This window comes from Besnoitia besnoiti, chromosome VIII (genome assembly GCF_002563875.1).
Source record: "Besnoitia besnoiti strain Bb-Ger1 chromosome VIII, whole genome shotgun sequence".
Lineage (NCBI taxonomy): Eukaryota > Apicomplexa > Conoidasida > Eucoccidiorida > Sarcocystidae > Besnoitia > Besnoitia besnoiti.
In genome coordinates, this window is record NC_042363.1 from 367837 (window position 1) to 503169 (window position 135333).

General features: G+C 56.6%; 23 protein-coding genes and 5 non-coding genes across 28 annotated transcripts; 7 read left to right on the forward strand and 21 right to left on the reverse strand.

Moving 5' to 3' along the window:
• Nucleotides 1-3508: 3508 nt before the first annotated feature.
• BESB_081860 (ion channel protein) lies at nt 3509-17842 on the forward strand (the record flags this gene model as incomplete). The annotated part of the gene is made up of 20 exons (XM_029366536.1): nt 3509-3756; nt 4242-4453; nt 4696-4859; nt 5491-5758; nt 6250-6474; nt 6834-6987; nt 7255-7324; nt 7777-7961; nt 8499-8671; nt 9018-9253; nt 9697-11272; nt 11763-12844; nt 13141-13542; nt 13790-13945; nt 14383-14480; nt 15020-15164; nt 15347-16287; nt 16749-16944; nt 17260-17378; nt 17671-17842. 20 exons carry the CDS (start codon nt 3509-3511, stop codon nt 17840-17842), a joined length of 6822 nt encoding a protein of 2273 aa, XP_029216996.1.
• A 6212-nt stretch (nt 17843-24054) lies between these two features.
• On the reverse strand, nt 24055-41740 carry BESB_081870 (ABC transporter transmembrane region domain-containing protein; the record flags this gene model as incomplete). The annotated part of the gene is made up of 33 exons (XM_029366537.1): nt 24055-24188; nt 24345-24508; nt 24876-25012; nt 25570-25669; nt 25986-26164; nt 26425-26520; nt 27018-27134; nt 27457-27581; nt 27904-27982; nt 28557-28765; nt 29066-29176; nt 29842-29943; nt 30431-30611; nt 31018-31102; nt 31706-31871; nt 32038-32251; nt 32664-32831; nt 33142-33216; nt 33564-33755; nt 34136-34217; nt 34630-34708; nt 35404-35542; nt 35788-35865; nt 36345-36493; nt 36849-36947; nt 37454-37618; nt 38041-38191; nt 38529-38630; nt 38854-38961; nt 39381-39473; nt 40118-40190; nt 40803-40849; nt 41330-41740. 33 exons carry the CDS (start codon nt 41738-41740, stop codon nt 24055-24057), a joined length of 4410 nt encoding a protein of 1469 aa, XP_029216997.1.
• BESB_085850 lies at nt 28270-28342 on the reverse strand. Its single transcript has one exon. It is a non-coding gene; the product is annotated as a tRNA-Lys (tRNA).
• Nucleotides 41741-46568: 4828 nt separating the features above from the next.
• Nucleotides 46569-46641, reverse strand: BESB_085840. Its single transcript has one exon. It is a non-coding gene; the product is annotated as a tRNA-Lys (tRNA).
• Nucleotides 46642-47500: 859 nt separating this feature from the next.
• Nucleotides 47501-47573, reverse strand: BESB_085830. Its single transcript has one exon. It is a non-coding gene; the product is annotated as a tRNA-Lys (tRNA).
• A 679-nt stretch (nt 47574-48252) lies between these two features.
• BESB_085820 lies at nt 48253-48325 on the reverse strand. The gene has a single exon. It is a non-coding gene; the product is annotated as a tRNA-Lys (tRNA).
• A 343-nt stretch (nt 48326-48668) lies between these two features.
• Nucleotides 48669-48741, reverse strand: BESB_085810. The gene has a single exon. It is a non-coding gene; the product is annotated as a tRNA-Lys (tRNA).
• Nucleotides 48742-50695: 1954 nt separating this feature from the next.
• Nucleotides 50696-61434, forward strand: BESB_081880 (uncharacterized protein; the record flags this gene model as incomplete). The annotated part of the gene is made up of 18 exons (XM_029366538.1): nt 50696-51765; nt 52192-52449; nt 52787-53165; nt 53870-54196; nt 54412-54500; nt 54877-54928; nt 55240-55530; nt 56676-56810; nt 57074-57154; nt 57508-57541; nt 57794-57903; nt 58352-58432; nt 58745-58837; nt 59169-59222; nt 59500-59616; nt 60271-60333; nt 60814-60882; nt 61213-61434. The coding sequence occupies 18 exons, from the start codon at nt 50696-50698 to the stop codon at nt 61432-61434; spliced, it is 3525 nt and encodes a 1174-aa protein (XP_029216998.1).
• A 1195-nt stretch (nt 61435-62629) lies between these two features.
• On the reverse strand, nt 62630-65617 carry BESB_081890 (uncharacterized protein; the record flags this gene model as incomplete). Its single annotated transcript, XM_029366539.1, has 4 exons — nt 62630-62971; nt 63600-63714; nt 63995-64054; nt 64428-65617. The coding sequence occupies 4 exons, from the start codon at nt 65615-65617 to the stop codon at nt 62630-62632; spliced, it is 1707 nt and encodes a 568-aa protein (XP_029216999.1).
• A 2495-nt stretch (nt 65618-68112) lies between these two features.
• BESB_081900 (carrier superfamily protein) lies at nt 68113-70932 on the forward strand (the record flags this gene model as incomplete). The annotated part of the gene is made up of 2 exons (XM_029366540.1): nt 68113-68944; nt 69362-70932. The coding sequence occupies 2 exons, from the start codon at nt 68113-68115 to the stop codon at nt 70930-70932; spliced, it is 2403 nt and encodes an 800-aa protein (XP_029217000.1).
• Nucleotides 70933-73689: 2757 nt separating this feature from the next.
• BESB_081910 (uncharacterized protein) lies at nt 73690-74616 on the forward strand (the record flags this gene model as incomplete). The annotated part of the gene is made up of 2 exons (XM_029366541.1): nt 73690-73754; nt 74286-74616. The coding sequence occupies 2 exons, from the start codon at nt 73690-73692 to the stop codon at nt 74614-74616; spliced, it is 396 nt and encodes a 131-aa protein (XP_029217001.1).
• Nucleotides 74617-76014: 1398 nt separating this feature from the next.
• Nucleotides 76015-77424, reverse strand: BESB_081920 (uncharacterized protein; the record flags this gene model as incomplete). The annotated part of the gene is made up of 1 exon (XM_029366542.1): nt 76015-77424. The coding sequence occupies one exon, from the start codon at nt 77422-77424 to the stop codon at nt 76015-76017; it is 1410 nt and encodes a 469-aa protein (XP_029217002.1).
• A 1105-nt stretch (nt 77425-78529) lies between these two features.
• Nucleotides 78530-79897, reverse strand: BESB_081930 (uncharacterized protein; the record flags this gene model as incomplete). Its single annotated transcript, XM_029366543.1, has 1 exon — nt 78530-79897. One exon carries the CDS (start codon nt 79895-79897, stop codon nt 78530-78532), a length of 1368 nt encoding a protein of 455 aa, XP_029217003.1.
• A 1454-nt stretch (nt 79898-81351) lies between these two features.
• BESB_081940 (uncharacterized protein) lies at nt 81352-82799 on the reverse strand (the record flags this gene model as incomplete). Its single annotated transcript, XM_029366544.1, has 2 exons — nt 81352-81613; nt 82033-82799. The coding sequence occupies 2 exons, from the start codon at nt 82797-82799 to the stop codon at nt 81352-81354; spliced, it is 1029 nt and encodes a 342-aa protein (XP_029217004.1).
• A 1789-nt stretch (nt 82800-84588) lies between these two features.
• Nucleotides 84589-85821, reverse strand: BESB_081950 (SAG-related sequence SRS23; the record flags this gene model as incomplete). The annotated part of the gene is made up of 1 exon (XM_029366545.1): nt 84589-85821. One exon carries the CDS (start codon nt 85819-85821, stop codon nt 84589-84591), a length of 1233 nt encoding a protein of 410 aa, XP_029217005.1.
• A 1618-nt stretch (nt 85822-87439) lies between these two features.
• On the reverse strand, nt 87440-88822 carry BESB_081960 (uncharacterized protein; the record flags this gene model as incomplete). The annotated part of the gene is made up of 1 exon (XM_029366546.1): nt 87440-88822. One exon carries the CDS (start codon nt 88820-88822, stop codon nt 87440-87442), a length of 1383 nt encoding a protein of 460 aa, XP_029217006.1.
• A 2056-nt stretch (nt 88823-90878) lies between these two features.
• On the reverse strand, nt 90879-92453 carry BESB_081970 (uncharacterized protein; the record flags this gene model as incomplete). Its single annotated transcript, XM_029366547.1, has 1 exon — nt 90879-92453. The coding sequence occupies one exon, from the start codon at nt 92451-92453 to the stop codon at nt 90879-90881; it is 1575 nt and encodes a 524-aa protein (XP_029217007.1).
• Nucleotides 92454-94342: 1889 nt separating this feature from the next.
• On the reverse strand, nt 94343-96173 carry BESB_081980 (uncharacterized protein; the record flags this gene model as incomplete). Its single annotated transcript, XM_029366548.1, has 2 exons — nt 94343-95788; nt 96153-96173. 2 exons carry the CDS (start codon nt 96171-96173, stop codon nt 94343-94345), a joined length of 1467 nt encoding a protein of 488 aa, XP_029217008.1.
• A 1602-nt stretch (nt 96174-97775) lies between these two features.
• Nucleotides 97776-99263, reverse strand: BESB_081990 (uncharacterized protein; the record flags this gene model as incomplete). The annotated part of the gene is made up of 1 exon (XM_029366549.1): nt 97776-99263. The coding sequence occupies one exon, from the start codon at nt 99261-99263 to the stop codon at nt 97776-97778; it is 1488 nt and encodes a 495-aa protein (XP_029217009.1).
• Nucleotides 99264-101263: 2000 nt separating this feature from the next.
• BESB_082000 (uncharacterized protein) lies at nt 101264-102814 on the reverse strand (the record flags this gene model as incomplete). Its single annotated transcript, XM_029366550.1, has 1 exon — nt 101264-102814. The coding sequence occupies one exon, from the start codon at nt 102812-102814 to the stop codon at nt 101264-101266; it is 1551 nt and encodes a 516-aa protein (XP_029217010.1).
• A 1668-nt stretch (nt 102815-104482) lies between these two features.
• Nucleotides 104483-105946, reverse strand: BESB_082010 (uncharacterized protein; the record flags this gene model as incomplete). Its single annotated transcript, XM_029366551.1, has 1 exon — nt 104483-105946. The coding sequence occupies one exon, from the start codon at nt 105944-105946 to the stop codon at nt 104483-104485; it is 1464 nt and encodes a 487-aa protein (XP_029217011.1).
• A 1851-nt stretch (nt 105947-107797) lies between these two features.
• Nucleotides 107798-109318, reverse strand: BESB_082020 (uncharacterized protein; the record flags this gene model as incomplete). Its single annotated transcript, XM_029366552.1, has 1 exon — nt 107798-109318. The coding sequence occupies one exon, from the start codon at nt 109316-109318 to the stop codon at nt 107798-107800; it is 1521 nt and encodes a 506-aa protein (XP_029217012.1).
• Nucleotides 109319-110652: 1334 nt separating this feature from the next.
• BESB_082030 (uncharacterized protein) lies at nt 110653-112065 on the reverse strand (the record flags this gene model as incomplete). The annotated part of the gene is made up of 1 exon (XM_029366553.1): nt 110653-112065. One exon carries the CDS (start codon nt 112063-112065, stop codon nt 110653-110655), a length of 1413 nt encoding a protein of 470 aa, XP_029217013.1.
• A 1871-nt stretch (nt 112066-113936) lies between these two features.
• BESB_082040 (uncharacterized protein) lies at nt 113937-115346 on the reverse strand (the record flags this gene model as incomplete). The annotated part of the gene is made up of 1 exon (XM_029366554.1): nt 113937-115346. The coding sequence occupies one exon, from the start codon at nt 115344-115346 to the stop codon at nt 113937-113939; it is 1410 nt and encodes a 469-aa protein (XP_029217014.1).
• Nucleotides 115347-116851: 1505 nt separating this feature from the next.
• Nucleotides 116852-118252, reverse strand: BESB_082050 (uncharacterized protein; the record flags this gene model as incomplete). The annotated part of the gene is made up of 1 exon (XM_029366555.1): nt 116852-118252. One exon carries the CDS (start codon nt 118250-118252, stop codon nt 116852-116854), a length of 1401 nt encoding a protein of 466 aa, XP_029217015.1.
• Nucleotides 118253-125577: 7325 nt separating this feature from the next.
• BESB_082060 (ribosomal protein RPS7) lies at nt 125578-126815 on the forward strand (the record flags this gene model as incomplete). Its single annotated transcript, XM_029366556.1, has 3 exons — nt 125578-125670; nt 125896-126230; nt 126653-126815. The coding sequence occupies 3 exons, from the start codon at nt 125578-125580 to the stop codon at nt 126813-126815; spliced, it is 591 nt and encodes a 196-aa protein (XP_029217016.1).
• A 2392-nt stretch (nt 126816-129207) lies between these two features.
• Nucleotides 129208-131196, forward strand: BESB_082070 (leucine rich repeat-containing protein; the record flags this gene model as incomplete). The annotated part of the gene is made up of 5 exons (XM_029366557.1): nt 129208-129373; nt 129689-129795; nt 129963-130075; nt 130538-130701; nt 131102-131196. 5 exons carry the CDS (start codon nt 129208-129210, stop codon nt 131194-131196), a joined length of 645 nt encoding a protein of 214 aa, XP_029217017.1.
• A 336-nt stretch (nt 131197-131532) lies between these two features.
• BESB_082080 (uncharacterized protein) lies at nt 131533-135040 on the forward strand (the record flags this gene model as incomplete). Its single annotated transcript, XM_029366558.1, has 7 exons — nt 131533-131592; nt 131986-132046; nt 132739-132808; nt 133135-133199; nt 133658-133710; nt 133989-134088; nt 134619-135040. The coding sequence occupies 7 exons, from the start codon at nt 131533-131535 to the stop codon at nt 135038-135040; spliced, it is 831 nt and encodes a 276-aa protein (XP_029217018.1).
• Between the last annotated feature and the right edge of the window lie 293 nt (nt 135041-135333).

The following is a 135333-nucleotide window of genomic DNA, read 5'->3' on the forward strand; positions in this document are numbered from 1 at the left end:
TTCAGGTCACGACCGCTGCCAGCGTCTGTCGGCATCCGCTAACGCGTGGGAGTCCGACGTGCGAGGCGTACGATCGCTGTTTTAGCGGCGAGAGCGCAGTCAGGAACGACAGTTTCGGCGACTCGGGAGACCTGCTGTCTGGCAGCGGCAACATGGGCGTGAACAGACCCCGGAACCGCTGGCAAGAGCAACTCGCAGCGCAAATGCTGATGTAGTCGGCAGTGCGCTGGAATCGAATGTTGCACGTGTGAGCTGCTTGCGGGCGGCGAGTGTGAGGTGGAGTTCTCAATTCACGGTCATCCCATACGCGCCACAGGCGGCAGAGTCGCCAGCTGGCGCCCACGAGGGATTGAATAAGTAGGCTTGGAACCTCTAAGCGGTTTCAAAGTTCGTCGCCTAGGTAGCCCCGTATTGGCGGTCTGGGCATGCGCAGAGCCTAATTGCACAGGTTTCCGCCAGCGATGTATCAGCGACTTCATCGCACACACGTTTCCCGCGGAGTAGCCAAGAATTCGCTTTGCCCATCAACAATCCGTGTCTAGGGGAGAGCTAACCCTTCGGGATGACGGGCGCGTAGCACTGAGACTAGACCAGACAGGGCTGTTCACGCTGGACTCCCGCATCTGTGCTGCGCGTCTGGAAGTTCAGAGCTTTCGCCTGGATTCGACAAGCTCCAGCCACTCCCCTCCGGGCAGAAGCTTTTCTACTATCTGATTGAACAGCGGGAGGAAGGCGCGCGCTACGCGGGGACGTCTCCTCCATCGAATGCAGCCAGCAGTCACACTCCGTCCCCCGTCCCCAGCCCCGCAAGCCTTGCCTCCGGTGAAGTTCCCTAGGCCTCGCGGCGCGTAACTGCAATTGCGGCGCGGCGGCTGTACCGTTGCAGACAGCCTAGCCAAGCAGAACTGAATTTATGAAGAGCTGCTCCTCAAGTGGGGCTGAACTGAGGTGGTCGGTGTTTTTTTTTTTTTGCCTCGCGTCAAAAATCAGCCCCTCGCTGGTCCCGCGGTCTCCGCTGCGCTGACCTGTGCGCCACATGCTCGTCTGAGGAAAATCCACTCGAGCTGTCACGCGGTCGCGGAGTTCGAGACTCTGACCTGCTGCCAGAAAGCAAGCCCTAAGACGGCAGCTTCTGCTAAACAATGCCTAAAGGAACAAAGCCGGACACTGTGGATCATCTCTTCGAAAAGCAAAGCACTCTGCATCTGCTTTGGGATCGCGAGGCCAGCGCGAGCCTGCGCGGGAGTGTCTTCGCGCTTGCCGGTCGACCAGAGTGCTGGAAGGAGATTCTTCCGTCTGTAAAGTTCGACGCTCCAGTGTTTGGCTGTCTTGTTGAGTGTAGATCTTCAGTGGCTGCTGCGCAACGTCAGATTTTGTCATTGTCTTCCTCGACGCTGTTGGGCCTTGTCGTCTACGCAAACCTCCGTTGCAGCGCAAGCTCGACTCTCACATCGTGCCGCTTCGTTTTTCCCGCATGCTTGAAGATCACACCACCGTACCGCTTCGCTGGTTAGACAATCGGAGCGTATTTGAAGCCTAGCGGCGCCAAGACAGCTTTTTCTTTTGAGACGGAAGCGTCTGACGCCGTCCTGTCTGCAGCTCCGCAAGGCGGGCGTCGACGGGTTCCTCGTGTGTGCTCGCGCTAGAGGGACTTTTCACCCGTCTAGAAGAACTCCAGCCACAGCTCGTGTTATTTGCTTTGTCGGTTTCACGGTCTATGTTTGGCGGGAGCTGCTCACCGCGGAGGCGGAAACGCAACACCTTCGAATCTGAGTCTGCCGGCAGAGACACAACGCCCGCGGCTTGGACTGACCCTCCGTGCCTGCGGACCTGCCTCTCTTTCCCTCCGGTGACTTTGTGTGATTTTAGAGTCCGTTCAGGGTCCTAATCTTCTGCGCGTTCGTGCTGGGCCTCTGAATTTCTGCGACTTCCTTGCCGCAGAAAAAGCCGACTGCGCGCCCAGGCGCCAAGCCGAGAGCTCCGAGGTTTCTTTCTAGGACCTCCTCGGAGACCATGCTTTGAACTCGCAGGCCGAACTTTCTCCCCAGCGTCCAGAGCCAACGCGAAGAGAGCTGAAACGAAGCGCAGTCTCCTGGCTTCCAGCTCAGCTGAAACGTCCCGTGACACGACAGCGGCCTCGACACGTGTTAGCGCTGCTTCGTCCCAGCCCCCTCTTTCCGCCGCCGCCCGCCGCCGCCCTCCCCCTCGACCTCTTGCAGGCGCCAGCCTCCTACCGCAGCCGCGCCTGTGTCGGTTTCTTGGGCTTTTTCACCTTCGCGCAGGTCAATGGGCGCAGCTCTCGCGCCGTAGTCGTCTCGAGAGTCTCACCTCGGGTTTGCACTAAAACCTAAACCCATCGACCCCCGCGGGCGGGCGCGTGCGTCGTCTTTATTCAACCTTTCGTCATTCCTTTAAACTAGTCGGCGTACACGCAGCTTTCAGCCAGTGGCCCGTTGAGTGTCGCCGCAAGACAGCAGAATGAATCACTAGGCGGGATGCTCATGCGCGCGTAGAGGGAGGAGCAGGCGGGAGGAGCGACGGAAGCGCCGGGATGGCGCATCTGTCTCATCTCCTGAGGCAGCAGCAGCCGCCTGGCTCTTCTGCCTTTACAAAGGGGTGCGTTTCCCCCTTCCTGTCTTGTTCTTGGTCTCTTCACACTCGCTCGCTTCTGCGGTCTCTGGTTTTTAGTCCGTCCTCGCTCCCGCGTGGCTCGGGGCTCTCTCTGAGCGCGCCCGCCGCGGTCTGGGGAAGCAGGGTGCGGCTGCGTTCCTCGCACGCCCCTCGCTCCTTCTCAGGGCTCCGCCGGCCGTCGCCGCAGTCCGTTTTCGTTTGGCGTTCCTGAGAAAACGCCCATTCCTTGTCGGGGGTTCATGCGTCTTCGGCGTTGCAGCGTCCTTCGGTCGCTCTTGTCTGTTCCTCGCTCTCGCCGGGGCCCGCGGCTCGTCCTCGGCTCTCAGCTGCAAACGCCTGGAGGACGGAGAGCTCCTCAAGTAGACGGGAGGCGAGAGACTGCGGGCCGTCAAACAGTTCGATGCATACTTCGAAGTCGTCGCCTCTCGAGCGATCTAGCCTCGCAGTTCCACGCGTGTAGTTCCACTGGAGAGCCGTTGAAAGGCCGTCTGTGCGCTCTCTCCGCTCGGCGTATATACTCTTCTGAAGTCACCGCGCCGTTACAGCCGTGTGCGTGTGCATATTCGCCGCATCGTCTTGAGCTCCCGCGCGATCTCCTTCATCCGTTCCCTCCCGTCGTCGTTTTTCCTCACCTCTGCGCAGGGCACGCCTTGCGTTCTCACGCGGCAGAGTCGAGCAATTTCTCTGCGCGGCCTGGTTGCCTCCCCTCCCCTGGCGCTGTTGGCCTCTCTGCTGTCTTTCTTTCCGTCGTTATTTGCGCGTGTTCCTCGCTCGGTCTTTCCATAGGTCCTGTTTTGGTCCGACTCGTTTCGTGGATTTGCGGTTCAGTCAGGGGGTGTGAGCGTCCGTTCGGTCAATTTGTCGTGCGTGTGGCACAATGGCGCTGCAAGTGGAGACTTCTTACCTGCTGTGGCGGCAGCTGATTCGCATGTCGCTGGATCTCGCGGTGGTCGCAGTCTTCACCGTCTGCATGGTATACATTGCGTTCTTCGAAAACACTTGGTCGACGGTGTCTATGCGCTTCGTGCCCTCCGTCCTGGGCTGGGTCGTTTTCTTCTCCTCGCTCTTCGTCTTCGAGCCCATCTACGAGCTCTATGTCGGCATCACCGCCGGCCAGTGGCCCTCGTAAGTTCAGCCGCTCACAGGAGCTGCTCTCCGCTCGCAGAGAATCTTCTTGTCGACTTTTCCCCGCTGGACGAGAGAGGCACGCAGCGTGCTTCGCGCCCAGTTCCCAGACACCAGCCGCCGAACCGCTCGGGGGCGGGCCGCCCTTGGCTGCGGCGTGCGTGTCTAGAAAGCCGCATCCGCGTCTGCTGCATCCAGCAGACTCTGCAACCGCACAGACGCATCTCGTTTTCACGCAGATGCGCCGTTGGGGGCCTGACCAACTTCCCCAAGTATCTCGCGCGCTGGAAAACCTATCTATTTATATGTGTATTTGTAACTCCAGTATACCTGTAGTCTATTTACTGCAGCTGTTGCTAGGGCGTAATGTGCCGATGTCCTCGCATTTCGGCGGGAGCCGGACTGCGCTCGTCTGCACTTTTTCCGTCGTCATTCCAAATAGATTGAGCTTGCCGAGTCTTCGGATGCGTTTTTCATCTGTGCAGCTGGGCGACGCGGCGGGTGATAGGTCCTGGAGGTCAGGGCGAGCTGCAGCTGGAGGACACGGACGAACTGCGCGCGAGACAAGATGGCGGCGCAGAGACGGAGGACGAGAAACTCAGCGAGAAGAGGAAAAGCAAACTCCTGCGCTTCAACCGCCTCGCGACGGACTTCAAGATGCGGCGGAGACTCAAATTTGGCCAGGGCTTTGTCCGAGGTGAGCGCCGAAGCCTCACATACTCGCGTCCCCTACCACCAAACCTTATCGACGTCCATGCTTCTCAGCGCCTTTCCGTGCATATGCATGCACGTGTGTGCGTGTATGATGTTGGCTGGCGCGGAGACAGCGTGCTGTCCCGGGCTCCCCGTTCTGTGCATCTCTCCGCGGGTTTCCGGGTAGCCTTTTCCAGGCATTTTTCGTGCTCGAAATGCCGGTTTTCCGCTCTTTCGCATGTTCAGCTTCTCTCGTGCGCCTGGTCTACTGGCATCATCTGCTGCGACACAACGTCCACCGCCTCTGCAGCAGGCCGTCGTTCGCACTCGCGACCGTCGTCTGGAACTTCGCTTGGTCGGTCTCCTGGTGCGCCACGCTCTACCGGTGGCGGCGAGAGACCTTTGACGAGGTAGGCAAGCGCAGAGCTTGTCTTTCGGGACCCCCTGCATGGCGCAGCTCCTGTGCACGCCACGCTGGTCATCGCGCCGGCGCGCCTACACGAAGCGGCGCTTTACTCTGCGCCTCGCTCGCGTCTTTGCAAGAAACGTCGAGAGGGCGGGGTCACAGAGCGCTTCGCGGGGGCGAGTGAGACCGAGCAGCACTCGCTTTTGGCGCGGACGCGCTTGAGTTTCTGTCACGCGGCCGCTTGAGAGTCTGTTGCGCGGCCGCAGATGCTGTTTCAGAGGCAGTAGACGCCTCCCTCGCAAACTCGCGATGTGCGAGTTCTCTCTTGTTTGACGGACAAGGTCCTCGATCAAAGGGCGACAGTCGCTTCTCCAGGACTGGTGGCGCCGATAACCGTAAACTCTAGACTTAACGCGTCGCCGCTGCGCACGGCTCGATCCCGAACGCAGAGTTTAGCCTACATTTGTTGGCTTTTTCCTGTTTGCTCGGATGACTCTTGTGTCTTTCGAATCCGCGCAAATGGCGGCGCGCGGTAGCTAGGGTGGATGCTTTTCGAGGCAGTCGTTGGCGGGTGTGACGGGCGTGACTTGCATCTCTCGTGCCGTGCGGGTGCGTGCGCGTTTTTCGATTTTCAGCCTTGGAACTTCCATCTGATCATGACGTCGGAGTACGCGATGCAGGAGTTTTTTCTCTCGGCTGCGACGCTCGAGTTTCTGATGACGTTTCTGCAGCAGACCGAGGTGCTGCCGATGCTTCTCTGGCCTTCGTTCTGGGTGGAAATGGTCACGCTGCCGCCGCTCAACGTCTTGTTCTACATCTGCTTTGACCCGTTTTTTCACATGCGCCGTACTGCGGCGGAGCTTCTGCTTCTCACAGGCTGTCTGCGCTGGATCAAAACTTTCTGTAAGATGCGGCTCGCGTGCAACAGGACGGCGGCTGGCGGATCGACAGATGTGCCTCGCGGAACGCGGTTTCGTCTCTTTATCTACGAGCTACCAGACGTGCTTCTCAAGGCGTGAAGCAACTGACCCGCGCCAAGCCCCCAATAGTAGCCCCAGTAGCCAGATATCGCCTCGTTTCTATGCAAGCATCGCTCGCCCAAACTTGTTCATCTGCAGTGGTCGATGGCGATCGACTCTGTCTCGTCGGGCGCATTTGCACGCGTGCCACTGCCTGCCTATCTGTATCTATCTATATACATGTAATATGTATGCATGGGCGCAGCAGCCTGGTGTTTCAGATGACGCAGCGGCCGGCTTTTCGTTTGACTGAGTCCTGGCACTAGCACACCTCCGCAGGAGGGAACCGGGAGCGACCCTGTTTCGTAACCGGTGGATGCTGGTCGGAGGTTTTGGGGGTTAGCGCTCGAGCCTGCTTTCGCTTTTTTTCTGCAGTCATGACCCGCTTCATCAGCACGAGTGTGGTTTGGGGCAACGCGACCAAGGGTCACGTCGTGCAGCTGGTGCTGGGCATTATTTTCCTGCTCACCTCCTTCGCGTCGGCAATGTTCACCTCGGATGGGATCAACCCCGACAACATCGGAGACACCGAGCGCGAGCTGTACACCCTGCGCGAGCTGTTCAACTTCTGGTACTTTGGCGTCGTCACGATGTCCACTGGTGAGGCATCTGGACCCGAAGGAGGGATCCCCCGCGCTCTGGCTGCGCCGAGTTGGCAACCGATCTAACGCAGCCGCGCGTGCGCACGTGCATGGGCGTCGTCAGCACATGGCCTTCTGTGGCTGGGCGGCCGCACCGTCGCCCTTTCTCGCGTCGCGCGTCAATGTAGCTGCGGGACGGCCTCATCTAGACCGCTTTTAGGACAGACGGGTCGCGCGTTTTGCTCTCCTTGCTCTTTGGAGGGCTCAAGCTGGCTTTTCACGCTCGTTGAGTTAGTCTGCGCGTGTACGAGGCCCGCGGCCGCTCTCAGCGCCGGTCGTTCTGTCTCTGTGTCCTCCCTCTGCATTTCCGCGCTGCAGTTGGCTATGGAGACATCTCGCCGCGCACGATTTGGGGCCAGTGTTTTTGTATCGCCTTCATCGTCACGTCCCTCATTTGGGTGCCGAGCGAGTTCGGCCGACTCATCGAGTCGTTCACTTCGCAGCGAAAAGTGTGGGGTCGCCTGCCGTTGAGGTAAGGACAAGGCCGTCGCCCCTGTCGCAAGTTCCAGGCGCCTCACGTGACTCCGTTCGCGAGCCTCACCGCGGCAGTTATCGAACTTTGCCAAGTACTGAATGTGCGCCAACACATCCGCGAGCCGTCTCCGGGACGCGACAGACACCCTGCGAGGCCCGCATGACATTCTCTTGGAGCTCTAGGTGGGTGTTCTCTGCGTGCCGCTGTCGAGTTTCAATGCGCCGCCGCAGCGGTTTGTGTCACACATCCGTTGTTTTCATGCAGAATCGACCACACTTCGTTCGTGCTTCTCCTCGGTGACGTCGAGCCTGCGCAGCTCTCCGCCTTCTTGCAGGTCAGTCGCCTGTGATAGCTCTCCTCTCTTGTGTCGAAGTCTCGAGGCCTTCGTCTCTGTGCGCGCAAACCAGGAGGGTGCCGAAGCGGGCTCGCGCGGCCTGAGAACGCCGCACACATCCCCGCGGCAGAGGCAGCTTGCCCCCCGTGAGGTGCGAGAACAGAGTTCAACGTTGCGGCCGCGGCACCGCCTCGCTCCTTTGACTTTCTCGAAGTCAACGCGTGCTCGTGTGTGGGTGTGTGTGGCTGCCTGATTCCTTACCCGCCGCCTGCTCTGTGCGTCGCTGCTATGCGGCCTTTGCTTGGTCTCCTGTGCTCCTTTCGGCGAAGGCATGCGTCCACCGATCATCTACCAACCTATCTCGGTGTCTAAGCGCGTCACTCGCTTCGTTGCGGTCTGTGGCTCGCATCCGAAGTGCACTTTTCCGCACCTGGACTCTCGAATGCGCTCAGGAGGTCCGCCTGCGGCGAGCGATGCCCCCGAAGATCGTCGTCCTGAGTCTGCGGCAGTTCGAGGACTACCGCAACCAAATGGAGGAGGCGCAGAGCGGCCAGCTCCGCCTGTGTCTCGTCACCGGCGAGGCAGGCATCGGTGGAGACCCTGCAGACCTGCTCATGGTGCAGCCTCACCATTCCGAGTGAGTGTTTGCGGAACTTGAAGGGGACGAGTCATCCGAAGAGGCGGCTGTCCTGATTTCGAGAAGGGGGGAACGGACGGGAGTGTGTGCTCGAACTTAAACTGCTTTTCAGCGCCTTCTGGACGGCGCATGCCGTCTGACGGGGTCGCTGCGAGGGCGTGCGCGTGAGCTGCGACTTCCCGTCGGTTGGCATCCACGACGCCTGCAGCCCGAGGCGCGAGGTGCTGCCCCCCACTCTTTGGCAAGCAGGAGGGGTTCTGAGTTTAACAGCGTAGCCGGAAATTCTTTACCAGCGTCTGAAGAAGAGTAATATATGCATAGGTTTGCTTTCATGTAAACCGGCATGCTTCTGCAAGCAATAGGATCCGCCTTTATGCGAGCTGTAGCGGGGGAGCAGACGTTCTGCACCAGCGAACTTGACAATTCTTGCTAAGGTGCTGAGTCACCTGTTCGAGGCCATGCCAGTTTCTGCGGTGCCCTTCATTTGAGACGCGTCGCTACTTCTGTGCGTTTTGCGTTCTGCCGACTCAATCGCAGGGGAGTTTTCCTGCTGTCGTCGCCCTCCGCGCTGACCGCGTACTACGACCGCCAGACTCTGACGCGCCTCCTCAGTCTCCTCCGGCTGAAAGTCGATCCCCAACACGTCAGCGTGCAGCTGTGCACCGACGTGTGCGCCAACATCATCGGGTCGATGGGGTGCCTGAACTACTGTAAGTCAAATCCACAGGCCAGCGCTTCAAGTCGATTTGCCGGGTCTACCTTGAAGAGAGGGGCGAGCGAGGCCCCTGCGGTGTGCAGGTGGCGGCGCTTCGCCGCCTGGTGACAGCCTGCAGTCAGCCCCCAGCGTTTGAGGTTTAGAAGACGTCAAATGCTCACAGGCAGCTCGAACTGCGTGTGTGTGGTCAGTGTCGAGCAGCAGAAGAGGTGTCTCACAGGATCCTCTCGTCGTTTCTGTTTTCGTAAGAGTGCTACAAGCCAGGCGCGCGACACGCCAGCGAGCACAAAGATGTTGAACTGTTTCGCACGTGCTGGCTGCGCCCTGTGTGAATGTGCCAGCGATTTTGAGCGACCTTAAGATGGGGTTGATTGCAAAGTCGATCTGCGGGCACTCTGGCATCATTCCGCTGATCTGCAACCTCTCTGGAAGCGCGTACCCCGACGTCCCAATCGGCGAGCTCACGAAGCAGTTCGGCAAGGAAACCATCCCGTACCTCTCCGAATATGTGCGCGGGGCGCTCCACTCCTTGTATGCGTTCCGCGTCCCCGCGTGCATGGTTGGTCTCCCCTTCGAGGTACGGGCAGCCGAAGCCAGCCGTCGCGCACGGCAGCCCAACCCCTCTCAGCGACCGCGTCTTCCGCGCGGGGGCGGGGGAGGGAGGCGGGGAGGCGGGGAGGGGCGAGCGGGGCTCTCGGAGCCTCTCCACTCGACTCGGTGTGAGGCAGCGTCTCGAAGCTTTGCGTAGTCTCACAGAACACACGCGAGTCTCAGAGGAGGCCTGCGCCGGCGGAGGAGCAAGGCAGGGGTTCGCGAAGGGCATTTTGGGCGTGGCGCAGCGCCCCTTGGCGAGGGCGGTCTGGCGGGAAGACGGCCATGCAGCCGTCGACCTGCGTAGTCTAGAGGGGCAAAAGCCTCTACCGACCGGGGCGCTCGCTGCCGCTCACTTCGGCATTCTTCCGAGCACGCCCCGGCGTGAACGCGCGTCTGGCGCGGCTGTCGTCCCGTGTGTGTGCACAGGAGGTTTGTCTGGGGTTGTACTACTGCGCGAACATCATCTGCGTGGGAATCCAGCGCGATTCTTCGGACCTGGCGCCGCCCATTGAAGAGACGCCGTGCGTCTGCAGCGGACCAACGTGCTTCTCCTCGCTGCGTCCACTCTGCAAGAAGATGAGCCCGTGCGCCGCGAGACGCCGCCGCGCCGCGGGAAACGCGTCGCCTCATTCGTCCTGCTGTCGCTCGCGCTCGGACGCCACGGTCTCCGTCCGTCTGCCGCCGTCCGCCATCATCAACGGCAGCGCCCCGGAGACCGTCTGCGGCGACGGGCGCCCCGAGGAAGACCCCGCGGGGCCCAACGCAGGCCGGACTTCGCTCCACGTCGGCTTCTCGCCCTCGTTCACCTGGCGCGCGGAGCGCCTCTCCGCGTCGCCAGTCGAGCTCCGCCGCCGCGGCAGCGAGGCGAGCGGGTCGGCACCAGTCAGCTCGACGGACGCGCCCGGGGACGCGTCGAGCTCCGCGGCCGCGGCGGCGGAGGAGACTCGCCACAGGCCGCCGTCGCTCTGGCGACGCGTGACGCACCGCGATGCCCCTTTCGGCAGCGGGAGGTGGGCGCCGACGCGAACGATTCGGGGCTCGAGAGTCGGGGGGGCCTCCGCGGCCTCGTTTGGCGCTCCGAGCCGGGACGAACTCCACGACAAGCAGCGCAGCGCGGACTACGGGCCCTCGTACTCGCGCATCCAGTCGCCGCTATCCTCCCAGGAGATCGCTTTCTGGGTGAACCCTGCGGGCAAGAACTACCGCCTGCACTCTGGGGACAAGTGCGTGATCATCGCGCCATCCGTGGGTGCCGCCGAGTTCCTGGCGTCCGCCACGGTGGTGCCCTGGTCTCAAGTTCTCTCCTCGCCGCTCGGGAGGTTCGTGGACCTTATTGCGACGCAGCCCGCGCGCGCCGCGGTGCAGGCCGCGGGACAGGCCGTGGCCTTCGCAGCGGACGCGAAGGAAGTGGTGAACGTCGCCATCACTGCCACGAAAGACGTCGTTGGAACCGTCGCCAAAGTCGGCTCCGACGAGAAGGGTTCCTCGGCGTCGGGATTCTTCACAGGCGACGAGCTCGCTGTGAAGCACGAAGGGACTCTCAAGACAAATGCCTCCGGTCGGCCGGCGAAGGCGCGCAAAAACCGGAGACCAGGCAACTCCAGCGCCGAGCAACAGAGCCCCGTGTACGGCCTCACACGGCCCGACCCCAAAAGCACCCGCAGCCCCGGCGGGCCCTTGGAGACAGGAGGCGCGACAGCGGTCGGCGACAAGCCTCAGAGATCCAGCTCACGACGGCTCGGGCCGCGGACCTCGGGTCTGGTGCAGGAGTCGCAGCCGCTTGGAGGCCTCCAGCGGATCTCGTCGATCCCAGAAACGGACGAGCGACGCCGCACACTGAGCGGCAGGGAAATGCGGACTCACGCTGCCACAGAGAGCATCGACATGGCTCAGAGAGGCCTCGCAGAGGAGCGCGCGCGGCGCGATCACGACTGGGACGCTGGCACAGGCTCGGGTGGCGGAGCCTCGAGGCCCAGTAGAGATCGGGTGCAGTCGAATAAGGGTAAGACGCAGTGAGGGAAAGGCGGAGAGAAGAGGCGAGTGGGGGAGAGAAAGCCACGAGGTCGAGCGCACAGAAGCAAAGTCTCCCGCGTAAAATGCAAAGTGAAGCGGATACCGAGCCCCGCAACATCCAAGCAGTGCGTGTGCACAAATGTGTGAATGGAACCACGCGTGGGCGGGATTGCCAGCGAAGGCAGGAACGAGCCAGGAACACGGCGGGTGCTGTCAGCCGAGTGTTTACGATCGCAGCAGAGCCTCTTGGAATTTATGCGGAGGAAGTCAACATATACTTTTCGTTCTGTTTCGTTCTGTACCGCAGATAGCAGGTGCGATCCCGCTTGCTTGTGCATTCTTTCCTCCGGTGGAGTTCGTCTCTTCGACTCGGCAGACCCGGAAGCTCGTACGCCGTGGTGATGGGTTGTGTTTTGCTGCCTGGTTGTATTAATGGGCTTTTTTTCTCAATGCTGTAATTGTATTTCCTTGTTTCATAGGTCCGAAGCAGTTTTCTGAATCTGCGCGGCCGTCGATGGCTCCTGCTGCTTTTCCCAGCGAAGCCGCGCCGGCGGCACCCGGGCTCGGTGACGCCCGTTCTTCTCGGGCTTCGTCGCGTGAACGTTCAACCGAGGAGCGTATCTCTCTTCCGTCTCCTGGCGGTGATGTGCGTTACGCTGCCGGTCCGTCGCCTGGTTCTCCCGCGTCGGCGTCCTTGCGCGCCGTGGATGGTGACTCGGGCTCGTCGCGCGCGCCGGATTCACCCCAGAGCGCGCCCGCGATGCGGAGCTGCTTGCGTCGCCCGCAGGCGCCTCCCGCTCAAGAGACCTGCGCGCCGCCAGCCGGCAGCGTCAACACTCTGTCGCTCGCGGAAATTCCGTGCTCGCCCTCCTGCTCGTCTGAATCTTCGAGTCGTCGTGCGTCCCTCGGAGTATCGTCGACCGCCTCTCAAGAGGATGGATCTGCGAGGGCTGCGAGACGCGGAGCCTCCGTTCAGCCGGCCTCGTCCCTCGCCCAGGCAGGGCCTTGCCCCCTGAGAGACCGCAGCGCAAGCGCAGGCCCGCCTGGGCCGCCCTTCCTCGCTCCGCCGGCGGACGAGGAGACGCGACGGACTCACGGGGTTGCGCCTCACTCCGGCTCCGCCGGCGCGGGTTCGCAGGGGCAGTCGCCCTTCCAGCTGTCTCCTCTGAACCAGCCTGCGAAAGGCGACTCCGAGCCCGTCAAGATGTCTCCGCCCGGGAGCGAACAGAGACACCCCTGCCGAGTGGCGGCGCTTGACTTGCAGTCGATCGGCACGGTCTGGGCGCAGGCGCAGGCCGGGGACAACTACGCGGAGGCGACGCTGCGCGCCGTCAAGGCGTTCCTCGCCGAGCGCGAGCGCGAGAAGGACGGGCTGCAACACTGGCAGAGCTGGGCGAGCATTCCCGCGGCCATCCCCACTCCGCTCCCGCTCAGGGAGGGGCGCACGGCGGAGGGCAACGTCTCAGCCGCCGCGGGCGCCTCGGCTGTCTTCAGGAAGCTCTTCACGACTAGCGTGGCGGGTCACGAGTACCATAAGGTTCCCAGCTGGAACGACGAGCTTGTAAGTGTCCTGATGCCGGAAGCGGAGAGCAACTGGCTTCCCAGCCGCCGTCCCGTCACGCGCCCGCCAGCACCTTCTGTTGCCCCTCTGGGCCCTCTGGGCCCGCCCACCAATATATGTATTCGTTGCGTGCCTGCATACATGCAAATATCCACGTGTACACAAGTGTGTGGGTAGCCTCTTTGTACGCGGGGGAGGGACGCGGCCACCAGTGTTCGTATTTCGGCTGCGACGTAGGGTTTAGGGTTTCGAGGGGTTGAGCGGATCCGTCCCTTTTTTTGGCGTTGACGCTTCAGGATGAAGAGGCCGTCATTCCGGTCGTTCACGTGGGCGACGAGGCGGACTTCGACAGCGACGCGCACTCGCTGGACCTGCAGTCCACAGGGCCGGCGCAGGTGGCTGAGGAGGCGATCCCTCAGGCGCCGGCGCACGCGGAGCTCGAGTCCGCGAGGCCGAGCGAACGCGTCGATGCCGGCGCGAGCGCCAGGGCGCTTGACGACGGCAAGTTGGGCAGGGGGGAGTCTGCAGGCGAGGCTCTGCCTCATCTGAGCGACCGCGGAGACCTCCCAGGGGCGCACGACGAGCGCGACGGCCACGAACCCCCGCCCGTCGGGCCTGCGTTGGGTGACGCCGATGAGCCGTCGTCCGACGAGTCTGACATGCTCGCCGCCGAGCCGCGCGTCGCACTCTCTCACGATGTGAGCCAAGACGAAAGAGGGCGCCGGCGTAAAGACAGCCGACCACCTGCCTGGGTGCGGCGTGAGCTCAGACACACGGGAGGGCTGTGAACAGAGTCAGAAGGCGTTCCGCTAAGCCTGTGGCGTCGGCCTTTCGCGTGGTGCACCCTTGCTCGATGAGGGAGGCTCTTGGTCGGGCGGCACACGCGCGGTGCCTCGCCCTGAAGGACGTCTGGCGAGTTTTTTTTTGCCCTGTCGCGATGCTCAGGTCTTTGCCACAAGCTACCTCGAGGCCCGTCGCCTGGTTTTCGCCGTGCGAGATAACCCCCTCATTTTGATCTGCGGCTGGCCAAAGTACCTAGGGCGTCTGTTGATGAAGATTGAAGCGATTGGCGGATGGAATGTTATCATCCTGACTGCCGAGGTAATGCCAATCCACCGGAGGCGAATGCCTCCTCTCTGAGTCCAGAACCGTCTTCGCGGCTCTTTCTTCAGCTTCCAGCGCCCCGGGTGCTCCCGGATGTTTTCGTCTCGATCCTGCTGTCTCCGGTGCTCTCGACCGTGTATTTTTCGTCGTTTTTTTCTTCCATCCTCCACCGTTCTCGCGCTCTTCTCACGTGCCTTCCTTTCCCTTTTGGTGTCGCTGTGTGCGGCTCTCCTTTCCCGTTGGCTGTGAGCGTCGTGTCTCCCTTCTCGTTGTACGGAGCGCTTCTCATTGCGAGCTTGCGCAGAAATGTAGAGCGACTCAGGCTCTGTTGTCGTGCGTCAAATAAACAGGAAGTCGCCTTCTACGTGGACCTCTTTATTCCCTTTTTGAAACACACTGCTAGACCCCCTCGCTTGTCTGTGCTGCGCTTGCAGGCTCCGCCGCCGTGGGCGGATCTGCGCTACGTCCTTCCTTTCCGAAGGTTCACGGCGATCATTCGCGCTCGGCCTCTCTCCGAAGTCAACCTCGTCAGGTAAAGCTCTTCGACGCAGGGGTGTCTCCGTGTTCGCCTGTCAGCCTTCGCAGGCGTAGACGATCCTTTGTGTCATCGTGGCTCATGAACAGGGGCCGCGCAGTCTCGATCTCGTTCGCAGGAAGGCACCACAGCACAGCATCATCGGCCCTCAAGACGCCAGAAGCCGAGACAGTGGAGGCGGATGATCGAATCCTGGGAGTGTGCGGACTGCAAGCGTCCGTCTTCAGAGGCACTCGGGGCGTTGCGCTGGTGGGTGTTATTGCGGCCGTCGCAGACGGACGATTCGTGGCAGTCTCGTCTCCCGCCGCATTGACGACATTAATTCGATTGTCTTCTGTCGCTATGTTTGCTGCGGCGTCGCGTTGCCTCGCCGCGCGGTCATCGGCCGCACACTCTCAGCGCGCGCAGCTGCTGAGCGACGGAGGTGCTTTTGGTGTGTTTCACCTTCCACTAGACGCGCGGAGGCTCTCGCCCTCTCGCGTTTGTTTTTGTCTCGGTTAGCATCCGCGTCTGTTGGTGGTGGTTTGTTGCTTCAGGGCCGGCGTCTTGGATGCCAAGCGTTTTTTTATCTTTCCGCTCGGGCTCGACAGCACGGCGTCCGCCAGCGACGAGTCGATTGCTCAACAAGACGACCGCAACGTCATTCTTGTCTACCTTCAGATCAAAAATCTGCTTCTCCAGGTGAGGGATTGCGTCGCTCAGCCCCGGGCGCCGCTCGAGAGCCCGGTGACCGACGACCCAGACGCGTCCGCGAGGCCGCTGCGTCCACAGACCGGAGCCTGTCTTTCATCTCTTTTCACGCTTTGCACCTGAGGCGTGGTGCTCAACTCTCAAGGTGTGTTTTTACTTTGTGCTTGGCGCAGAAAGCTGACATGCTCGCTCGAGTTCGGCCGGGCTCAATGCGTCACCTGCAGCCGCTGCAGTATCGAGCAAACACTGCGCTTCCGTCCTCCATCGCTCTGTCAGCGGCACAGGCGCTGCTCGGCTACATGCACCAGGCTTCCGCCAAGTCGACGGACTCGCGCGACTCCTCCCCCTGTCGCCGGCCGTTTCCGCGCCCGGTCGCGGAACTGCATCACGAGATTCATCGGGCTCTCCTCCAGCGCCAGGCCGTCCACGGCCGCTCTCCGCTCCCCGCCAGCGACGACGAGGCTTCGGAGCAGTCGTTCGCGTCGTCGTGGCTTGCCTCGCGCGGCTCCGACCGCGGAGACACGCCTCGCGCGGCCTCGCCGCCGACGCCGGATTGCCCAGGCGTCGAGTTGGCGGGCGTCGCGGGCGGGCGATCGGAGCTCGAAGCGGCGCCAGCGGCAACGGACGCTTCGTCCGGCAGCGCGTGCGCCTGGGCTCTCCGGTCTCCGCGGCCGCGGTTGTTCTCCCGCGCGGAGGAGCAGTGCGCGCTGCCGGCGTCGCCAAAGGCCGACTCTCAAACGCCCGCCCGCAGCAGCAGCAGCTGCAGCCGCGGCGCCCGCGCGCCCGAGTCCGGCGGGGAGAGCGACGGCGAGGTTCGAGGCGCGCCGACTGCAGGCTTCGAGAGGCCCCACGGACCCGCCGCGATCCAGTTCGCTCCGGGGCCGAAGACGCCTGACAGCCGCGCAGAGGGCACGCCAGCCTTCGGCCTCACGCGCCAGGAAAGGGGTCCAGAGTCGGTTGCGAGCGAGCCCACGCGCGGGAAGAAGACTCCCGCTGTGGTGAAGGGTGCCGCGAGGAGGAACGCATGCGTCTCCGGAGGCGGACGAGAAACCGAGGCGCTGATGCTCGAGCTGCACGACCAGAATAACTGGCGATTCGTCAACGACGTAGAGTGGTGAGGATGCGCGCCTGCATCGGGCACACGCAAGGGAACAGGCAGCTACGAACCCGTAGCTGGTGGCTGCACGTGGCGTGCGGGTCGCACAGCACTGCAGCTCGAAAGAGATAGAAAGGTGCTCGTTCTCACCGAGAAGGGCAGAGTTCTGTCGTCTCTGCGGGAAGATGCGTGAAGGTCTTGGCTGCGAGAGAGCCGCACGGCTTGGGAAGGACGCGACGCAACCGGGCCGCGGCGGCGTGAATGCTCAGGAGACAGCGGGGAGTGTCTGTAGTGTTGTGACCGCGCTTTTTGGCGGAATTCCTTCTCTGCAGCGGCGGGTGTTCATCAATCGCGCGCGCGTAGGCGTGTGAATGGCTGTCGCAACCGCTTCGCGGGCGACAGTCGGCTCCTCTCTCCCCGCTCTCCCCCGACACTGTCTTTGAGTCGGTGTGTGTGTGTCCGTTTCCGCTCGTGATCAGGATTGACCGAAATGTAAAGGACTACCCGTGCTACAGCTCGGCGACCTATCTTCTGTCTCCGGAGTATATCAATGGCAACCTCTTCGCAGACCGAATGAACTTTGCCGTCCTCACACAGCACCCCGCGATCTCGCCGCACTCCATCACGCCCCAGTTCCTCTCGGAGCTCATTGGCTACGCGTTCACAGGAAACTGGGTGCGTCTCGGCCTTTCGTCGTCAAGGGCCTTACTAGGCCACTGAGCCTACAGCGCGCTGGCGCAGTGTGTAGATATACATAAAAAGTTCGAAAATATGTAGTGGTGAATGAGCATGTCGGTTCACACTTGTGTGGAGGACGGGGTTCGGTCTGCTGTAGGTGTCATTTAATGCATCACTGCGTCTACGCTTCGCCTTTTCTGGAGCGTAGGTGTCCGCGTGTGTGCGGGTCGGAGGTAACTGGGGGTGGGGGGTTGCGGGCCTCCCGTGGACTCGCTGTCGTCTCTCTTGTGTGGTTGCGCTGGTTTTTTGCAGCCCGGCATCGAGCTTGAAGACATCCCGCCCACATCCCTCGAGGATGGCCTCACGTTCGGAGACTTGTTCCGGACCTTGCTCCTCGACAGCAAAAAGATCGCCGTCGGGCTGTACCGCTGGTGAGTCGCGAGCCGTTTTTCTGTCGAGGCGTTGCTCCTTTTTCTTCGAGAGCCTGTAGCGCTGCGCGTCCCTGCTCCCCATCTCCAGCAGCAGCTGTGCGCGTAGCGCGGCCCCGTGCGCGTAGCGCGGCCTCTGGCGACTGTGTTTTTTCCTTCTCTGTGTTCCCTTTCTCTTGGTGCAACTGTTCTAGACGTTCTGTTTGTTTGGAATCTCTTACGTGCGTCGAATCTTTCTAGTCCGATCAGTTCCATCGACGCCCTGCGCTGGCCTGTCGCCTGTCTTGCGCTGCAGCGGCGTCGGCTCTCTCAGGAACTACGTGTACACGTGTCCGTCGCATAAGTGCATTCTACAGCCGACGGATCGCGTGTTTGTCATTCCCATGGGGATCCCCCGACCGCGGCTGTCGCCAGAAAAAGTCATCAGAAGGGTAAACGCGTATCTCGCGAAGCAGGTCGGTGTGTAAGTCGCTCCAGAGCTTCTCGCGCTTCGCCGACGCTGCGGGCCTCTAAGGTGCGAACGCCCGAGACCTAGGCGCCTTGCGTTTTCGAGTCTTCGTCGGACGTGGTGAGAAACTGCGTTCGCCTGTCGGCGCGTCCGTGACGTGGGGTGCCTGGAAGCCGCTCTTTCGTCTTTCCTGAGCTGCAGCTACGTACCACAAGCCTTTGTGCTCAGACCATGTCTGTGCACTTTATTGTATTCTTGGAGAAGGCATCGCCATCTTTCTCTGCGAGGAAGGGCAGTGTTTGACACACTGAGATTTCGGGCTTTTTTTAGAGGCCTCGAGTGCCTCGCCCAAGGGTTTCGTATGCGGGTTGTCGTCGTGGATCGGTAGGCTCACTACCGCGGACAGAGATGGGTCTTGAAGTGCGTTGTCAAAGGCGGTAGGGTCACACCTTTATCCCCCAGCACCGGGAGTGATAATCTCTGAGACAGAGTTATCCATCCAGCCTTTCTGGGGAGTATATAATACGAGTTGGACTACTGGTTTAGATCGTGAAGGTCTTCGTTTACCGGACCCCAGTTCCCTTGTGCTGTTCATGGCCATCATGTTTAGTGCAGTAGCAGAGCATAGTCAAGATGATAACTAAACATGCTAAAACGTGCCACTCAGGTACGATATCATACAGCTACGCTGAATATATGATACATGACACATGTTTATGAAGCGAACGCTGGTGGGCGGGGCTGTTGCGGTATGCCCCAGTGAGTTATGTTTGTGTTTCTATTCCGTGTCAGGGCGTCTGTTACGTTTTTTGTCATTTCAAAGGTGTGCTTCATGCCAGCATACCTGACACATGCGTGGTCGCTTCCCAGTTCCTTCCAACGTGTAGTGAAGTTTGGTCCGCATCCATTTCTCTGCACGCGCCTATCGGCGTGACAAAGGTGCGCGTGAGACGGCAGGTGAGAGCCAGTAGCCGTCGCAGCGCCCGGGCAGATTTTGTCGCTTGGATGCTGTTGGGCGTTGCGCTTATTCGGCTTTTTTGTGATTTCTTTGTCCACGCGTGTCCGGAAAAAGGCTGCACGCAAAGCGTTGTCAGCGAACGTAGGAGCATTGCAGCCTCACCCCCAATGTCAATGAATGAAAATTGAGGTTTTTCGCGATGCGTTCTGCCCGGGAGCGAACAGAGAAAGCGCATAATTGTACGTGGCAGCTTCAAAAAACAATGCTTCTTGCGTTTGTTGCGAGAGCCTACTTGGCACTTGGAGCTCGCGTAGGCGCGGGGTTGCCCTGATGTACCTAGACTTTTGCGCGGCTCCTCCCGCGGGCCTTGTGGCGCCAATAGTGAGAAAGGACGGGTCCGCATGCGCTTCGCAAGAGATGAGAGTCTGTGTTTCCGCCGGGTGCGCCGGACGGCTGAAGCTTCTTCAACAGTCAGTCTTCTATGCTCTCATTCGTCCAGAAAAACGCATATGGCAGTGCCACGTGGGGGACACACACACAGAAACAAATACGAGAGGGCCATTGCATGGAAACGAGGGTAGGTATCACTTTGTGCCACATCCTGTCATGACTCGATGCAGCATCGGCAATCCAGTTTTGACCGCTTGACGTTAGTGAACAAAGCGAAACGACCGCACACAGTGGAAGAGAAGGGATACGGGATATCGCCGCAAGAGAGCTCAGCTGCTCGCGCGCTAGGGTAGGGAGCTCGCGAAGCAATCGTCCCCGACGTCCCCGCAAAGGGACAGCAGCGCTGGACCAAACGGACTTCCATGAAAAGAGGTTGAACATATAATCTGAACCAACGTCTGTCGTGCATGTCTCCATGAGGGGAGACACGAGCGAGCCGTAGCATCACTGCAACAACTCACTGTAACAACAGCTTCTGTGGCTCCTCTGTCAGGACTGGCACGTGACATCGATTTTGCACAATCGACAACTTTGCACGCAAAGCCACAGGCGCGGCTTGTAACTATGCAAGGGACTATAGACGTTTACGGGTCACTCCACTTTTCTTTATGCTAGCCATCTCGCCTTACTTGATTTCTTGCGTCGCCCTTCCATCCGGTCCCAGTTGGGTCTCGGCGATCATATTTTCTGTGTATTTCTCAGTGACGCCCCGCTATGAATACGCGAAGCCGTCACCCCGCATCGTATTGCAGTCAAGTCTGCTTAGTCCGCGAGGCAAAACATGTAAAGGACACATCCTCTTCGCTCTTGCCTCGTATGCTCTCCTCTTCGTGCTTTCGGATTGTATGGCATCCGCATGGCAATGCAGATGCCATACAATCGGAGGGGATCGCTAAGACGGGAGGATGGGGGCCGACGAAACGCAGAGCGGTAGCTGGGTGCCTTTCTCTGTTCGCTGCACCGCCCGCTGTTATCCACCTAAGAGGAGGTTGACCTCCACACATACTTGCAGGCCACCGTCTAAGCTTAGGGCAAGAAAAAACGTTGAAACCAAGAAACAGTATCGGCTGTGGGCGGATGCAGAGTCGTCGCACCCCTCTGTGACCGTGACTCTCTTTCTCCCGTGAGGTCACGGCGAAGTCGTCGGACGGGATGGCAGCGTGCCCCTCATGGTGTACGCCGGCTGTTGGCTTGAACGCAGGTCCCTGTCTACACCAGCGGCTGACTTAGGACCTTCCGCGGGGTTCATATCAGGTGGAGCTCTTCGTGGGATTCGGGGCACGGGCTGGAGAACTCTCCGGGGTACCAACTCCGCCTCAGCAGACTATGGCGTGGCGCACGGAATATGGTCTAACAAGGGTGCGGACGCTTCACAAAAAACCAGGGGATTCTGACCGTTGCAGGAGGTGTCAGCAGAAGCGTGTTATCTGTCATGGTCTTTTTCACCAGGCGACGATACGGACACGGACGCCATTTACGCGTCCATTTGCTGGGGCCGCACTGGCACGATTTGACGGCTCGCGGTGAGTAGAACACAGGGGCACGAGTCAAAGATGTTCCTTCACCTGCGTAGTTGTTTGTCTTCCACAGTGCCGCGGAGACCGCCGGCTGGACTGGAACGCTCGAAGGCATACAAAACTTTGCTATGATATCACAGTCTGACGGAGCGGCGACACACAAAGGGATGGCCACCCAGCATGGGTCTTCAGAAAACGTCACTGCGTGGTTGGCGCTGACGGAAGCCAGAAGACAAACACAGTAAACTAGGTACGGGTGCCCGCCATAACGACCCTGAGTGCCGGAGTTCGGGGGAGCAACCAATGGCTTCGCAGTCAGCCCCGCCGAAGCATTCCCCGGAGAACCGGAGTCTACGTTTTCACCTGCGTCGATGGAATGATATGGGTGCATCGCCGTTCCGGTTGCTGCGTCCGTTCCACCGGCGTTCCCGAACATCGTGTGCGGCGGGCGACCGGGGCTACCGGGGCTACCGGCAGGACTGCGCAGAGGATCTCCAGAATTCATCCTAGACTGAATCATTTCTGTGGAACTCAAGCCTACGAAGTTGTCTGGGTCGACAGTGGGGGAGTTGTGTGCCGTCGCTTCGTGTGAACCGTTGGTTCCACCTCATTCCCGTCACCCGCGGTCTGAATATGGGAACCCGCGAAAAACCTGCACAGATCTGAGCGCGTTTCTGAGCCGGGTCCGACGAACTCCTCGCCTTCGGGCTGCTCCAGGGGTTCGTAACCCGCTCCGGGGTATCCCTCAACAGTTTCGAGCCAACGAAGCACATCATCTGCTTCCTTAAATACTAGTTCGCGTGCCGCGTCGTCAAGGGGAAGCTCGCACGACCAGCTTTCGCTTGTGGCTTCGCTGCCTTCCGGTTGAGCAAAACCCCAAGTGGCCAAGAGAGCACAAAACTCTGTTTTCCTCCCGAAGCCGGTTACGGGGTGGGGCGGCAGAAACCGCATAGGCGCCAGCATTGATGAGTCCGGATGCAGCAAGCGAGAGCCAGTACTCTCGAATGATCTGAAGATCGCTGCGGTGGCAATTCCCAGGAGCCGACATCCGGAGGTTCCCTGCCCCAGCTTCATGTCTATATTGGACTTCAGTGGGACCCGCCAGACAGAAAGAACTCCGCTTGGGCGGGAATTTCAGTCCCACACACGTCACGGTAAACCCGCTTCCCTCAAGTCCCGTAGGTTTCACACGACGGCATAAGCACGCCAACTCGACTCTCGCGCATATCTACCCAGAAACGGCAGGATGCCCCGTTACTTGGAAGAGCTACACGAACGCGCCTCAACAGATATCCCAAGGTGATCCCCGCTACCTGATCCCCACTACCTGACCCTACCTGCCGCCGCCTGAGCTTCTTCACCGACGCGCTTGACGTAAGCGAGCATGAACACAAGATGGCAGGGAACACTTTTAAGGGCACCGACAGGGTTCTGCCATCCTAGCGATTCGTATAGGACCTCAATTATTTTTTCGATCCGGTCCTCCCGCAGGGTACTTTTCATGTTTAATTCGTCCGGACAGCGTATTCACTTCCCCGACCGGAATGAGTTCGGGTCTCCGTGTGGGTGGCGCGGCTCTACTACGCCGGATACTCCTCCTCCACGACACAACACCGCAGGAAATCCGCGGCACCTGCACAGGAATCTGAGTCTGAAGCTGTTTCTCGGGGCTGCCGCGAGCGCCAAAACGCCCGAGGTGTACGATGCGTCATTCACTATTCGCGGCAAAGACACACTTCCAGTCTCCCACTTGGTCCTGCCCCAAGTGCGAGGCAGAGTGTCTTCCGTGCTACTTCCGACGCAGAGGACCGGCTTCCCAGCCCCGGGTCGTCGGCGTGCGCATTTTCCTCTAGGCTAGGGGCGTTCAGACACGCAACGGCCTTCCGGTCGGCAGCGCAAGGATCAGCGAACCAGTGTCGGTAGCCGTCGACCCCACAGCGACGCACGCGCCATGGGGTGCGGACACCCTGGGCGCTATTCACCCTACGTTGCTGCGACTGCTCGTTGAAAAAAGTGTGTGCGACACCTGCAGAAAGCCCGGTGCAGCGAGCGCTCCAGCCTGATCTCTCGAACCTATACATATATGTATCTCAACTATATAACGCGACGGCAGGGAAACGCCCTATGCCGTACAGCACGCGGGGATAAGGGTCTCCCCCCACGCGCCCGCCGGCTTGCCCGTCGCACACGCAGGGATTCCATCCTCGTGAATAGCGAAGACTAAGCGGCACGATTGAAAGACACTTCGTGTCCATTCGCACTGCCCAAATATGGACGAGTCCGCAGAAACAGGCACAAAGGAACGCGTCACTGCAGTCAGAACTAGCCGCTCGCCGATCGACGCAGAGACGGTACTGCCACACACTGCGGCTCTCACGACCTAGAGTTCGGTCAGGAAGGCTGAGACCTCTATTTCGCGTTCGTCGTGATTGCAGAGATCTCTCAGCTCAGAGCGCAGGCTTCTTGCCGACCCGCGAAAACTGCTGCATATGTCGCAGTATTTGAGCAGCATACAGGACCACTACCCAGGGTTGTTCGCCTGTGCTGGCGTGAGCGGAGACACACATCGGCCTCGAAGGACTTCTCTACTCTCTGCTGTGCTCTGGTTGCCACACGTCTACGATATTCGTGCGGATTTCTGCGTGATGTCGCTGTCGTTTCCAACAAAAGACCGACGAAGGGCTGCGGCTACTCGAGTGTCGACTCCTATCGCGTTAGGCATGGCTTTCAGTGGGGGTGCGCCGGGAAGCGCGAAGCGTCCAGGGCTGTGGAAAATTTGAGAGAATCAGATCCGGTATAAACGGCTCTCCCAACAGAAGGCGTTCAGCCCGCCCAGAATGCACCCTCAGCAACATCTCCCCTGCTGAGCTCATCATGCTCGACACGACGAATTCGAACTCGAGCTCCTGCACCGTTCGCATTGCAGGAATCCGGCACTTCGTCCACAGTAAATCAACCAAGATCTTCCACATGGAAACGCAGCATAGTCACGAGCGAATCCTATCGCGAACGCCCCTCTCCTAGGCAGAACGCATCTCTCCAAACAGCCTGATGAGCAGTTCGCGTCTCTCTCTGCGAAGCGTCCCAGAAAACGAGCTCAGCTCCTCAGCTCACCGGAAGACACATTCTGCAGCCTGCTCCAGAGGCCACTCTACGCGCTTCTCGAAAGCGCGCGAGCAAGCCGGCACATTCGCACGTGGGCGGAAAATAAAAGCGGAAAGAGAACGTTCTTTGCCATTCGACTTTCAAATGTGTGAGCGCCCCTCAAGGAAGGCGTGCGAAACCAAGCAGACAAGACCGGAAGCCTCATTTCCCTCCCTCCGCGACCTTCACCAGGTGTCTGTACACCCCGTTTTGAATCTCCATGAGCTCCTCGTGCGTTCCCGCTTCCACCACTTGGCTTCCGCGTTTGTCTTCGTTGCTCAGAACGACGATTTTATCTGCACAGATGCCGCACGCACCACATGTGCTCCCGGCATATACGCTCTCGCGATGGATTTCAGCGCTCCGTGGCGCGGCGTCTGCCCGCTCTGTATCGCCTCGCGTTAACTGACGCACTCCATGGCTCTACGCCGCACAAACGCCTGCGGGCCTACCTGCGTCGCGCACTGTGGAAAGCCGATGGGCGATCATCAGCGTCACGCGGTCTTTCGAGGCAATGATTTCATCGAGCGTAGCCTGCACAACGCGCTCGCTCTCTGCGTCAAGCGCCGACGTCGCCTCATCCAAAATCAGCATGCGCGGCTGCGTCAACAGAGCTCTGAAAACCACCCGACAAACCGAGACACGAAAAGGTGAAGGCGCGCAATCTCCTCTTCGGCTACCACATGCATACATGCCTAACCGCGAATCCACGTGATGCCACACACACAGGTCTGCCGTCGGACTTCTGTGACCGCAGATAGAGCCACATATATACACATATAGTTAGAGATAAATAGATATAGTTGGATATATATGTAAGTATATATATTTATAAGCAGATGGAGAGAGACAGAGACAGGGCAGACAGACAGATCAAAGGATGTATGCGTACGTAGGACGCTGACCTGCGTGTTTTTACTCGCATATATTCACATATGCACATTTGAATATACCTAAATGTGTTGACAGCGCAGGCAACGCACCTTGCGATTGCGATTCTCTGCTTCTGTCCGCCGGAGAGCTGGCTGCCGCCCTTGCCGACTTGCGTGGCGTAGCCGTCTGGGAACGTGGAAATAAACCCGTGGGCGTTCGCGAGCTTCGCCATCTGAACGACTTCCTCCTGCGCGACAGCAAACCGTCCAGCGAAACGCAGCGCAGAGACTGTAGCCTGCGGCAATGCACCTCGAGAGCTTAAATGGCGAGCCCGCCAACCTCGCACGATGCGGCCGCCGAGCAACTGCCCACCCGCGCATTTGACTGCAGATTCCTCCGCTAAATGAAACAGGTGCCCCTCGCTGCGGCAGGAAGCCGCGAGTGGAGTCAGGCACCAAAGCAAAGCACCCGAGAGACGCGGAGCGATGCCAGTTGCAGCAGCATCAACCGACACGCCAGGCAGACGCACAGGCGAGAGCGGACGGAGGGAAAACGTCTCCTCGTGTCGAGCGACGGCGTCGCAGGACGAGCCTCTGGCGCAACTCGCGAGCCGCCGAAAGAAGAAATGTCTTCGGCGTTCTTCGAGGTGGAATCAACTTCAGTTCAAACCGGAAGCTTCGAATCCTCGCGCCGGCTCTGCGTGAGCTTGAGCTCCGGAAGCGCGTGGTGCCTTCGCAGGGTTGCGCTATCCAGCCGCGTTTACACCCCAAAACGGAATCTTCTCCCCAAACGTTTTTGACTCACTTGCGTGGCGTCGGGCTTGGCGTAGCGAATGTTTTCCTCGACTGACATGCTAAACAGAACGGGCTCCTGTCCGACGAGGCCGATGAGCGAGCGGAGAGATCTGGAAACGCAAAAAACGAAACATCTAGGCGCCTCAAGAGTGTGAAAAAAATGCACTCGACGACAACACACAAGCCGTGAATCTGCTTCACTCTTCTCTGCGTCCTTTTCGGTCACGCGACCCCTCCTGCCTCGATGCAGACTTCCGCCCTCGACGCCCCTTCCACCTTTCTTCTGCTTTCAACTCCCGCGCGCTGCGGTCTTTCCTTTTTCCTCGCGCACGAGTTCCCTTCAACATTTTTGTTTTTTGTTTTCTAGTTACTGCTTTCTCCGAGAAGCGTTGTGCCTCCCGACAGGCACGCACACGGCAGACGTACCGCAGGTTGATTTCGCGAATGTCTGTTCCATCGAAGCTGATGCTCCCATTCTTGAAAGTCTTCGCGTCTCTCCGCTCCTCCTTCAGATACGCAGCAAAGTCAGGTTCCTCTGGATCCAACTTCCCCGTCGTGACGCTCGCCTCAACTGCGTCGCTGTTGTCGAGGTCGTAGAACCGCTCCTGAGCCACCCACGAGAAAAAGAAAGTTGAACAACTGACAAAGAACGAGACACGCGTGAAAGGAAACGGACGATGACTGTGGGAATAAAGACGGAGCAGATCTACCGTACAGACTCGAAACTTAGAGGAATCATTTTCGAAAAAATCGGGAGAGAAGAGACAGAAGCAGCGGAGGAAACGCAGAGAGGGACAGCGCGAGGAGCAAATGATTCACAACAACAAAAGACATGCACGCAGAAAAGGAAGGAAAAGACACTTACGAGGAGCTGAACGACTGTTGACTTTCCGCAGCCTGAAGCACCCACAAGGGCGACAGTTTCGCCTGGTTTCATGTCGAAGGAGAGACGGCGGTAAACCTGACGCGAGCCAACAACAAAACGCATCGTAACAAAGGTTCTTTCCCCACGCACCAACGCGCATTCTGTGACATGCACACGACAAAGAATGACGGTCTCTCAATCCTTCCCACACAAGTCCCCAACGAACAGCTTTCCATGCGCGCGTCGCAACCCTTCACACAGGCTAAAACCTTACGTTCCCATATTCTATTGCGACATGAATGTATCTCTTGACGTGGCATATCATTTTCTACACATATATGTAGATACACGTATATGCATATATGAGCCTAAGCCCTACACGTAAAAACATGTACACACATACATGTGTAGCTAAATATATAAATATATATATGTATATACGTATACATGCACCTGTACAAATATGTACACATAATAGATATGTATAGCTATATATATCACACATATATACATATATGTATATATTAAGCGTTTAGAGAGAATACACACACTGAAAGCTGAAAGTGTTTGCCGAAATGCAGCCAAACGCGTACCGGGATGTTGGGGCGCGCAGGATATCTGAAGTTGATGCTGCCGACGCGGACGTGGCCTGAAAAATCCTTCGCAGTCAGGATCTTTCCGCCGGGATCTCGCGAATCGATCTGAGAGGGCTGCGACAGAGACACGCAGCGAAAACCGCCAAAACGAAGTGCTGACGGCGAAATACGCGACAGCCAGACGAGACAAACGCGGAGAACGGACAAGAGAAGGTCCGCTCATGCCTGTGCGCAATGAGGAGGACACGGCGGCAGCTGCGGCCGCGGCCCTGCGGCCCCCCCTCCCCCCCCCCCCCCCCCCCCGGCCTCGCGCCGACTGAAAGCTAGACACGAAAACAGGAAAAGCGAAAGAGGCAAGCGCGTTCTACTGGCTTCAGCGCCACGGCCGAGGGCGCACGAAGCAGCGCCAACACCCCAGGAAGTGAACTTCTCTCACGCGATCGATGAGGTGAAAGACTCGGTCAGAGGCCTTCTCGGCCTTCGCGGCGTCTGAGGAGAAGAGCACAGTCTGACCAATGGCGGAGCCGGCGAACATGAGTGCAAACATCGTCTGCATGATGCCTGTAGAGACGAAACAGGAAGAAGGGGGCTGTCAGCGAGCGCCCCTGATCGAGAAGCGTCCGCGCGGAGCAGAAACGCGCCGCATGCACATGAAGTGACCATGACGGCGGCGAAGCTGCCGCAGCGAAAAACCAAGAAAAAACGAAAGAATATCAAGAGAAGAAAGCCCTCTTGTCTGCGCCAGTAGGAGGAGGAAGATTTTTCTCCTTCCAGCCAGACGTGCAGGGCTCTGTTTTCAAGCGAAGAATCGCATCTATCTCTTCCGTGTGTGCTTCGAGTAGAGTTTCCTCGGAGTGCTTCGCGCGAAAAGAAAAGGACTCACCCATGGGATCTTTGTTCTCAGTCTCGATGAGGTGCCCGCCATACCAGAAGGTCAGCGCGTTGACCGCGTATTGAGCGCCCTGCGCGACGCAGTGACGACAAGACACACACGCGAAAAAAGGAGCATCAGGATCTGAACAAATTCGGTGCCTCCGCCAGCGCTGTTTCATGCGCGTGTCTCAAGACTCTCTTCAACACGAAGACAGAAGATCTCGCTTAAAACGTTCTGTGCCTCGCGCGCGCGAAACCCTAGACATCCGGCTGGCGCACCGCAGCGGCAAACAGAAAAACAAATAACCCCGAAAAAGGGACAAAAATCACGGAGGGAACGCAACCCGACGGTCTACAAACGCGAAGAAAGAAAAACAGCCGACGACGGGGCTCGAACCCGCGACCACGAGGTTAAGAGCCTCGCGGTCTACCGGCTGAGCTACATCGGCGAAGACCGTCGCCCGCGTGCTTGCCTCCTGCCACGCCGTCTTCCGTGCATTTTTATCTCTGCACAACAGTGCCGCCTCCACCGTAATTTTTTCCTTTCGCGTTTCTGCTCCTGGATCCACGCTCCATCGTCCCCGTCGCCGCAGTTCATTTCGTCCTTTTCCCCCTGTCGCCGCCAAAAAGGGCAAACTCTGAGGCCGGAAGCGGGCGACTCACCTGGCTGAAGCCCCAGAAGAATCCGAGGACTATGGCAGTTCGCCTTTCCTCGCGGAGCGTCTTGTGGAGAACTTTTCGGTAGCGTTCGGTGAAGTAATGCTCGAGGCCGAAGGCAGATACCACGCGCATTCCGTTCAAAGCCTCGCTCATCACAAACGCCGCAGTGTCGCGATCGTCGGCGCTTTCTTCGTCCTTCTCACCCACTCTGCCTGCAAGCGCAAATATCAACTCACGCACAACTCCACACCTCAATTTCCTATCCAGGTGTCGGTCCTTTTCGCCAAAGACCCCACCAGAAAAATCTCTTACGTGCACATTTTATACACATATACATGTATATATTTATATGAAGCCAGTCAGCCTGCTGGCCCGAATATGCGTGCGGCTCCATAGATACAAATGCACTTTAACTACACATATATACACATATATATAGTTTATCAATATTTGTAGACGAGGAGAGACGTAGATTTCTCACTCCATCATAGATTGCGCATCGCAGGTCTCACCTTTCGGGGACGAGACGCGAGCCTGTCCTGCGCTGGCGGGAATGAGCACGACGAAGCAGGTGAGGACGACGGCAGCCAGGCGCGCGTCTCCGCAGAAGGCAATGGCGATACCTGACACGCGGAAAACGCAGACGCAGCTGCATGGCCGCTTCTCAAAGCCACTGCACAGCGCGAAACGACGCGTGTGAGACCCCGGCGCTAAAAAGAAACGCGAACTGTCAAGCGACCCCGGAGCACCTTCTCAGTGCGTGATGACTCTCGCCGCCTGCGTGGTGTGGAGGAGGGGGAAAAATGGTTGCGTCTCAACAGACTCCGACAAGTAGAAGGGCGCTTCGCCACGGAGAAAGATTCCATCTCTCAGGCCTGCTTTCGCGCTTTCAATCGAGTTTTTGATACAGCCAAGAGTCAGCGAGCCCGAGAGCCCTTGACAAGCATCGAGCCGTGCGTAGGGACCGCCGGGCGACGTGACTACTGGGCACCCCTTGCAGCAACACGCACTCCCGAAGAGTCGCCCCTCAGAAAATGCATACACGGGAATTCGTCCTTGAGAGTGCTGACAATCGGGAGGGGCGTGACACTCCGTTGAGGAGAGAAAAGTTACGAGGAGGAGACGACACGCACAAGAAGGCAGCCGCTGCTGCGCGATCTCTACTGCGCGTCTCGGAGTCAGCTGAGAGATGTGCAAGCTGTGGGACGCGAAATTCCGCTGAGGGCTTCTGCGCAGAAAGTGAAAGGAGGCATCTGCGAGAGATCCAGAGGCTGGGGGTCGGCTGTACCTGTGACAACGGCCGCCATGCTCTGCGTAAGTGCGATGGTGTTTCCGGCGCTACCAGTCTTGACGAGAAGCACGTCGCTCGAAAGCACGCCGCTCAAATATCCTGGAAAAAAACATTGAAGCGCCTAGCTCGCGTGCATCGAGGAATCTCCGCATCCTGTTTCGAGGCGGAAACAAAGCCCTGGACAGCCGAACTCCGGCCTCTCCACCGAAGCGAAATTGAACACTTCTTTCCCCGTGCGAGCTCTCCTGCATCCCTCAGGAGATATGCACACGGACGAAGTTACGCAGGCAGGCATACATGGACACAGACCAAAAGAAGCGAACAAACAAATATAGATAGATGTATACAGTTAAATACATATATGTGCTTTAGCAGATATACACACCTGTCGCGAGTGGTTCTGAGGGAGTGCGCGTTTGAGGGCGCCGCGCCTCTGCAGAGTGCATCTGCCCGCGTCTACCCACAAACGCGTGAAGTGAATTTAGGCGAGTTTTTGCGTAGCTGTAAGTACGAGTGTAGATCTAGGTTTTATCAAATGGACTCCGCGCTTCTCCGTCGAAACGCGGCAGTCTTCGCCGGGCCGTACCGACGTTGTTTTCCTGACGATCGAAGAAGGCAATCTCCTGGTGAAGAGTCTGCGTGAAGGCGCGGCCGCGGAGAATCGCGACGAGCTTATGACCACTGAACTCGATCGCGAAGAACTTGCAAGCCTCGACAATCACCTGGCTGCCCGCGACTGCGACAAACATCAAACTCCAGAAGCCCGCCTGAACACGCACCTCACGCGCCAGAGAGAAAAGGAAGAAAACTGAAAAAACAGAGACGCAGAGGAGGCGAAAATGCCGTGTCTAGAAGGCAGCAAACACAAGATGACATGCCTTCACACACACACACACCCCCCTCCCCCACATACACACTAGGTAAGCCACCGGCCTATTCCATCCACGTTTTTTCAAGGAAAAACAAACGGAAACGAGAGAGACGTCAACACACACAGAGGGATATGCACAGCGCCTAGGCGGAAGTGTGATGCGAACAGAACTGAAAGGTTCCTCGAGCGCGCGCTTCGGAAGCTTCCAGGAGAGTAACGAAGGGGGCGGGAACAGACAGCTCCGAGATGCTCTGCAGAGAGAAGGATAGAATGGCGAGTGTCTGTTTTTTGTTTTCCCCTACGTCGTCGCGAATTTTCTCCGGGTCTGGATAGAAGTAGACGGTGATGAACTTAGAGAAGACGACGCCGAAGACCGGAAACGTGGCTCTGCGCGGAAAAGCAGAAATGCGCAAAAGGAGCTTGAGACTCACAGCCACTCTCTGAGGACGCACATCTCTAAAAAAAGGGAGAAAACGAAGGGAAAACATTCACGTCTCGAGGTATTCGAATTCAATCCGCGTGAATCAACACATATAGGCGCCCCGGCTGCAGATCCGTATATGCATCGATATTCGTCCGCGACACTTTGCAGGCCATCGAATGACGCTTCGCCGCCCGCTTCGCCGCCCGCACCCAGCTTCGCCGCCCGCACCCAGGGCGACCGTACACTCAACCGGCATGCGCTGGGGAAACGACTCGCTCGCCGCTCTTCTCCTCTTGGCGAATTTCTCTCGAGACCCAGGGCGGGCCCCTCCGAGCGAACCGACTCGTGGTGTCTCGAGCGCAGACGGCAGAATGTCTTTCAATACATACATACAGAACAGATACACATATGCGTATAGGCAGATAGGTAGGTAGAAGCACATACGCGTACTCAGGAGACTGGGCGTTGTGCGCCGGACGCGTCTATTCATTTGGAGTAGAATGCGTGTATGGAGGCAGAAGCGCGAGAGGCATGCGACGAGAAGACAGATGTGTTCAGGCTCTCACCCCGAGCAGGCCGCCGCAACGAGTCCAATGGTGCAAATCGGCCACCAGGGTTTGAGGAGGGAGAGCGTGCGCAGCTGGAGGAATCTGGCGACGCGTCGACGGAAGCCCGCCAAGCCCCTCTCCGCTACCTTCGTCGACGCCACGTGCACGGGCGCGACCGTGCTCCCTGCAGAACAACGCGAAAAAAAGCAAAAAGCGGAAAAGACGCTCTGAGGAGGTGCGGAGCGATATGCAAACTCGAGACGGCGCGCCCGAAGAAGCCAGACTCCAGCAGGTGCCGACCGGAGGCAAATGGCTGCGCCGCGAGAACGAGGATTTTCGCCGCTGGATACCTGCATCAGTGATTTTGGTGTCCGCGTGCAGGCCAAGCGAGCTGAAGGAGCCCCGAATCCTCGACATCTGGGTGAGCTTTCGCGAAATTTGCTGCGAAATCATCTCGCCCGTCAGATCTCTCTCGTAAGTCGGCTGCGGCGCGCCCTTGGCTTTCTCCGACTCAGCCTTCGTCCCCATCAGCTGCGACTGGACCAGCTGGTAGTACAGACCGTCCTGTAGAGGAGAAAAAAACGTCCAGAGGCGAAAAACCAGCGAGATGCAGAAAGCGAGCCAGGACTGACAGAAGTGCGGCTTGGTGTCTCGAAGCAAACGGACGGTCAGCCGGGAGGTTCGCGTCTATATATGGTAAAAACGTGTCCCATTTCCCATTCACGGAAACGGGCATGATTCATCCTTGTCCGGTTTGTGCATACATGATTCTTCGGCATAAGGTGAAGTGTCTCCCTGCCATTCACTCCCCACGCGCCTTGCGAGGCGAGGTGCTCCTGATCCCCCTGGGTGTGTCTCTCAAAATAAAAGAGTAAAAGAACTGCAAAAAACAGCGAAACAGGCAACAGCTAGCTCCCTGCAGTTTATCCAGTTTTTTGGTCTTCCATCTTTTTTTTAACTTCTTTGTTTTTCGCACCGTCTGTGCCATGAGCGTCTCGTGGGTGCCGATCTGGACAACCTCCGAGCCGGTGCCCGAGCGCGCATCCAAGACGATGATTTGATCTGCGTTGCGAATCGTGCTCAAGCGGTGCGCGACGATGATTGTCGTCGCCTTCGTGGTCTCAATCAGCTTGTCCAGCGCCTCCTGCAGAGAAAGCGGCAAGGCGCGCGCGAGGACGTTAGAGAGAGAGAGGAAACAAAGCGAGAGACGGACCAGAGCGAAAGAACGAGTCGGAGGTAGAGAACGGACAACCCGCGGAGGAAACGGGGAGAAAGTAGACTGAACGCAAGCGACAAGAGCGACGCAGAGCGCGTCGGCGACTGGAAGCTCGAGGCGCAAGTTTGAAACCCACACAGCCCCGAAAACGAGGAGATGGGTAGCTGCGAGATGGTGCTGCAAAGTAGTAGAAGAATGGAAACAGCGAAAGAAGAAAAGAGGAAAGATGCAGCCGTACTTGCACGACCTTCTCCGAAACGGTGTCCAGCGCAGAAGTTGCCTCATCGAATATCAAAATTGAGGGTCGCCTGACCTGAAGAAAAAAGAGGGAACACCAAGAGCAACGCAAAACGCGTGAACAATGCGATGAAACACACCAAAACGAAAGACGCAAAGCCGCCTCCGCAACAAGAGGAACCAGACACTGAAAAAAAAAGCTGAAGCTTCGCATCTGGTCCATGCCCTCCTCTCCCTGTTCCGTTGCTCTCTCCCCAACGTCTTTCACACAAGGTCCCGACCTCTGTCTCCGTTCTCTTGTCCGAGCTCACGAAGAGTCCTCAGGTTTCGTTTTTTGCACTTTTCGGTTGTCTTGCGTGAGTCTGAAAAGTCTTTCGAACGGCTGCTTGTCCCCACGCGTTGGAGTGTGTGGGCGTCGCCTACCATCGCCCTCGCGATCGCAATGCGCTGCTTCTGTCCGCCGGAGAGCTGCCCGCCGAAAAGTCCGCAGTCTGTATTGTACCCCTCCGGGAACTGCGAGATAAAGTCGTGTGCATTCGCCTTCTTCGCAGCCTCTTCCATCTCCGCCTGCGTGACTGCGCGGCCCCAGGCGCCCAGCGCGATGTTTTCGCCGATCTGGAGAGAACAAAAAACGGATCAACTGTCTTGACGCCGCTCCGCAGAAAGATGCTCCCCCAAACAGGCGACACAGGGCCTGAGGCGTAGATCCAGTAAAGCGAAAACCAGTCACTAAAAAACCTGCGCACGCCTTCACACGTACGTATATACATATGCATATATGCATATTCATATGTATATGTAGACACATACACATATATAAATGTGGTGGGTTTCTGGAAGGAGAGCCGCACGCACACACGCATAGTCATACCAGGCATAAACGTATGCGAGGGGAGGAAAAGAGGGAAGAGAACAGAGACAAGACACGAGCAGGAAGAAGAAAACAGCTAGGATGATGGCAGATCGCGCAGGGACCAGCATCGACAGGCGCCTACCGAAACAGAAAACAGCTTCGGTTCCTGGCTGACAATGCCTTGCTGCGCGCGCAGATACTGGATGTTGATGTCTCGCAGAGGCCTGTGAAGAAGGAAGAAAAGGCAAAAATAATTAATAATTGCTGATTCTCTGCCCCCACGCTCGAAAAGAAGGATCCAGAAAGCTCAGCGAGAGACGCTCATGAAACTTAAAGCCTCGCCGGCAAGCGACGCCGCGGACAAGGCCCGCGCCCGGCGCTGCAGCCTCAAAACGAAGGCGACACATTTGCGTTTTTTTCAAGATCGAGAACTTTTCGCACCTCCAGCACCAGCAGAGACAAATGTCTGCAACAACGACCCTCTGGCTCTCCCTATCTCGACTCTGCACGCGAGGACGAGCACCCCTCCACGCCTCCTCTCGCGTCCTTGCTGCATCCTCCCTCCTTTTCCCGACGAATAACAATTGAGAAAAAATCAAACAAAGTGTGAAGTGCAAAAAAGGGAAGAAGGCCTACGTGTCGCCGACGAGAATCCGCCCGCCGTCGGGGTCGTAGAGACGCTGCAGCATTTGGACGATGGTCGATTTTCCGCTACCTGAAGTCACAAAGGCGAAAATGCAAGACAAACTCGTCACTCTCTGCTGCTGTGTCTGCCTTGAAGCGCTGCAGCCGGCGCAGGGGCCCTCCAGGAGCCTCCTGTCTCTTCACGCGCCGCGTCGATTTCTTTCTCACAAACCACGGGTTTTGGATGCCATCACTTTCAACACCGCACACTCAAATCGAGTAAACAAAGACACTATCGTTCCTAGAATACTGAAGATGACTCCGGTTGTGCGATACAGACAACCAAGTCCTTGATGACTGCAGTACACCACCACCCCACTGGACTGCTTAAGACAGCTAAAAGTGTTGGATTTCATTGCCATACTACATTGAGGTTATTCCACATCGGTTATGTTCTAGGCGTAATATATGGATTAGTCATGTCCTTGTCGTGTATATAAAGCTAGCAATGCTCCCAAAGACAGAAAATGGGGAACTCTGAACGGCGAGAAGCGGCGCAGGCCGTCCGCGAAGGGGTAGAGAGGCCTTCCAGGCACCGCGGCGGCGCGGCGAACCTGGGGTTCGAGACAACGCGCAACCTGTCTTCCAAAAAGGCGTTGCAGCCACGCGCTCCCAGCCGCAAGGCACACGGAACACGAAGCCGGCGTTTGCTGTGCGCAGGGATTTCTTGTCGGCATCGCTCTTCTCTTTTTTGCTCGCGCGGCGGTGTCTTTCGCAGCTGCTCACCTGACGTTCCAACGAGCGCCACAGTCTTTCCCGCAGGCAGCGTCAGGTTCAGGCCGTTGAAGATTTTCTTCTCCTTCCGAGCCGGGTAGGCGAAGACGACGTTCTCGAAGCGAATGTCGCCGTTCAGGGGGACGTCCTTCTGAGCACCCACGCGCCACAGAGAACCCAAAACCCGCAGCTCTATTCGCGGTTCCCCTTCGTCGCGGATTTCCGGCGATGCGTGGAGAGAAGACCCTCCCCGTACCTGCAGTGGAGTCTTTTAATGCCGACTCGGAAAGCCCCTGCGGCCTCCAGCCAGCTGCTCTTGCTGCTCCCCCGGACGCCACCTCTGTCTGGCTGAAGGTGTCTCCTCGGCGACCGTCGCGCCGCGGCGGCGTCCCTTACCTGACCGTCGGAGCTCAGAGGGTCGATAGCCGACTCGCGCTCGATTAGCGCCAAGAGGTCGCCGGCCGCCGCAGCGCCCTGCGAAGGAACAGATCTGCGGCGCAGCGAATCCAACGCGAAAACGCCACACGCGGACGCTCCCGGTTGCGCGGACGAGCCGCACGACGCGCGACCGAGCGAAAAAACGTGAAGAAGGAAGACGCGGTGAAGCCATCGCGCGCCAAACGCGCCGTTCTGCGACCTGCTGCTTCTCGTCTCGCGCACAGTGCATGGGCAGCACGACGATACGCGGCACTTTTTGTTCTTTGAAGCTCCTCCTTGTTCCTTTCACACGCCCCTCCCTCTTAAGACACGTCCTCCCTCTCTCCCCGAGGCCACCTGTTTCCGGCTTCTTGGGACATATTTTTCTGATGTTGTCTCTCTCGCTCGGCAGAAGAGAGCTCTGAGCGCGGCCTGCAGGCCGCCTCCAGCCTCAAGTTTCCCTCTTCGCTCGTTTTTCCGCCGCTTCGCTCGCCTGCAGCCCCCTCTCGAGCTTCCGCGTGCCGCGACGTTCTCACCTTCAGGTACGCCGTGAGGTTCGGGACGATGTTGCCGATCGCGAAGCAGGCTTGAATGACGGCGAAGAAGACAGTGATGGCGTCCCCGCCGCGGAAGCGAGGCTTTGGCCATGTCGCGGGATCGCTGTCGGGCGGCGGAGGCGGCTGCCCTGCGAAGCCAGAAACGAGAGAGAGGGGAAACTCACCTCAGAATCAAACATATTTGGAGAAAACAATTAAAAACGGAGGTTTTCCGGAAAAAGCGGAGCGTATAAGAGGCAACAGAACACTTTTGTACGGTGGGAGAAGAGACTTTTTGCAAAATTTTGTGGTATTAGTAATAGCTGATAGTATACAAGAACGGGAGACGGAAAAGGCGACAGCGGGCGCCAGAAAAGGCCGGAAACGCAAGTCCGACAGGCAGCCTCCCAAGGAAGTGACGGAGCTAGACCCGAAACCATAAAATGGATTTTCACGGAGCGAGCAAAGCAAAGAAACCAGCGAGTGGCTGCGAGTCCAACTCACCATCAAGTGCCTCCTCGACGCTGTCCGCGACCATGCGGCCTCCGTACCAAAATCCGACAGCAAACAGCAGAAAAATTGTCCCCATCAACACGCCGATGCCTGCGACACAGATCAGTGCATTTGAACGCACCAACCAGTCGAATACCTTCGAACCGCAGACAAACACGTTTTCAAAAGACAACTCGCTGAGGCAAGGTTTAGGGAAGCACAAAACGAACGCGAAAAAGACTTCAAAGCACACATGTGGCGCCTACGCAGCTCCACAGTCTGGTCCGCGCGCGAACTGCACATGGATATATATATATATATATAAGTACATACGAATGGAAGCATGAAAGTAAATACAAGCGGAAGTACATAGATATGTAGAGGTAACAGGAGCACATACAGCGGCGTGGATTAGACCAGACAGAGGCGCCGGGCATCCTTTTCTGTGCCACCCTGTTCCGCCCCTCCCCGTCGCCAGAGAGGCACGCAGCAGACGCGGCAAGCGCTTCGCAGTGATGTGGGGAAGCACGATGAAAGCAGGAGGCTCAGGACCAACTGTCAACAGGTCAGCTGCCTAGAGGATCGAACCCTAACTGGTTGTTCAGCGTGTCGCTTACAGAGAGCCGAAAAAAAGGCCCAATATGTGCCAATGTACTCCGCCTCTGACAGCTTTTTCTTGTACTCCGTCGCAGTTCTCTCTTCGCCGCCGAGCGCGACGACGGTGCGGATGCCGAGAAGCGCCTCTTCAGACAAGCTTCCTGCTTCCTTGTGCTTCGAGATCGCTGCAACGAGCCAAACGCGCCACACACGAGCCTTGAAGAGGAAGAAAACCCGCAGCAGCGCCAACCGAGACCCGAAACTCGAAGCTCGCACGCACAGGTGCAGACTTCGTGTTTTAGGCAAGTGGGCAGTGTGTCTATTTCCTCTTCGACTGACGCGCGACCTTCCTGCCGAAAGCGACAGCATGCGGAGAGAGACGCCGTGTCGAAAGGTTAGCTACCCAGACAAGCTTGCAAATAGAGAAAGAAATGCATATGTGTAAATGGCCTGATGCATGTCGCCTGCAGCGCGGTAAAGGCCACAAGACGCCTCACGGATGCGGCGGCCATATTCAAAGCGAGACATCTTTACACGCGGATTGCAGGCGCCTGTGTGTTAAGACTCTGATGCAAACATACGCTGCAGCAAAAAGCTGCCTTCTCACTCTCCTTCTCGCTTTTGCTGAGGCAGTAGCCGAGGACGCATCCGAGAAGCACAAGGACCGGCAGTCCAGCGAGCGTCACCAACGTCAGTTTCCAACTCCGTACGAAGCCCAGAATGAAGCCGCCCATGGCGACCGTCGCGAACTGAATCAGCTGAAATTGCAGAAGAAAAACCCCACACGCCACGGACTGAAGCCGAACTCCAGACGCCGCAGGGACGCCAGCAAAGCACCGCCGAAACGAAGTGAGGTCGACAGCTAGCGGCAAAGAGACTCGCCGCTGTTCGAGAGAGGGCACTAGACAAACAGAGAAGTCTTTAAACCTACGAGTGAATTTCTGTATGTAACTGAGCGTTTGAAGAGTTTGCAGACTATTGAGCCGCGCGTGTTGCTCGCGTGACAAGGCAGCGGGGCGTGTCGAGGCGACAGCCAGGCCACAGGCAGAACGAATCGCGATAGGGAGACGCAGGGCTGATGAAGCGTATGCTCACCGTCGCCAGCTTGATTCCGATGGCGTTGCGCGTGGTGACGATGTTCGATTCGAGTCGCGTCGGGAGCGTGCCTGCGTCGTTCAAATCGAAGTACGCCATCTCCTGGAGAGAAAAGTGCGGAAACAGAACGGATAAAACACGACTTCTCGAGAGAGAAGAGAGCGACGCATCAGCGCCTAACACAGGTTTAGGGTGAATGGGCATTCAAACAAGCATTTCGCAAAAGACTCGCCCCAAGAGAGAAGACTCTCGGCTCCAGAGGAATCCATTGAGCCACGGAGGCACTCCCCCCCCTCCACCCCCCGCCCCGCAGCTCGAGCTTTACCTGTTGCATCGTGGAGCTGAAGTATTGGAGCTTCATGCGCGCCACCTGTTGGTCTGCGACGAACTCGAAGCACGACGCAGAGGCCCAGGAGGCGACGAACGCGGCGGCCTGAGCATGCGAACAGCTCACACGGCCACGCGCATCTCAGGCGCGCAAGTCGAGAGACAAAATTCCGACAAAGAAGTCATTTATATCTACAGACATACACCCCGCGATACGCAGGCATGTGCACGACTGAAGAGGCGAGGTGCGGTTCTGTCCGTGAACAGGCATCTGCGTCTGTGAGGCCAGGCGTCCCGCATGCAGCGGCGGGAAACTCATGCGAGGCATGCGCGGAGGATTATTTCTAAACTTGTCCTTAGATTTCGCAACGCGCAAGAACGCAACTCGACCGCCTCACTGTGGAGAGAGACCTCGCGACGTGGCGCGTGGCGCTCCCCTCCCCCGCCCCCTTCCCCCGCATCGCAGTGAAGCGTGAGCATGCAGAGAACCGCGGCATGAAGGCCGCCCCGGCTTGAGAAACTCACCGCGACGCCGCCCATGACTGAGCACATGTGACTGATGTCGAGCGTCGTGTTGAGCTCCGTAATGACGTCGCCGAAGAGCGACATGAAGATGGGCTGAAACAAAAACAGCGCGCCTAAGACAATCTGCTCTTTTAGGACTCTCACGGCCTAGTGCATATCCACGTTAAAAAGACAACCAGAGAGCGAGGAGAGACAGAGACATACGCAGACAGACAGAAATACTCTACAAATACACGATGGATGGGAATACACGTAACAATGGCCACGTCTGGGCGGTGTACATATATATGTATGCTTAGAGAAAGGCGAGGATATGTGCATAATTGTGTAGGGATCTCAGGGGTTTACCTCAAAGGATGCGCTCAGATACGCACTGCCCCTGTATGTATGGTTGGCCTCGCAATTTTCTGCGTGAATACACACGGACGTGTGTGCATATATATATATATATATATATATATATATATATATATATATATATATATATATATATATATATGGGCAAACACAGATATCTGCACACGCATATACTCCATAGGCAGATAGGTATCTACATACGTGCATATACATGCATACATATGCATACATACACATACAGACATGTGCATAAAAATACATAGATACATGCGTACATGCATATATATACCTATATACATATGCTGCATTCCGCATGAGGCATGAAAAATCACGAAGCAGCAACGTAGAGTGACCAAAACAAGAGAATGGGGCAAGCGTACCATCATGGCGCCTCCGCCGATGCTGAAGAGAGTTCCAATGAGCAGCAGGAGGAAGTCGGTTGCCGTCGCGTAGCTGAGGACAGAGACAGCAACAGGGCTGGCTGAAGGTAGTCCTCTCTAAAGCGGACATGCGTAGATACATGTGCCAAAAACGGCTCGTTTTTGCCCCATTGGATGACACACGAGTGCCGACCCGCGGAGCGAGCGAAAGCTGCCTGTTGCCCTCAGGCCGCAAAGGCTTGGCATGGCCTCCGCGTCTCGCGATTGTTTAAATCTCCGCCACCAGCGACTCAGCGACAGCCGCGCATAAAGCTCGCAGACGCGGAGGAAAGCGAGCGGAGAATCGACACGCGGAGAAGCACTGCGAGGCACCCCAGGGAGAGCGGAGACGGGAGAGAAGCCATTCAAGACGCACGGAAGGAAGAGAGGGAGAAGGCAGAACTGCAGAGCAGACAGAGGGAGAGAGGACGCCAAACACAAGCAGTAGAGCAGAGACGCTCGAGACACAAAGGCGCAGAAGGAGGAAGGGAGAAATAGAAACGAGAAGAGGACATGCGAGTCGGGGGAGGCGAGAGGAAGCTAGAAAAAGGAAACTATCGTGCCTCAGTACACGCGAAAGAGAGAGCCCGCTGAAGAGCCAAGAGAGGAAAGAAACGCAGAAAGCGAAACGGTGGCGAAAACTCACGTATAGGGTGCGAGCAGGGAAACCTTGTTTTTCTTCGGCTGTAGGTCCTGAAGCAACGACAGCGAAGCAGAAGAACGCAGAATGCTGCCGCCCTCCAAACGGGATTCTTCTGCTGCCTGCCTCTTTCTTATGTCCTCCGCAGAACCCTATCTTCTTCTTTCATTCGTTCCTAAGCTTCTCCGTCCCAGTGTGCCTAGCAACATGCCCGCACTGTCTCTCTAGCGCCGCCTTTATCTCCTCCATATCCCTTTCTTCTCTATTCTCTTGAGCGCTGTCGCACGGCTTTCGCTTCGCAGTCTCTGTCTCCATTCTTTCTATTCCTCACGCTCCATGCCGCCCCCTGTGCGTCAAATCTCTCCCTGCTCGGTTTCCTCTCGCAGTCTCCTCCATCGTGTCGCCAGCCCTTCCCTTCTCGCGCCCTTTTCTCCCTCCCCCCTCACCCCCTCCTCTGTTCTGGGTTCGCGCGGACTTCTTAGGTAGTGCAGACTCTTCTGCTGTGCTGCTGCGCGTGGCGACTCGATTCTCACCTCGTCCCCTGGCACGGGCGCGTAGGCGGTCGCGACGGCGCCTTGGGCTCCGGCGCGGCCGCTCGTCTGCGCCGCGCCCGCCGGGGTCGCTGGCTCATCGCCGAGATCAGGGCTCTCGGAGGCCCTTTCGAGTCTCGCTTTCTCGGCCTTCTCCGCGTCTTCTTCTCGGATCAATTTCTCCTGTTCTTGCTCCGCAGCCGCGGCTGAAGCCGGGCACTCGGAGTTAACAACGCCTGCGGCGATCGGCGTGACTGGCAGCATGGGTGCGACAACAGCGGCCATGTTGGTCGCCGCCTCCACTTTGGAGCCCGAGCGACTCAGCGCCGCCGGCTGGCCCAACGGATTCGAACCCGATCTGGAGCCCAGCCCCGCGCCGCGCGCCTGAGACCCCTCCGCCTCCGGCGCGCTCATTTTTAACACGCGATCTGCCGAAAAAACTGAGGCTTTTCGAACGCGTCGCCTACAATCCCCTCAAAAACAGAGAAGGCGCTGTGCGCGGAAAGGTCGACGGCCTCTCTCCCGCGAAAAACCTGCGGAAGGAGCGCGGAGAGGTCTGCCTCCAGACACACGAAAAAACGTCGCTGTGGCGCTGTGAGCGTGGAAGTACTCCTTCCCCGCAACGACGAGGCGCTCACGTGCAAAGCGGGCGACTGCTTCGCAGCGGTGAACACCTGCTGCGTGGAGCTCTGGCGGGAAGGCCCCCCGGATGAGGCTTCTGGAATCCAAAAAGCTCGCGCTACGAAAAAACGAAACACGCAGGGCGCGCGGCTGATGCCTGTCAGAATCGGCGCCGCGAGTCACACGGACTTTCGTGCAGCGGAGGCGGCGGAAGACAAGCGTGAGAACCTTGGTGGTGTCGAGTCAAAAAGGGACGAACGCGGGAAGCGGAGTCAATGTGCGCTACACACGGGGCAAGAGTGCGAACGCCTCGTCTTCTTACTGCTGGCGTTGAGCTGTGCACGTCGTTGTGTCGAGTCACCACGTAGCAGACGGCTGATGGAAAAAGCGAGAGGTGCATGTCTGGCGCAGAGTCCCGGAAAGACACAGTGGAGGGGAAGCGACAGCGAGTCACACGACACGCTTTCTTCAGGCCCGTGAGGAACGCTGCGTTAGCGAAAGAGCGGCATCTGCGGGACCTGCGGAAGTGGCAAAAACGCGCGGACGCTGCGGCGAAAACGGAACAAGCAACACTGCGTGGGAGGGCAGCCAGCGGGCAGCCCCGAGGAAAACAAAAGTTTGCGTAGAGCAACTGATGTGCGTGACGCCCGGGGTCGTTTGTCCTGCCAAACGGCGTCGAGGTCAATTGCCCACTCGCGGTCGACGGGAGAGCCACGCGGACGAACGAAGAAGAGACGAACGAAAAGAGGGAGCGGGCACGAAGGGACTGCTCGACTCCGCGAACAAAGCAAAGTAAGCGTTTTGCCTGGCGCCGAAGCACGTTGGCGACCTTGCGGCTGCGCTTTGCTCACGCCATCTCTCTCAGAGTGCGCTTGCCTTCGTATGAAGGTCGCGGTGAAAGGCAGTTTTGCGCAGCAGATTCAGCGGTTCGCGCGGCGGAGAGCGACAGCCGGTAGTGTGTGAGCGAGCTCGCTGGCGCGGAAGAAGCGAAAGGGTGGAAAAGGGCTCATAGACAGCGGGCTGAAACGTGAGATTGTGTGAAGTGAAAAAAACGCGACAACTAGCTGGACCAAACACGGCCTGCAGCTTGTTTCCTTTTCCGGAGATTCAAACGCCGCCGTGTACAACGGCGAGCTTGCCACACAGAAGCGGGGTTTAGCGGGGCCCCTCGCGCGGCGAGGGACGGTCATCCAGCGGCGGCGAAATCGAGAGAAGCGGCTGCTTTCTTTTTACCTCTCCACCGACGCAAACGCGGAAAGACACCCAGGGAAACCCGCTAAAGTTCACGACCCTTGACGCGAACAGGCGAGGCAGTCGCTGCGGAAAAGTCTGTTCTCGTGGTGCCGGAGCCCGCGTTTTGAGTGCGCGTGCATGTGTGCGCAGGTGTAGGCGAGTAGTTTTCCGTAAAAAACTCCATAAAGCAGCCGCCAGTCCGGAAACGATGCTAACCAACACGCCAGAGAGGCACTCGGGAGTGCGTTGCAAGAGCGAAAAGGAGGATCGACGCCGCTGGGCGGCTGCCAGCAAAGCGGGGGGAGAGCGAGGAATGTGGCTCTGCATATTTCTGTCGACGTTTCGAGACCAGGGGACGAAATCATCCTTGCCAGTGCGCATTGTGGGGAGCTCCGCACGTGCGTTGAAGACTGGGTGCTTCGCTTTGGCGGTTTGCGTGTGCAAATCAGGTCACCGTTCTACCAGCTGCTGTCCCAGGCGCTATATCCGCACTCCCGCTGCGGCCTAGCTGTCGACTCTCTCCTTCAGCGAGAAGCTGAGGAGAGTTTCGGTCGTTCACAGCCTCTTTGGCATTTCCTTTGCAAAAAATGTAAGCTGATCGTCAGCCATGTCTTTGGACGACACTCTGTCGGACCCCGCACATCTGCTGAACTATGAACTGTGGCTTCGATGGTCTGCCGCAGTATCGGCGGGTCGTGTCTTAAAAAGGAACAGAGAAACGGTTAGTGCTCGACTCGTGCTTTCATGTGCACTGACGTTGTCGAGGGTACTCTGCCGGTGGCGAGCCTTCAGCGGAACGGGTAGTAAAGCGTCTTCATGCATGTCAGTCCTCCTCGCTGCTGCTCCCGCTCGCTCCGTCGCTGATGTCTTCTGTGTAGGAAACTCCGGGGCTACCGAACAACAACGGGCTCCTCCAATGCGTGTGAAAGCTAGCTACACATATAGTGAGTTTTCTGTGAGCCCATTCTTTGATTCAAGAAAACACGGCAGCGCTGGGGATGAGGCGCAAGCAGAGTTGGAAGCAGGAGAGCGTTGGACTATCACCGGCGCACCTGCTCTGGGCACTCGCACACCCGTTCCGCATGTGGAGATTCGAAGCGCATCGAGCTTGCCTCTGTTCATAATGATACAGGAGGCAAGGCACACGGAATCACAAGTGGAAGCTTGTTCTTCCGATATTGATCAGTTCACAGGGGCACTGACGGCATCTGCACGTTTCTGTACGCGTGCAACGGAGCCAGGGGCTCCGCTTGTCCATCGATGCCGCTGGCGGACTCTTTGTAGATTAGCGGAGCGGAGCGCCGCTGCTTGCAGCGTCACGGCTCTGAGTACACATCGCTCAGAGACTTCGTCTGCCGGTGGATCCATTCTGTGTAGTCTACCAATCCGAAACTACAACCGGATCACAGGTGCTGCATTGTTGAGCGGCTAGATGCTCTTCTACACCCAGCGGGATGTGCTGCTTCTGAGCGAGGGCACTCTACGTCAAGGGAATGCCCGTTGCTTGCATCAGGGTCGCAGTGCAAAAACAACCGTGGATGCAGCGGGTTCGTTGCCGAAAGCACGGAACGGTACACCCGCGATTAGAAAGAGTACCTGTTCTACCGCTGAACCACTTCTTCAACATGCCCTAGGGAGTTTGAAGATCAGTTGACGCCCGAAAGGGAGGTCGCAGCTCGCTGGTGCGTTTCTGATACCCAAAAGGTGGTAGATGGCCCTGCTGCGGCAACTCCGTAGGCGAGCCTCTATAAAAAACGTCTGATGTGCTGATATCTCTCTGTAGAGGGAGTATTGCTTTGCGAGTGACGAATAGTGGGGTGCGGCGTGAAGTGAACTTAGAGCACGCGGGGATAGGCGGTCACAGGCACAGCTTGTGTGGAGTAACGGGGTTTGTCTGTCTTCGTTCCTCACTGCAGCTGCCTGTTTCTTGATACCGCGGTTTGATCTGTGTGTGTTTCCCCCACTGGCTCTCCGAGCACAACACGGCGCACAGGCACACATCGAATCTGGTACGAGAACTCGCGTCGGCATGACGGACTCAGTTTGAAAACTACATTTTGCCGCACACCGAAGCCCTTCGATGCCATATTCACAGCAACGCCTGACGCCTGCTACTGCATGTCGGCCCCAGAAGAGGCAGCCCCCAACTCGAAAACATTGGGGGGCAGATCTCGCTCTGTCGCCTCATCCCATGCGGTAAGCCGGTCAGACGTCGCAGAATGTGAACTGGAGGCTTCTCGCTCAACAATTCGTGCGTTCATCATCGTCAGCCGTCAAGTAACTGCCATACTCTCAATCCACATGCACGCGGGAAACAGGAGATAGGGGTACTATCATCGGACGCAATGCTGAACAAATATCGCAACCGTGGCTGCCCTATATCTACGATCCTCGAAGCGATAGGCTTCAAATCCTAGTTTAGTGCGTGTGAGTGTTCTAACGCTGCGTACGACGACGGCTCTAATACCAGCGTGAATGAGCATATTGTCGCAGAAACGCTTCTTGAAGACTGGTGCCACAAAGATAAGACCGGAAATAAGGCAAGCTAACACGCGGACCTGCATTTTCTACACAACCCTTCCGTGGATGCATGCCCTCCCAATCGAGAAAGGGTTGCAAACTCGGTAATCACTTCTCCTCAGCAGGTGACGCGACGAGTGTCTACTGCTGGCACGCCGCGCCAGCATGTCAGACAGATGCGCTTGCAAGAACGGGCTGCCCCCCTTTCGAGAGGACAGCACACACAGGATCGAACTGCGCAAGTGAACAATGTGCACGATTCCGACGTATGGATGGACACGTAAAAGGGAAAGGCTGCGTAAAGAACTAATAAGAGTCATTGCCACCAAACGCACGATGCCGCTGCAAAACGGTACTGAACTCTGCCCTGAACAATGGACAAAATCCGGACACATCTTGTGACGGGAGTCTGGGCAAGCATGACGGGAGAATGCCACGTTCGTCGAACCTGAAAATTCTAGAAGCACCGCGGACTACCTAAAAACAAGCGTTCTCGTCCGCAGATTGAATGCCCCCCCCCTCTGCCCCCTCACAAGTCTCCCCGTGAGATGCCCTAGCGAACCGCGAAACAATCCACAGCCAGAGAGCACGCGAATAAAAAGATTTCACTGGCGATAAAGGGGGGAACAGCCTCTCTCTGTGTGTCTCGGGGACCTGGTTCCGGATCGCGTGTGGCGATGACAGGGAGAAGAAACGCGTGGCGGGACCGCATGCATGCGCGCTCCCAAAGAAACCGCAGCAGAGAAGTCGCACACCCAGACCAAACAGACTTCGGATTCTTCGCCCCCTCGACCCCGGCGCAGCCGCCATGGAGCAGTGAGGATGGACAGAAACTGGATAAATCCTAAATACAACAATGCAGAGAAAAAGCCGACGACGGGGCTCGAACCCGCGACCACGAGGTTAAGAGCCTCGCGCTCTACCGACTGAGCTACATCGGCGAAGGTAAGAGCTAGCGATGCTCTCACCATGAACGTGCGCGTTGATCCCTCTTTTTAGCTCCATCGGGTTGAACAGGAGGCACCGCGGGCGTGTCTTTTACCTGCTGGACTGCACAATGACGGGTGTGGTTCTTAAGGGCACAGAAATATGCTGCCGATAGTCGACAGCCTCCACGCGTGAGCCTCCGCCACGGCGACGTGCGTCCTGAGACTGCCTGAGGCTGCAACACCAGTGGCCGCACCCACGCGTATGCTTCATGTAGATCGCAACGGAAGGTCAGATCGTGAGGAGATCCAGCAGATCTCCTACCAGTGCAGCGGTAGTTCACTACCTATAACTTTCGAGGGAAGCATACATTGTGTGTTTCCAGCAGCCTGTGACAGCTCTCGGGCTGTTCTTAGACCCGCCAGCACAACACTACAGCGACGGAGCGCCACTATATGAAGGCAAAACTGACATCCTCGCGCCGCAGTTACGTCTCACATGGGCTGGCCTCTCAGCAGGCGTGTATGTACCATGTTACGTCGAGAGCATCATATCGGCGCTTCACGGAAGGGATGGTGGGAAGGACGCTCAGACTGCATCGGTAGGTTAAGTTGCTGAAGCCGCTCAGTCGGTAGAACCGGAAGTTTGTAACTTCGTGGTGGCAGGATAAAGCACAGTCGTCGGCATTTCTCGTCGAGATGGGCATCTTCTCCAAAATCTTTCTGGACCTATTCCGTAAGCAGCGATGGGCTGATGACGGTTGGTGAAAGGAGCCTGGAAATAGTGAAGAAACAGCACCAGAGACGCTTTGCAGTGGCCATCCTCAGCCCGCGAGAACCAACTGCAAACAAAATTGGTGCATATGAACAGAAAAGCCGACGACGGGGCTCGAACCCGCGACCACGAGGTTAAGAGCCTCGCGCTCTACCGACTGAGCTACATCGGCAAAAGCTGTGGAAGACGCACAACGGCAGCCGATATAGTGTTCTCTCGGTATTATAAGAAATGCCTTTCCTGCTTAATGACTGAATGTATTCTACTCGAGTCATACATCTCATGGTCTCTGATACCATGGACAGAGAGGCTAGTGTTTATGAGGGCGGATCGGCTTCTCTTGTGCAGCGTGGAAGCAGGTCGAGCGCGGAGGCCTTCCGAGAGCAACACGGAGTCGTGGTCGCGTGTGATGTTGTATTAGGAGCAGTGATTCAAAATCAGTACTGAGCCAGCCGGCCACTGATGGCCGTGAAGCGCCATTAACTAATGGCGCTTCAGTGGGCGCACCGTGTCAGTCTAAGAGGAGCACGCTATTATACTCTGCCTACCTCGTACACAAGACTAACTACGAGTGACGGGGTACACCTACTGGCTTCACATGTTTTATGCCTCTCAGGACTTGCGATTTTGTGGGGTGGTACGCTTTAGGTACATCTTGGAGACTGACTCACGTATCCGGGGGACAGGGGAACTCGTCCGTACGAAACTGCACTGCAGAGCCGACTACATGAACCAGCGCTCCATGCTTTCTACTGCTGCTGTGTATTCAGTTTACTGGAACCCCATGAGATCGAGTAAGCAGATGCTGTGCAAAGGAGCGAGATAAAAAGCAGGCGATAATGCACTATAAAAGCCGACGACGGGGCTCGAACCCGCGACCACGAGGTTAAGAGCCTCGCGCTCTACCGACTGAGCTACATCGGCATGCTTGTGCTTGCTGCTGGCCTGCAAAGTTTGTTGATCTTCAGAGGGTTTCATTTTCCGACGGCCGGACTGCTCTGATGGCTTAGTTCACCGCTGCATTTCGCGTAAATTGGCGAGTAAGTCTATATTCAGCTGTGGATTTCTCCCATAGGCAGGCTTCTGAAAGATGAAGGAGACAAAACTAGTGCTTTACGATCTCTAGGTGTGTTCTCCTCGACGAAGGCAGGACTGAGCAAAGTTCAACAGGCAATGATGCAATGATGCTCCAAAGAATTTGCCTGTAGTGCACATAGTGCCGAAATGCAAAAAAAGATCCTGATGACGAACGAAGGAAAATTTTAAAAGCCGACGACGGGGCTCGAACCCGCGACCACGAGGTTAAGAGCCTCGCGCTCTACCGACTGAGCTACATCGGCAAGGTCGGGTCCCCCGTATCCCGGTGCTCCTTACTGCTTTGCGAAGGCGTCTATCATGCTATTACCGTGCCTCGCTTTCATCCATTGGCATGCCAAGATAAGCTTTCGTCAGCGGTCTCCTCGCACGCACCACTGTCCTAAAGAGGAAAGGGGAGGAAGCGCCTTTGACTTGAAGAGAAGACAGTCAGCAGCGCAGGGCCCTCGACAGCTGAGCAACGCTTATGTGCAGTTGAACTGGCATCAGAACTCCTCGTGCTAGGGAGAGAGCCTCCTTGAAGAAAAGTGATGTGGTACATCCTTTTCAGACTCCCTACTCTGCCTAGCCTCAGCATGCGATTCTATCTGCTGGCGCTGCTTCTGAAGCTTCCCGTGTGTGAGTCTCGCAATCAGACCCCAGAGGCGTCTGACGCTTTTTTCAGAATTTGAGAGATGCCGTGGGTTAATGAGACCGTCGTGGCGCGTGCGCCTTACCCTCCCTTCTCACACTGTGTCTGCTACTGTCTCTTCAGTCATGCACTCGCGACGTAAGAACTGAGGTGTAGCAGTGGATGCTCAACCGAGTTAGCAGATCTTTACCCATTGCAACGAACCTGAGAGCGCGAAAGGATGAAGGTTCAACAAGTGAGGGCGTATTCACGCGTCCGCAGTCTTTGTCGGACACTGCGTTTCCAGCGCGACGGCCGCGCCCAGGCTGTAAGATTCGCGGCATACACAAGCGCAGAGACTGAGACAGGAGGCGGCGCAGGCGCCTGAATAGTGAGCCAAGGCCTGGCAAACAGAGGCGCAGGGACGGCCGTCACCCGGTTCAGCCTGCCGAGTGGGGACCCGCGAAGAAAGATCGAGTGGAGCAGAGAGAGAAGCCACACAACAAAGACGCAGAGAAAGCGGTGATAAGAGGGAAGAGATACAGAGAAAAGCAACAAAAGAACACAGGGCCCAGAAAGGAGGGCGCCAGGGGACAGAAGGCCCGGGCACGATGAGTAAGGAGGGAGGGACGGAGAGGCACCGACGGGAAAGGGAGGCGTAGAGACGGCAGGCGAAGAGAGGAACGCAGCAGAAATAGAAACGCGTGAAGAGTGGAGATAATTAAAGAGAAGATGACTGAAGAAACGATCTGCATCTGGCTTCTCCCATGATTCTCCCGCGCATGCGATTCACTTCACCCGAGAGAAACTGGCAGCGCGGAAAAGCCTCTAAGCGTTCGTCTTTTCGCGCTCTTCGCAAGATATGCAACACTTCTCTCCGGCTTGGTTGTCAAGCATCTTTTTCCTCTTGTCCCTCCAATCGTCGTCCTTCTACAAGACATAACGTGGCTTCTTGCTTCCGTTTCCTTTCAGTCTTCAACCTCTTCTACGTCTCCTGAGGCCTTAGCGTCTTCCGGTGTGCGTCTGCCCAGCTCCGCGAACAGTAGTAACCCTGCCCTGCCGGGCGCCCAGACGCACCACACTTCTCTAAACAGAGTGTGTTCCCTTCCTCATCGATCTTCCGCGTGCTTAGCATTGACCTTGCGAGCCGGAAGGCCCGTGAGACTCGACTTGCGTCGCGCCTTCAGCACTGGATCCGAGGAGACGGCGAGAGAGAGAGGCGAAAAGGGCCACCTCTGCTGGCAGATTTGGCGTCTTCTAGTGCTGTGCAGCTCCGCAGGATCTCGAAGGAATTCCCTCAAATCGTGCCACATTTCCAGCACGCTAAGCATAGAACCGCTCCTTCGATTCGCCTCTACCGCATCTGCCTTCGCCTCTCCTGGCTGTCGCAGCTTGAGCTCGCAGCGGCATCCCGTCTCTCAGGGTTTTAGTTCGTAGATTGTTTCTCTTCGGCTCGAGTCTCCTTTCGCCCGTCAGAAAAAAAAATCGCGGTGTTGCGCTCTACGCGCAGCGCTTGTGAGTCCCCCAAAGGGGGATGCGGAGTTATCGGGGTGTAAGCGTCTCAGCGCGTGGCTGTTTGTCTCTGCAAAATGCCAGCCCCGCCTCTCCGTCCGCGTGCGTCTTCCCACAATCTTCTCCCTTCTGCCGCTGCGCACGCTTTCCCGCCGTATGCAGCTCCTGTTCTGCCGGTTGGCGGCAGCGGAACGGTTTTTTATCGCCCTGGTCCTGCGCCGACCTCGTGTCGGACGTCGCATCTCCACGGAGAAGTGACGGGAAAGCAGAGTCTCTGCGGGACGGAGGGACAGCCTTGGAAGAGCGCTCGACGAGACTCGCGCGCTGCCTTCGAAGGCGAATGCGCGACCGCCGCGTTTTCTCCGCTTTTACCCGGCGAGGAAACCCGCGGGCGTGCAGGGAGAAGGGAACGCACGTGCGAAGGTGACCATCAAGAGGGGGAGAGCAGTGAGCCGTGGAGGACAGCGCAAAGCGCAGATCCAGGCGAAGACGGAGGGCGACGGGGCGGGCTGTCCGTCTTATCGGGGGCTGGTGTACGTACACCTGGTGGCGGGAGACACCGGGACTTTTTCCCGTCTTTTCACTTCGAGTCAGGTGGAAAGGAAAACCAAAGGCCTGCGAATGCCTTCTCCCCGCAAGGCCAGCCAGAGGGCGAGGCAACTGAGAGTCCGAGTCTCTCAGCGGGCCCCTGCCTCCTTCGCTCGCGGCCAGGAAATGCCTCGCCGCTGCCGGAGACGTTCCACGGCTCGAGTGTATGTACACCCCGTCCCTCTCCTGGTGGCAAGGAGGAAGCGACTAGCGGTCACCGCTTCCGGAGTGCCAACGACTTTCTCGCTTCTGGTGATGCAGCCACAGCGAAGCCGACGTCTTTCGGGCCTGCCTTCTATGCGGAAGACACCCGGCACGCAGCTTTTCCTACGCCGTCCAATCTCCCGTTCTCTTCTTCCCCGTCCTATCTGCCCTCCGCCGCAGACGCTCCACAGCCGCTTTATCCGGAGGACGAGCAGCCGCTGTATCAGCGCGTGCGCCTGCAGCTCCTTTCTCTGCAGTACACTGAAAAATTCGACCCGGTCAACACGCGCCTGGTCAGCAGGCTGCTCCAGGATGTCGTGAAGGCTGTTGAAAATTTCCAGCTCCTTATGAAAAAGTGAGTCAGAGAGTTTCTTCTTCTCTCTCTTCAACTTTATATGCCTCGCTCACGTGCCGTCGGCGCCCATGCTCGTCGCTGCATCGAAGAGTTTCATCGACGCATAGTCTTGTACGCCTATGCCTTCAGATCGCTTCTTCATTTGCAGTGATGCAGTTTCGAATTGAATTCGATAGCTGCGGCGGGGGGGCGTGCCTCCTGGTTGGCCCTGTAAGCTGAATCTTTCACGTGTTTTCTTGTACGCATCAACAGCGATATTTGCTTTTCGTGGAGTAAACCTTTTTCGCTTTTACGCTGAGACGACTATACATATATATGTCGAGAACTGGTTTGGTAGACGCGCGAGCAGCGGATATATATGTGTATATGTATATGCGTTTGAAGAGTCTGTGGTTTCTGTTCTGTGTGCATGTTTGGAAAAATTAGGTACAAAGATCTCCAGGCTCAGTGTCTGAGCGAGCGCGAGGCGAGCTTGCGCGCTGAGCCTGCGTGCGCGCGCTTCGAGGCAGAGGCGAAGGAGGCGAAGGAGCGCACCCGCGGGGCGGAGCGCGCGCAGGACGAAAAAGCGGCCCTGTGGGAGAGAGAGAAGAAGGAGAAGGCGCAGACAATCGAGACGCTGAGGGGATTGCTGGCGAGGGCGCGGGAGGATCGCGCGAAAATCGAGGAAAAACTAAAACAACAGGAGTACGTGCTCGCGGATAGAGGGAGGGAGAGCGTCACACAGAAAGCAGAAACAGCCAGTCTCGAGGCCTTTGCAGATGTCAGTCGTGTGTGGCGCGGTGGCGTCTCGCATGCGTGCGCGGCGTCCAGACGCTCTTGTGCTCGCGCCGGGTTTCGTCTCTCTTCTTCAGTCTTTGTTTCTTGCGTGGCTTCCAGTTTCCTTCGGCGCGTCTTCCCGCCTTTGCGCTCTTTCTTTTGCAGCGTCTCAGCGGTGGAGTAGTTACGCCGTTGTGTCGGATTCCTTCGCTCTCTCGTCTCACACGCGTGGATTTCCATCTCGCGTCTCCCGCTTGATCTTCAGAGTCCAGGGCATGCATGCCAGGCGCTTCCAGAGTTTTTCGCGCTCGCCTTCGCGTCCACGCCGCTCGCTCTCGTCTGTCTCCCAGCGAGCCGTGCAAGACGACAGGCGGGAGAAGAACGAAGGCCGCAGCGAAGAAGGGCGCCCTTTTGAAGGCTCGAAGAAGGACGACGCAGAGCTCCGCCTGTACCGACAGCTGACCGAGACGCTGCAGAAAAAAGTCGAGCGCATAGAAAAGCAGCGGAAAGAAGAGGCACGCGAGAGAGAAGCGAAGCGCGAGGGAGCAGACGGACAGGACGTCTGGAAGGAACAGCTGAGAGAAAAGGAAGAAGAATGCAGGACTCTGACCAAGCGCCTCGCCGCCCTCGACGCGCGCTACCAGGTGACCACGCTTTCTGCGGCACTCAGCCGCGCGTTTTTTTTGCGATGAAATGAGGAAAAAAGTGCTCCCAACTGGAGCGACTCACTCTTCTTCTTTTTCTTTGCGTCTGCGTTGGAACAGGCGCTCCTCTATCGCTCTATCTGTTTGGCAGTCGAGGGAGTGTGCCGCGGAAACTCACGAGAGTCCAGTGCCCGCTTGTTTCAGACTAGATGCCTGTCGCAGAGTTTACTTGACAGGCGCGCACAACGCGGAGGCACCCTAGCGAAACTCCGTCGATACAGAGACTCAGGGCGCGTATATTGGCAGGCGGAGGGCGACAGGACTCGCTGCCTTTCTCGCTCTTTCTTCTGTGCCTGCGCACGGGCCTGCGACGTTGAGAGACTCGGGAAACCGCGAGCTGCATCTCTGGCTGCATGCGTCTACCTACCCCGTTACACGTAAACAACCCCACCACCACTGCCTGTTATATGTAAACGTAGCGTTTAGGGTTTCCCTAAACCCTAAACCCATATATATATATATATATATATATATATATGTATATGTATATAGCAGCAAATAAATCTTCGGAAGGTGTCTTTGACGCATCAATATACAAGTGTACAAATATATATATATATATATGAGTTTATGGACCGGATGAATAACTTTGTGAACGAAACTTGTGTGCCTCGTTCTCTGCGTTCTGGGGACCACGTGCGCAGGCGCTGAAGCAACGCGCCGCGGCTTCTGGGCTCGCCGCTCGCGTTGAGAAGGAGAAAGTGAAGGAGTCTGACACTCGGCGCCGGTCGCGGGTGTTTCGCGCGGGGGAGGAGGCGGGCAGCGAGAGCTGCTCGCCGGCGGACTCGCTTTTTTTCAGCGGAGAAGAAGCCGCGCAGCGAGCTCAGCCAGAGCCTGCACCGGCGAGAGAAGAGGGGACACGCCAAGAGGGGAGGTGTGACGGCAGCGAAGAGCGCGAGCGAGGAGAGAGCGATTGCGCCAAGATGGAAGCGGAGATCGCAGCCCTCGTCGCGCAAGCCGCAGACCTTCAGGTAGAAAATGGGGAGAGAAACGATCAGCCCGTTATGCCGTGTCTCATGCTTGCTTTGTGCGGGTATCTCCGTTTTTTAGCTCCTCGTTTTTGACGTCCCTCGGGTCCGCCGTGCTGTCGCTCTTTGACTGCCTGCAAGCGCGTCGCGCTTATGTGGGCGCTGCCATTCCTTTCCACGCTTTGCGAGTCGTGGCAGCGTCGTGTGTCTCTCTTCAGACTCGAGAGCAAGAGGCTGCGACGGAGGCGACGAAGTGGCAGGCCACGGCGCGAGCGGAGTCTGAGGCAAGGCGGGAGGCTGAGCAACAGTGAGTTAGACGAGTTTTCGGTTGAGACTGGAATCAGAAACGAGGTATTTTTTGCTGCATTTTCGATATTCTTTCCTTCCCCCGAAGCAAATTGGAGTCGGCATTTTCGGCGCAGCGTGGTTCACCTTCCCTCTCTGGCGCGCACCGTTTGTCTTGACACGAGGCTCGCGGCTCTCGCTCTCCTTATTCGCGGAGTAGATCAGCCGGCGGCAAAGGCGTCGGGCTACGGTCTGCGAAGCGAGCATCAGGACTTCAGCGAAAATTCCTCGAAAGGAGGAATGCCAATTCTTCTGTTTCGCTGCTGAGTCTGCGTCTTTGGAGTGGCGGCACGCGAATAGTGATTTTTTTCCCCTTCTTTCTCCGTTTTCCACCTTAGGGTCGAGGGACTGACGAAGCGCGTGGAGGCGCTCCAACGCGAGATCGACGAGGTAGGACGAAACGCATGACATCTCAAAAAACGCAAATAGACGAAGGCAGCGAGTTCTTGAGACCGCTGCAGCAGCGAAGAACAACGACATCTTCCTTCTTTGGCGAGCGGCGCTGAAGAGACAGAGAGCCGGTACAGCCACTTAGACGCGTAGATCAGTGTCTGCATTGAATATGAGTAAGCGGGATGGCATGCGGGGGGAGTCGCCGTTCTCATCGTCAACCCTAAACCCTGACGTCGCGCAGAAGACGAGATCGCGAGTGCGACAGGAAACCAGAGAGCTCCTTTTTTGCGTCCGTGTGCCCTCCTCAGGCGAGAGGACGCTTGGCGGCGGCGGGCACTGAGGGAGGCAACTCCGCGTCTTCTCGGTTTCCTGAAAACTCGGAACTTGGGCAGCTGCGCGAGAGGCTCCACGCGGTCCAGGGGGCACTCGAGCGCGAGCAGGTGCGGAGTGCGCAGAAGGACTTGTTGATCGGTCGGCTGGAAGTTGCGCTGACGGAGATCAGGGAGCAAGTGAAAAGCATCGTGGAGCGGAACGAAGCGCTGCAGGACCAAGTCCGCTCGAAAACCGAGGCGGCGATTGAGATGGAAAAAAAAGCAGAGGTGAGCCTAGGCGAAGAAGAGAAGAGAGAGAGCGGACGCCGCGCGACGCAAACACGAAGTCGCGACCCTCGATCTGCGCTTTTTCTCGCCAGGCGTCAACGGCGGACTCTCGCCAAGAGCGCGGGCTTGAGCGCGCGCGGGCGGACAACGCGTCCCGCGAAAGGCCGCTCTCACGCGAAAAAATATGTTCACGCTATAGCTAAAAAGAGCGTCTTTGCCTCGCGGCTCAACGCCTGGCGGCTCAGGCAGTCACCGGAGAAGCGGCTTCGCAGCGCGCTGTGAAACGAACTCTTCGAGGCTCGGGGTTTGGGACGGGAACACTTTTACCACCGCATACTAAGCTAGAAAGTACCATTCAGGTACGACGTGACGCGCAGTTACAAACCGGTGCAATGGTATGGAGTTATCTGGATGCGATAGTTCAATCAAACCAAAAGCCGTGTGTAAGAAAATTAAACCAATTGATAAATATGGTAGCTAGGGAACAAACTTCTCCAGACGTTCTTAACCCAGCTTACGTATTACATCTGTCGGTGAACTAGCGTTGCTAACTGACTCTTGCTCAAAATCTTCTGCTTCGAGTGAGAAGAATGGAAAAGGAGGCAGACGCACGTCGCCGGCGCGCAGAGGAGCGCACATGTCGGGGTACAGCCGCGCAGGAGAGAATATTCGCGGATTGACGCTGCGACCAATGAGGCAAATACAGCCTTTTTTATCGTCTGCAGATGCTCACGAGGCGCCTACAAGAGCTCGAGGTAAGGAGCCGCGGCGCGTTTGTGTGAATGCACTTTGAACTCGATGCCAGGCGAGCTCTCTGTGCGCTGTGGCTCCGCTCTACCCTCTCTTACCTCGCTGGCATTCGCAGACTTGCCTGTCTGTGTCTTCCGCATTGTTTTGAGAAACGAATTCCCCACGTCCTGCGTTCTTCTCGGCGTCTCGTCTCATTGGCTGTCGCTGTCGGCAAACAATGTGACACCTGGATCTCCGCTCTGACCCCTCTTTCCACCTTCGTCTTGTGATGAAAAATGTAATTATTTTTCGCTTTAGCTGCTTAAGGAAAGTTCGTTTGTGCTGCCTACACTCTATTCTGTGCGTCGCTCCATTTCGTCCCGCGGTATTTTCCATCTTGCGTGCATTTTCTGCAGCTGCAGATGCTCAGGCTGGACGCGGCAGAGCCTGCGCGAGAGCGGAAAGAGGCCTTTCCCGAGGTTTCTTCCCTTCTGCCTTCGTCTGGGCGCGGAGAGTCGGTGGAGGCTGAGGTCGCGCAACTAGAGCAACAGGTACGCCGCGGCCTGCGTTCTGCGCAGCGCAGTGCAGGTATGCAGAGAGTTCTCTACGCGTTTGTTGTAGCATACATTCATTATAAATGCACAGATATGCATACAGTCGCTCGTCAGGCGCAAGCAGGCCATACGCGTACCTCCACGCATGTGTAAAACAACCAACATGTACATAAATATATATATTTATGTCTATGCGGATGCGTGTTGATTTTTTCACGTTCTGTCTTTCTTCTGTCTCCCTCTATTCGACTTGCTTTTAGGTCTCGCGCCTGTCGCAGCTGCTGGCGGCGGTTGAGAAGAATCGCGGCAGCGAGGTCCGCGGTCTGACAGCGCAGCTGGTTGTGAGTCAAGGATTTCGCACTTTTAAAACTCGCTGAGACAAACTGTCCGCGTTTTGCTATGTCAGAAAATATCCCTACTGGCGGTTCCCGTAACTACATTTGCCGCGCCGTCTACAGCAAACAAAGGATTAAACCAAGAGCTTCAGGCACGCGCTTCATGGTTCAGCGTGTGTCTATGCAGGCAGTGTGCGGATTGTGGATATATATGCGATACATAAAATGATTCGTGAATACAGAGCTTTGCACAGACAGGAACAGACAGATAGCTCCCTGCTTGAGCAACTCGAAAAGGAGAGAAGCAAAGGAAAAGAAAGAGGTCGCGAGGATGTATTTTTCGCGTGTGTGTCTTTCAGGCGGCTGAGAATAAAATCATGGGCCTCGAGAAAGGTACCACTTTTCTTTCTTCCCACTTTTGACCTCTTCATCTCTTGCATTTCCTTATTTTTCTCTAGCGCTGCTACTTTTTTTTCTCTCTCTCAGTTTGTATTCACTTTGCCGCGTCCGCGCAACAGTCGGCGGTTCTGTGCGTTCCCTTTTCTCGCCTTGCCCCCGCCTTTTTTTTCGTTTTCTCTTTTGTTTCTGCATGCCAGATCTACGCTCTCCATCTCCGATTCGTGGCACGTGCTATTTTGTTTTCAGAGGCTAGCCAACACCAGAGGCGGGAGTCTCTTCGGCTGGATCGTGAGCTCGAGCGCCTCCGCGAAGAACTGCTGCTATCCGATAGAGAAAGGGACTCCCTCCGCAAAGAGGTCAGCTTTTCGTGCTCGCGGTCCTTAACGCGTTTTTCTTCGAATCGAGTCTCTCCCTGCGCCGCGCGCCTTCTCCAGTCTCTCGGCGTCGATGAGTCCCTGAGGCGGCTTACCGCGGAAAACGCGCACGGGTTTTCGCTGCCGCCGCATTTCTTTTTCTCGCTCAGCTCCGATGCACCAGCATTCTTAGATGAATCGACGGAACAAAAGACGACAACACTTGATGACCGCCGTCCGTGGTCGGGGAATCGAGTCCCGAGCGGCTCCCTTTTCCTCGGGATGCCTCGTGTTTATTTAGGTGTGTGCGGCGCTGCGGATGACGTCGCGCATGCAGAGGACTCCAGACGCCTTCACCTGCGTGCGAGAGGGCCTTTGCTCTCTTTTCCGTTGCCGCGAAGTAGTGCGTGTTTTGCAGCGACGTGCGTCCTTATTTTCATGTTTTTTTCAGCTCGAGGAGAAGGAGGAAGCGGCGGCCGCCATGGAGCGGCTGGTGGCGCAGCGCGAGAAGGAAAAGAGCGCGATTCTCTCGGTGCGTTCACGGCCGTGGTCTTATTTTTTGTCGTGTTTCTGGGGAACTTGGCACCTTTGCTCGCTTCTGCTGCGCCCTCTAGTCAGCCTTCTGCGCAGAGCGAGTCATGCGCACTCCGACGGATGCAGCTTTTGAATGTGCGTGCGGATGCGCCGTTGGAAGCTAGTTTGACAGAGTGCGAGTAGAAGAGTTTCCAGGACACATGCATGCGTGTATGCGTGCGTGTTTGGCTTCCACGCGTCTGGATTTTTGTCTGGCGGGCGCCTATGCCTCGAGCGTGTTTGTGACGAGTGTGCCCTGTTTTTTTCTCAGGACTTTGAGAAGAGTCGAGAAGCGGCCGCTGCGGAGCGCGAGGCGGTGACGAGCCGCGCAGAGCAAGTGGAATCGCATCTGCAGGAAATTCGCGTCAGCCGCTCTCCCCTTTTTCTCTCTTTCTGCGTATTTTTCTTGAGCACATGCGGCTAGAGAGTGTTGGCCTCGTGTGTCTGAAAAATTGACTCATTCCTCTGCGTCTCGCACGCTTCAGCGGTTCTCGCCGTCGCTTGCGTCGCTTGGCCATGTCACGTTTTGTTCGCGGCATCATCACGATGTAGTCACGTGTTGCCAGTTTTCTTTAATTCCTCAGTTTCGCGTCTCCTCGATCGGGAGACTCTTCAGTCCTTCGCATGCACCTAGTCTGCGCCACTCGAGCGGGATGGTGCCTCCTCTTCAATGTGGCGGTTATTTCTTTTTTCAGATTGAGCGAGATCTCCTTCAGCAGCGAATTGCGGAGATGCGAAGCGAAGTCGAGGTGAGCAGCGGAGATTTGTCGCGTGGCTTCCGCGTTGCCGCAAGAAACGGCAGCCCTGGAGTTCTCAGTCGTTAGACAAACGCCTGCCTCTACGGACACGCACACCGCGGTTTTCTCCGTAGCTGCAGCCCTACCCCCCTGCATGCGTTAAAAAAGTTCACAAAGAGACAGACAGAGAGCGATTTATCAGCGTTCGGCGTGCGTAGATTTGTGAGTGCGTGCAGAGGGCCGCGAGGAGGTCGATGCCCGCGTGCGCGTGTCTTGTTTTTTTTTTCAGGCCTTGAGTCGTGTGAGCGAAGAAAATCGCGCGCTGGCTGGTGAGGCGGAGCGTCTGCAGCGAACGCGCGAGGAGCTCGAAGAACAGCTGCGCTCTCAGCGACTTGCGCATGAGCAGGTACGCCAGAGAGCTCCTCTAAAGCTATTCGACTAAATAGAGCTTCTTCCTAAGAGGCTGTTTGATAAACACAGGAAAAGAGAGGTTTTCGAGTTCGATGAAGATGCTGTTTTATTAAATAGGGCGTTCTTACTCAGAGAACGAAAAAAGAATAATCTCAGAGAAAGGAAGGAATTCTAGCTATATGAAGATATTGTTGCATTAAATGGAGATATCTTAGTTAAAGACTATTTGATAAACTGGAGAAGAGAAGGAATTTTTACATCTATAATCAGATCATTCAAAGGCGACAATAATGCCGAAATATATAATTAGAAATATCGAACGATAAAGTGCGAGAAAAAGAAGAGATGATGTAAAAGACTTCAAGGCAGTGAGAGCGCCCTCTCCTGAACTTGTGCAGACTTGCATCTGGATAAACGCCCTGATTCGTATGCCTTTCGTGAAACACACAGAGAGGCTCGCCAAAGGCATGAGCAATCGATATCTATTTCAACTCTTGGAAAGCTTACTGCCTCCACTAGAGGCTGGCTAATCGTTTCCTTAAACCTGCGCACACTCACGCATGGAGGAGGTGTTGCGTATCTGAGCGAGTCTTCTCCGTTTTCGCTTTCTCATTAGGAGCTTGATTCTTTTTGTTCTTTCTTTTTTCAGGTCATTCAGGAGCTGCAGAGTATGCAAACGAGACAGGAACAGACAATGGCGCTCTGCTCCGAGGTGAGTGGGGGAAAGTGTCACAGGGGTCTGGGCGTACAGGAGCACCGTTTGGAGAAAAAACTGTAAATCATAGAAGGAAATACTTTACGCTGGCCTGGAAGGACACAGACGTTATATACATTCTATTTGCAAGATCCTCCAGTATGTCGTAATAGTAGGAGCCTCGTGCTTCGTCGAACGCATACATGCGCATATATATATATATATATATATATATATATATATATATATGCATACATACAAAGATGTGAACATGTATGTATATAAGTATCTATGTATGTAGGCGTCCACAAACCTCCTCTGAAACAGATAAATAAAAAACTTTTCTTGTGTGCACTCAATCGAGATTGTTTACGGCACGAGAAGAACTTACGAGATGAACAGAGATAAGCCCGAGATAATTACATGGTCTTCTGAGTAGAATCGCCTGCGGCAGGGCGTTCCCTTTTACGCGGAAACCGTTTTTTTCTTGTGTCTCAGCTGACCCTGGAGAGATCTGAGGCCGTTGAGGCGGCAGAGACACACGAGCGTCGGGTTGCAGAGTTGGAGGTAAGGAACTTTTCACGTCGCTGAAACTGGGCTCTTGACATGCATGCATCTCTCCTCATGTGTGCGTATATTGTGCTTTTCGCCCCCTTGTCTTCACTGTTTTCCCATGTCGCGTCGCATCAAATTTCGAATGTATCTTCACCTCACGTGTGCAAAGTTTCTTATTCATCGATGTCCTCTTCTTCCATGCTTGTTCCTCGCCGTCTCATGCCTCTTTCTCCCTCCCGATCGCGCGTGTATATCGGCTTTTCCAATTTCTTTTCTCTCCCTTCCGGCTCTGCGTGCGCTGCTCCTCCTTCAAGTGTCTTTTTTTGATCATTTGTTGTTCAGGCCGAACTGGCTCTGATGGCGGAGCGGCAGCACCAGGTGCTTCAAGAGCTCGCCGCGACGCAGCGCGCCCAGCGGCAGGCTGAGGAGGACTACTTCGTCCTTCTTCGAAAAATGGAAAATCTAACTGAACAAATCGCCTCTGCGCCTTCGACAAGCGAACCAGCCTCCCTTCTTCACTGGCGGTCGACTGCGCCTTCCCTTTCCACTCCACAGGCACTTTGAGCGCGCCCGCATGCGATGGGCCCCCCTCTGCAAGGCGTTCGCTTCTATTTTGAGACCTAACCGCCTTTTTCTGTCCCCATATTTATTCGTGTGTAGGTGTTTGACGGAAAGGTGTGCAGGCGTTCGACTAAGTAGATAACAGTAGGTGTAAATGCTTGCAAAAAGAGAGCCAGAGAGAGTCGCGTGCCCATGCGGCGAATATGAGGGTGGGCGCTTGAGGATTTGAGCGAGTGGGAATAGTTTTGTCAATGCAGCATCGGCTTCGTTTTCCGCGAGTTCTGCGCCTTCGTCAGAATCTTTAGATGTTCCCGATCTGCGAGCCTCGAACGTCTGGCTCTCGCTAATCTTTTGAAGGAAAAATCTTTTTTTGAGTAGACTCGCGGGCGCGAACCGGCAGCTCAAAAACGCAAGCTCTACGCATGCATGTCGGAGAACGCACGTTCCCCACATGCATACATTAGTGTATACGTGTACATATGTGTATGTATCAGTAAATGTATCCTTGCACCTGTACACTTAAATATATATATATATTTGTATGTATATATTTATATATATCGTTGAAGACTCATGTGTTTTTGCAAGCATGGATGGAAAACACTGCGTATGTGATACGCGTGCGTGTTGACCTTTTCGTCCGCGACTTCTGAAGGATTTTTAGAGGACCCGAGGCTCTCCGCCACACGGGGTACCCTCCGAAGCGAAGGGGAACTCTCCCGATTTGCATTTCTCTCGCTGCACCGATTTTTTACGAAAGTTAAAAAAACGTTCTGAGTGCAGATCGCTGCAGGGGACTGCCAGCTGCAGCGGAAAGGATACAGCGTTTATCAGGAAGCTCGCGGAAAAGGGTGACTCAAGGCAAAAGTGCGAAAGGATGAGACAGCGACAGACGCGTAGCGGCAGATTTCTTCGGCGAAACGCCACCGGGTCGTGCTGATAAAACGAACTTTCCTCTCTCCCTCTCCTGTCGCTCTTCTTTCTTTCCTCTTGCTTGCCTGCGTTTTCCTTCTTCTCCGCCTTTCTTTCTTCCTATGTTCTCTCTTCTCTCCTCCGCACGTCTCTTTTCGCTGTGTCTGCCGCTTCCAGTCGGCGCTTTCCTCGCTCCTCGGTTTCATGTCGCTCGCGTTCACTCGCCCTTTTCTGCCCTCCTCTCCCCGCACTGGGCTCCGCTTTTTCTTTCACGTCTGTCGCGGGCTTAGAAAAAGAATTTGGTCTCCTGGAGGATGAATTTCTGCAGTTTGTTCTGCTTGACACCGAGCCGCATGCGCTGCTTGGCTTCGCGCTGGACGAAGGCGCGTCTAGGCGCCAGCACCTTCCGCTTGATCTCGCGCTCGCTCAGCCGCAGCGCCTGCTCAGAGAGGCCGCGCCCGTTCCTTCCCAGCGAAGAAAGGAGCAAACGGTGATGCTTCTCCTGGCGCAGGCGCGTCGCCAGCTGCTGGCGATGCTGCAGCGGCAGATGCTCAAGCGCTGAGGCACTCAGACCGGTCGTCTGGCGCCCGCCCAGCCGCGCCAGCGACGTCTTCAGGTTGTGTGCGCTCTGTACGCAGACACCCAGACGCGCGTCAGGAAATCAAAGCAGAGACGAACTCACTCCAAAACACTTATTTAGATGCATATACCCACGTATATACGGATATATATATATATATATGTGTACATACACGGGTGAATGTATATTTGTTGACATACACAGATACATATACATATATATATATACATATATATATTCATATAAATACGTAGGCATGTGTACTGGTAAATACATATATAGATGTACATTTAAACATATACATATGATTATGTAGTCCGAGGCATTTGTGTTGAAAATGGCTTTCGCTGGTGAAGGCGAGGAGCCTGCGCTGGCGTGGAAACAGGTTTTTGCATCGAAGAGACCGGCCGTGGTCTGTATGCCGTCACTGCTTGCAGTGCTAAAAGATCCGAAAAAGACGACGCACTCGTCCCTTCAGACTGGGCACCGTGCAACGCGTGTACGAGCTTACTCTACACAGTCTGCCGCACGAACGTCTCTATAGCTAGGCCTGTGTATACAGTTTTGGAGACGCATGTTTGCGAGCCTCAGACTCATCTGGCGACGGAGAAGGCACAGAAAAACACGAGAGACATGAGTTGAAGAGGCTCGTCGTCGCCCCTCCGGTAGAGCTCACCAGCTGGAATCGCGGATTCGCGTGGAAGTCGGCGAGGACTTGCGCCTCCGCCTCTCCGGGGAGGCGACGGACCAGCCGCTGCTTGTAGATGTACGCGACGTGGCGGTTCACGAGTCTGAAAAAAAATAAAAGTTAGAAAGTGGACGGAAACGTGCGTCTATCGGCGAAACCGTTTCGCTGCGACCGCGAAAAAGCGGACTGAAAAAGCCAGATGTGCACACATATTCACACATAAAAATATGCACTCATAGATCTGACTCGAGTGGGGATCGGACTGGATGCCTAGGGGCCTGTTTATGCTCGTGCTTCCGCACGCCAAGAGAAGACGAGAGGAGAAAGGCGCCGCAAAGTGACGCAGACAGAAAACAGAAAAAACTGAGAAAATTCGAACTCACTCTCTTCCGTCGGGAAGGCGGAGATCACCTGTCTCTGTCAGTCTCGCCTGCATTTCGCCGCTGAGAAAAACGATGTCAACACACAAAAGGAAAGGTTCACAGCCAACAAAGCGAGAAAGAGAGCAAAGCGAGCTCGACGCGCATCTCCGCAGCGCATGACCTTTTTACGAATGCGCTTAATCCGGTCGAAAAACACGGTACTACATGAACAACAATACACACTATATACGTATATACATTCCATTCACATATATATGCATATATCAGCATGCGAACACGCAAATACGAATAAACAGAGCGACCTCTGCACACAGTCCCTCGGCGCATCCTTTATTCCTTTTTCTGAGGTTCAGCTGGCGAGTCGTTCCTTCTGTCTGCTCTCTACGCCACGGATGTCGCCCGGCGCGCGGGTGAGCGGCGCACTCGGACGCACCATTGCCGCACGACGCGTTTGAACTCGCGCGCGGAGAGCCCGTGAGTCGCCTCGCGCAGGCGCGACGCCTCGCAGGGCTCGTCGTCGCTGTCGTCTTCGTCATCCGAACTGGAGACGTCTTCCCAGCTGTCGGAGTCTCCATCGTCCCCGTCGCTCTCTGCGTCGCTGTCTGCTTCGGCGTCTTTGATCGCGGCGCGCGCGCGTCCGTCGAAAGGCAGTTTGTCTCTGCGGCGGGCGAGGAGGGCGAGGTAGGAGGCGCGGAAGTCGTAGCAGGCCTCCATGAGCGCTCGCTGCAGTGCGGAGGTCTCTTCGGCGGACTCCGTCCAGCGGAGCTGCGTGTGCCCTTTACTCTGCATGTGCTGCTGCGCGGCAAGCACCGAGCTGAAGCGCTTCTCGCAGAGGAGACAGCGGGGCCGGCGGAGCTGCGCGCGCCAAACGAGCCGGAGGAAGGCCTTCGCGTCCACCAGGTACTCCGCGTGAGGCACGACGAAGCCAAAGGTCTTGGTCATGTAACTCAGGCACTCCCGCCACGTGCGAAACGGCGCGTGCGCGTCGAAGAGACTCACGCACTCGGGTTCTGTGGAGAGTGCAAAGGCGCGTAGTCGCGCGCGCTCGCGGCTCGCCTCTAGCTCCGCCGCAGTTGGATAAGATCCCGCCGCGACGCCCGCATCCGACGCCGAAGAAGTCGCGTCCTCACCCTCCGCCGCACAGGCCTCCCGCGGCAACGCGCGCGCCTTGTCCGCCTTCCGCGCCTTCAGGTGGTCTTCCCCGCGCGTGGATAAGACGCCCAGCGCCGTCAGCGTTGCCACGGCTTGCGCGCGCTCCTTCTCCGTCGACGGCAACGCAGAAGAAGAAGAGGAAGAAGAAGGGGCGACGGCGGCGGCCTCCGAGCGGGGTGCGGAGGGCGAGGCGGAGGAGAGGCCCTGCAGCGTTCTCTGGAGACGGACGGCGGCGTCGATCTGCGCCTGCTTGTCGCGACTTTTGTCCTGCTTCAGCTGCGAGGCGAGGAGCGCGACTTGCATCTTGCGCGCAAAGTCCTCCTTCGAGACCGGTGCCAAATTTCCCACGCTTCGCCGCAAGTTGTACGCGTGCCAATCCGATCGCTGGTGTTCCTTCCGCTCCAACGCAGACGCGAACGTCGCGCGGCAGCACCGACAGGAAAAAGAAGCCCCGGGGACGGGGACCTCCATCGCGAGAAGACAGACGAGACGCAGACGAAGCGCGAGCCTCGCTCAGTTTCACACACACGCCCCGAGAAAAAGCGGCGTGCGCAGAGACAGCGAGACCGCAGGCACAGGCGGCGGAGACCCCAGCCACGCGCGCTTGGCTCTACTTCCCTCTAGATCGGGAAGTAGGGAAACAGAATGCGGTTTATGGACGTCGGATTCGAGCGGGAAGCGCGCGCAAGACAGCTAAAAGTGTTGAACGCCGCAAGAGAGGTCGAAGTCCAGCGGCGAATCGCCGTGCGGGCACGCCACGGAGACGGGTAGCGGCGCTAAGGAGGGGGATCCCTGCAGGAGCGAGACGGAGACGAGGCGGCTGGCGAGAGAAAAGACAAGAGGCCTCCGGGCTGGCTTTCGAGGAGGAACTGCAGCGCAGTCCCGCGTCGCAGCAGGCAACGTCGGTGCAGCGTCATGCAGCCGCGCCTGGGAGACTCGACAGGCAAAAAGCCGTGGGCGAGCGGAGCACCTGCCGCACGAGAGTCGCCGCGGAAAAGAGCGAAAACCGACGAAAGAAGAGTCGGCGAAGATGGAAGAGGAGTGGGTCGAGTCACGGCGCTCCAAAAAGTCAAAAAGCCTGCAGAATGCGTCTCCCCACTTTTCACGCTGAGAAGAACGAAGCGCGCGCGTGGAGCCTGGCGGAGTGCATGTGCTCATCGGCCGCTTGCGAGTTCGAGAAAAAGACGCGATTCGCGCGAAAAACAGAGATGACCCTGACGGGCTGTGGAGAGAGTCCGCGGCCTGCGTTTTTTTCGAATCCAGCCTGGAACCGTTGCCAACTGAGGCGATTTCCGCCTCGCAAGCGCATGCGTGTCTCGGAGATCGCGATTGCCGGCATGAGCGGTCGACGCCGTCGCCTCAGGTCTGCTTTTCCTGAGACTGCAGGCGAAAAGCAGCCGCGGTGCGAGTCCGTGTCTTGAGCCGATTCTGTGCCTCGTGGCCGCGCGTCCCCCGATTTCTTTTCGTCGAATTTCTCTCCGCTTCGCTGCGCTTGTCCGCAGGTTCCTCTGCGCGGCCGTGCTCAGTTAACGTCGTCGTCGCGGCGCCTGGGCGGGTTGGTCGCCGGCACCATCGAAACCCGGCAGGGGGCTTGGAAGCTTTTCCAGATTTCTCTTTTGTATTTCGATTTCTTCACATCGGGCATGGCCTTCTAAGCGCGTCGCGTGTCTCTTCTTCGCTTTTTCTGTCGCGCGCGGCGCTTCGTCTGCAGCGTCACAAGCCTTCTTGCTCCTCTCTCAAATTTGTCTCTCTCTCGTTAGATGAACGAGAACGCCGCGGCGTCGTCGGGCTTTCCTCCATCTCCGTCGCCTTAACATTTCTATCTCTGCGCGGTTGCCTCTTGTCGCCGACTACCGCACTCTCGTTCTGCTTCCTCTCTCTCTGGCGCCGCGCAGCCTCCTTGTGATCTCTCTGTCTTCAGCTGCAGCCCCGGCTCCCTCGCAGCTCGCCGCCATCGTATTCCTCGCGTTTGTCCACCTTTTCTCCTCTGCGGGCCTTTTCTCTCGATCGCGCGCCTCGCTGTCTCCTGTCCTACTTCGGGTCTCTTCTCGTAGCTGTTGGAACCCCCAACGTGTGGAGAGCAGCGGACGCACTCGCCGCGCTGACGTCGACGCGCCTCCAGCGAAAAGACGGAGAAACCAACGCGAAAGACAGAAAAAAATGGTCAGACGCCCGCTGCCTCTTCCTGGCCGTTCGCCGGTAGGAGAGAATGTGCACGTCTGCGCCCGCGACGCCCTTTGTCGTTTTTCTCTTGATCTCTAAACGTCGCTTCCGCAGACCCTCGCTCTCTCTCCCGCTCTCCGGCTCGCGTGCGTGAGTGCGTCTGTATATTGTCCTCTCCGAAGAGTCGGGCGAGAAGAGGCACGTACTTGTGCGTCGCTGGAAATCAGTTTTGTCCATCTGCCTCCTTCCTGTCGCGGGCTCCAGTCTACATCGAAGCCCGCATCCATCTCTCTACAAAGAATCGTATGTATATATATATATATATATATACAGTCGTGTGGAGGCCTGCCTGCCTCACAGACGTCTTGATGGATATATATTTTTTTGTTTATTTTTTCATGTATCATTTTCAACCTCCTCTTTCGAGGTGTCTTTTTCGGCTTCAGACCCAGTTGCATGCGGTCAGGCAGGAGACGCCCCGGTCTGAGCGGGGGCCTTCGTGTCTCTCCGCTTCCGTCAATTATGGTGACTGCGACGTGGAGCTTTCAGTCGATTTCTGTCAAGGCGGCTCCAGGTGCATGCACGGCTTTCCAAATTTTTTGTCCAGAAACGAGAGTCGCGAGTGTGAACTCGAAGGCACCTTTGCGGCCTCTGCAGTGGCCTCTGTGCGAGTCCGTACCCTAGCCATTAGGTGACTGGCTCTTCGGCTGTTTGACGGAGAAAGCGACGTTTTTCCTCCCTCTGCAATTGCGGAGCGCGCTGGGAAGGCCTCTGTGAAATAATTTCAAACGGATTTTCTCGCGATGGTGGATGTGCAGCATCCGCTCTCTGCGTGTCAGGCGGAGCTGGGAATCTTCTCTAAGGCTCGAGAAGAGAGCTTTGCAGAGAACGCTGGCGCGCCGCGGCTGCAGGACCCGTTCGAGGGAGAGAGAGACAGTGTGGAGAAAGAGATAGAGAGCGACGGCGAAGTAGAAAGGAACAGTGAGAACGGCACGCAGAGCTTTGCGTCGTCGTCGTATGAAGGCGGCGCTTTGCGAAGCGAGCCGCACGAGGAGAGCGAAAAAATCGTGTGCCAGGGCTCCATGGAGCCACGCAGAGGCTTGATCTGGGACGCCTTGGCGGGCGTGGAGGTGCTGTCAGGAGCGGAGGCCGCTCTCTCTCTCCCTTCGCCGTCTTTTGTCTTCGCTTCCTCGTCGCCTTCTCTAGCTCGAGGCCCCTCTAACTCGATTCCACTGGCGCCGTCTTCCGCGGCTGTCTCGCTGCGCAGCTCTTCGTCGCGAGGAGGGGAAGCCCTCGCGGCTTCGTCGCGTCTCGTTCCTTCTCCGTCGTCGTCTCCTCTCGCAGTCTCTCCCTCCTCTGAGCCCACGCGAGGGGCTGCGGAGTCGCTTCCGTCTCCTGCGGCTCCGCACACTGTCTCTCCGGTGTCGCTTCGGGCCTTTCCGCGGCCGCACGCCGCGTCATGGCACAGTCCCTGTTCGCCGTTTTCTTCTCTCTCTTCTCTCTCTCCCGTCTCTGCGGTCTGTGCAGGCGCGCGGAATGTGTTGCGCTGCGCAGCGCCAGAGAAAGAACAGGGCGAAGCGAAGGAGCCTCTTCTACTCCGCTGGTTCAAGTCGGATGCGGGCCTGCATCTCACGAGTGGAGCGGTTGCAGGCAAGTCGAGAAAAAATTCTTTGCTTGCTGTCGAGACGCCTCGGCGCCTCGAAAGAGCGGTATCCCCATGCGATATCTACATATACGTTCACCAGTATAATGTAGTACTCGTGGAGTGCCGAAGAGGCAACAGGCGTTTCGAGCTTCGATTTCGTCAACTGTAAGCGTGTATATCTCAATATTCACCAGCATATATATACACATTTATTGATACACGTATATATATATATATTGTTGATGCAAAGCGGGGCCGAGGAAGCTAAGTTGGAGCTCCAGTGTGCGCAGCAGTGGAGATAGGGAGTCGGTTTTCTGCGTCTGCCTCCTCTGTGTCTTCTCTTCGTGTCGCGGCTCCTGCTTCTGCGTGGGTATGTAATTTTTTTCCTTTTTTTACTCTATTTTTAGGGGCAGCGTCGCGCACTTGCACGGCGCCTCTGGATCGGATCAAAGTGGTGCTGCAGCTGCAGCGCGGCGAGCACTTGACGGTGAGTCAGGCGGTTCACCGCATCCTCACGCACGAGAGCTACGGTGCTGTCTCGCAGGCTCAGGCGCGCAGACGCGCTGGCTGGCGGGGATTCTTCCGCGGCAACCTGACGAACTGCGTCAAGGTGGTGCCGGAGAGCGCGATCAAGTTCTACGTCTACGACTTCATCAAACAGAAACTTCTCCACTTCAAGCAGGCGCGCGCCCAGGACGTGCAGGACGCCGCGCGCGTCGTCGCCGCCGTCGCGCAGCAGGCGAGCGAGGAAGAGAGCCGACGCCACGCGAGCGGCAGCGACGCGTCAGACGCAGAGGCGGAGGAGACAGGGGCGCGGAGCGGCGAAGACCCCTTCAAGCGCTTCAGGCGCCGTGCGCCCGTGGCCGCCGCGCCTTCAGCCTGCGCATCCTCCTCATCTTCCTCGTCCTCTTCCTCTTCCTCTTCTTTCTCCTCTTCTTCTTCTCGCTCCACGGAGGCTGCTCAGGCAGCCGCTGCGCACGCCTCCTCTGAGGGAGGGGGGGCGTGCGCGGCTCACACGTCGCTGTCGTTTTGCGACAAGATGTTGTGCGGCAGCCTCGCGGGATTCGTTGCGCAGTTTAGCGTCTACCCGATGGAGGTCGTGAAGACGCGGCTGGCAGCCTATTCGCCGACGTGTCGCTACGACGGCATTGTCGACTGTCTGGTGACGACCTTCCAGCAGGGCGGGCTGCGGCGGCTCTACCGCGGCCTGGGGCCTTCGCTCCTCGGCATCATCCCGTACGCGGGCATCGATCTCGCGCTCTTTGACACCTTCAAAACGCTTTACGTGAACCGCGTGATGCTGCCAGAGTTTGAGCGCGAAGAGCAAAAGCGAGTCGAACGGGCGCGGCGCCTCCTCGCCGCGCGCGTCGGGGACGCCGTGGCCTCGGCGGCGGGGGACGGGGGGCGCGCGGCCAACGCCCTGCCGGAGAGAGGCCGCAGACCCGCGGCGCTCGCTCTCCCCGCGACCGCGCCTGCCGCCGGACCCCACTCCCCGCCGCTTGTCTCGCCTGACCAAGCGGCGGGGAGTGCGGCGGCGGAGGAGACGCCCGCCGAGGCCTCGCGCACGAGCGGGCTGCTGGTGAACGTCGCGTCGCCCTCGGAGCGCGAGCAGCTGGCGGATCCCTGCGCGCTGGCGGCGACTCGCGAGGCTTTCCGCGCGGCGGCGACGCCGAGCGTGCTGGTGCTGCTGCTCTGCGGCTCGCTCAGCTCGCTCTGCGGGCAAGTTGCGGCGTACCCGACTGCGCTAGTGCGCACCCGGGTGCAGGTCGACGGCAGCAACGGCGCCGCCGCCAAGTATCGCAACAGCTGGGAGGCGGCGCGCTGTGCGCTGCAGGATGGAGGCGTCCGCGGGCTCTACCGCGGCCTGGGCGCCAACCTGCTGAAGGCTGTCCCCGCCGTCAGCATCAGTTGGCTCTTCTACGAGAAGTCCAAGGAGGCGATCCGCTGGGGGGTCGCCGCCTACGAGACTCGCGATTGAGTCACGACTGCGGCGCAAAGCACGCCGCCAGAGTCAGGTCCGTGGCCTCCGGGGCGACGCAACAGGAAAAACAGCACGGATGTGCGTGTGCGTGCCTTCGTGTATGTAAGATAGATGTATCTGGGGGGGGTGGAGGGGGGGACGGAGGCGGAGGGAGGAAGAGGCAGAGAGAGTAGGAGGAGCGCAGACACCGAAGCCGGTCGACGCACGTGTGGCGTTTGAACAGGGAAGAAAGACGAACAAAGTCAGCAAAAGTAAGGAGGAAGGACTCTCCAAGCTCTCGCCGTCCGCAGCGTGCGTGGATTCGAGTGCGTGTGTTGCATCCATAGCTGTGTCGAGAGAGGAGTGGGGTGTGGAGGCGGAGTCGATGTCGGCGTTGGGAGACGCCGTAGCCGGAAGGGCGGCGATGTGGAAAGGATCGACGGTGATATCACTCCGTTTTTCTCGGCTCCTGCATGCGGCTCTGAACGGCCGAGGCGCCCCCGCGGGCTCTGTGGAACGAGTGCACTTCTCGTTCGCGCTGGGTCAGGCCCTCGCTGGGGCGCGAGTCAACCGGGCAGTGCAGTGAGACTTCCGCGTCTAGAGCTTCTAGCCGAAGCGCCACGAGAGCAGAGAAGGAGTCTCTGCCTCGCTTCTCGACGAACGAACCGAGCTGCCGCAGACGCGTCCTCCCAGAGGCGTAGAGACACGTGGCGAGAGTGCGAGAACGACAGGCTCACGTAGAGGTGAACCTAGAACGACAGTATGTAGAGGTGGAATTGCCACGAAAGAGACACATGCGGAGCGAAGTTATTTAACTACTGCTTGTATCTCTCCTTCAGCTCTAGATCTACTTACTATAGCCGCTGCTTTCCTTGGTTTTGTACTAGCGTGGGGGGCGGGTGGGGAGGCGGGGGCGGCTAGGAAGGCGTAGACATGCGAAAGTAAACGAGTGTTACTGGAGCATGGGAGCTGTAGTACGCGTGTACATTGTATTTAGATGTTGGACATTTATACGATACGGCCACACAGAGAATCGGAGCCCGCTGGTCCCGAGAACGTGTGACTGGTTGTGGGCTTGGCGCTCAGCGTCTCCCCACAAAACGTAGCGGTCGGGACGGCAGTGCACCGATGCAGGAGGCCTATTTGTGTCGAAGTCTCTGTTCTCGAGAGGAGCAAGCGGGGTGGAGGGGTGGAGCAGAGAAAGCAAAGAGTCCAGCGCCCCTTTTGCTGCGAAATTAGCTGCCTAGCGCGTCCGCTGCGCCCTGATCGCAAGCTCTTCGTTCTGCGATACTGAGTGAGACTGAACAGCGCGCTGAAAAGCTCGTTGAGAGATGCTTCCAGTCTGCAACATGTCGTTGTCGCCGAGACGCGAGGAAGCTCACAGGTGCTGCAGCGAGCCAGGCATTGCGAATACTGCCCCCGCGAAGTGCCCTGCGTTCGCTAATGATCCAGTGATGCCCAACTTCTGCATCCTCGTACGTCCCACGAGGCTGACGAGAAGAAACGATGGAGTCTGCGGAAGTCGCCGCATGCGGAATGTGCGATCTGACAACTCGCCTGCGCACTGGGAACTAAGCAGCTGCGAGTGACCCCCGGCGCTTCACTGCGAAGCCTCAGCGTCGATGCCCTCCAACGTCTGGTGCACTTGCAAACCGAAAAGCTTCAGTGACTCGGTGACTCTCTACAGGCACGCGCGAATCCAGGCCGGCTCTTTCGGCCCACTACTTCTCCTTTCCAGAACGAAAAAAACACAACGGAGACGCGAACGCTGAGTTCAGTGCGGCGTTAGCTACGACGAGTGAGCCTCAACGTGAAGTACAGTTTTGGACGTCTGCAGTCTTCCGCCGCGTGCGGAACGGCCCGTTCCCAGGCGCCTCAGAGAAAAACGAACGCACGACAGGCTCTCTCTCCAACCATACGGGGTCTGAGAAAAGTTGTTATCCCGCTCTCATTCGTCCTTTGCTTTGTTTTCACGAAGGACAGGTGGCTAGACATGCGCTCCCTGACCGCGGCCGTGCGCGACAGCGTAGAACAGCGTTGCATGCGACGTTTGTCGCATCGATTTCTCTCTTGCGGCCCTCTGTGCCCTCCGGTCCGGCTCAGGTGAAATGCCGCTCTCTGCTGCGGCATCTCATCGCATCGCCGCTTTAAATTCAACATGGTGTCTTTTGACTTTTTTCGCTCGCCTCCTTTTCTTCCACGCGCCTGCGCCCGACGAGTGACCTGCGAGGCCCAACGCCCGAGGGCTGCGGACTTCTCCACACGCCTCTCGCTGGCCTGTTTTTTCCAGTTTTCTCGCCATTCTCTCTTCTTTGGGCTCGCGTCTGCAACAGCAGACAAATAATCTTTTGCGACTTGCGCAGGCCACCTCCGTGGAGGCGGCAGAGGGCTCTCTGTCGCCCTGCTCATATAAATCGCCGTTGCGTGTCCGTCCTAGTATATTCTCCTCTCTACCTGTATATATATATATACATTTTTAAATATATCTCTGGGTAAATCTCGTGCACTTTAACGCATAGCGAACAATCGGTTCCCCTGTGTTCGCTGAACAGAAGGGCATGCGACCCCTGAAATGGACTCTTGTGTTTTCTGCGCTGGTGTTTTTTCCTTCCGCACTTTCCGGCTTCTTCTTCTACCGTGTGTAAAGGAGATTGATTACAGCGTGGCTGCCAACATACGGTTCAAAACCTCGTGACTTTTCCGCGTGCGTTCATTTCCGTATTTTGTATCTTTTCGCCCTTCTCTAGTGTTAGGGCCGCAAAGATATCCAGCGAGATGGCGCTCCGACTCTCGACTCCGCTGTTCATAGCAGATCGCGTGCGAACTAGCTGGACTTACAAGTGAGTGAAAAAAGACAATCTCTCGCCCAGATTTGATGCTTGCAGGCGTCGGGAGACTCGAATCTCATCCGCAGTCCCTTCCCCAGGCGCCGGTTTCACGAGGTCGCACATGTGTGAATATATATATGTATATTTACGAATACCCATGGAGACGGGACAGCGGGCACCGAAGATATGAGCACGACATAGGAACGCCGACTGATGTATGCGTGTATCATTAGACGTATTAAGCAGAGGGACAGCGAAGGCATATGCCCGATGCCCAGCGCAGTTCCTGAAGTACCGCCATGCATCACGTGATCTTGGGCGATATCTCTCTCTCTCCATCGTGTAAGCTTATTGTGTATATATATATATATATGTGTTTGCGTACTTCATATGTCAGGATAAGGTGTGTGTGTGCCTGGCTGCACCGGAGCGCTGACGGGACGCATGAAGCTTGTATCCAGGCGGCGTCCGACTGACGCCTCTCGCGGGTTTTTCCGGCGGTAGTCCTGTCGTGGCGTGAGGCTGTGATTGGGCTCTCTGCAGGCATCCGCGCTACAGCGGCGGCGTGCGGTTCTCCGTGCCGCGATTCATGGTCACGAAGCGGACGTTTTTGTCGACAAAGTTCCGCCGGCCTGCTTCCGTCACCAAATGGGGCAATCCGCAGCACACGCTGCCCTCGAAGCTTGCGGAGCAGCCGGCCGACAGCGCCGCAGGCCCTGCGCGCAGTCAAGGCGCAAAGGGAGGCGAAGCGGCGGAGAAGCTTCAGGGCGCCTCAGAGAAGGCGCATGCGCCCAAATTCTGCGACATGCTGTATCTCCACCAAGAAGACCAGAAACGCAAGATTCGCCCGCACGCGAATTTCTTCTTTCGGTGAACAGGCGCGCTCACGGGCGCTGCAGCGCAGGCGTGCTCGCCCGATGTCCTTTCAGAACACCATGTGCTTCCAAACTTGTCTTGAAACGCTCAGGCTCGTGTGCGAGCAAAGACCCCACAGTCCACGCTTGACTCCCGTGCGTGTCTGCGATACCGCGTTTCCAGAGGAGTCCTCCGGCGCGCGGCAAGGTCTGCAGCCGCCAGCCCGCTGCGCATTTCTCTGCAGGTAGTTGAAAAGGCGAGAGGCGTTCTGCGAAGGCGCGCGGTAGCACTCACACGCGAGCTCTACAGAAGCTGAAAGAGCTCCCTGGTGTCTGCGGGTGTCTCGCGTGGAAGCGCCGCAGACCGAAACTGAGCAGCGAGTCTACTGCGCCGGCTGCGAGGCATTGCAGCCCGCAAGGGGGTCTCACATAGAACAGCACAGCCGGTAGGAATTCCGAATCACGTTTTGAAAACCTGCTGTAGGCTCGAAGCAGAACTCGTGCAGATTGCCGTTGCCCTGAGCCAGCTTCGGCGGAGCCCGCTTTCTCGCCTTGGCCCGTGGAGTGCGTCGGCTGGCTGTGTGTACGAGGCGCAAGGACTAGAATCTGGATGGCGTTCGCTGACACAAGTTGGCGTTGTGAATCTCGCGGCACTGCCGCAGATAAGGGCCCGAGCAGACACAGACGCGAGCGTCCACCGTCTGCACTGATGCACGTCGTTCCCTACGTTCTGAGATATATGAGTTTTGCTCACGGTTGAGGTCGGATCGTGAGCGCGTTTCCAGGATTTTTTGCGTGTGTGTGTGGATAAAAGCGAACTCTTAGGCTGGGAGCCAGCCCCCCCCCCCCCCTTCCAGACACTGCTGTAGCCATGTGTATCCTCGCGTTGAGTGTTGCAGGAGCTCACCGTCGCACACTTTTCGAGTTTGTGATGCAACCCAGAGAAAATAAAACAAGTTGGCGCCTCGCAGCCGAACAGCATATTCCCAACACAGGCTAGTCGCACTCGCCGAACCTCGGCGTTTTAGTCCAGTCTTGAGATGCGCTTGCCTGGTGTCCTGGCGCGGATTTCGAGAAAACTGGTGGCGGACGAAGAAAACGCGTAGGCGCCTCTTATCCCCGCCTGTGACGGGAAATACGCCTTGCTGCCTCTTCCGGCAACCGCGGCACCGTCGTGTTGAGGTCACGCAAAGGAAAGACGGAGAAAAGCAAGATTATCCCTCACCAGATAGATGTAGATAAATATAGTAGACGTGCAGCTGCCTCACAGAGAAAACAAGTAGACCCTTCAACGAGCACCGTTTACTAATGCGAGTGAATCAATCGCCCGTCGAGAAGGGTTGCGGGGGCCGGGGGGGGGCGGGGGGGGGGGGGGGGAGGCGCGAGGGACTTCCACTCAAAATGTAGTGGGGAGGCACTCAATTGATAAAGAGAATACCCGCCAGCACACCCCCGAGAATGTAGTACACGGAGGCGGTAGCTAAACCTGAAACTGAAAATACCGCTGACGAGACAGCAATCTTGAGCAGACACTCTTTCAAAGGATCTTTTGAGTCGTCATCGGTTTTCGCACCCGTCGAGTTGTCGACACACTTGTAGCAGATGGCCTGCTGCTCTGCAGGCAGCTCATCCACTCGCAGTACATACGAGGTATTCTTGGCTGGGGCCTCAGGCTTGTCAGCCAGACTGAACAGCGACCCCTTCACAAGAGTTGTGAGAGCGACCTGCGACGCGCAGTTTCCGTCCTTGTCGTCATAAACCTGATCCAGTTTCTCAGGCTTCAGCGACAGCCCCGCTGCACACTTGAAGGCCACTCGGTCGCCAGCGGCTGAGACGTTGGCAGTCTTGGTTTCACCTGTTTTGCATTCAACGAGGGTAGAGGCGACGACTTCAACCGTTATTCGGCAGGATGTCCGCTTCTCCTGACGGGCTCCGCGATGCGAGCGAGAGCGGGCGCTGCTCATAGCTGCAACTGCGGAGCTGGCCTTGGGGGCTAGGGGGACATCTTGCTTCTCTGTAGGGTCAGGCTCACCGACGGCATGGTCCTGCGTCTGCAGATCGTTGTCAGGAACGCGACTGGGGCGGATATTCTTGTTACCTTCTACATCTTGTTCTTTTCGCACTCCGTCTTGCTCGCCAGGGTCGACACTGACACCAGGAACTGAAGGCGAAGGAGTAGAAGGGGTACTCGGGTGAACCGATTCAGGCTCCGACTCCAAATTGGGAGCGGCCGGGTCTTTTTCGCTTCCTACCGCGTTCGGTGAGATGGCCTCCTCTGGCGGTCCAGGACGGCTCACGCCGTCAGATTCCTCCTCAGGCTTGGAGGGCGGAGCTGGAGCAGCAGACGATCCATCGTTGTTCAGCTGCCCGTTCTGGTCGGTTGTGTCTTGCGTGTCATCTGCGCCGCTGGAAGTCCCAGATGAAGCTTTGCAGGTGTAGTACCAAGTCGTCTTCTCGCGGTCGCTGCCAGCAGGGAGCGTCAGCTTGTACCCACTTCCCGAATTCTCCAGTTTCGCTCCCGAGAAGACGTCCCCCAATTCCCGTGGAGACTCGCTGCCCTCCTGGTGAACCTTCTTATCGCTGGGATCCAACTCCCATCCGTTGGGACACTTGAACAGTTTGGTGACGTCCTCCGCCTGAAACACCACAGCTGCATCTTCCTCGGCGGTGCACTCTTGAAAAACCTGCGGGACTAGACCTGCCTCTCCCTTCCCCTGCTGAGCAAGCACGGACGGAATGCAAGAAACTGCAGCGAGAAGGCAAGAGAAGGCGAAAATCCGGCGGCTGCAGCCCCGAGCAAATCTGTGGAGGTCTCGTGTCTTCACCATGTTGAGGCCACCGGAGCGTTGGAAAACGCGAGTGCCAGCGGTGCTTGCACGACAAGGTTTGCCGCGAGGTGTCAGGCTTTTCCTCAACGTCACCCTAGGGTAGATCTTCAAGCGCGAAGCACTGAAAAAACTGTTCCTTCTACGTGCGGCTATGCCGGGTTAGCTCTGCTGAAAGGTGCGAGTGCATGTAGCGGGTAGGCATCGCCGCGCAATGGCGCCTGCCCACTGGAGCCCGTGTCTGCTCGCTGCCGTCCCCGGCGGAATACTAGAGTGCACCACGCTGGCAATCAGCGCACCCGGGAATTGCAGCTGATGCCTTTCGTCCACATTCGGGGCTACGCATCATGTACCAGTCGTCACACAAAGTTCCGACTAGTGTCCCTGGACAACTCGACCCCAGAGCGCGGCGTGTATCTCCTCTCCGTACCGTAGCGAAAGTCGTGTCTGGCACAACTCTGAATTTTGACGGTGGAGGTATCTCAACCTTTTGCCATGAATCAAGGCGTACATATACATGCCAGACAGGGAAGCTGTGTAACACCGCATTTCGGAGTCACCCAGAGTTCGGAGTCGCGTGCGGCAGTCCGCATTCGCGGCTTGCCCTCGGGGCTGATATTGGTAGCACTGGGTATGCAAATATGGATTGGTGCAAATTATTTTTCATCTACGAGGCTATGGCATAGGAGCCTCCTTGCCGACTCGCCCGGAAAGTGGGTCGCAGTCCCGTGCACCGCGTGTCGCACACGGAAACCAGGGACATAGTAAGTCACCAACCAAGAATGCGTTCTCAAATGGAGGCTACAACTGCGCCAGATCTGTGTTGGGCAATCGCTGCCAGTGCCGGTACTGAACTGACAGCTGCGGCGACTGTGCGTATGTGCCAGCGGACAGGGCACTCTACATGGCGAAGCTCTCTCTCTCTTCGTGGACCTCTGAGAAAGCGCAATCGAGCGGGCGAGGCCGCGAAAATGTTTTTCCCTGCCCCAGGAGTAAAGACAATAATACTCACTGCAGCAAATACACTCAGCTTAGGGGTTCCATAGAAATCAGTATACACTGACCATCGACGCTGCGGACGAACAATTCCTCAATTCAGAACGTCTCGTTAGCAAAAGAGACCACCGGCAAGCGCCCCAAAACCAAGAGCAGAGAGCGAGACAGCAGATAAAACCGATGGCGACAAAGCGGATGAGGACACAGCGATCTTCACCCGGCACTCCTGCGCGGCCTCCTCCGATCGTGCATCATTTCCTCCATCCTTCGAGGCGGCAACGCATTTGTAGCAGAGGGCCTGCTGCTCTGCAGGCAGCTCATCCACTCGCAGTACATACGAGGTATTCTTGGCTGGGGCCTCAGGCTTGTCAGCCAGACTGAACAGCGACCCCTTCACAAGAGTTGTGAGAGCGACCTGCGACGCGCAGTTTCCGTCCTTGTCGTCATAAACCTGATCCAGTTTCTCAGGCTTCAGCGACAGCCCCGCTGCACACTTGAAGGCCACTCGGTCGCCAGCGGCTGAGACGTTGGCAGTCTTGGTTTCACCTGTTTTGCATTCAACGAGGGTAGAGGCGACGACTTCAACCGTTATTCGGCAGGATGTCCGCTTCTCCTGATTGGCTCCGTGGTGACCAGGAGATGCGGCTCTTCCGACGGCACGAATGAAAGACTTCACTTCAGGTTGAAGCTTGTTCTTACTTTCTTCGCTATCGGAAGGCGGGGCGTCAGCGTGTTGCTTTTGAGCCTCTGGATCGGCCGCAGGATGCTGTGTGGGACTGCGGTTCTCCGTATCGCCCTCGGCTTGAGGTCCTGGTTTACCATGGCCATCCAGGCCAGTCACGCCGGAGGAGGCCAGTGAGCCCTCTGGAGAGGTTTCGTTTTCTCCGCGGCCGCCACTTCCGTCACTCGAACCAGAACTGCTGCCACCATTTCCGCCATTAAGGCCCGACTGGAGTGCGGAGTCGTCACGGCCATTTCCAAGTTCGTTTTCCTGGGGGACTGAAATGGAGGGGGTTGTGGAAGAGCTATCAGATTCATGTTTTTCATGGTCGGCATCGGAGTCGTTGGCGGGCGGCTCGCTGCTATCAACTGAATGCTTGCAGGTGTAGTACCAAGCCTTATTATCGCGGTCACCGCCTGCAGGCAGCGTCAACTTGTAGTGGTCAGCTAACGCTTGAAGGTTCGCCCCTTCGATAATTTCACTCAGCTTCACTTGGGAATCATTGTCCTGGTACGCGTACTCGGTCTTCGTGGGTTCCAGCGTCCATCCCGCCGGGCACTTAAACAGCTTCTCGGTATCGGCGGGCTGGAAAACAACCGTCGCGTCGTCATCGGCGGTGCATTGTTTGGCCGGCTGAGCCTCACGTGACACTCCCAGCGCCTGAGTTGCGAGAGCAGGAAGCGCACAGAAGCAGAGAACAGAGAAGGCGCCAGCCCTCAGAGCCCGGGCACATCTGAAGAGACTCGTTGTCTCGCGCATTGTGAGGTCTCACAGTGACGGAGCGGTTCACTCGTGATATAGCTTGTGATCCAGGTGCTGTCCCAAACCGGGCAGCCCAGCCACTCAAGACAACCTGCAGTTCAATAAAAAAATGCGAAACGCAGGCTTATGTGCAACGCGATGGAGTGGAAGTCTCATCGCGTCGTACCACAACGGTCTGGCTGTTCGATCCTCCGCACATGCAGCGATCCTCCACACCTTCCGCTTTCACCCCGCTGTCTTGTCGCGCCCGGCGCGGCTGGCGAGAGGATGAGTGGAAAAAAGCGTCGGATCGCCCCCGGCTGACTGGAGCAGAGCTATTTCCAGTGGAGCAGAATGTGACAGTCGTCTAATTCAGTGTTGCTCCCATCACGAGGACGGTGTTAAAATGCGAAAGTCAAACAGAGCACCGCGCAATGCGCCGCAGGCATAGTTGTGTGACGCTCGGCTCTGGTCAGGCAACAGCACCAAAAGGAGCTACATGTTGTTATATGTGAAGGCAGATATGTTTCCCTGCCTTCACTGGGTGTGTTAACGGCTGGCAGAGACGCTTATCACCATTTGCTTGTGCACCATTCAGTGAGCACTGAAATACGAGGAGGGTCTGTGACTACTCCCGCGACCGGAAACCGGCGGATGCCCGATAGGGTGGCGGCATCCTACAGAGACGGCAGCGCATCGCAAGACGCGATCGGTGTCCGAGCAGGAAATGCGAGTTGCAGCAATACCAGGAACTTCTGTGGATGACATGTGTAGGCACCCACGCCCATTAAAAAGGCATAATGCATGCGTGAACTCTTCGTGGGCTCCAATCTGGCCAATCGAAGTGGAGGCCTGCGATACAACCCAGTCGCTCGATTTGAAAAGCGGATGGCACCCTAAACTACCCGGCATCAATGACTGGCATGAATATACATTCCGCTGTGTCACAGGAATGTCGCAAACGCACCCCCTAAACCAGAGTCGCCGCAGAGTTTTGAAGTCGCGAGTGGAGGAGGAGCCCGCATCGGGGCGCGTCCTCGTGCCGGAAATACGTAGTGCCGGGTATGCAACGGAGGCTTGTGGAAACTATTCCTTCTTGACTGGGAAGTGGCGCAGGAGCTTCCTTTCCGAGTTGCCCCGTAGTGTGCGGCTGACACCCGTGCATGGGCTGTATAGGTTAGCACACCCCACCAACAATGATTTCTCAGATGGAGAGTACGACTGGGTTAGATCTGTGTTGGCGAAGGCAGGACCGCTATGACCAACGACATTACACCGTCAGATGTCGAGATTGCATTCCGGGGTTGAGATACTAACCACCCGTTGTCGCGGGTTTCCGCCTGATTCTGAACTTCCCGCCCAGAGCGCCGGGCAAGCGCGAGCAAAACGTTTGTCATCCCCTAAGCGTTTGTGAGAATGTAATGACTGTTGAGATCGTGGCCACGCCAAGTGCCGAACAAAAAATAAAGTTATTAAAGGGAACCAAGTGCAAGTGCCACGAAACCAAGAGCAGAGAGCGAGACAGCAGATAAAACCGATGGCGACAAAGCGGATGAGGACACAGCGATCTTCACCCGGCACTCCTGCGCGGCCTCCTCCGATCGTGCATCATGTCCTCCATCCTTCGAGGCGGCAACGCATTTGTAGCAGAGGGCCTGCTGCTCTGCAGGCAGCTCATCCACTCGCAGTACATACGAGGTATTCTTGGCTGGGGCCTCAGGCTTGTCAGCCAGACTGAACAGCGACCCCTTCACAAGAGTTGTGAGAGCGACCTGCGACGCGCAGTTTCCGTCCTTGTCGTCATAAACCTGATCCAGTTTCTCAGGCTTCAGCGACAGCCCCGCTGCACACTTGAAGGCCACTCGGTCGCCGGTGGCTGAGACGTTGGCAGTCTTGGTTTCGTCTGTCTTGCACTCATGGAGAGTGGAGGTGACGACTTAAATCGTGATTCTGCAAGCATCTTTTTGGTCTTGACGAGCTCCGCAATGAGAGGAAGGTCGTGCGCTGCGAATGGCAACCACGAGCGAGGGGACGTCGGATTCTCCGTCCTTCCCCTGGTCAGTAACTTCAGTAGGGACGCTATGGGAACCCGTGGTCTTCTGTTCCTTTTCGGGCGACTGAGCATCTTCATGATTTTCTAGGTCCTGCTGTACCTCTTGTCCTTGTTGAGCATGACCGCCAATGCCTCCCACCACTCCGGCTTGCGAACCCTGTAGGTTAGTTTCGCCGTTCTCATCACGTAATTCCGAGTCGTCATCGGTCGTGTGGCCAGAACCGCCGATTCCACCTCTGCCTCCACCTCTGCCTCCGCCACCACCGCTGTGCGTGTCGCTAGCGTCAGGGTCCTCTTTAGTGACATCCGAGCTTGCCGAGGAGTACGGCTGAACTTAGGGTGACAATTGCAGTGGTAGATTGTGCCGGAGTGGTGGTTGTTTTGGTGGTTGTAGTGATAGTTGTAGTGCGGTTGCAGTCGAGTTGGAGTGAGAGTTGTAGGGGTAGTTGTAGTGGTAGTGTTTTCTCGAATGCATCTGTAGTACCAGGTCGCCTTCTTCCGGTTGCCACCGGCTGGATGCGTCGAGGAGAATGCAGGCTTGCTTCCGTTCAGCTTCCTCCCTGTGAAGATGTCATCCAATGACTTTTCGGAATCGCTGCCCTCCTGGTACGCATAGGACTTGTCACTGGGTTCCAGTTTCCATCCGTCTGGGCATTTCAACCCCCGCTCACTGTCCTCGGCCTGAAACACCACAGTCGTGTCGGCTTCCGCGCGGCAGGAGCGCGCCTCTTGAGCAGCCGCTGACCCTCCAGCTGCCTCCTCCGTGAGCACAAAGCCACTGTAGAAAAGTAGTGGAAGAATGCAGACAAGAGAGAAGGCGCGAGAGCCGCAGCCCCCCAAAGCTTTGAACTCCGCTGCCTTACTCATGTTGAGTGGACGGGGTTGATACAAAATGTCAGGAAACGAGAGGCTTGCTCACTGCGAGGCGAATCATAAGCAGTTTTGCCATGAGCGAATGTTCGTAAGTGAGGGACCAGGCAGGAAGTCTATTGACCATCATTCCGCTATTGCGAGAGCCGTGCCGTGCCACAAGGTGTGTGTCTAACCGCGCTCAACACATGCATAGGGACGCACTTCGCGTGTCGCCAGGGCAATGTTCTCTGCAGGCCTTCGTCAAGCGAATACTTCTACATCTACACACACACGCACACCCACATGCCACGCCAATGGAAAGAAGCACATGAGAGGCCTCTATCAACTGCGCGCGTCGGATTGCCTCTCCGCCTACGATCCGCCGGCGCATCCCGGTAAAAACTTCTCTGTGCTGTGTGCACCTTTGGCAAGAGCAGCCGCCGGTGTCTGTCTGAAGAACCTCATCAACTAGCTAAGAGGGCTACGAAGAGCTGCAGTGCTGCAGGGCTCCAGCATAGAAACACCTGCCATCTAGGAGCTATAAGCGGGCAACTGGAGTTGAGTAAGCCGTTTGTACTCAAACCACGCGGGTGGTGGAGAGTGGAGTCACTGCACAGCGCGGTCAGGAAAGTGGGATTCAAGTGGAAAACGGAAATACGAGACCCCACAATCCCAACCTCTAGTTCTGCGTAAATGCCACAAACGACACACATCATAAACGGTCTCCAATTCACGTCACCCTTCGTGGAACCCAAGACACACCAGCGGGCAAGCTGTGGGACGAGGAAATGACCCTCAGTTCGCGTAATGCGCCAGGAGGTATCTCAACTCTTTTCTCGCGCTACTGCATAACTCCGTGATCCTCAGTTGGGCTGCTGTGTTGTTGGGTGGCGCATTCGATTCAGGGTGAAACGGGGCGCGCAGCTCCACTCGATTTCAAGAGCCACGGGGATCTACCCAACGAAGCGCTAGCACAATGGTCGCCACGGACTTTCATTCTGCATGCTCTCTGTACCACCCGGTACAAAGAATACAAGACGAAGCAAACGCCCTTGCGTTGTGAACGAGAATTCAGACGAGAATAAGCTGTTTGGAGCGAGAGACCGTGTTACGGTGGGTGGTAAACCGCTGTCTTGCCTGCGAAGCGATAGAATGGTTCGTCGCGCGCGACTACAGTTTGCCAGCTGAGAGCAATCACCTGGATGTGCTCCATGTGGGCGCCGACGCTGACTCGTTTCTCGTAAGCCTTACTGCAGCGGTGCGTTTCTGCCAGTCGATGGACAGCCGGCAGTGCCGCCTTCAAACGCTGAGGCAGCGCCGCTGGTCTGGGCAAACAGTCGGGTCTGAAACAAAGCGGTTAAAAGGAATATACATTGTGTAGAATCGTGGTGTCTGGTAATTGTGAACCGCCAGCGGAGTCGCAGTGCTGCCAACCAAAGGAAACTCTCTCACCACGAACTAACAGACTCGCGTCGGAAATAAAACAACGTGCAGCAAGTAGTGCGCATGTCCGCCATAAGGCGCAGGACCTCCAATGTACTGCTGACTGACTGCCATGGCGGAGCCAAGCGTACGTCGGGGACGAGTGCAGTCAACCGCTGAAGAAGGATGCCCCTGCAGAGATGCTCCTACGTCCCCCAGGTGGGCGAAAACTGACCCTCGTCTCTATGCTTGCTCAAGCATCTCACGGAACTCCAACGCTCAGCGCAGCGCAATCCTTCACAAACACTATCCTGCCGCAGGTCTGGACACATTGGCGCGAACGATACTTGACCCTCTCGCAGCCTTTGCACCAAGAACTAAGTTAGAAAAAAGAGACGACGGCAAGCAGTACAAAAGCAGACGAACACAGAGACGTGCCCGACACACCCGAGAGCGCCGAACCCGCTGACGACACAGAGACCTTGATCACGCAGTCTTGTGCGGTCTCAGCCGTCCGTTCACTGCCCCTACCCGCGTTCGAGCTGCCAACACACCTATAACACAACGCCTGTTGCTCCGCTGGCAACACATTCACTCGCAGAACGTGCGACACAGGCTTCACCTCGGGGTCACTTTTCGCGGTCAGACTCAGCAGTGACCCGTTTACAAGGCTGGTTAGAGCAACCTGCGACGAACACTGCTCGTCCTGGTCGTCATAAACCTGATCCGAAGCGTCAGGCCTCAGCGACAGCCCCTCTGCACACTTGAAGGCCACTCGGTCGCCGGCGGCTGAGACGGTGGCAGTCTTGGTTTCGCCTGCCTTGCACTCAAGGAGAGTGGAGGCGATGACTTCAATCGTGATTCTGCAGGAGGTCCGTGCTTTCTGACGAGCTCCGCGATGGGAACGAGAGCCTGAGCCGTTGACGTGAACGAGGGACGGCGGCGCTTCTGGCCCATTGACTGCTTCAGTGTCAACTTCACCGCGGTCGCCGGCGGATGTTTGGATCTGCTGACTGGCGTTCGCTAAGGTCACGCCTGTGTCCGCGGTATCGGGCAACGAGGTCGGCTGCGGAGTTTGACTAGCGGACGTAATCGTGGCCTGTGTTGTTGTACTGGATACTGAGGAGGAATCACTTGCCTGCTCATCGTTTTCAGTGTCCAAAGCCCCATTGGAGTCCAAATTAGGGGAATCCAACCCGTTGCTCTCGGCTGATGATTTTTTACAGTTGTAGTACCACGTCGTCTTCTCCCGGTTGCCACCTGCGGGAAGGCTCAAGGTGTATACACTGCCAGACTGCTGCAGGCCAGCACCCTTGAAAATGACACCCAGGTCTCGCTTTTCATCACCATCCTGGAATGCACTGCCGGTACCACTGGGTTCCAGCTCCCAGCCCCCTGGACACTCGAACAATTTTTGGGTATCCTCGGGCTGAAACACCAGCGTCACATCGCCGTCGGCGGTGCATGAATGGGCCTTTTGGACCGCGGCTGACTCTTCAGGTCCCTCCTTCGCAAGGCATGAAGGAAAACACCACAGGGCAGTGAAAAAACAGAAAAATGAGAAGACACGGCGGCTGCAGCCCCGTGGAACGGAAGCAATTTGTGCCTCCTGCATGGTGAGAAGACAGAAGCGCAAAACGTAGGGACCAGCACCGAGGCGCGACTCTAATAATTCTCGCGGCTCGTCAATGAACACTCGCTCGCTAAACCACCCCCGAGCCACCAGAAATGAAACTGAGTGTGTGGGTGCAGACTATGAAACATCGCCTCTCCTACAGGTGCGACACGAGCGAGCTTGCCACCGTCGCACAACAGCATGCAACTGACCACGTCTGCCGGGCTACGAGGCCCTGGCTGGCGCCTTGTCTAGTTGACGTGGGCTCGCGCCTCCTGTGAGTTCGTACATGCCGGCTGTCGAGTGCCTTGTTGCCATTCAGGACAAAGTCGGCATGTGCGCCGCGGATTGTGGACCTAATGTGCCGCCTCCGAAAGACTGGATTGTCGCTTACGAAGCTCTACATCTATGAACAAATAGTTTTGCTGGCCCACAAGACTGGGTCTCTCTGTGCGAGACGTGGCATCCAACAACAAGTGAACACACACGCAGCAAGTATCCGAGTACGCAGAACTGCAGCAATCCACTGAGTAGCCAGATGGGTTGTAAACTTTCATCTTCGCGTGCTTCCACCCCACGCGATATAGTGGCGTTTTATCCCCATCTTGTGCCCGGCTACGCGGCTCCAAAGAGGGTGTTTGCAGACAAGGCCTCAGCCAGAGCCCCGTATTGAAGCAGGATGAGGGGAACGCTTCAGCAAGGGCAGCGACCTTTGCAGCGCGAATCAGCTGAAGTTTAGGACATTAGAGCGTTGCGGTAGTGCGAGGCCGGGACAAAGGGGACGCTTAATCCTCTCGCTCAGAGGTGTTGCAACGGAGTGGTCGAACTGTCCAGCTGCCTGCGACCTTCTGTAGATCATCTACGTAAGGTTGGTGTACCCCATGCTTGACAGTCAGCTCCTTTGAATTCGCGCTAACGTCGCGGTAGACCCACATTGAGGATTTCCCGTTCGGGTACCAGGGCTCGCCGGCGCGTTGGCAGTCACGCAGACGAAGAGGATCCTCCAGTGCCGAAAGCACACATAAAAGTTGGGACCAAACGCCGCATAGGGCACATGGCGTCCACGCATTTCACACGAAAAACCGTCCAATCACAGCAAGCATCTATCGCAAGCAGAACCACCTGAAGAGAGACACGGGAGTGAACCCTAACCCTCGAGGTATGCACATCTGGCAGGCCGCATCGCCGCAAACTCCCCTCACCGCCCAACTATCGAAGAACGTCCCAACAGAGGCGCCTAAATCATCCCCCATACGTGCAGCATACTGGTAGGAGCCCCAGTTCGAGATACCTCGCAAGGAGAGGCTCATCGGCGCACCTGACACGCAACCAGGCACTCTCGCAGTACCGCGAATGCACTTGCAGGCGGCCCAGCTCGAGGCGCCAGACTGTCTCTGAAGAGAACGGCGAGGCTGGTAACGAAAAACGTCCACCGAACCAAGGGAAGAGCGAAATCCTGGGTGAGCTGCCGTTTGTTGCCGTCATGGATATCCATGTCGGGCCGCAGTAGCGGTCTTGAGCTCAACACATGCTATCACAGGAAAGCATCTCCGAACTTCCGTGGGCATTGTCTCTGTGGATGGTAATTCCGTCTAAAACAAGAGGCACAACTAACAAATTAGTGAACGGAACTGAGAGCGAGCAGTACAAGCAGAGGATGGAAAGAGAGCAAGTCAGCCACACACGATTGCGATGAAGCGGCTGAGGAGACAGCGATCTTGACCAGACACTCTTTCAAAGGTTCCTTTGGCTCTTCATCAGTCTTCGCCCCTGTCGACGTGCCGACACACTTGTAGCAGAGCGCCTGTTGCTCGGCTGGCAACTCGTCCACTCGCAAAACGTACGCAGCGGGCTTGGCTTGGAGATCGCTCACGGGGGGCAGTCTAGACAGCGATCCACGAACAAGTGTGGTCAGAGCAACCTGCGACGCGCACAGCCCGTCCTTGTCGTCGAAAACCCGATCCAACTCCTCCGGCTTCAGAGCCAGGCCCTCTCCACACTTGAAGGCCACTCGCTCGCCCGCGGCTGAGACGGCGGCAGTCTTTGTCGCGCCTGCGGCGGCGCACTCAATGAGGTTAGATGGCAGGACGTCGATCGTGATTCTGCAGGTGTTCCGTGCTTCCCGACGAGCGCCCCGATAAACGGGAAAGCCTGACCTGCTGAGTGATAAGGCCTGCATCTCTCCTTCCCCACGGACTTCTGACCCCGTGGCTTGCCGAAGATCTTGGTTGTGCCCTTGCGCCTCGGGATGGGGCCGCCTATCGTCAAGCTGCTCAGGCTGTTGCTTAACCTCGTGGTTTTGTCCCTCAGGGCCGTTGGAGTTCCCACCGAGACCCGGTCGCCCTGGGTCGGCATTTTCGTCTTTATCTGCGGGAATCTTTTCCGGTGTAACGGGGGTAGAGCTGGGGTCACCGCTACCGTCACCTACACCCCCGTCTTCTTCCAACTCAGGGGGCGCCAGAGGGGAATCGCTATGACCGGGTTTTTCCGGGTCCATCGGAGGACCGGGAAGAGAGGGAGCACTCCCTTGGCTAGGGGGTCCATTTATCGACGGAGGGTTGTCCGGGGAAGAACCACCAGCAGAGCTGTCGCTCCCAGTGGGAGCCCTGCAGGTATAATACCATGACTGCTGTCGGCGACTGGAACCATGTGGCAGAGTTAGCAGATACGTTCCGGTTTGTGGTGCGTCTAGTCTCGCCCCACTAAAGATGTCCTCCAACCTGGTCTCTGCATCGCTCCCTTGGTAAGCGAATCCATCCTTGGTGGGCTCCAGAATCCAGCCGGCGGGGCACGTCAGCACCTTCTGCGTGTCGTCTGCCTGGAAAACGACCGTCACATCTCCCTCTGCAGTGCATTTATGGGGCTTGGACAGGTCGACCGTCGAAGCTGCATCCGCTTCCAAACCGGGAAAAAAACAGAGGAGCGCGAAACTGGAAAAAAAGAGGGATGTGAGCAAGGGGCGACCCCGAGGAGCATTAGTGGGATCCACTGGCGTGTCCATGTTTATTGAGGGCGAGCAGCGGCTTGAAGAGGGCGCGCGAGCAGGCGTTTGATACCTGACGAACTACTATGACTTGTCACTACCCTCACCCGCGACTTTTTTCGTCCTCCACGAGACACCACACAACCGCAGCGAGCCAAGTGTTGTTCGGCAAACTGTGCCGCCGACAACGAGGCCTCCTGGCTAAACTCGCACAGCCGTGCAAGGGCCGTCCCTCGGACGAGGCGCCGGCGGAGGCCCGTGGTCTCGCCGGTTAGGCCCGCAGCGGGCACGGGACCACTTCACTTCTCCTCTGTGGCGTGCCGTCAAGTCCAACTTTCTCACAGCCAGACCGTTTGCGATACCCGTTCTTATTCACACAGTGAGTGAGCCATCTTCTTCACTTCTGCTGCAAACGCCTCTGCTCACCTTTGGCGCTGGCACGCGGGGTGCGTCGTGGTAGACAGGCGCTGGCGTCACACGGGTGCAAGCAGTCCATTTTTATGGCCTGCTCTCTGTGCAAAATGGCTTTCCTCTAAAGTGCACTCTGCAGTGCCATATGGCTCTGTGTTGTGTGGCGGCATGACGAAGTCATCGAGTGGCTAGTTCCTGTCCTCAACGGGCAGAGGTCTCTAACAACACTGGCGCTGTTTAGGGTTCAGGCTCAGGCCACTCGAGTCTAGGGAAGAGGTATGCCGTCTCAAAATGGCATCTCCGCATCAGGGTGCTAGCTTTGGTGTCAAGAGTCTCACGTCGTGAGGCACTGCAGGGACGGAAAACGCAAGAATCAAATGGAAGGTGCAACGCCGTACCGAGGAGTCGCTCCTGAGAAGGGTCGCGTACTTCTTGACCCTGCTCCGTTTCGGACGCAGCGACGAACCAGAAAAACAATACAATGTGGAGTCACCAAGAACGCACGCAAGTATAAGAAGGAGTGTGCCTCGACGGACTCGTGGCACATGGAAACCACCGGCTCAAAACGGTTGCCGCCGAATCAGTTCAAATACGCATGCCTGCGATCAACCCGCATATGACAGAAGAAACAGATACACTACCCAGTCTACAAGCGAGCAAACAAGAGTCTGAACGGCATCCTTGTCTGGGTAGCCCCCGTATCTTGCACGCGTTATTTCCGACCCCGAGCCCCTCTTCGACGGTGGCAGCTCGCGACTGCTAGTTTGCGGTGCTATGATGGCTCAGACCCTGCACTAGTTTTCTGTATTTAGGCATTCAACCTGCGTGCCAAGTGAAACGGTTCTAACACATCGACGGGACCTATAGACAAGCGTCTCCTCTTTATCTCCAGGCGTTCCAGCTACAGTGATCTACATATAGCGGCGTGCGAGGATTCGCAGGAGCCTGAATCATGCATCTGCCTGCTGAATTCCCCTTCTCTCCGGCAGAGGAGGTTCCCCGCGCAAATCAGATATATGGTGCGGGAGCACATGGAAGAGAACCAAGAAAGAGGCCGCCGTGAGCGGAAGCAACGCCCCACCCTGGTGGAGTCTGTCGCCACCTCCCCACCACGCATTTGCGATCTATTTTGCAGTCTGTCGCGGAGAGATGCAACAAACAGCAAGACCTGCTGCCGCAGCCAGGTCGGGAGTCATCTCCAGTCTGTCATTCTTCCGTCTCCCACCCACCGAGCTAGAACTGAAAGAGCACCATGTGTCACGTCTGCGCCGTGAAAGCGGAACCTAGCCACAAGAGCACATAATCACACGTGATCATCTGCCGCTGGAAGCGACTAGCCGGGGTAGCACGGTCTAGTTGCGCACACAGCACTTGTGAATATTTTCGAGTGAGAGAAAAAATATATGGCTCGTCTCCACAACTTCTGTGGAGCTCATAATCCTGGAAATCCCGTTCACCTCCGCGCCACCCTAAATTTGCCGCCACAGTCATGGACGCGTGTAACGCGTGTACCTTTCCCTCCACAAACAAACCGGTGCACGAGTCAAAAACCAGACAACAGCCACAAACGTAGGCCCTTGCTGGAACGTAGGCATGCTCGGCAGAGGCTGCCGTTGCCTTGTAGCCTGTAAACCTCACACGGCTCTGTCAAAACACAACTCAATCACGCAGTTGAAGCCAGCCCGCAGAGAAAGGCACCGACAAATGCCCCAGCAGAAACATCAACCCATGACGATGAAGACGACGCCATTGACGTGACAGAGACCTTCAGCATGCACGCCTTGGGCTGCTCCTCCTGCGTCGTGGACTTTGCTGCTTCCTCTCCATTGGAAGTCGGCACGCATTTGTAACACAGATGTCGCTCCTTATCGGGCAGCGCGTCAACACTCAAGATGTAGGCTTTCGAGTTCTCCTCTGCAACAGCAGTGAGAGGGCTAGACGATAGAGTCCCATCAACGAGATCCTTCAGTGTGGCCTGCGACGCGCACTTTCCGTCCTCGTCGTCATACACCTTTTCCATCGAAGCCGCGAGGTCTAAAGCCAGCCCGTTTCCACAGCTGAAGACCGCTGGCGTGCCGACAGCAGAGACTGCGGCCGTCTTGGTTTCTCCTGCAGCGCACTCGATCACGGAGGAGGGGAGGACTTGGACCGTCACTTTGCATGTTTTCAGAGCCTGCTCAGCAGAAGGTTCCGCGGCAGCCCTCGAGGCGCGGAGAGCAGTTTTAGCCGCTTTAGCGCCGATCTCGGCGAGCGCGGCTGCTGAGGACGGACGGACGCTTGCAGGGCTTGTTTCCGTTTCTTCTTGCTCGTTACGGTTTTCTTCTTCATGCCCCTGGCCAAGATCGTCGGTCTCGAGTTCTGTGTCCCGTTCCTCTTGGGACGCAGGGCCCTGCAAGACGCCTCGTGAACTGATGATGGAACTGGCGTCTGGCGTGTCCCCATGGCGTGTATTGCTGCTTTGCTTCTTGCCGGCGCCGTCAGGTTCGCTTCCCAGGCCGCCAGAAGGCACGTCCACGCCGTTGGGTCCTTTAGGAACATCGCTAGTTTGGTCGCTTTCTACCTTATCGGCGGCGCTGTTCGAGTCACCGGTGGATCCACCGCTGCCCTGCGCGGGTCCGGCTGGGAGGCTTTGGGAACCGGCACCGGTGTGCGGTTCATCCTTCTGACTAGAAACCTGGCCTCCCACGCCGGTGTTTCCACCGGGTGGTGAGATCTCCGACTCGTGGCGGCTAGGGCCTTCAGAGTCGCTACCTCCCACCTCAGCCCCGCCAGTGGAACTACCGGCTTGACTAGACTCGCTCTGCGAAGAGGAATTCTCGTCTTCTGGGAGATGGCCAGTCGCTCCCATCTCTTTGCAAACATAATACCAAGTCCTTGGGTTGCGAACAGGTCCGGAGGGGAGAGATAAAGTGTACGCCTCCTTCACCTTCTCTAACTTTGCTCCGTTGAGGATTGTCTCCAACTCAACTTCAGACGCCTTCCCCTGGAACGCAGCTGTGGCTGCCCCTGGCTCCAACTCCCAGCCAGTCGGACACCTAAACTTCTTCTCGGTCTCCGAAACATGAAAAGTCAACGTCAAGCCTCCATCACCCGTGCATTCAGGAACGTCGGTTACCTCCTGCGAATGCGCCGTCGGAGGCGCACAAAACGTCGGGGATGCGCAGAGAATGACCAGCAAGCTGATAAGGGCAATGAAGAGCGGACGGTTGCCCGCGGAACTCTCCCCGCTATATCTCATTCTGTTGAGTCGCCGTGAGAGGTGCAAGGCTAACAGAAGCGAGGCGAAAGCCGAGTCCCGTGAATTCGCACACCCTTAAAAGTACACAGCTCGCTTTTAGGGGGGGTGGCGACGCGTCGGACGCCTGCCACACTCTTGGAAGACGACCACATGCGAAATTCCTCATCAGCTTCCTGGGGTCCACGGCAGACGCGTTGAACCGATGGAACTGCGGGGAAGCTAGCTGTCCAGGCTTGATCACCGCACCCTTGTCTTGTAGCTACGGTCGCCATAGCGTCTATGTGCGTGGTCACGGGTTGATTCTTATCCGCTTATTTTCTCTAGCAGAGGTGTGTTTGGGGATTTCCTCGGCGCATACGAGAGGCGCTCGGTTCGTCATATAACCTGCTGTATCCCCAGTTTTACTCTCCATGGCCTGCCGACACACATGTGCCTGTAGCGACACCGACGCGTTTTTGCGTCGAAGTCAGTAGTCACTCTCGCCGCTGTTCAGCCGTGTCAGCGAATTCCGACCAGTGCCTCCTGGGCCCTCGTGGCTATTGAACGCGGGAATGGACAAATGAGAGTGCGAAGCCCCACGAATGTAGCTTGCCTCGCGGGTCGTGCGTGTCTTTCGTTTACGGCAGACTGCACTTTTTTCTGCTACAGGAACCCAGGTGTCGGTTGACGCGTTAGATCGTGATTTGATCCACATTCTGCACGGTTGAGCGCGCAAGCATTCGCTTCACCGCAACAGCCAGAAGGCGTTTGTCGTGTGCGCCCAGCCTTATGTTGAGTCACCGGATCGTCCTTGAAGCGTGCATGCCGCCCTTCCACATACATTCCACCCTCAAACGACCTCGGCGGCTAGTTGCGGGAAAGTGCCAATAGTGAGCGTGAACGTTCTTCCGAAGGGCTACCAACCAGTCTGCTACCAGTGACGGGGCACAGTCACAAGCGAGTAAAGCTCCTGTTGTTGTGGAAAGTGAATACTTCGAGCCGTGATCCGCAGGGAGCGCCCACAACACGGCGCCGGAGGAATGAAGCTTCAGTTGAAAATCTTAGTACCGGTAGGAATTGCAAGCATAATAGTCCTAGCAGAGAAATAAGCTCGGGTATCTACCTCTAGACCGACTGGAGATTGCTAGAGGGTCATGGCCTGTACATCGGCATTCAAGATCTCAGCGGTGTACGACCCAGTGGAGGCGACGCAGCGTGTTCGTCCTACGCCTCCGACAGAACAGGAAACTCGAAGCCCTCATCCGTCCGTCATAGTTTTTTAGCAGAGGACGGCGGTCTACCCGACTCGACCTGTCCGAATAGATATCAGTGTCGAATTGGCAGTCTGCGAGAAAACCCAGTTTGAAAATCAAAGGTGGTGCGCCCCTGCCGGCGCGCTTGCATTTCCTCACCCACTTACACACAGGAAGGAAGGCGCATCACGACGAAACGAAAGAAGCGCAGCACAGCGTCATAGTCGTCATAACTTCTCCGTACGCAACCTCAGACGCTTCACGTCAGCACAGGGTGCACGGCCTTCGAGGCATGGTCAGCATGAATTCCAGGGCCTTCCTATCCGCACAAAAACTCCTTATGGAGCGCAAGAGAACGACAACCAGCGTCCGTCCGGCCGAACAGCTACCGGGATACACATTCAGTGTTAGGCGTAAACTCCTGGGACCACACTCGTCTAAACAGACCTCAGGATTCGGAAAACACATAACATCAGAGGACCAGAGCTCGCTCACATCCAGAGGAAAACACGTAATGAAGAGCACCCAGCATACCTACACACTCTGTCCCTCCCAACATCCATTCAGCACTTCTCCGTTGTACCGCAGCGACACCCGCGACATGCCGAACGCAGCTCCCAACAACGATTCGAACCCAGCTGTCAGTCCACGATCAGTTCACCAAAACAGACCACCTGCGACCGCTCCAAACAAAGCGACGCATGCGAAGCTCACGGCCCCTGGCGCCGCCGACACAGCCGGTGACGCAACCGTGATCTTGACCTGACACTCCTTCCCAGCATCCGCTGCGCCGCCGCTCGCCTCCTTCTCCGAAGACGAAGTCTCCACGCACTTGTAGCACAGCGCCTGCTGCTCAGTCGGCAGCACGTCCACTCCAAAGAAGTACTTCTTCGGCTCAGCCTCTGTCTCCTTCTCCGGACTGACGACGGACAGCGATCCGTCAACCAGACTGGAGAGCGCCACCTGTGACGCACACTTGCCGTCCTTGTCGTCATACACCTTATCCAGGGCTGTTGATTCTAGACTCAGGCCAGCTCCGCATTTGAAGGCTACTGGAGAGCCAACCGCGGAGACTGTCGCTGCTTTCGTTTCACCAGCGTTGCACTCGATGACAGTGGATGGGAGGACTTGGACCATCACTTTGCACGTTTCCAGGGCAGGCTCGGCGGAGTCGGTTTCGTGCGTGGCGGAGTCGGTTTCAGGCTTGGCTGAAGCGCGAAAGGCTGTTTTCAGAAGAGCATTGCTGAACGATGTGTTTGAACCAGTTAAGTCGCCAAGCTGCGCTAATCGCCGGACTGTTCCCTGCGTCTTCTCCAGTGTGCGCTCTTCTACATGCTCTGCGAGCGCGCCAGGCGAGCGTGCTTTAGCGTTCTGTTCTGCTTGCCTATGGTCAGGATCCGCGACGTCGGCGGGGGTGTGTGGCTCCTTGTCTCCTTTAAGGCTTGGGTCTTCTTTTTCAGAGAGACCGAGACCTTCACCGGCATCGACGGAGCCGGCGAGTACGCCAGCTGATTGTCCGGGAGCGTCAGATCCTTTGAGGCCGTCTTCCTCATGAGAGGGACCGCTGCCAGCGCTGACACCTCCTGGTGAGCTGTGCTGCTGAACGCCGGCGCCTGCGTTGTGTCCGCTGGTAAGGCCCTGGTCAGGCGTCAGGCTGTCGGAGTCATCATGCTGCGCGGCGCCGGCAGGTTGTGGACCAGGACCGGCTGGAGAAAGCTGAGGGCCCTGGTTGAGTGAGGGAGTGTGGGCGGAATCAATCGCCATGCCGGAGTGGCTTTCTTCGCTGCCACTGAGTACATTTACGGGCTGGGAATCAGACATTGACCCATCGCTGCCGGCACCCGCTCTCGAAGGATGCTTCCCTTCACCAGATTCCTGACTAACCTTCTTCCCCTTGCACAAATAATACCACGTCCGCGGATCCCGACTTGAACCGGACGGAAGAGACAATTTGTATTCCTTCTCTGACTTCTCCAGCTTCGCTCCCGCAACGATCCTCTCCAACTCCACTTCCGAGGCCTTCCCCTGAAACGCCGCGGTCACCGCCGTCGGCTCCAGTTCCCAGCCAGCTGGGCACTTGAACTTCTTCTCGGTGTCCTGAACCTAAAAAGTCAACCTCAACCCGTCCTCGCCCTTGCACTCAGGAGCGGCACTTCCCTGCTCCGGCACCGTAGGCGGCACCGCAGAAAACGCTGGTGAAGCGCAGATAATGACTAGCAAACAGATGGGAACAATGAACAGCGGGCGGGTGCCCGCAGAACAGCCTTGAATGCCTCCCATTTTGTTTATTTGGCGTGCGGCACGCGGAACCGGCATAACTGAAATTGAGCGTTCCTAACTGGCTGTGTTCAGCAGTGTGACAAACACAGGTAAATGTCCGCCGACAGCAATCAGCCTTGGATTTACAACCAGCACTGCCACAGTGACGAGCTCCCCCAGCTCACGTTGCGCATCCGTCGCAGCCCACTGACTTGTGGGCTAAGAGCATCGGCTGGCTCCGTTGTCCTGTAGCTACCTTCCCCGCAACAGAAAGGCGAGCGCTGGAGTCCGTTCACGCTTCTAGTTCTCAACGCACTGACGTACGCCCCCAGGGTGTGTTTTCCAGGAAGAGCTCTTCAAAAATGTGGTGCCATTTCTGTGGCGCGCATACACACCTGTCGGCACCCGTGTATGTGTACAGGCGGCCACATGTCTTGAAAGCATTTCCTGGCGCCGTACACTGTTGCTCCCAAGCGTCGACGCCTTTTGCGCAAAGAGGTGAGAGAAAACCCGTGGCTAGCGAGACTATTTATGTCCTCAGAACGAAAAAACCCACGATTGTCGCATTCGCAGAAATCCAGGCATATGCCGCCGTTGACGGACAACGGCTTATGGCGGTTCGTCCCTGTTGCCGCCGCAGCTAGATAGACGCAGGTTGCAGGTTTCGATCCGTGCATTATTTCTCGAAATACGTAGGGTTCTTAGTCACGAAAAGCTCCACGGGTCAAGGGAGGTCATTCTCTCTTAGTATTCGTGCCCGCAAACACGATTGACTCTTGGCGTACTCGTAGTGTGTGCATGGTGCTTCGGAGACGGCCTCTGCGAAGAGGAAACACATCATGCCTGAAGAACGACATGCCAGCCATGCTCTGGCCTACAGTCTCTAAAAAGCGTCTGAAGCCTTATGGCGGACGGACCAGCAGCCAGTCAGAGGGGATCGCAACAGTCAACTGGATCGTGAATTCTGACATGCTCGATGGACCAAGGAGTCTGCTGCAGCCAGAGCTTGCAATCGAGTGACGACGGACGCAGTCTCCCCTAACCGACGGCCTGTCAGGAGCTCGCTGCGCCGTCTGCAGAATATATATGCTTCACGAAAAGGGAGCCTGAGTCCTGTATGCCCAGTGCTACCATATTCCTCGTACGCTGCTGACAGAACAGTACTGAAAGCTGCCGGCATCACAGGCCTCACGAGCAGGCCCAAAAGACGTAAGGCTTCCACACGAGTCCGGCTAGGTCACCATATGCGAAATAGTTCACTCTGCAGGAACGCCCAACCCTAAACATCCAATAGGGTCCGAGTGAACCGCGCGCATAAATATTACGTCGCTCGCCGCTCCCCTGAGCCGAGCGGCGAGACACAGTTGCGAAGGCGCAGCTGAGCGACGTAATCCACATGGCCGGCATCGGGGGTAACAAGTTCACTTTGATATCGAACGCCCCCCCGCATATCGGCAGTCACCCCAAGCTCTTCCGGGGCGTACCAGAACTCTTCAGGGAGTGAGCAACCCAGCATCCGTGCAATTCTCACCACTCACCAGAGACCAGCAATAGGTCTTTTGGCAGTGGTCGCAACCTCCTACGCAAGCACTTGTAAGTACGCACCTCCCATTGACGCTTGCAGGTTACGGAAAACACATGCATGCATAGAAAACAATATGGATAACAACGTAATAATCGGACTTACCGACGGAGACCAAAAGCATAAGCACAGCCATGCGTACCTCATGCACCACCAAGAGCTCACGCTTTGCATCCTGAGCTGTGCCACCGCCCGCGCCGCGTCCAACCTCGGCTCCCAACAAAAACACAACGCCCCGTGGGAAGTCGATCAAAGCAGACCACCTGCGACCGCTCCAAACAAAGCGACGCATGCGAAGCTCACGGCCCCTGGCGCCGCCGACACAGCCGGTGACGCAACCGTGATCTTGACCTGACACTCCTTCCCAGCATCCGCTGCGCCGCCGCTCGCCTCCTTCTCCGAAGACGAAGTCTCCACGCACTTGTAGCACAGCGCCTGCTGCTCAGTCGGCAGCACGTCCACTCCAAAGAAGTACTTCTTCGGCTCAGCCTCTATCTCCTTCTCCGGACTGACGACGGACAGCGATCCGTCAACCAGACTGGAGAGCGCCACCTGTGACGCACACTTGCCGTCCTTGTCGTCATACACCTTATCCAGGGCTGTTGATTCTAGACTCAGGCCAGCTCCGCATTTGAAGGCTACTGGAGAGCCAACCGCGGAGACTGTCGCTGCTTTCGTTTCACCAGCGTTGCACTCGATGACAGTGGATGGGAGGACTTGGACCGTCACTTTGCACGTTTTCAGGGTTGGTGTAACGGACTCGGGTTTGGAATTGTTAGAGGAGCGCAAGACGGCTCTCACAGCTTTAGAAGTAATATCGGCTTCAGAGGAAGGGATGGAACCGTCACCGTGAGCACCTGGAGGACCGGCTTCCGCCACGGGGCTGGTGCTTGCTTCGTCTTTCTTGTCCTGCCCCGTGATTTCGTGTGTTTTGCCTGAGGAGCCAGAAGGTTCGGGTGTTTTGTTGATTTCGGCCTGGTTGTTGGTGAGGTCCTGGATTTCTTGGTCCTTGTCAACCTTTGGTTGCACAGTGTTGAGGGGTGTGCCGGGGAGGGGAACCTCCGCATCGGCCCCATTGCTGTGCTGCTGGTCGTCCCTCGAAGGTTCCTGTTCAACTTCACTCTTCGCAGGGCCACCAAGTGCGGCGTTGACTGCATTAGAGGGTCTCTGCGAGCCCTGCAAAGCACCGCCGTCGCCGTGTCCCCCGCCACTGTCGCCTTGGCTCGAAAGTCCCTGTTCACCAGAGCCGGAGCTGTCAACGGCGTCAGACTCATCCCCGCCACCCCTCTCGTCCTCAGGAGCAGCAGAATTCCCGTCACCGGTGGAGTCCTGGGTCTCTCCCGACCCCTTGCACAGATAGTACCACGTCCGCGGGTCCCGGCTTGAACCGGACGGAAGAGACAATTTGTATTCCTTCTCTGACTTCTCCAGCTTCGCTCCCGCAACGATCCTCTCCAACTCCACTTCCGAGGCCTTCCCCTGAAACGCCGCGGTCACCGCCGTCGGCTCCAGTTCCCAGCCAGTTGGGCACTTGAACTTCTTCTCGGTGTCCTGAACCTGGAAAGTCAACCTCAACCCATCATCGCCCTTGCACTCAGCAGTCACCGTCCCCTCCTGCTGAGAAGGCCCAGCTAGAGGCTCGGACAACGCTGGTGAAGCGCAGATAATGACTAGCAAACATATGGGAGCAACGAACAGCGGGCAGTTGCCCGCTAAATTCCACCTGCTCTCTCTCATTCTCGTGAGCCGCGCTAATCGGCAGCGGCAAACACAAAACGACGCAAAAATTGGAGTCCAGCAATTTCGCAGCGTAGAACTAGCAAACAGGATGGTCAGAACCCTGCAGAGCATCCTACACTCGCCGTCACCTGTGTAACATGAACACACGCGAAAATCCTCGTGAGGTCCCCCGGCTGACGTCGCGAATGAGCTCAACCCAGCCGGTTGACCCGTAGGGCGACAGCCTAGGCTGGCTCGTGTCGTTCTTGTCTGACCCGCGTCCAACCAGCATCCAGTCTCGCGCTCACGTATCGTAGACCATTATGGTTTTTAACGCAGCAACGAGCACTTCCATGGTGTTTGTATGAAAAAAAGTTCTTCACATCTGGCTTTTTTTTGTGTGCTTGCATACCTGCCGGCGCTGCAGTACACCTACGGCGAGCTGCATAGCTTGACGGAGAACCTTGACGTCGTTCACTGTCGGCTGGTCGCTGGCGCGTTTTCTCTATTGGGATGTGTGAGGGCCTCACGGCCAACGAGCACATGTATTCTGCGGAACGAAAAAGACACGAGTGCACCATTCTTAAAAGTGCAGGCAGATGCCACCGTTGAGGTGAATCGGTTGGCTGCGAGTTCGTCCGATGTATAGCGGCTGCACCTGTAGAGACCGCGGCATTGCTGTACACATTATTTCAAGCTATTCTTAATTTTCTCAGTCACAAAAGGCTCACGATTCAAATGCAGTTTAGTATGTAGTTATGAAACGAGGTTCTATTGTGCTAGCATCGTTTCGAGAGACGCACCAAATATCTGTGAGTCTATCCGGGCACATATGAGTCAAGAGATTACTTTTTTTCTCTACTTTTGTGCTCGCAAACACGCACTCGTGGCATACTCGACGTGTGGAGGAAACTGCCTCCACGAAGAGGGACCACATCATTCCTGAGGAACCGCACGCCGGCCGTGTCCTGGTCAACCAGTCTCTAAAAGGCATCTGGCATACCAAGGCGGGACGGACCACAGCGATTCACATGTGATCGTGGAGCACGGTCAAATTGGAATCCTGAATTCTGGCCTGCTGGAAGGAGCAAGGTGGCGGCCGCAGTTGGAGCTTCCCACCGAGTGGCGCCAGCCCGCGACACAGTGAACGCGAATGATGTCGACTCAACGGTAACAGGTGCAGTTGCCACTAGCCGGCGGGATGTCAGAAGCTCGCAGTGTCGACGCTGAAATTCCTGGTCACGAAGTGGGGCGCCTGTATGCGGATACTCAGTCGGAGCGACCGTGGAAGTGCTAGAATTATTCCTCATGCAGTGCTGACGGAACAGAATTCGGAAAGGTGTCGTCTGTCAAGGGCCTCCCGAAAGGGGCCAAAAGGCGGAGAAGTTCCACGCGAATCCACTCGGTCCAACATATGTTGAAGAGGCTCTCCGATACACAGCTCAGTTCGATCGTCGAAGCGTTGCCGACTGGCACGCGCACAACATTACTTCCCCCTATACTGATTGCTCACCGATCCACGGGGCGGATCACCGGTACGTAGTAGAGAAAGCACAGCACAGCGCCTTAATCCGCTGCGCATGTCGCAAAAGGCTCACTCCGATACGACTGAGAGCCTCTGGCGACGGTCGCCAACAAATCCATGATTGTCCGGGTCGTACCAGAATTCCTCTTCAGGGATGAAGCAACCGACCACCGGTGGCATACTCACCACTGTTGAGACCAGCTGTAAAGCTCTCGACAATAGTCTCACCCCCCCCTACGAGCGCATTCGTATACACACACCTTTCAGAGATGCCCGAAGATCATCGAGGGAGGCTTCCATGCATAAATAAGCGATCAGCAATCAGCCATATTCAACCCGTACCTGCCTACGCCCAAGTCATACAACACAGCACTGAATTCACCTCATCTAACATGGCTCGACACCTCAACCCTCCACTGTGTCGCCCCCCCCCCCCTCTTCAGTCATATCGAACCTGAAACGCAGTAAGACGTTGACGCACGCTCTCAGTACATCAAAAAATAACACCTGCGACCGCTCCAAACAAAGCGACGCATGCGAAGCTCACGGCCCCTGGCGCAGCCGACACAGCCGGTGACGCAACCGTGATCTTGACCTGACACTCCTTCCCAGCATCCGCTGCGCCGCCGCTCGCCTCCTTCTCCGAAGACGAAGTCTCCACGCACTTGTAGCACAGCGCCTGCTGCTCAGTCGGCAGCACGTCCACTCCAAAGAAGTACTTCTTCGGCTCAGCCTCTGTCTCCTTCTCCGGACTGACGACGGACAGCGATCCGTCAACCAGACTGGAGAGCGCCACCTGTGACGCACACTTGCCGTCCTTGTCGTCATACACCTTATCCAGGGCTGTTGATTCTAGACTCAGGCCAGCTCCGCATTTGAAGGCTACTGGAGAGCCAACCGCGGAGACTGTCGCTGCTTTCGTTTCACCAGCGTTGCACTCGATGACAGTGGATGGGAGGACTTGGACCGTCACTTTGCACGTTTTCAGGGTTGGTGTAACGGAATCGGGTTTGGAATCGCCAGAAGTGCGGAAGGCTTTTCTGCTGAGTGCGGCAGGAGCTGCACCGCCAGGGACGAGACCGGAGTCCTTGTCGAGCGTCTCCAGGGCACGTTCATGCCCTTTATCCTCTTTTACCGGTTGAGCAGGACTTTTTTCAGCCACTCCCTGACCCGATGGATTGTGAGGTGCGCTGGAGGATGGAGGGCTGGCCTCAGGGTTTCGTATGGCGCCATCCACGCCCGGAGCCCCTTGCAAATCTGCGTGCTGATTCTTTTCAGCTGTGTGCTCTGCACCTGACTCCAAACTTCCACCGACGACACTGTGTGGAGGTTGGGGACCGGGGAGGGCGCCAGGTCGCCCTTCTTGTTGCTGGCTACCGGACAGCTCGCTTCCCACCTTTCCGTCCTTGCCCTCGTCACCATTAAGGTCACTTTTGTGATCTTCAGGCTTCTGCCCATTTAGTTCTGGTGCAGGGGGGGGGGGAGGCGGTCCAACTGCACTACTGTGGGGGTCGGCGTGCCCTCCGCCGCCGGCATTGGGGCTCCGACTGGAGCCAGACCCGCCACCAGAAGGCGAGCCGTCCCCAGTCTCTACGTCATCTGCAGGAAGCGACGAGTGACCATCATCCGCCGAGTCGCCACTGGCTTCCGACCCCTTGCACAAGTAATACCACGTCCGCGGACTCCGGCTTGGACCAGAGGGAAGGGACAACTTGTACACCTTCTCTGACTCCTCCAGCTTCGCTCCAGCAACGAGCCTCTCCAGCTCCACTTCCGAAGCCTTCCCCTGAAACGCCGCGGTCACCGCCGTCGGCTCCAACACCCAGCCCTTCGGACATTTGAATTTCTTCTCGGTGTCCTGCACCTGAAAAGTCAAGGTCAAACCCTCCTCGCCTTTGCACTCAGGACCCTCGGATTCCTCCTGGTGCACGTCACTTGTCGGCGGCGCAGAAAACGCTGGTGAAGCGCAGAGAAAGGCCAGCAAGCATACGGGGGTGAGGAAGGGCCGACGGCTGCCCGCGAAACTCCACCTGCGGTCTCTCATTCTGTTCACTCGGCGTGAGGGATGCAAGGCCAACAGAAACCGAAGAGATACGATCTGAAACCTGTGGATTCCCAAGCCATTAACCACAGGTAGGTCTTCGGGAGCGGGTTGCGAGCCGCCAAACACTCGCCGCATGACCACATGCAAAATTCCTGATGAGCTCCCCCTGCTCGGGCGGCGATTCCGCTGAACGTGTAGAGCCGCGCGGTGACAACCTGGGTTTCCTCACCTAGCGTTGTCTTGTTGGCACGGTCCCCATAATGTCGACGCGCGAAGTCCGGGGGCTGTCAGTTCCAGTCCGCTTTTTCCGCGGCGTTTACGAGAGTCTCATTGTTCGTCATTCACGCAACCCGCTCTACGCGCAGTTCTAGTTTGCACGGTATGCATACGCTGTTGCGCCGACCCGTGTAACGGTATAGACGTCCCTTCGCATCGAGGGTCACCGGACTCTCTTGACGCTATTAACCTTCCCCTTGCGGGTCAACGAATTCCCTACCGACGTCTTTGTAAGCTCTCCTGGCTACCGTTATCGCCGGTGTTGCCAAATGCGAGAGTGAAGCCCAGTGGACGTAGCGGATCCGATGCAACCGGCAAATGGCAACCGCTGTGTAGCAGCAGCTGAGACCTCACAGTCTTCAGCCCCCTTCTGATCCCCCCTTGTGTCCGCCCTACCAGGACGGAGAAGGGGCGTGATGTTTTTTCTGCTCAAGCAACAAGTGCAAGTTTACCTGTCGCGGAAAGCAGAGGATGGTCCGCGCATTAGAGCAGAAGATGATCTACATTCAGCAGCGGTCGTGTTCGCAGGGCTTCGCCTCGTGGCAACAGTCAGCGTATGCTCGTTGCTGGCACACAGCCTTGCGCCGGGTTAACACTCCATCCTTGACAAGCGCACTCCTGTCACGATCTGTCTCGGGCACTATCCGTGAAAAATGTCTCAGTGTGGGGCGCGCACCTGCCAGCGGCTAATTCCGCTGCTTCCTCTGAATGGTCCTACTGGCGTTAGCCGCTGCGTAGGGTGGAGGGGTTCCGCCTGACGCCGCTTTGCCGAATAGGTAGCAATATCAAATACGCAGTCTGCAAGAGAGCCCGGTTCGAGAATTGGAAAATGCTGCATCAATGCCGCGCTCACGTGTTTACACTCCCGTCCAAACCACAGAGAAGCGCATCACGACGAGTGACGAAAAAACAACATAGCACCATAATCACACGTATTCCGTACATGCCTCAGATGCGTCATGTCGGCACAGAGGATACCCGCCCACACGCAAGTTCAGCATCAATCATCAATCCAGGTCTTCATATCCGCTCGAAAAGAAAGCCTCTAATCGATCCACCATATCAATCAACAAATACTACTATCACCACTCGCGTACTCCCTGCATGTTATACAACCTACAACTTCAGCACATAGATCTGTAACCTCCTAGGACCACATTCGCGTAGACGGAATAGACCATTCCTGTCAAATGACGAGAAACGAATGTCATACCGCTGCCGTCAGAAGCCCAGGAACCAAACGCACCCAATGTTAACCGTGGAGACTACATCCCCCAACAGCGACACACACTTTCCTCCTTTCGACGTGCATTCAGTATTTCCAAACTGCACCGCTTTGGCATGCGCATGCCGAAGCGGCTCCTCGGGGTGCTTCTATCGGTCCTTGACTCATCAAAACAGACCACCTGCGACCGCTCCAAACAAAGCGACGCATGCGAAGCTCACGGCCCCTGGCGCCGCCGACACAGCCGGTGACGCAACCGTGATCTTGACCTGACACTCCTTCCCAGCATCCGCTGCGCCGCCGCTCGCCTCCTTCTCCGAAGACGAAGTCTCCACGCACTTGTAGCACAGCGCCTGCTGCTCAGTCGGCAGCACGTCCACTCCAAAGAAGTACTTCTTCGGCTCAGCCTCTGTCTCCTTCTCCGGACTGACGACGGACAGCGATCCGTCAACCAGACTGGAGAGCGCCACCTGTGACGCACACTTGCCGTCCTTGTCGTCATACACCTTATCCAGGGCTGTTGATTCTAGACTCAGGCCAGCTCCGCATTTGAAGGCTACTGGAGAGCCAACCGCGGAGACTGTCGCTGCTTTCGTTTCACCAGCGTTGCACTCGATGACAGTGGATGGGAGGACTTGGACCGTCACTTTGCACGTTTTCAGGGTTGGTGTAACGGACTCGGGTTTGGAATCGCCAGAAGTGCGGAAGGCTTTTCTGCTGAGTGCGGCAGGAGCTGCACCGCCAGGGACGAGACCGGAGCCCAGGTCGAGCGTCTCCAGGGCATGTTCAGGTCCCTTCTCTTTCTCCTTTTCATCAGCAGGAGCTCTGTCCGCAACGACCGGATCCGTTTCATCCCGAGACCCGGTGGGTGGTTGAGCGCTGGGATGGACACCAGGCGGCCCCAGCTCAGTGTGCTCGCCATTCTTCTCCTTGTCATTCTCTCCTTGCACCTTGGGATTTTCTTCATGACCATTACCTAGTCCGTGTTGGGGACCAAGGCCGCCCCCGCCGTGAGGCTCCGATATCTCATGGGGGAGTACCTGATCACCGACGTCCTCGTTGTTCACGCCATTATTTGCATCTTCGCCTCCTTTATTTGCTCCTTCCCCTCTCTTCGGAACGCCAGATGGACTAGGGTTACCATCAAGTCTAGGATCAGCCTCAGATTTCATGTGACTTCCGGGATGAGAAGGCTCACCGCCATCCCCCCCCGACTCGCCACTGGCTTCCGACCCCTTGCACAAGTAATACCACGTCCGCGGATTCCGGCTTGGACCAGAGGGAAGGGACAACTTGTACACCTTCTCTGACTCCTCCAGCTTCGCTCCAGCAACGAGCCTCTCCAGCTCCACTTCCGAAGCCTTCCCCTGAAACGCCGCGGTCACCGCCGTCGGCTCCAACACCCAGCCCTTCGGACATTTGAATTTCTTCTCGGTGTCTTGCACCTGAAAAGTCAACCTCAACCCCTCCTCGCCGCTGCACTCTGGAGCGATCGTTTCCTGTTGCGGCGGCGCAGCTGGCGGCGTAGAGGACACTGGCAGAGACAAGCCGATGGCCGCCAGGCAGAAGGGGCCCAAGAAAAGAGAGGCGCTGCGCATGGATATCCAGCGAAACCCGCTCTTTTCTCTCATTTTGTGGCACAGGTTCTGTCGGGGAGGTACAGGAAATGTTTGGAACAAGAGAGTCCTCAGGCAAACGTCGTCAGCGGTCAGCGACCGTTCTGTGGAACCCCCTGCACTTCAATACGTGGGAAAAGCGTTCTTTTTAGTGGCAAGAGGCGAAGGCGCTGCATGTGTTGAGTGCGTACATTCCGCCCGCCCCCCAGGGGTCTCCCCGCTTTGCCGGTACCCCCTTTGCCTTGCGGTGCCTCCATCTGGCTCAAACGCATGTGCATGCTTCACTCACCGCGTAACTGAACGAGTGCTCGCTCCTGAACGTCACGCATGTCTGCCATCTTCCTCAAACGCAATCGTGTCTGTATAACTTCATAGTTCCGTGCAGGCGGGAAGAATTCATGGGTTTTCTCAGGCTGTCCCGTATCGGGCAGGACCCGCGGCTTGCGTTGTACGGAGACTGCCATCCATCTTTGTACCTGGGGATTACCGCATAAAAAGAATGCAACTCCCATGGAGTCAGGCAGGAAGAACTTTGCATCTTTGTATTTCTCGTCTATTGTGCCGGATATGGTGGCCTGGATACCGTGCTGAAAATGCCTCCAATGCGACTCTGCAGTGCAGTCGTCCCCCCCCACCCCACGAGACACGCAGCCCAACAAGGCGCCGGAAACGGGGAATTCATCCGCATTCCGTTTTCTACATTAGTCTACTGCAAAGCGCCTGTCTTTGCGCGAAAACGCACTTACGAGCGGAAAAACTGTTCCTTTCTCTCTCTGGCAAACAGTGCAGAACGTTCAGCCGCTGGATATGCGTAGGCGTGAGCTCTAGCAGAGTACGCCCGCGGAAGTGTCACAAGGTCATTCGCGGGAAGCGCTTTGTCACGCCGATGTGGATCTGTTTAGCACGAATTTGTTTGTGCAAGACAGTCCGTTTGCCGGTATCAAATCTGCCTCCTGTCTGGGACACGAGATCTTTTCTCGGTTGACAAAGCGTCGCCGCTGGATGGCCGTGCCAGATATGACGGAAACACGAGATGAAACGAAGCGTTAGTTTTCATTACCCATGCGTCGGCGCAGTGGCCTCCGTGCCAGTTAGAAAGCCTGCGGCGATTGGATTGTCGCGGTATCCTTAATGTGGTCATTTTGCATGGATATGCTGCGTTGATGACAAATCAGCCCTCAGAAGACGCGCGTTCGCCGCGTACAGAGTGGTGAGCTGAAATAACCTTGATCACGTGGGAGAGCGGGTCGCGGACCGACAGTCTCAGATGCATACTTCGCACGCATCTCTGATACAACTTACACTTTCACACGGAAAACACATCCAGCGGCTAACTCCCCGGCAGAACCCATAAGCGCTGCGCCTCGTCCTGCAGACACCTGTCTTTTTAGCTGATCAGATCGTATGACTAGTCCCTGGGGCCGCAGGGACAACTCAGTGCTCGGCCGCACGAAGGGTACAGATTGTATAAATCCCGTTATTCATCGCTCTCTCTCGCCAGTATCTCGACTTTTTGTCAGTCAACGGACCACAAATGTCTGCCACAAAGCAAGAACGATGGAAATAAAAGGCATCTTAGAGTTAGGCGTAGCAAGATGCTTTGTCGCTCGCGTGCCTGCCCGTTGAGTTGTGGCAAGGATTGTGAGTGGCGGTGCAGCCTCGTTCCCTTTGTGACTGCCACTCCGCAGCTTTGGAGAAGACTTCCCTGCGCCCCTAGCGTCAACTTGAGCGCGCCTGCACTTATTCGCGCTCACGATGAACCAGCTGAGTCTTCCTTCCACCGACACACGGATACGCAGTCGACTACTCGCTCAGTCGACCGCGGACTCAGTTTGCATACACACGGGTTGATCAGAATTTAGCAAGTCAGTAGCTGCCAATATAGGTCCCCACGACGGTAAAAAGTGTGATTGGGGCCGCCACGGACGTTGCCGCATGCGCCACTGATGCGATGGTGATCCGAGTCACGCATTCCTTTGGTGTTGCAGTGGCGGGATCAACTGCCTCTCCCTGGCTCGCGTCGATGCACTTGTAGCAGAGCGCTCTCGGCGTGGTCGGCAGCTCGTCAATTTTCAACGTATGGTCGCTCGGTGTCGTTTCGGCGCCCGGGCTGTCACTTTTGGCAGAGACGGATCCATGGACAAGGGTGTTGAGAGGGACCTGGGACGCACATTTCCCGTCCGCGTCGTCGAACACCTGATCCAGCGCTGCAGGTTCCCACTTCAGTCCTTCACCGCATCTGATCGTGAGGGAGCGTCCCGCAGCTGACACGCTTGCCGTCTTTGTCTCCCCCGCATTGCACTCGATCAGGGAGGACGGAACGACCTGTATGGTTATCCTGCACTGCTTCCGCTGTGCCTGAGGGGCCTCCGCCGGCGACGCACGTCCCCGGGCGAGAAAAAGTGGACTCCTGGCTTCAGGGTCGCCAACGACGCCATGATTAACCTCTTGCTGCTTTCCGGTGTCGTCTTTGTCGACAGTTACATGGCTGCTGCTGCTGTCTTCACCTTTACCCTGCCCAGCGGCCTGGAGGTCACCTACGTCGCCGTCACTGGCCTGGGGGCCTTCGAGGTTTTCATCCAAGCTGTCACCTTTGTTGTCGGGATTAGGACCGTTTGGGCCGCTGGCGTCAAGAGCATGATCCCCGGAGGCGGCGCCCTCTGGGAGCAGCGAGTTAGGGTTTTTAGCGGGACCCTGCTCCTTGGAGGAGCCAGGCTCAACGGGTTTCCCACCTGCACCGGGTACGCCAGCACCGCCAACGCCAGGTTCTGAGCCAGGAGGGGGCTCAGGACGGCTACCGTTGTCTGGATGCCCTATAAGAGAATCGTTATTATTGCCATCCTTGCCCTCGTGACCCGAAGAGTCTCCTCCGCTTCCTCCATGATTACCGTTACCAACGGCCTCGTTTCGGTCGAGGTTTTTGTCATGGGTATTGTCGAGACCTGGTGAGACCTCTGGTTTTACGGTATCGCTCTCTAGGGAATCCTCGTTATTGGATGGAGCCTTGCATAGGTAGTACCAAGTCTTCATCTCGCGATCTGGGCTCTCCGGAAGCGTCAACGTGTAAACGTTCTTGGAGTTTTTCACAGTAGCTCCATAAAAAATGGAGTCTAGGTCCTGTTTAGAGCCATTCTCCTGGTAAGCGTCAGTCAGCGAAGGGTCCAGCGTCCAGTTCCCCGGGCACTGGAAGGACTTGTCAGTGTCTGTGGCAAGGAAGATCAGCGTGAAGTCCTGTTCGGCCGTGCATCCTTCTGCATCGAGAACCTCGTTTGGCTGCAATGAGGAGAGAGTCGGGACAGCCCAAAGGGACGCTGCCACGCCAAAGACCCCGAGAAGCGGACGCACAGAGGCAGCAAGGAAGCCGCCGTTTCCTGTCGCTGCCCGCATTTTCTCTTGAAGAAAAGTTCGGAAACCTACGGAGGTCACGCGGTCCCTCCACCGGAGGGCGCGGGTTAAGCCTGAGGCTCAGACGGGTCGAGTTTGACGCCAGTCGGTCGGCTGACTGGGCCGGCAGTTCTGTGTTTGCGTTGGTTCAGGAAGGTAGTCCGGAGGGAATACGGAGTAAAAGCGGTAGCGACAATCCCGCGAGCCACGCGAGCAGCAGTTCTTGTCTTGCGGCTAGTGTCTTACGATCGCATGCAAGTTCAACCCGCACCGGTTCCATGGAAGACAGAATGGACGAGCTTCCGCGCAGCTTTCGACTTGCGCACAAGAATCCATCAGCGTGCGACCGCGCGCAGATAAGCACATCAACGGAAACTCCGGTGCATACATAAGGTGTACGCGCCAAACACGAAGTCAGATTCTATAAAAGGGCAGCAGTTTGACCCCGTTCCTTACCCTCATCATGGCACGCCGTACGCGTGCACAGGACGTAGCTCACGGCAGAGCTTATATCGATGTGTGTCGCAGTATACTGCCAGTTTGCTGAAATACCAAGCGAGTACTCGAGCAATCGTCCCCAATGACACAGTAACAAATTGGGGAATGTAGCCTGCCTGCGTCGAGACCCGCCCTACGATATCGCCGTCGGGGAAAACTTGGTAGTTCACGCGGAGAAGTCCTGTCAACTCGAAGTGTATGCGCCTTCGCTCCGCGGCACAGTTACTGCGACGGAGCTACGGAGGCCTTGATGCAGTATGTGCAGGCTGCCCCCTTCCGCAGTTCGGGAGACAGGGTCAGGGTCGGCGCACCGTTTTGCTGTACATTCATATATCTTGTGTTCAGCTTGCTGAACAGCCTTCACCATTTTGCGTGGTGTTTTGCAACCGTGTGAACAGCGCAGCGGTGTTCACCGTGGCTGTCTCGGACAAGTGGCCTCAGCTGACTACGATTTACGTCATACCATAACTTGCGTGGGCGAAGGCGAGTGTGTTTAAAATAAATCAGCTGTTTGTCCCCGTGTGACCAGAGTGTGCCTTGTTGCGAAGGCAGGCAGCGCATAACCGGCCTGCGCATCGGCGTGTGCTTCCCGCCCGTGCACAAGGGCGTTACCCACGCGCGAACTTCACTGAACAAATTTCAAAACTCGTTGCAAGTGGAAACCTTGATTCGAGTTCGAGCGGGCAGGAGTGCGCTGGAACGTCGCCAATAAAGGCACAACGCGAATGCGTGTTGGGAAGCATCTCAAGGGAAGGCGGTGCCATACTGAGCCTGAGGCCAGTTCGTGCGCGACAGGCAAGTGGTATGCTGAAGCGGGACAACAGATGTCAGTCAGCTCGTTAACGCAACCTCGCAAGCAATCCCACGACGGCCGACAGTAGCAAGAAGCTGGGCGGCTGTGACACCGGCGCGGTCTCCGACGCGACAGCGATCTTGACGACGCATTCCTTGGAAACCTCGGGGTCGTGTTCAGCCTCTTTCATCACCTTCGGAGACGCCGTGCATTTGTAGCACAACTCCTGTTGCTTGCTGGGTAGCTCATCGATTTTTAAAACGTAGTGGGTGAGTTCGCCCGCTTTCTCACTGGCGACAGTCGACGAGGACAGAGACCCGTGGATAAGGGCCGTCAGCGGAGCTTCTGACTCACACCGCCCGTCCGCGTTGTCATACACTCTATCCGTTCCTTTCGGCTGCAGCGTCAGCCCGTCGCCGCACTTGAAGTTAACGGGTGCGTTGAGTGTTGAGACAGTGGCAGTCTTGGTTTCTCCCGCTTGACACTCAATCATGGGGGAAGGAAATACATGAACTGTCACCACGCACGTCGTTCGTTTCGCCCCCAGGGGCGGGGTAGCAGACCCCTGGACAGAGAGGGGAACTGCGCTCCTGAGCGAAAAGCTGGCAGCCGCGGCGACGCTACCTGCACTTTCTTTCCTGCTCTCCTGAGCGTTTAGTTTTCCGTCGCTGCTTTGTTGGGCAGCAGCGGGTCCAGGAGCGAGGTCAGGCTTCGAGTCTTCGAGAGGGGGTTCTTGACCCGTACTGTGATGCCCCGCGCCAACCCCATTCAGAACTCCGTCCTCCCGAACATGATCAGACCCTGGAAGGTTGTCATTCTGCTCGTTGTGTGAGCCTGTGGTGTCGCCATTGCCTGGAACCTCAGGGGTGCCCGGGGATGGTTTGCCGCCAGGCGAAACTGAGCCGCCACCACCGGTACCATGGGTCCCCTGGTTCGGAGTCGTGCTGCTGGAAGTGTCCTCTGTCTGCTCCTTTTCTTCCTCAGGAGAATGCGTATTACTTTCGAGTTCACTGGATTCAGGAGGACCTTTATCAGTGGCAGAGCTGTCGCCGTCAGCTGGAGCGGTGCAAGTGTAGTACCATGTTCTCGTCTCCCGCGGGGAGTCCCCAGGCAAAGTTAGCGTATATCCAAATTCTGATGGCTCTAGCTTGGCTCCGGGGACAAGCCCTTCTAAATCCACGACGGAGTGGCCTCCGTGGAACGCGGATGTCGTCGCCGCAGGCGTCAACTTCCAACCCTCCGGGCAGTTGAATGACTTCTGTACGTCTTCGCCATCAAAGATCAGAGTGAAATCGTGCTCCGCAGTGCATCCTCCAGCGTCCTCACTGGCAATGACCAGGGCAGGAGACCGCCAGGATAATGCGAGCCAGATGGTGGCAAACGCAAGAAAAGCGAGAAAACTAGAGATGAGCGAGTCTGGGCTCGGAGAAATCCGAGCGAGTCTTGGTGCCGCTGACATTGTGCGTTCTGGACGCGGCGGACAGAGGGAGGTCGGGAGTCGTTCGGAAATCAGCAGCAGAATTCGCACTCTCCGCCCAGGTACATGACGCGACTTTTTTACAGGACAGGAGCGCACAAATCCGTAGAGAACAGTGTGTCTTGAGACAGGACGTGCAACCATAAGGCTGCCGCCTCCCGTGCTGGTCCGTGAGGGTTTCCACCAGGACAGTAGCTGCGGAAACTCGGACTGTTCGAGGGCAAATAAGTAGCTAAGATGCACCCTTCAAATGGCAGTCCTTGCTGCAGGCTCCACCTCAGTTGCCGTTCTGTGTGCTCGCCTGTCTGCTGGTTGCGGCCCTGGGTGGCATGCGGTCGAGTCCGCGCCGTTCTCGCAGCGGGCTAGATCGAAACATCCGTGGCGGTTGGCGCAGTCTTCTATCCCACATACTTTGGAAGTGCGCTAGAATCGAGCTTGCCCACGCAGACTGGCAGCAAGGCTAAGCGTGTGCGTACTTGATTTGCTACGCCCATGCATGCGAGCCATAGGTCAAGCAAGCATTGTCAAATTGTCGAGGCACCCTCTATCGAGTTGACTCCAGTGTGTATACCGTGTCCACTCGTGCATAATACAAATCAGTCATCTTTTCGCATAAAACGGGATACAGATAAAGAAGGTGGCTGCACAAAGTGGAAATTGTGGGCTAGAACTGTACAAGGAAGCGGGGCCCAGCTGCAGAACCAGAGCGTGCCTTCAAAATGCAACCGCAACTTTGTCAAACTGCCACGGGCGGCTATCGTACGGAGTGCCGGTGCCTCTCTCGCAGCAAAAAAAGTGTCAAAGTGCAAGTCAGCCACCACGGTAACTGGAACGCTCTCTCTCTCTCACGCGCTTGCAATCAACGTCCACTCCCGCTCAGCTTCTTTGGCGTCTTTTTTCAAAGCCACAGCACGCTGCCGCTGGGTTGCGTGGCATATGTTACATTAGGCAGCTACAACATGGCGGAAGGGATGGAGGCGCTGGCTACACTTCGGTGAGGAGAAAGGTGGGCGCAACGCTGACTCTGTATCTTTCTCACGATGAAGGGCAATGGTTCTCTTCTTGGTATCAGACTGTGGGAGCCTCACGTGTGAGGTAGAGCTTGTACCGGACCTCAGATGTTTGGTTACTCAGTTGCGTCAGAAGGGGACAAATTAAGCATGGAGCAGTCACAACTCTCCGTTACGAACCGGCCCTGACGCAAGCACATAAACGTTCTACATACACTGCCTATAAAAGTCCTCGCGGCAGTTGCCCACCAGAAGCGAACCATGCTTGGGAACAGAGGAATACCCGCATACTTGTGGATCTTCGACATGCGCCTCCGGACAATGAAGACCAAAATACGTACCACCGGGCAGTCTGTACACTCAAGCAAATGCGAACCCGAGATACCACACCATCTGCGATAGCCACGCCACCATATCGGTGCGTCATCCTGCCTGCGGCCCGTGGCGATGGCAACCACGAGCCGGACCTGCAAACGCGGAAAATTCTCTGCCGACGCATAGAGTGTTCGTCATACGCCTGATCTGGCAGGCGTCTGTCCACTAGTGGAAATGCTCAGGACGAACAGACGACCATTTTTTGCCTCAAAAAAGAGTCTGTGGTGGGCTCGACGTCTGCGGGACGGGTAGAAGGAGCTGAAAAATGGGGTCCAAAGATTCAAAATGTGCAGGAGTCAGAGATTCCTGTGCAGCCCCACCAGAAAAAAGTCACGGCTGAGGCGACGCAGGGAGGGGAGGGGGGAAGGTGGAGGGGGGTTCAGAACCCTTCTCAGGCCGTCTCTCTGCGGCCGATTTCCGCTGCTCGCACTCCCCCCCTTGTAGACTAGAGGGGAGCGCGGAACGTCGTTAAGGCATACGAAGCACGCTCGCGAGCAGTACAGATATCGTGGAAAAGAAGGTGGTGGCAAGAGACAATACTGCCGGATCGCCCGAGTCGACTATGATTTTCACAAAGCATGCCTTAGGGCTATCGGGTGTTTGCTCCCCGCTAAAAGTGGCAGGCGCGCGTTGGACGCACTTGTAACAAAGCGGCTGCGGCTTGGGGGGCAGCTCGTCGACGTGAAAGACGTACTCCGCCAACGCACCCTCGTTTTCAGTGTCCTCATCCCTGGGAATGAGAGACCCGCGGAGAAGGCCACTGAGGAGGGTCACCGTTGAACAAAGCCCGTCGTGGTCGTTGAAAACGTAGTCCAGGTCGACAGGCTCCAACTTCAGTCCAGGGCCGCATCGGAAGGAAACCTGGTTGCCGACGCTGAACACAGCAGCGGCCTTCGTCTCTCCTGCGTTGCACTCCATCACAACAGAAGGTACAACGTAGACGGTGACTCTGCACTCCTCCCGTTTACCCCTCGAAGACATCCGGTTTTCACCTGTGAGGGACACGGCGAACGCGTCGACCCCTTTGAGGCTATCGACATCTGAAAGTTGGACCAAAGTCCGCACTTCCGCCTCTACACGGCGTCTGCTCTCTAGGCCTTGAGCAGGGTTCGCAGGCTGGTCAAGTCCGCTGTCCATCTGGAGCCTCTCAGTGTCATCCAGGCTGCCGTCCAGATCGCTCCCGCTCGCGTGTGAGCCCGCGGTGTTGACGCTCCCGCTTGACAAGCTATTATTGATGGAAGTGTCGCCGACACCGCTGCCTGTCGGGTGTTCCGTAGGAGAAGACTCAGGAGGCACAACTTTGGGGGGTTCCTCGCTGTCCGGTTCTTCAGGGAGCGGTGCGCCGGCGGGGCCTTGGGAACCCGGGGACGGGTTTTGCCCGTTGCCTGGCACGTCGTTGCTGCTATTCGCATCTTCGCTGTGCGGAGAGTCGGGTTCGTCTCCAGAGTGGCTGACTTTGACCTTGCAAGTGTAATACCACAGTCTCTGCTCTCGCTTGGATTCCGGCGGGAGAGTGAGGGTGAACGCGTTGGTTTTTGACGACCTGTCGAGTTTGGCTCCACTGACAAGGCTGTCCAGTTCTACGTTGCAGTTGTCTTGTTGGCACACACGTGTTACATCCTCAGGCACGAGTTCCCACCCGGATGGGCATTTGAACACCTTTGCGGTATCCTCCACCTCAAATACGAGAATCGCGTCGGAGGAGGCGGTGCATTCTTGAGAGCCCCTCGCGACCGGCGCCTTGAAACAGGCCACTGCCAGAGGCGCACCTAGGACGCCGAGCAATGTCAGCAACAAAGAAAAACCCCTATATGGCAGGGCAGGACCCATTACCCAACGAGGACTTGCTGTCTTGTTCATCTTGCCGCGGTAAACCATGGGTCATTGAAAAGAGGAGGTGCCCAACCAGCAAATCGCCCACGTATCAAACTGTGCTGTTTCAGCCACACGAGAACGTCCCAGCCCGACTTCCGGGACGACTTAAAAAACAAGACGAAAGCGCTAGAAAAGAAGCTATGTCCTCGGAATAACGTCGTGGGAACTTCTCGACGTCCAACAAGCTGGGGTCGACACATACGGGGCTGCGCAGCATGCTGCAAACCCCGCAACGAGTCGTGGGGTCTACGTGGCTTTTTGTCTTGCCGCGCGCATGGCTCCACGCCACTCAGGGCCATCGGGCAGTTGAGTTGACTTCTCAGGGTTACCGCATGGAACGGGTGTTATGGCTGCTACTTGGTAACTCCGCTGCGTGCATGGAGTTTGTGGAGTTGAGCAACGAGGTTTTCAGCTTCAGAGGTAAAAAGACCCGTCCAGGGAGAGGCACTGGCACAGGGCAGCGGGATGTTGGACCAGTCAGGCCACCACAGGCATGAAAAGATCTGCAGTATAGTCTAAAATGTTTCGTCGTGTGGCAAGGCGGTGGAGCGCGGCAAAACCCAGAACCCAATCATGTCCCTCCCCCCCCTCCCCCTCCCCGCGAGCCTTCCGTTCGATGGAACGACTGCATTTCCAAGGAAAACCAACATGTTGGCACTCTGCGGTAAGCTGTCTTAGACAAGAGAATCGATGATGCGGCATCACTCCCCCAGGCCGGCAAAAGGGCAATTCGCTGATATATGCAGAGTGCAGAACAGTGTCCGCCGACAAGCTGTCGTGGAAATCCGCGCCTTTGAGACGCGTGAGGCAGAGATATATTTATATATATAGATATGTATGAACATCCCGAGTTTTTGATGCAACGTGCGGGAGATCATTCCTAGAGGAAGAAGTTACCCGGTATTCCACCTTCCAGAGAAGAACTGATTTACAGGATTCGAAACATCCTTGGTTCAAGGCCAATGTGAAAAAAACTGGTGCACGTTGGAAACCACATACTCAGGAAAGATATCCCGGTTTTTTTGTGGCGAAGATCAGCTGGACTGTACAGAAGGCGGACAAGACCTGCGTCCTGCGGACAATTGACTTGCGTCTCATTGAAATACCGTGTAGGCGGCAACTACGCGGCTACACCTGTGGCGTTGCACGCATAACAGTTTGTCCCTTGGAAAATCGGAAGGTACTGCGTGCTGGGTCAGGAGTTCCAGAGCCACAGGGGCCGAAACCGCGAAAAAGAAATCATCCCAGCTTGCGTACAGGGCAAGGCGCCACGGCGTCAGTCGCCCCCGTGGCGATAATCGAGCGCGTCCCCTCTCCCCCCCCCCCCCCCCTGGTGAGGGAACGCACTGATCCAAAACCGGGGGCATAAGTTCGACTGTACGTGGACGTCCTCACTACAAAAAGCTCAGCGCGGCCGTGGTCGCTGTCCAGAAACCAACACGTCTGGCACTGTGAACTGTGGGCTGCCGGGCGAGGGCAACTTCGTCCCACAGCGACGGTGACGGAAGTCAGTTCAGACGCATGGTTACTAGAAAGCCAGCGACTGCGAGAGAAGAGAGAGGTGTCGCCCAGAAGGATGCCGCAGATGGTTCTGCAGAAACAGTGATTTTCACCCTGCACTCCCGTGATGCCTGGCTAGCTTCGTCGCGTGCCTTTACCACGCTTGCATGTTCGACGCACTTGTAGCACAGCATCGTCGCCTGCTCAGGCAATCTGCTGACACTGAAGACATATTCGTCAAAGATACTTCCAGCCACCTCGCTCATAGTCGTCGTGGAAAGGTTCCCGCGTACAAGCGAGGTTAGCGGAACCTGTGATGCGCATCTGCCGTCGCTGTCGTCATAGACCTCGCTCTTTACGGCCGGATCCAGCTTCAACCCTTTTGCGCACCGAATTGTGACTGGAATGTTCGGCGATGACACCGTGGCTGTCTTCGTCTCTCCCTTATGGCAGGTGATCATCCCAGAGGGGACGACCTGGACCGTAACTCTACACTCCTTCTCTGTCTGAGCAGGCGGAGGCTCCTGTATGTCACCGGACGAAGCGAGGCCGACTCTAATTCTGCGACCCCCGAATGGAGCACCAAATTCTTCTTTTTCGTCTGCAACCGTCTGCGCCCCGCCCAAGGCGCCGAAACCGTAAGAAGGAGCAGAACCCGCCGCGGGGGGAACGAGAGATCCGCGATCGGTCGTCTGACCTCGGTCAACCTGGGCTCCCTGCCTGGTCCTGGGTCCTGCGGCGTTTGGCGTATTTATCCCAGGAGTGGATGCACTGATCGATCCGTGATTTTCTGTGGCACCAATGCCCGCGGACGCACCCTCCCCGTTCCCCAGACTCGGCCCTGCCGCGCCGCTGTCACCGTCAGGGGCTTCATTTGGACCAGCAGGACCGGCGACACCCTGATGCCCGCCCGGAGATTCCTCGGGTGAGAGGCTGCCATTGTCATTGGCGCTCGAGTTCGGATCCTTGCAAAGATAATACCACGTCGTCTGCTGTCGGTTGGAGTCCTCTGGGAGCGTTAACGTGTAAGCGTTGTCTAGCTCCTTAAGTGTAGCGCCTGTCACAATGTCGTCAAGTACGACGTCGCAATCATCATCTTGGCACGCGAGAGTTTCTTGCACGGGTTCGAGCTTCCATGTCGCGGGGCATTTGAACGTCTTCGCTGTATCATCCGCATCGAAAACGAGCAGTAAGTCACGTTCAGCGGTGCATTGTAGCGCTGTCTCTGCCTCATCCGTGTGAGAAGCAGCTGACACGAAAGACAGAGCTTCGACGGAGAGAGCTGCCAGAAAGACGAAAAAACGGGCAGTCAGCGGGCCCGCGGCCGCAGGACGCTGGCGCCGACGGGGCGCTGTCTTGTTCATTTTGCGTCGACGGACGAGGCGACGACAAAATGGACCTTCCGCCATGACTGTGCAGCAAACATCACTGGAACGTACCGTTTCTAGAACGGGAAAAGGCTCCAGGCACCATCGTCCCGTGACGCAGAGAGGGAAACGCAGGGTGAATCGCAGAACGATGCCCGTCACCCAGCGCGGTCGGCGAGGCGTCCCGTGCCGAAGCTGCGGGCACCCGACAGCCGGCGCCTGGGGGAAACCGGCACGGTCGGGTGGCGCCAAGGCTTGCGGGCCCCGCCTCTGCGCGGTTGCAGCACGCACTCTTCCACGTCCACCTAGCTTTCACCCCTCGTCGACCTCGACGCTTCCCTCGCACGATGGAGGGCCTCCTCCGGCGTCCACAGTCTTCTTCGTTCAGAAAAACGTCAGCCACCAGCGCACAAGGACAGACGGTTAGCGCAGGCCTAGACCGTGTCTCGCTACCTCCGTACCGCCACCCGACTTCCTATGTATTGGCTACCCACCACAATGCTTACCGAACTACTCGTCGGTGGTCTGTCGAGGGCCACTGCAAGGCCAGATTGGAGAAACAAACGCAACTGTGTTCCTGTCCCCGCTCTCGCGACAGTAGGGAGGCCAGACAACAAGACAGTTCGCCCCGTGAGAACTCTGCAGTTCTCAGGGGCCGCATATCTCACACGGCGTTCTATTTCACCCTAGCAACAACTGCTAACTCTAAGGCGCCACTGAGAGCAGCAACGCAGATTCAAGCCCATGCTCAAAGTTTTCGCGTCTTCAACCGACTCTGTAGAACGATTAAGGGTGGGAGCACGTTTCAAGATTAGTACTGCCGGGGCAGTAACAGATGTAGCGACGATTAGGCGGCCAACACCTTCTCGACGCATCCTTTCGTGTTAGAGCGCCCGTATATCTTCTCTTCTAATAATACTGCCCCTCTGTGAAATGTTGTTACGAGTGAGCTCATAGTCCGGTATTGCGGGAGAGTCTGATTCTGACGTGTTGTCCCTGTTAGTTTCGTAGCGCCGTTGCTGGAAAAACAGTCTCAGCCATCTAGGTCGTATTTGTAGAGAAGAGAAGTAAAAATAAAGCGTTCGAAGTCGTCAGGCCTGCAGTTGTAAGTAGTCTCTCCGACGCCTAATAACCGAGAAACCAAATGTGGTCTGTGAGGGCCGCGCTCCGAAGTGATTCGCCATTTCTGCTACCTTCGGCACAGGCAAGCATGGGATGGAGTGCCTTCGGCACTAGCCGCTAGTGAGAAGATTTTTATTCTCCGTACGGAAATTCTTGAGCAGAGGGCATCCGAAACAGACTGGAGGGACTGGTATAGTATGGACACAGCCCTCGGTTCGGCAGGCACAGGCGATCACAAAATCATGCACAGTCATATGTCTCGTGCATCGTGAAGTGCCCTTGCAACTATCTCCCGAAGGCCAGCGTGAAGATGTTCATAAAGTGAAGCAGGCGAGCAAGCGCGTACATCCAATCCTAGCCGTGGCACACACACCTTTGCCCTTTGCCAACCCTGAGTGCACGCCTGGAGTCGCTCTGCACTGCTGCGTTGATAATGGAAATTTCATCCCTCCTGTATTGCTCAGCGCTTCCCACTCAGTGCACCGACCCTCTCTGGAGACTCTCCGTGCTGATACGCAGTCACACACGACGTAAGCGTAAGGAACACGGACGGCCAACACAAATTAACATTTGAATCGCGACGGGCGCTGCACCCCACGAGTGTCAGTTCACCGACTGCAGTCGCGCAGGCGCAGAAGAAGTTGCCAGTGACACCGTGGTTGCCAGATCACTGCAAGTTGTTCGTTCAAAGCTCCGAAGGGAGCTGGAGCTCCACACCAGAGTAGCCTCCGCCACGAAGATTCAGTTGCTCTTGTTGACTCAGCAAGAGCGTCCTTCAGGGAGAAAGTCGGGGCTCTTGCCATTGGACAGGTCCACATGACCTGCAATGCACGAACCCGGAGTAGCAAATCAGACATGCATCAGACATAGAAAAAGAGGATAGCCTGCTTGCGGGTCTCATGCAAGTCGCTCTAGCTCAGCAGCGCGAAGCGTACGAAGAATTCCAAGACTGCAGGCAGCACAGTGCTGGCGAAAGATGGAGCCGGCGGGGCGTCTGAAGAAACGTGAATTTCAACCATGCATTCCTTGGGCACCTCGGCCTCGGTACCAGCTTTTTCCCGCGCATTCGGAGGCAAAACGCACTTGTAGCAGATGCTTGGGGGCTCTTCTGGCATAGAATCAACCGTGAAAAAATGCTCGACGATGTCTTTACCCCGTGCATCCGGGACAGTGGCAAGAGCCCTTCCCAAGGGTATCTAGCGCGACTTGTGTAGAACACACTTTCCATCATTGTCGCTCCATACATCTTCTACACTGGCCTCAGCCCTGCTGCACCTCTGGAAGAAACCGGCACTTCAGCAGCTGACACGACTGCCGTCACGGTCTCTCTCGCGCGGCACTACGTCACGGTGGAAGGGACGACCTCCACCTCCACACACGTTGCACGTTTTGCTTTGCGACTGCCGAATCGGGCGCTGTGTTTGGGAGCCGCCGACGCTAGCATAGGGCCGGATCGACATACGGAAATTGCCAGGCTTGCCTTTAGCGCGCAACTTTTTCGAGTCTTCAGGAGTGGTGTTCATCCCGTCTTTGCCCGAAACACCCTCTTCGCCCGCCTGGGCTCCTGGTGTTTCGTCGTTCAGAACTTTAGGACGCTCTTCGACGGGGTCAGCGACAGGACTCTCCTTACTGTCAGCCAGTCCTCTCTTGTGACTTCAGTCTCCTCGGTAAAGGAGCGGGAGGCATTTGAGGTATCACCAGTCACAACTGGCTCCTTGTGGGCCACCTCGAGGCCTGGAAGCGCCTGGGATGGCCTTGTGGCGCTCTTCTCCCCTGCATGTTCTGCTCCATCGCCCCCATCTTTGTCCCCCTCAAAAGACACCAGACTTACCAGGGACACCGACTGCCTGCCCCGTGGCTGTGTTTATCTGGCCCTGAGAGTGTGAGTCAGCTGCTTCATCACTAAGGTTGCAAGAGGTGACTTCAGTTTCACGGGTGGGCGGTCCATCACTCTATGTTGCAAGTACGCCACCAGCCCCGCCGCAACTTCCAGAAGCATCAGAGTTGGTATTAGGGTTGTTTGGAGGATTCCGACGCCTGGAGATTGGAACGCCGACACTGACGGATCAAAGCAACTGGAGTACTATGACCTCTTCTCCCGAATGCCGCCGTTCGATAGAGTTAGGGTATACGACTCGTTTTCGAGGTTGTCCAGTTTCGCTTCACTGACAAGTTGGTCCAGCTTCACGGAACAGTCCGTCCCCCGACACACATAGTCTCCTGCGCAGGTTCGCACTCCTTTCAACCCTTTGGGTACCGGAACGACTTTGCGGTGTCGTCAACCTCGAATAACAACCGCAAGTCGGCGTTCGCTGTGCATCCTTGAGCTCTGGCAAGCTCGCTAAAGTACCTGTAAGCCTATGCGGACAGTCAAACGAAGGGAGGATGCACGCAGATGTCAGGCAGGTGGAGTATGCGACGAACTGCGGGCAAGGGCCCGCCGGCGGAGGTGCGCCGTCTTGTTCATCTTTGGTCACGCGACGCAGCGCCCACAGAAAGTGCACTTCAGCCAGTTTGTCGCATTGCTCCTGGCTAAATTTCCGCCAAGAAAAAGTTCCATGTCATTAGAAAACAAGATCGAAGGGGACTGTTGAGGGGAGTCGCGCGAAGCAACGGCACCTGTGGACAACGACGGTCGGCCGTCTACACGTCTAGTGGCGGCTCGGTGGACCACGGGGTACAAGCCCCGGGGGGGGGGGGTGGTGCCGTCCTGGTGCTGGCCTTTTTTGCCGCCGTCCACGCCTCCACAGCTCACGCACGCCCTTCCGTTTGAGATTGTTTCTCCGATTGAGTCCCGGTGTTGTCTTTCATATACTGCGTACGCTAGCGTTTCTCTTCGGCAATTCCCAGTGGAATACAGCGGAGGAAATTGCATATGTATATACGTAAAGAGATAAACAGCCGTCGGCCAGTGCTCTGTCTGCCGGACACGTTCGCGGCTCTGTTCGGCTGTGTTTCATCGCAGCCACCACCCCATTAGATAACAGTTTTATGCGTGCGCACAGAAAGGTCACATTAGAGACGGTTGTCGGTCAAAACGCACGTACAGTTTCTCGGGTCAGCCTCCGGCATTTTGTTCGATCCCCTCTCCCTAATTAGCTGAGGGAAGCGAGACAGAGCAGCAAATGTCGAAATCGCCCAAACCCGAAGTGAGGAAGGAGAACAAAGAAAGTGCATACAAAAATATTTGCAGAGGGCCTACGTCATAATGGAGAAGCTCCACAGTTCTTTCTCCCAGGTCGTGTAGATTATCATTCCTACGAGCTACCGTGCGAGGCTCGTCGTCTGGTGGGCGAATTTTTTTCGGGATAGGCGCGCGGAGTCTCGCCGTGTCCCCTTACAAAGTTCTGTAATTTTCTCTTGTAGCACATCACATCAGTGTTTGAGGACCTAGTTCACCGTTGCCCGAAGTTGTTTCCATTGGCTCAAGATTCAGTTTAGGCTAAGAGCCTCATGTCCCATAGTAAAAACGGAGCAACTAGGTAGCATAGAACATGCAGGCGAAGGGCCGCGCACTTTATGAACGTGTTACCTGTTGATGCTACAGTAGCTGCCTCGTCTAAGCCCATCCTGTGTTGTCTGAAGGCAGATCGTTCCTACCACCCAAGGTGGCTGTTTAATGTCGTGCGCCGACACGTGCAAAGGTCGACGGGCCGTGAATTCTTGGGAGCCGGTCTTGAGTACCAAAAGATTTGCAACACTGTTCCTCAACCAGTGGACACTTCTGTCACTATTGTTTGTCCAGCCCCACATTCAGTCGATCGAGGCCCTGAAGTAAAGACATGGATTGACAGTTGGCACGCTCTCTGGTGTTGTGCGGGCGCAGCTGATGCATATATATAGATGTATATAGTAGGCTTTCCGGTGTTTATCGGAACTGCATAATGTCAGTCTTTCCTAAGCCGACGATTGGCTGTTGTTACCGAGCGCGGAACTGCTCTGCGTATGTGTTGCCCCTCAACAGCAACCCGCAAAACGCGAGTATCGAGTATCAGCCTCTGTTGCGGTGGGGACAATCGGCCTTTTGGGGCTTGAAGTACTGTACACGCCTCAAACGATAGCGAGGATGGGGGACCGTGCCGTCTCACATGCTGCTGCACCCAAGCTGCCGCGGAGGCAACGGTTTGGGCTCGGCTGGTAGAAACTGTCTCCGTGCTGCCATCCAATTAAGGTATGGACACCCAGGTATTCCCGCTGGGGTGACGGTCTGATTCATGTGGATTACGTGACAACACACGCTCTTGACATGCTTCTGTATTACGCCAGTGTCGGTGGCCGCCCGTAGGTTACGCATACGCATTCTTCAGCTTCGCGCAGACTGCTACCATGTCGATGCACTAGGTGATTGCAGTGCTGCGGAGATGTCACGGCATCGAAGCCACGAAACCACAAGATCCTTCCGATACTGACATCCACGCCTCCGCCGGAAACTACCTCTGCAGGAAACTGATATTCATACCCGGCGACGCGGGCATGGGACAGAAGTCAAGGTGAACTGACATAGAATTCTGGAATCTACGACGGGCTTGTTCCAAAGTAAGAGTGTCGCAATTGGCAATGAATCTCATGTTTGTTGCTCGCACGGAACCTGCAAGGACTACAGAAGTGGCGGCGCTTGCTAGACCATAGCGTAAAGTGTCGTCTGTCTCTATCGCGTTTCACAGCAACGCGGAAAACAGCTAACCTGGGTGCCTGAATCCATAATTACTAGCGAGTCCAAAGCCAACTGCATAGTGGTTATCACAGAGAATACTGGATTTCCATGCGTACCATGGATTTCCAATTGGGTCACCTCGATTCATCGCTGCCCCGTCGCACCGCGGTTGCGCTTTCAGCGGTACTGCGGAGTCCGATATGTCATTCACCTGCAGCGCCAACCGCGATCGAATTCAAAGACCATCTCTCAGGTGTCACCTAAATGTATATTCGGTGGTCATGGGAGTAAAAAACGCCTCCTCTGTGTCGCAAGCCCCGTGCAAAGTGTTTTTTGAATTGTCTGGTGGCTGGATTTGGCTCGCTTGCCAGCCGCGTACTTTCGTATATACGCTCCGTGCTTATATAGTGCATTCAATTTGCTACTTGTACAAAGCCCGCCTCCACGTAGCACGTGCTGCTGCATGCGCATTATTTCCCTCACTCAGGAAAAAGACCCCTGAGAGCTGGTCGTATGGGGGACGACGGTGAACTTTGAGCTCCTTTCTCTTCCAAGGTCTAACACATGATTGTTTGGCTGCGAATTTCACGAGGTAAGAGCGATTTCCGTGTGCAGAACCGGGCTTTATTAGGGGTTTCCCTTCCACTGGTTTGGTAGTTGTTTTGTATCCGTGGCCGTTTATCCCCGCGCACGGAGACAGAGCGGCGCCGTCGCAGCGCCACCCCACAGCACACGACTTTCCGGTTCCTTTTTTTTTCCTGTCAGGTGCGTGTCGAATTTACGTCTTCGGAGCTTCCTTTGGAGTTCTGTCTTGTCTGGAGGCGTGTTACTTTTTATATTTGTCGGCGGAAAGCGCCAGTGCTTCTGCGCCGCGGTACGCGCGGCCGCCGGCCGCCTCCGCTTTCTCGAGTGGTTGTGCATACGCAAACAGATGTACATGTCATATACAATCCGTGTATGCATATCTCTGTTTTTTCATCTGTTTGCGTAGTTTTCTGTTCGTCGAGGCACTGCCACTGTGCCGCCCTCCGTTACCGCTTCTGTGGAGTTGAGCAACTGGGTGAATTCGATTTACCCCGCTGCTCGGTCCTCCTCTGCCCCTGCACAAGAAGGGTCAGCTCCACTGCATTTTGCGGCATGCCAAGGAAAAGTATCCCTGTGTTTTTCTTTCTGTTTTTCTCGCTTCTCTGCGTACTGTAAATCCCAGCAGTCTCTGTGCCCCCGCTGAGGCGTTGCATGCGTGGTGTACGCTGTGTCTGACCCGGTGGGTTTTCCCTCTTCATGTTTCGGTATTCACCTCAATCCTTCGAATCTTCTGGTGAATGGTTCCAGGGTTGGCTCGTTCGCTTGTCGTGGAATAGGGGAACAGAGCCGGTGCGGCATTCAGTGGACGCAGTTCGGTAGGGACGACAGGAGGTGGAGGGCGTTTCGTGCGCATTGGAGAGGTCCTGGAAAGGCACGGGGGGGCAAGCAGGCAACTACGCGGAAGCCTTGCCTTCACGGAATGGCTGCATGTCTGACGCTGTTTCCGCTGGACTGTGTTGTGTTTGCAGATCTCACGTTCTGGTGATTCGTTCGATTTGTCGCCAGGATGATGAACTTCAAGAAGAAGCTCGTGAAGCCTCAGGGCGTTGAGCCCACCGAGATCGAAAATGAAGTTGCCAAGTGCCTCTTCGATATCGAGGTACGTCCTTCGATGGACACCGATGTCGACACAATTGATGTGCGGTCCGCCGCGAAATACGTAAATGGTCTCAGTATGCGTTTTGACGGGAACTTAAACGCCGTTTGAAGTTTGCGATGCGCATATACCATGCATTTGTCTGGCTGTGTCGAGGTCAGTGCGGGGGGGTCTATGTTCGCGTCTTAGACTGCTGTCCTGATGTGTTTTCCTGCGTGTGTGATGCAGACAAGCAGCCAGTCGGACTTGAAGGGCGATGTCCGCCACTTGGTGATTAGCTCCGTGAAGGAGGTGGAGGTGCCTCAGGGCCGCAAGAAGGCGCTGGTTGTCTTCGTCCCGTACGCTGTCTACCAGAAGACGGTGAAGAAGATTCAGGGCCGCCTCGTTCAGGAGTTGGAGAAGAAGCTGAAGAAGCACGTCGTCCTCGTGGCCCAGCGCACCATGCTCCCGCTTGACTTCAAGCGCAAGGGTCTCAAGGTCCGACCCCGGAGCCGAACCCTCACCTCCGTTCAGGAGAGCATGCTCGAGGACATCGTCAGCCCCACAGAAATCGTTGGCAAGAGGTGAGTGTGGACGGGTCGCGTGAAGCGCGATGAAGTGCCGTCTCAGCTGCAGGGTGTTTGGGAGGGAGGGGAGGGGGAGGAACGGGGACGGCGCAGGCGTCTCGAGCGTGTGCAGCCCGTGAAGAGGGAAAGGCGCGGTTGGCGAGTCAGCCGCGCGTGGGTGAAATTGGGGAGGACGGCGGGTCGTGGAGTCTCGGCTGAAGTGCCTCGAGGGTTTTTGCAGCGATGCAGGGCGGTCGGAGATGCCCTCGATCCCCCAGTTCCTGGGGCAGAGGGCGGCTGGCGGCGGACTTTTATCAGATCGTGGGAGCGGAGGGGGGGGCTGGGGCACCCTCTACGATTGCAGGACGGGTCGCGAGGCCCGCAGCGCGACGGCTGAGACGTGTTGGTTTCGTCTCGGCTGTCCGTTCCCCGTTTTTCAGACTGCGCGTGCGTGTTGACAACACCAAGACCCTCAAGGTTCTCCTTGACCCGCGTGACAAGCAGAAGGACAACATTGAGGACAAGTTGGAGACCTTCGCCGCGGTCTACAAGAAGCTGACCAACAAGGATGCGGTCTTCGTCTTTCCTCAGCATGCCTACTAGACATTTTCTCTAGGCTACTGTTCGTTTCTTTGCTCTCGAGCCTCTTTGTGCGTTGGAGAACGTGCCTTTCCCTGGTGTGTGTCGGGTGGAGAAGACGGGGGTGGAAACCCGGCCTGTCAACATGGAGTCTATGTGCGTGCAGGGAAGTGAGCTAGCCGCTGGAGGAAAGGGCTCGATGGAGAGGACAGTTGGGAAGGAGTCTAGGGTAAAGAACGACTGAAGGGGGCGGAGGACTCTCACATGTGGAGGCACTTCGGTGGCGGTGTGTGCGCACGTGTGACTGGATTCTTTCTCTTTTGTCGTGCTTTTTTCTCCGACAGAACTCCAGAAACCTTCTTGCATCTTCTCTCTACCGTTCTTTCAGAAGGAAAAGGCTAAGTATTTGTCAGTTCTCCTCGTCGCACTCTTGTCTAAACGTACCCTGCTGTCTGTCCAAACGCGCAGACAGGCTCCTATTCCCTACAAGAGTGTGTGCGTGCCGGGGCTGAGCAGAGGAAGGCCTTGCTCGTTCTTGGCGCCATACTTGCAGTGTGTGGGCTGGCGTGCTGGATCGCCCTCGTTGATTTGCTTACAACGCCAGGATTTCGATGACCTTGGTCGCCGACAGAGACCAACCTCAGAACTTTACGACCCACGTGTAATGCCGTTGTAAGCAGCAGAAGGCGCTGACCTCACCCCGCCGCCAGTCGGTCTGGACGGGTTCCTTAGCGAAGCAGGTAGTGCCCAAAGGCGAAACACGATGTGGTATTTCTGGTTGACGAGGGTACACCATGGCGACTAGAAACGGCACACGCGGCTGCGTGCATGCTCGGCAGCATACAAATAGCATAAACCTCAAACGTGCTAGCTGCTACAGACTTAGACGCCTTCGCGAGGGCCAGCTGCTGCGTCGTGCGGGATACGGCGACAGGCAGGCCCTGAGTCAATGCCAAAAGCGTGCCAAGGTCACTCGAAAGAGGAGGATCGATGCAGCAAAGTAGGCCGTGTAGTTTGAGCCGGCTGCTGCTGGCATGGTCTGCTTCCTGAGCTCGTTTCCGCAACCGGCTTGTACAGAGAAGGCAGGCACAAATTAGCTCACGGTCCTTTACCACTTGCTGTCCTAACACTGCTAGAACATCCCCCCGAACACACTGAAGCTTCGTAAATAGCAACTCTTGCCCGGAACAGCCCCTTTCCAAGCGCCTTCGTGACGCTCGAGCAGTTTCTCCGTGCTTACGCGGCGTAAAATCCGGCGTTACCGGCTCGTCGTGATTAGGAAAAACCGTGGAGAACGCATAACACTTAGGGCGTCAAGAGCCTTTGTTAGAGTCTATACTTTGAATCCAAAAGCTTCACAAGAACGCGGAAACAGACAAATTAGCAGCAGCCTGCCGAGGAGAGCCACGCGGTGATACTATTCGATCATTACCATCCACAGACCTCGGAAAACGGATTTTCTCAAAACGCACACGAGCGTAGGTGCCGGATTGTTAGGTGCAAAACACGGGGTGCACGCGCCCCCCCAACACAAGAAAGCAAACGCAGCAACAGCAGATTTTGCTTTATTTGACTTCCGCAAGCGAATCTCAGGTCAGAAGGGAAGCAGTGAGACTGGTCTCTGCATGCAGAAATTCGACAGATTACGGGCATTCGCGTAACCTCGTCGGTGGACAGCCTCATACGTGGTTCTTTGAGCACGCGCAGCCGGTTCGATCTAAGTGTTCGCACGGTCGCGCACAAGGCGACGACCAGCAGGTGGGCTGTGCACTCTGACGCGTTTCTGTAGCTCCTTAAGAACAGTTCCTCTGTGGCCAAGCATTTTGCTGCCTTTTTGTTCCCCATATTTGGTCTCGAGTGCACACGAAGGCCATCATACCCTTGGTCATAGAGGATACCACAGCCACCAAGGTGAGCCAGCAAGTGAGCCTGGTGGAAGCACACACGCAGTACATGCCATCGAGCCCTCCCTGTCCATCCCTCTAGCGACCGCCACTCTGCTGCGTAGTTTGACCTGGGGCGAAGTTTTTCGAGACAGCATACCTAGCACCTCTCTGTCCTTCTTGTTGGACAAAGCTGTCAGAGTGGGAAGCGAACCTTCATGGCTGGCTGCGCCTTGACCTTGGGGCGCGTACAGCAGATCTTGCTAAGCGCTGAGGCACACTAAAAAGCGAAATACTTGCAGATGGAAATTCGGCTACCTGATAATCTTCCAACGGAAACTGGGGCACCTGGGAAACGGCATCATTGACTTCCCATCCAACCTAGAGTTTACTCGAGTCGCCCGGAAGCTGCCACTAGCGCTATTTTCTTTAAGCCAGAACTGCATAACTCAAATCAAGAAAAACAAAGACATGGTAGTTCCAATAGTATGCTGTCCGCTGCCGAGTGGATATGTGTTCCGCGTCGTCCGCAGATGCGCATCACAGAGCAGCTCTTGCGGCAACGCTCCGAGCACAATGACGGCCTCTTGTCGGAGCTCGAGGAAGTCGCGCTCCACCAGTTTGAAATCGAGAAGATCGAAAATATTGACAAGCTGTGCAAGCACCTGAAAATCCTTCTCCTTCAAAACAACATCATCGGTAAACAAGTTCACTCACTGCCCAACGGGACAAGGCACCTACTCTTTAGTCTCAGGAGGGCGAGGTTGCGGAGAGGTACATGGCTACACGTCCTGTGGAGACGCTAAAATTCTCAACCAGAGCCTAAGACATCGGCGTCTCGTCGCTCCAGCGGCTTCTACATGCGCCCTTTCCACTAGTTATCTATATTTTGATGCATATTCGGATGCGTACGCATTCTGGACTGAGCCTAATTTGCCTCCTTCACTGGACGCCGTAGGCGCGGTGGCTGAACGACCACGATACAGAGAGGATGTGTCGGGGTGCCCTCTGCAGAGAAGATTGAAAACGTACAGAGACTGAAAGAGCTGGAGTACCTGAATCTGGCTCTGAATAACATTACGAAAGTTGAAAACCTCAAGGGATGCGAGAGCTTGAAAAAGGTGAGTGCCGCAATTCGGCAGCTGCGCCCAACTTTGCACTGAAAAAGGCGGGAGTTCAGAGCCCTTCATGCACGGACAGCGGTTATCGAAGATGACATAAATATTGACAAACCACCGGTTTTCGATGGGATTGCTTTTAAAATCGTTACCGCGTCTGCGCGTTCCAGCTTGATCTAACCGTAAACTTCATCGACGTTACCGGCCTCGAAGAATCCGTCTTCAACTTGCAAGCCAATGAGAAACTGGACGACCTTTACCTCATGGGAAATCCGTGCACCGAGTACGTTTCTTACGCCTGTTGATGGTACCTGTATTCGTAAAACGATCTGCAAGGGGTGTCGAAATATCTGCACGTCCCACGGGACACGCCCCGTCTACCGATAATGTTCTAGGCATACTATATGGATTCCTGTTCTCACACATCTTAACAGCGAAAGAAAACTATTACGCAGATGCTAGTCTGATCAGTAGCATCGTATTCGCAGTGGTCATCTCTGAGACAAGATTATTTATCAGATTTTGGGGGGAGTTATAGATCAACGTGCCCGTACAAATTCGCAAACGTGCATGCTTTCGTATATATATATATATATTTACATGCACAGAGAAAGAGAGGAAGAAAAAGGGACAACCGCACGTCGTCTGCTGCAGTTGTGGGTAAAATTCTACATCTTTTTCTCTAACTACTCGAGCGTGTCCTCTTTACGCGCTGCCAAACGCGCTCCGACCTGCGGGCTTTCAGATGGGACGGCTGCCGGCTGTTTGTCGTCGCACATCTGCCTCAGCTGAGGCAGCTTGACGGCAGGGTGATCACACCGACCGAGCGAATCGAAGCCGCCAGGCGCCTGCCCGCTCTGAAGATGCAATTGGTTGAGGAAATCCGGAAAAAACAAACGAATCCGAAAAGTGAGGTCAGGAACGCCGAAGGATTCCACCTTTTGACAGAATCTAGAAGGACGCGTCAGCACACATGAAGCGTTGCAAGGACAGTTTGGACGATTGTGTGGGTATTGCTGCTTTGTCTGTGAATCAACATGGATACACTCCGGTGGTTATGTACGCATATAGATATATGTACTCATATGTAAATACATATCGATACAGATATCTATATGGCCAGACCTGTAAACAGGTAGCTGCACCGTGTGCCTCTGCGCCGCGGCATGCACTGCATACGTGAAGCATTTGAAGCACAGAGTGAAATGCCAAAGAAGCCATTGCGCGAGGTGTTTGTAAGGAACAACAACGCCGCCGCTCGCTGCAGGCCACAACGGCAAGTCTATGTGGGTTCCCTGGTGCGAAACAGAAGAGGAGTCGGCGACCGCGTACACTACGGAAAACAGGAAAAAAATGTATCTTGACATGGCACGAGTAAGCCACTCGCACACAAAGCCCCGCTGAGGTTTGATCCAGTTAAAGCTCCCAAGCTGACGCGTACCCGAGCACGCAACTAACTGGTCACAGCGGCTCGCACAGAGCGAAGTGACTCGCCCCCGCATGTGTGACTACACTCAAACAAATGCCAGTTCGCTCATAACACAGAGAGCTGAGTGCTTTTCCACTCACCTGCATGTCATTCGGCTCGGTCAACACGTGGAGCCAAGCCTCGGGGGAAGCGTGAATTGGAAAAAGGCTTTTCTTCGCGCAATCCTGACTGCAGAACTCGTGTTGAGGCCTAGCAGAGCGCTGGAAACGGAGAATTCTCGGCAACGTTCGGTGTACGCGCCAAAAGACGTAATGCGTGTGTCTCAGGAGCGAGAAGAGAAGGAGAAGAAGGCTCACGGCAGCGAGAAAAAGGTAGGTGTCTTCTTCCTCACCCCCACACACACGCCCCTCGTTCTCCACACACGGTGTCCACGATGCTACCAGCGTGATCAGAGGCAGTAGGCTCCAGAAAGGAAGCTCCGTTTCACACCGACTGCCGAAGCTCCGCTCCACGCTTTGAGTAGAACGCCCACCGCCGTCTGCGCACTGGTCCATGGAGGTGGGGAACCCCCACACGATCTGTAGAAGCTTGCGACGCCACCTCTCTCATCCCCAAAGAAAGATGGCGGAGCACTCTCGTGCTTTAGAATACAAACAGGCCTGCGGCAGCACAGGCTCTGCGCATGGCCCTTTCAGACTGCGCGCGTCCCCCCAAGATGCTCACGGAATCACAACCCGCGGTTTTTCTCCGTTGTGTGAAATCAGCAACGTGCGGAGCCTCCAAGCATCTACAACGACAAGGGCGAAATTCGGCAGTGCAACCAAGGTCTGGATTCGAGAACCGACAGGGCCGGATGACTTCACAATGATCATCGTGTTGAGTGCATTCAGTGCAGTGGTATCCAGCGTATATTTGAACAACCAATATTTGTATACAAGCTGTACGAATATCATAGCATTCTCTTTGGTAGACGCCTTCTTTTTCATATTAGTCCGTCTACGTCACTGACGCTTCCGTAGGTACCGATGCCGAACGAACCAATAGGTACACGCTCGTATTCCTCTTGCCGTCTGCGATTGGGAAGCGTCAATACGAGTGCGGGAGCATGCAAGTGTATACAAAGCGCAGATTCAGCTCACACTGTCGAGTGCGTGCTATCTTAGCATATCTGCTCAAGCTCGATCGGCGCAGCAGGGTTCTTCCTTTCGGGGTCTCCTCGCTGAAATGTCAATACTAACAAACCACCGGTTTTGGGCGTGGGGGCACTGGCACTTTCAACATCGCATAAAATGCTATAGAGTACCACTCAGACTCAATAAGCCACAAACTGTGCGAGGGGGCTGCCTTCACATGCACGCATATATATATGTATATACGGAAATACAGACAGAAACGGCGATAGTAACGAGACTTGCTGCTAGAGTGTGGCATGCGGTGCGCGGGGAGGCAGCGTTCGCCAATCAAGACGCGCGTACGCTATTACGTTGTTTCCTGCCAGCCCTGCGTCTTCTGTGCAGGTCGCTACCCCTTTGCTCTTGATCAGTCTTCCGAGCCTGACAAAATTATTCTCGAGATCGAAGCGCCCCGGTGAGCTCTAAAGGCGCGAGGTCGTCCTCGCAATAAAGCCGCGCGCGAAAGCGGATCTTCGGTGAAGTCGAGAGCCTGCCACACAGAAAGATTGGCGCGGGGCGAGACTCGAATTTACAGACGGAATACAGGGGGGAACTGCCCCCAGGGGCAACCGAGACACCCCGAGGCCTGGGACTTCGGCATACGAGAAAGAGGCAAGGTAGAGCGACACATGCATATATATATATAGGATTCGCAGGTGTGTAGAAATGAGCCGAAGACAACAGATAGATAGAACGTATTGAGACCGCGTGAAGCACAGCCTCTCTATGTGGATGTCTCAGCTATCTGTGCACGTCGGCGATTGACGTCGACGTCCATCCGGACTATGTCCGGTGTACCATCAAGGGTGAGACGCGGCACCAGGCTGCTCATCGCTCTCTTAAAAAATACACCGCTTAGCAATTATTCCTCTAGGTGCCTGGTTATCATACGTGCACAGCACTGGCTCTATGTGAAGGGGCGGACAAGCGCTTACAGCTCCATTCCATACTCTGCGTGGCTTCGAATATCTAAACCTGCATTCAGACACGCGCCGGTGCTTCTGTTCTTCGTTAGCTTCGGATAGTCTCTCTCACACCCGAGAATTTTTGGTGCAGGTACCTCCGAAATCCTCTCGAGCCTTGCTTCCTATAATTTCTTTTCGAATCACGCGGTTCCCTTCCGCCTCCATTCCTGGCGTGTAGCTCTCCTCCATTCGGGCCGCTCAAGGAGTGCGCATCTCAATTTTATCGTAAACATAAGGAATAGAGAGGACTTGTGGTGTTGTGTCTGGTTGTCGTTCTCGATTCGGTTTCGCTCTGTCAGGGAAAGTGACGCAGCTTCGCCTGCCGGCCGAAGTGCTGGTAGATGAATCGCAGGTGAGTTCGCAACCGCAGTTGAAAAACGCTGCCAGCTGTGCGGCGACGTGCCTCTGCTGGTTCAGTTCCCTCTTAGATGTTGCTCCCTATCTTGCGCTGCGCCTGCAATCCTCCCTAGCCTCTCCCAGCCCTCTACGTCAATTTAGGACTCTCTGTGCCGATTCCTATATCGTCGCTGGCGCACGGTGCGTGAGGCGTCACCTCCCTCCTTCCCGAGGCCACGGCTTGGGTTTCGGCAGGAACGGATTGCAAGCCTCGTTTTGTCGGGCGGCACTCAGGTTCAGCGGTCTAAGGCGACCGGTCACCTGCGAATTGTGATGCCGCTGGTGAATCCCCCCCCGCGCGCGCTTCGGAAGATGACTGCGACGTCTGCACAGAGTAGGCGGGCCTACTGGATGCGTGAACCTGCTCGTCTGCAGGAGTTAAGAGTGCCCCTAAATGTATATATATATATATATATATATATAGATATGATAATGATTTCGCATCCAAGAACCAGCGCCGCATACACTCTCGAGTTCAGCCTACTTCGGGCCCCTATCTGCGTCGAGGGCCAGGGCAGCACGCCAACGCCTTAAAAACGTCCCTGAAAATATCTGTCTTCCGCGCTGTGAGACGCGCGTGGGCGCCCAGGAGGCGGCCCTACCGCTCGGGTTCAGACGATAGAGGACTATTCCAAAGAATCGGCGGCAGATGGAGAAGCGTTTCGCGCGGCTGTTCAGCTGCTCACGCTCTGGGCATATACGGTTTATTGACTACCACAGGCATTTATTTTTCAGTCAGACGCACCGAAAAAAATCCGCGATCCGAGGGGCGGCATGGAAAGACCTTCTTTCCGTGTGGGAATTTCCACAGAAGAGGTCTTATCTTCCTCCGGTAATACGTGTTTTGCCTGAATCTGTCGTCAGAAAGCACCTACGAGGCCGCCTCGCAGGAACCAAGTTCGCGCTCACGTTGCTCCACGGCTCAGTGTGACTCTGACCACGTGACAGTCGCAGATATGCTAAACGTGACGGGGAAAGCAGTGCAGCATATGTCTGAGCGACAGAAAGAACGCTTTTCTGTGGAGACAGAATTGCGGGCAGTCTCGCGAAAAGCGAGCAGCCAGCGTGGACCTGGAGCCAGCACCCAAGAAAACGAACTAAACGAACTTGGCGGTGACTCCACAGGTTGCGTCAGCAATCGTGTTGGGCTAGAGGGCAACGAAGAAAATGCTTCGAAATCGAATCGCCACCCTTTGCTTGGATCTCGAGACGGTACAGAGTCTCGACAAACAGCAGTGCCTGCAGTGGACGATGATGACCTTCCTGAGCTGGAGTTCGTCTGCTAGAAAGAACGTCTCAACCAGTTATTCGCTACCGCGGTTCTTATCCAGGAGTGCCTCCATCGTACGTGTGACAGTTTTTTCACAGCTGAAAGGGAAGCGCATTACAGGTGCTCGTTCATGGTTTCGCCGCCTGTCTGGTCGGGTCCCGATCCTTGCGTCGGGTGAAGTGGCAACTTCTACACGAGTTGTGGCATTCCTGCCACGCTCCACTTTCGCGCGGTAGAGTTCTCTTCTTGATTTTTATCTTGAGGCCCAGGCACCCACGAAACATCTGCCGCGGCAAGCACTTTTGTTTC